The sequence below is a fragment of the Schistocerca nitens genome, chromosome 5, assembly GCF_023898315.1.
Source record: "Schistocerca nitens isolate TAMUIC-IGC-003100 chromosome 5, iqSchNite1.1, whole genome shotgun sequence".
Classification (NCBI taxonomy): domain Eukaryota; kingdom Metazoa; phylum Arthropoda; class Insecta; order Orthoptera; family Acrididae; genus Schistocerca; species Schistocerca nitens.
Window position 1 is genome coordinate 204730626 of NC_064618.1, and position 144179 is coordinate 204874804.

At 41.7% G+C, this 144179-nt stretch overlaps 1 protein-coding gene and 1 pseudogene across 1 annotated transcript; both read right to left on the bottom strand.

Moving 5' to 3' along the window:
* Positions 1-15402: 15402 nt before the first annotated feature.
* Positions 15403-110969, bottom strand: LOC126260858 (sodium-coupled monocarboxylate transporter 1-like). The gene is made up of 13 exons (XM_049958271.1): positions 110833-110969; positions 97926-98177; positions 94112-94271; positions 89897-90014; positions 89506-89573; positions 72624-72778; positions 63224-63364; positions 55189-55297; positions 53572-53681; positions 51403-51586; positions 44248-44334; positions 29309-29484; positions 15403-18616 (listed from the first exon to the last, which is right to left on the bottom strand). The coding sequence occupies exons 2-13, from the start codon at positions 98138-98140 to the stop codon at positions 18352-18354; spliced, it is 1788 nt and encodes a 595-aa protein (XP_049814228.1). The 5' UTR covers positions 98141-98177; positions 110833-110969; the 3' UTR covers positions 15403-18351.
* On the bottom strand, positions 19145-19262 carry LOC126261230 (5S ribosomal RNA; annotated as a pseudogene).
* Positions 110970-144179: the final 33210 nt, after the last annotated feature.

The following is a 144179-nucleotide window of genomic DNA, read 5'->3' on the forward strand; positions in this document are numbered from 1 at the left end:
GACTATAAACTTGAAAATGTAAGGGCTCCGGTTCAGTGAAATGATGGGGGTCTAGTTTAAGCGACTAGAGACAATATTTTGTTAAAGGAATGTTTTAACGAAGCATCTAAATGAATAGGTCAAATTATAAACTTTAACATTTTAACCTCATTATTCGAGAACACATATATTTAAAAAATCTTGGGCAATATATAGCAGAAGTAACGAAGAAGTAACACAGTGTAATAATTTTTCCATTCTCAAAGGTGATACGAAACTGGTAAGAAGTGAAGTGGGCGATTTGTGTACTCTGTTGCAGAGTGGTAGAAGCCTGATCTACTATCTACTCTTGGTCTCACTAGAGTTCAGGGCGGAGTACAGAGAGAGAGAGACCAGAGGGTCGGCCTTAGAGGGGTTGGAGGGGGGTGGAGGGAGAGGAGTCAAGATTAGTGTGCTTTCCCATAATTGTTAATACATTCAAATATCGGAAATGTATCTATCTCAACATAAATATTTTAATATATCTGTGCTGTAAGATCAACTGTTTCAACTATTGACACTCACAATCGAGTAGTAGGCTCAGTGACGAGTCGAAAGAGGCGGGTTTGCGCCGTGACGGCGTGACTAGGGTTTGACGTTCTTAGTGAGGACAAGGACAAAAAATGTAAGTTTGCGTGTGTACCACATGGATGTGAACTGCACAAAGAGAGTGATTAGTGTCAAGTAAACTGTGTTCTGTGCTTTGAATCCTTAATGAACAAACACAGTGTTCTCGTGCCCACGATGTCTGATTTTAACACTACAAGAACTGTTCTCTGATGTATATAACTTTTGAACTACGTATTGGCACTCGACGAACTGAAACTGTTTTGCTAGTGGCACGGACCAGGACATCGTATAGGCAAATGTACTCCACAAATACGCCAGTGTCGCTTGTTACAAACAGTGCACACGCTGGAATACCAATTCCACGACATCACTTTTCAGAATTCAGCTGCGACTGTGAGGGATTCGTCACGTTACCTCGTCATATTAGCTCGCAATCATGCTGCGCGTTGCTGTTTGATGTTTTCGTAACATAGAAAGATGAATATGCATATTCATGAAGGAACTCAGGATTCTCCTTGCTCGAAGAAATTGTAAGTAGTTTTATTATTGTTTAAAACTATGATCCTAGTACCATATTACAAGTGCTAATTGTACCTTTCTTTACCGTGAAATGAAACTGAAAATAGACAACTGGCTACGCCCAAAAATGTGATGTAACCTATTAATCCACCGGAATACGAGAGTTTGAACCATAGTAACATGGCTAGGGAGAAAATAAAATGTGACTGACACGGACAATTGTTTGAATTTATTTTTATTTTAGCAACCAGTCGAAGTTTCCTACATGGACGACGTGAGGTTGTAGTTCGTGATTCACACACACACACACACACACACACACACACACACCGAAAGGCGGTAGATGCGCTGCATCATTGCTACACTGAATCTTCAAACGTGCGTATTATGCATATAAATGCGAAACGAGTAGTTACAATTTACAAAATAAAAGGCTACTGAATTCTTCAAAATGCATTCATACAAAAATTGCATTGAGGCAGGTATGTATGCTGAAAGCTCTCTTTAAATTAATTAAAATAATATGCAGTGAATGTTCTCTTTTAAAGAATAAAAATTAATGACTGTAGTACAATTTCTGATTGTAAGCTCTGAGCTGTAATAATAAATTAACTGACGTAATGAAACATGCACTGTTGTTACGTGAAAGCAAAGCTGCATTGTAATAATAATTCATTTTCGTAATAAAAAGGGAAGTATTTCACACTGTAAAAGTTATCAATGTGACTGCAAAAATTTGAACAGTATAAACTGCCTAAATAATGAAATTTCACATGAATTCTACACTAATTGTTTTTGAAAAACTGATCACAAAATCTGTCTCTTAATGACAAAAGTTGGCCCTGATTGAACAAATAAAATAAAATTAAAATATTTTGTCCTTACCTCTGTCCTGCGCAAATCTGGACAACGCGTTGCAGTACTGCTCTGTCTTGAGCGCCGCTGTGCTAAAGCTGCAAATTGCTGTAACTACACAGAGAGTTGGAATGAGTTCTCTGTTAACTGCAAATCGAGCTGTTTTTCGAACACACTTGGTTCCATGATCCATTAAAAATTGTAAGAGAAAGGCTGGTAAAAAATGAAATATGCGCATAAATGACAGCACTAAGTATTTTGTGTACCGTGAAAAAGTGCTCAAGGCAGATTTTAAATTTCATTAACTTCTCAACATCCAAATAATACACTTTCCTGTCTCTCAAATCTAGCAGCTCTCAGTACAATAATCGAATTAGTCGAACGCAACAATAGTGAAAAAAGTAACTTCACCTTTGACATTCCATAAGACTTCCTCGTTCACAAATCAGTTTCCGTTACAGTCTTGATATAATCATGTTGATTGAAGAAATTAATATATAGAGACATTAAACTTGAAAATAATGTTGCCATAGCTTCCCCACTCTAAATTATATATATATATATATATATATATATATATATATATATATATATATATATATATATATATAATTACAAATATTTGAAAACATTCAAGAACAAGGACTTGACAGAATTGCCTAAGCTGAAATTCAGACATTTGACAAGAGCTTTTGCTCAGCATCTTTTGCACAAATGCTTGTTGTACCTGAAGCATTTCCCTTTGTTGTTTTGTTGTTTGCTGAATATGACAAGACCTGCTACTTCCACATTGGCCAGTGCCGGTATCGAGTGTCTGAAAGGGGAGATTGACTTCTCTCTGCAGTTTATAAAATGTAGCAAACTCATCTGCGACTCAGCAGATTAAGTCCCGATGTGAAATCTACTTAGAGGTAAGTAGCTTAAAAACCGTGTGAGCGTTGATCATGGCAAGGTCAAGACTTTTGTAAAAGACATGCACAGGACATTGGTGGGTGAACGCGCGGACAGTGTAGCGTCTAGCCATTTGGTCATCTATATCGACCCCATCCTTAGTTTCATTACAAAACTTCACAATTTCTTGGAAGTTTCTTCTCAGCATTCTCATTAATTGACATCCAGCATGAATGTACTCAGGATACGGATGCTTTTTTTTTTCTTTTCTCTTCGTAAGCTGTGGGAAGATTGTCGCCTAACTTGTGTGTTGCATACAATGTGTCGTCTCCACTTCGCGCTGCAGGAAGGACTTCCTTGAGTGATCTCCGAAGAGCGCCAACTAGACTTGTTCCTTTTTTCCAGCTCATCTGCCAATTTCACGGAGGTGAAGAAGTTGCCATTCCTGACGCTCCGTAAGGGCGATGTGCCTGACATTTGCTGTCGTTTAGGAGAACTGTTAGCAGTGCCCCAGACAGCAGTGTAGAAGGGGACGGGGGGATTCCCCACGGTACAATATGTTATTCTGTAGCTTCGCAGTGTCATTCCGTAGGTCTACATGTCATCAGTCAATAGAAAACGGATAGCCGCGCTGATATAAAGTATCATCCGACGACCAAATATTTCGTATTTCACGTTCTTTTTGGCACGAAGTATCATAATATACCCTAACATCTCGTGAATAACGTCGAGGCAGGCCAACACAGCTATTAATAAACGCAATTAAACCATTCAACATTACCGGGACTGTCTGACCATGTGGAACAGATGTACCCAGAGTTTTGTACTGTCCTAATAAATGCGACACAGGGCGCACAGATACCGGCCAAAAGAAAAAGAACCCCGCTTAGAGCCTTCACGACCAGGCCTCTCGACGCCATAGAACTCGAGAACTACTTCACAATACTCACTGACTATACCGGCCACGATCCGTTCATGTCAGTATTTTTTTTTGGATACTGACCCATTTTCAGTAAGGATAGCGTTCTAAAATTTCACTTTTAATACGTAGTGACTTTAGCGGATAAGAACTGAATTCTTTCATTGTGATATTATTTGAATCGTTTGTTGATGGTGACTATTTTCCTCTGTTTCAGGTTAGTTGGGCCCAGTGCTATCAATACGAAATATCCTATAACTCGCTGCATAACCTGTCCATATTTGGTAAGTCAAATCGGAATTTCTTCCATTGCATTTCAATTCCAGTTTCCATTGCATTCAGACCCATTATTCTTTTCATTTTTCATCCGCACTCACATTTTCGAAATCTACTCTATTTACCGTTTTTAATTTTGTTATATGTTATGGAGAATCAATTTTTGTATGGTCATAACACTTTTTATGCCATTATATTGTCTTTCACGGTTGTTCCCACAGACCAATGAGTACAATTTCTTCATGTTCAGAGATGTCATTCACGGGCACCACCGAAACATTCTGACATGTTCACTCGTCCAGAATTCATCAAAATCCGATAATAAATGAGCTACAGGAAAGGATAAGAGTTGGTGCAATTAAGAAAGGCTACAGCCAATTGTCTGAGACGAAGAAATAAAATCTACACCTACCAGAAATGTGAATCGAATTTAAAAAAATTTCTCTCGGAATTTTTGTATAATATTCGTAGGCAATACTGTGTGGTCTTTTATTCTAAGCTTCCAAGTATTTCCAGTAGAGTCATCTTTCTCCTTATCGTAACAGTTCGTCAAGATTCACGCTGTACATAACCCGAACCATACAAATGTTACAGATTGTGAAGTAGTATATGCCTTATGAAAAGCGGAAAGATGACTGGGTGCATTTGATCAACAAATACTTCACACAGACTGATGTTGTTCCCGTCTGGGCACATGTGGCAAAGGCTGGAACGTTTTATTTCACTTTTGACTTCAGTTTATTTGTTTTAAATTCTGATCATTGCTTTTCAGCAATGTCGTTTTACGATTTATCTTCATTACATTCTGATGAAGACATCCCAAGTAGGTGTCGAAACCTAGGTCATTGTACCTACCAGTTATGTGCATCCGGTTGGCTATGTAAACCTATGTTGAAACTGGTATACGGTTGTTTGAGTAACAGCCATGTTTAAAACTATTCCGTGTAAGTAATATCTATGTACTCTTAAGTGTCTTGTTAGTTTCTCCGTGTTTACGACATTCAGTTGTCAACTAACAAACAACAGAAAGAGAGAGACGTATGCAGTTATTCTATAAGACGTGAGGGCGTGCTCATCACAAATAAAGAAACATCCCCCTCCCCTACATTCCATGCCAATGCGTATTTTCGGGACGCTATCTTCGGTTTGCTCAAGTGCGAGACAGTGTTTATGGAAAAACTGCTAATGAACTAGAGCATCCCCCCCCCCCCACTTACTCAGATAACTGGAAGATTAATCAGAATACTGATAAAATCATTGTTACATATATATTTTATGCGTGGTGACAAAGCCTTTATAATGAAGGACACAATGTTTTACGAAATATATGTGCAGTACTTTTCTCAGAATAGAGCATATGTGGCGCTTAAATCAGGATTTTATATTGTTATGTATCTATTAGAAGCAAAATATTGGACGCTAAAATGCTTATTAGCCACTGTTGTTCACTAAAAGCAGGTAGGTAGCTAAGAATAATTCGCTGCTCTTGACCCCCATACAACTGTGATTCATTGTGCAGATATCTACTTGGTGGCTAACTACATTAAAAAATTCAATGAAAAGTCTCTTACAGTTTGTGGATAATCGGAGGATTAAAGAATTAAACTGTAAATCTTCCTGAATACTGATAATCACTTCCATGAATCAATACAATTAAATAAACAATATTTTTTTAAATTTGTAATACAATTAATAAATGGTTCAGTTCACCATTTCCTGTTACGGAAATTGAAACTGCTACGTCAAAATTTAGTCATATGATTTAAAATTCAAACATGATACACAGCTTTCTATTTGAATGCTCAGTTTGTGCTGTTGATGTTATTTATACTAGGATGGAATCTCATGTATGTGTTCACATAGACACTGTGATTGAAAAATTTGTTACTCCAAATCATTATTTGCAACAACTGAAACTGCTAATAATAATAATAATAATAATAATAATAATAATAACAGGATTCCCCAGTCAGAATTAGAAAACATCAAACAACAAGTACAACAAATACCAGAACAAAATAGTGTGCTATCAGAAGAAGAAGAAAATACAGTAAAGGACTCAAACATCCCAGAGCAAACAAACAAAGAACAACACGCATCAATTAAACAATCAGAGGAAAACGAAATCTTAAGACAGTCACCAGAACAAGCACAAATAGAACACGAAGTGACACACATGTTAGATATAGAAGAAAAATTTCAGCTGACATATATAGAATACAAAGACACAAATACAGACATTAGACCATTCTTGCATAGACCACCAAATAACCCACAAGTCGAAACAACAATAACAACTATCAACACAATCATACACAACAAAATAAATGAAAATACAACTATGGAAGAGTTACAACTACTGGGTTATATAGGAGCACTCACTACACTAAATATACACACTAGGCAGAGATCAGAACCAACCAACACACAGAAGAAACCCACAAAACCAGCATGGCAACACAGGCTACAGATCAGTATAGAAAAACTGATAAAAGACATTGGACAGCTAACACAATTTATAAGAAATGAAATGTCAGAAAAAAAACGAAAAAGGTTAGGTAAAATCTCATAACAAGAAGCGATAGAGCAATTAGATGAAAAGAAGCAGAAATTACAAGCACTGGCCAAACGACTTAGAAGATACAAAAAAAGTGAAAATAGAAGGAAACAAAACCAAACATTCAACACAAACCAAAAGAAATTTTACCGGACAATAGATAACACACACATTAAAATAGACAATCCACCAAACATAACAGACATGGAACACTTCTGGAGCAACATATGGTGAAACCCGGTACAACATAACAGGCATGCACGGTGGATACAAGCAGAAACAGACACATACAAGATGATACCACAATTGCCTGAAGTGATAATTTTGCAACATGAAGTCACCCAAGCAATTAATTCTACTCACAATTGGAAAGCCCCTGGAAAAGATAAAATAGCAAATTTCAGGCTAAAGATGTTCACCTCAACACATTCACCTCTAACTAATTATTTAACAGTTACATTGCAGACCCATACACATTCCTTGATACACTTACACATGGAATAACTTATCTGAAACCTAAAGATCAAGCAGATACAGCAAACCCAGCTAAATATCGCCTCATAACATGCCTACCAACAATATACAAAATATTGACTTCAGTCATTACACAGAAATTAATAACACATACAACACAGAACAAAATTGTAAATGAAGAACAAAAAGCCTGTTGCAAAGGAGCACAAGGATGTAAAGAGCAACTGATAACAGATGCAGAGATGACATACCAAGCTAAAACTAAACAAAGGTCGCTACACTACGCATATGTTGATTACCAAAAAGCTTTTGATAGTGTACCCCACTCATGGTTACTACAAATATTGGAAATATACAAAGTAGATCCTAAATTGATACAGTTCCTAAACATAGTAATGAAAAATTTGAAAACCACACTTAATATCCAAACAAATTCAAATAATATCACATCACAGCCAATACAGATTAAGCGTGAAATATACCAAGGAGACTCGTTAAGTCCTTTCTGGTTCTGCCTTGCTCTGAACCCACTATCCAACACGCTAAATGATACAAATCATGGATACAATATTACTGGAACATACCCACATAAAATCACACATTTGCTATACATGGATGATCTAAAACTACTGGCAGCAACAAATCAACAACTCAACCAATTACTAAAGACAACAGAAGTATTCAGCGATGATATAAATATGGCTTTTGGAACAGACAAATGTAAGAAAAATAGCATAGTCAAGGGAAAACACACTAAACAAATTATTGCATATTGGATAACCACAGCGACTGCATAGAAGCGATGGAAAAAACAGATGCCTATAAATATCTTGGATACAGACAAAAAATAGGAATAGATAATGCAAATATTAAAGAAGAACTAAAAGAAAAATATAGACAAAGACTAACAAAAATACTGAAAACAGAATTGACAGCAAGAAACAAGACAAAAGCTATAAATACTTATGTTATACCAATATTGACCTATTCATTTGGAGTAGTGTAATGGAGTAACACAGACCTAGAAGCACCCAATACACATACACGATCACAGTGCCACAAATATAGAATACATCACATACATTCAGCAACAGAAAGATTCACATTAAGCAGAAAGGAAGGAGGAAGGGGATTTATCGACATAAAAAAACCTACATTATGGACAGGTAGACAATTTAAGAAAATTCCTTCTAGAACGAGCCGAAACTAGCAAAATACACAAAGCAATCACTCATATAAATACATCGGCTACACCACTGCAATTTCATAACCACTTCTACAACCCTTTAGATCACATAACATCAACAGATACGAAGAAAGTAAATTGGAAAAAGAAAACACTACATGGCAAGCACCCGTATCATCTAACACAGCCACACATCGATCAAGACGCATCCAACACATGGCTAAGAAAAGGCAATATATACAGTGAGACGGAAGGATTCATGATTGCAATACAGGATCAAACAATAAACACCAGATATTACAGCAAGCATATTATTAAAGATTCCAATACCACAATAGATAAATGCAGACTTTGTAAACAACAAATAGAAACAGTAGATCACATCACAAGCGGATGTACAATACTAGCAAATACAGAGTACCCCAGAAGACATGACAATGTAGCAAAAATAATACATCAACAGCTTGGCTTACAACATAAACTTATAAAACAACACGTTCCCACATACAAGTATGCACCACAAAATGTACTGGAGAATGATGAATACAAATTATACTGGAACAGAAACATTATAACAGATAAAACAACACCACATAACAAACCTGACATCATACTCAGCAATAAAAAGAAGAAATTAACACAACTAATCGAAATATCCGTACCCAATACAACAAATATACAAAAGAAAACAGGAGACAAAATTGAAAAATACATCCAACTGGCTGAGGAAGTCAAGGACATGTGGCATCAGGTTAAAGTTGACATTATACCAATTATACTATCAACTACAGGAGTCATACCACACAATATCCACCAGTACATCCAAACTTATATATACAACTACAGAAATCTGTAATTATTGATACATGTTCAATTACCCGAAAGTTCCTAAATGCAATGTAACATATACCGTACAGTTAAAAGGAAGTCACGCTTGATCAAGGTTTGACCAGACATAACGTCTGAGAAAAGAAACAATAATAATAATAATAATAGTTTTCATAGTTGCTGACTGTGATAAAACTAGATTTCCTATAAAATCGATTACTTTCTTTTTGTTCTGATGATCTGACCTCACAGAACAGTATTTAACTTCGAGGTAATCTGAGATCTCTAACTTCTTCACAATAGCAGACGGTTGTTTTTAAACGCAATCCAGAGTTCAGTACCCCGCTTACCTCGATGTCTTCACACCATTGGAAAGCAAACGAAATGGTATTGTTAAAGGATCATTCTTGGTAGCCAATCAAATAATTGTTACCTGCGAATATTATCAACCAGGATGTCCTAATGGTGACTTTAAACCCAGTGTCTTTTACCCTTTGGCTACTCTTAACAGAGACTTCGTAACTACCCATTAGGTTGATACTTACCCTTTTCTCCTATCGCAACTTTAATTATCCTGTACACAGTGTATTTTTTCTAACACTGCTTGTTTCTTAATGTGAGATCTGTTCATTTCATCTCTTTTTAGTTGCACTTAATTTTCTTTTATTTCTAAGTGTATCTCACACTGAATTCTTTATACTCTCGTATTTCCTTCTTTTATCGAGATCTGTCGTTGACTAACTTCATTCAGTGCACTCTATTCCTAGCGACATACTATCATTGCTATCTTAGGTCAGTAGCCACTATCTGAAAGATTTCCGTTGTCATTTAACTTCTTCACAGTTTTCTTGTACCCCTTAACTTTAATTCAAATTTTCTATTCACTGTTTCTAAAGGTTCTGAAGTTCTCATACTAAGATATAATTCTTCTCTAGAATTAGAAGTGGAAACTTTCACTTAGTGCAACAAATCATACTTTGTTCTACTAAGGAACCATTACATGCACTAAAGATGGACCTCCGTCTTCGTGTCTTTGTCCTCTACCTTAAAAGAATGTCTTCGGTACCTTCCATTGATTACATCTTCTTCGTGAAAGAAAACAGTTACACAAATCCCACCCATAGCTTAGAAGTGAAATTTATTTCTTAATTTTCCTTGTATGCGAGAAATCAAGTAAACAGAAGAACGAGTTTTAGTTTTCTGTCGTTATTAGCGCTTCGTAATGCATTGTACTACGGGAAAGACTCCGTAGCTCACAAGCTGCGACTGTGGCAATTCCAGCTTCAGGCATGGCGCACTGGCAGCCACGCTGTCAGCTGTCCACGACGTACCTAGCGTTATCCCTTCAAACAATACTGTCAGTCCATTAGGTCAACGGCTGACGTAATCCACTGGTAATGGACGTGACAGTCTGTTGCAATGTCCTTTCTTGAGTATTTCAATAGCTGGCGACGTCGCGTCGCAGCTAGTCATGTTCCAGATATCACGTCAAACGTCCTCCCTCGTAAGTTAAAACCTAACACTGACTTCTGTGTGACTTTAACACTGACTTCTGTGTGACTTTATCTCATAAGTATGTATTTCATCTCAAATTAATTTGGTTATTGTGTGCAATAATAAATATTTTGAATTGGAATACACTCCTCTAGCCTGACTTTTTCACCATAATTCTCAGAGGGAATTTTGTTCCAGTGAAGCTATCTAGAGGTGTGGTGTGGCCAGTTGAAATCGCAAAAACCTAAACTGTTAATACAAATATTTCAAGCCAACACTTCACTAGATTCACAACTATAATTACACGAACTGTAGCCTTGAAATTCCAGTAACGAGGGAAAGAAAACTGCTTGGTATCTGTAAAGACAGGTTGTTAGTTTAAAGGAAACTTGAAAGAGTTGAAAACGGAACTACTTGTGGTAAATCAAGGATTTCCTATATCCATATTCTATTTACAATTTCAAATGCCTCTCAGTCTTTACAAAAAATGAAAAATTCTAACACAATTACTGTTATAACAGCAAAACAGACTTTCATGTTTTGAATGGCTCTTAAATAAAATTAGGTTCCACACATGGATCCTTAACGTCGCATTTATTAGCGGCTCGTTGGTATTGTGCACTTTGAAAATTTGAGCTCAGGCGCTTAGATAATGTCTACGTTCCTAGCGTGAGCTACACAAACATTTCAAAAACCTGAGATATAGGGCACGAGGTCCCGTGTTCGATTCCCAGCGGGGTCAGGGATTTTCACCTGCCTCGAGATGACTAGGTGTTTGTGTTGTCCTCATCATTTCATCATCCATGAAAGTGGCGGGATTGGACTGATCAAAGGTTGGGAATTTGTACAGGCGCCGATAACCGCACAGTTGAGCCCCCCACAAACCAAACATCATCATCAACGGTGGCTAGTAGAAATCATTGCGTAACAGAAGAGGTATTGAATGTAAGTAATGAAAGGGGAAAATACAAAAATGCCGTAAATTAAGTAGCCAAAAAAGAATACAAACGTCTCAAAAATGAGATCGATAGGAAATGCAAAATGGTTAAGGAGCGATGGCTAGAGGGAAAATGTAAGGGTATAGAGGCATATATCACTAGGGGTAACATAGATACAGCCTACATGAAAATTAAAGAGACCTCAGGAGAAAAGAGAACCGCTTTTATTAATATCAAGGGCTTAGATGGAAAACCAGTTCTATGCAAAGAAGATCAAGCAGAAAGGTGGAAGGAGTGTATAGAAGGTCTATAAAATGGTGATGTACTTCACGGTAGTATTATCGAAATGGAAGAGTATGTAGAACAAGATGGAATGGGTGCGTGAAGAATTTGATAGAGAACTGAAAGAGCTAAGTCGAAACAAGGCCTCCCGTGTAGACAACATTCCATTAGAACTAATGATAGCCTTGGGAGAGCAAACCTTGACAAAATCTACCATCTGGTGAGCAAGATGTATGAGACAGGCGAAATACCCTCAGACTTCAAGAATATAATAGTTGTCATCACAAAGAAATCAGGTGTTCACAAGTGTAAAACATCACCGAACTATCAGTTTAATAAGTCACGGCTGCAAAATGCTAACACGAATTCCTTACAAACGAATGGAAATACCGGTAGAAGCTAAGATTGGGGAAGATCAGTTTGATTTCTGTAGAAATGTTTGAACACGTGAGGCAATACTGACCCTACGACATATCTCAGAAGACAGATGTAGGAAAGGCAAACCTATATTTCTACTATTTACAGACTTAGATAAAGCTTTTGACAATGTTGATTGTAATTGAAATTCTAAAAGTAGCAAGGGTCAAATAAAGGGAGCGAAATTGTATATACAATTTTTACAGAAACCAGATGGCAGGTATAAAAGTCGAAGTGGATGAATGGAAAGCAGGGAGTGAGACAGGGCTGTAGACTATCCCCGATATTATTCAATCTGTGTATTGTGCAAGGAGTAAAGGAAACAAAAGAAAAACTTGGAGTAGTAAAGAAAAATCCATGGAGAAGTAATAAAAACCTCTAGGTGTGCCGATGACAATTTAATTTTGTCAGACACAGCGAAGGACCTGGAACAGCAGCTGAATGGAATGGATAGTGCCTTGAAAGGAGGGTATAAGATGAACATAAAAAAAGCAAAACATGGATAATCGAATCTAGTTGAATTAAGTCAGGTGATGCTGAGGGAATTAGATTAGGAAATAAGACACTCAGAGTAGTAGATGAGTTTTGCTATTTGGGGAGCAAACTAACTGATGATGGTCGAAGTAGAGAGGATATTAAATGTAGACTGGCTATAGCAAGGAAAACGTTTCTGAAGAAGAACAATTTGTTAGCATCGAGCATAGATTTAAGTGTCAGAAAGTCTTTTCTGAAAGTATGTTTATGGAATGTAGCTATATATTGAAGTGAAACATGGACAATAAATAATTGCTGGCCGGAGTGGCCGAGCGGTTAAAGGCGCTACAGTCTGGAACCGCACGACCGCTACGGTCGCAGGTTCGAATCCTGCCTCGGGCATGGATGTGTCTGATGTCTTTAGGTTAGTTAGGTTTAAGTACTTCTAAGTTCTAGGGGACTTATGACCACAGCAGTCGAGTCCCATAGTGCTCAGAGCCATTTGAACCAATAAATAATTTAGGCGACAAGAGAATAGAACTTTCCGAATGTGGTGCTACAGAAGAATGCTGAAGAATAGATGGATAGACCACGTAAATATTTAGGAGATACTGAATAGAACTGGGGAGAAGAGGAATTTGTGGCACAACTTGACTAGAAGAGAACGGTTGGTAGGACATGTTTTGTGGCATCGAGGGATCACCAATTTAGTACTGGAGGGACAGTGGAGGGTAAAAATCGTAGGAGACCAAGAGATGAATACACTAAACAGAGTCAGAAGGATGTAAGTTGCAGTAGTTACTCGGCGATGAAGTGACTTGCAGAGGATAGATAGCATTGAGAGCTGGATGAAACCAATCTTTGAAGACCACAACAACAACAACAACAACATAAGTTTAATTTTAATTCTGATATTGAAAACACACAAATTCCGAACTGTCTGTTGTACCATCAGCTCTCTATTGCATCAGTAGTAAATGCAATTACTCGTAGCTTGGAATATTTTACAAGGTTTTTTAGTCATTATAAATGTGCTTGCAAGCTGATTGATATGATACCTCTTTATTGTCACTCTCATATTTTCTAGTCGTAGTATTCCTTGATCAAGTTTATGTTTGACCAAAGTGAAATTATTAAATAATTGAACTAAAAACTTTTAGAAGCGACTCATAAATATAAATAAAAATTATATTTTATTGTTTTATCAGTATTTTTTCTGCTTTTGCAGCAATATTTTAGGACTCACTTAGCATTTAATGAGCTCATTACCAAAAAGTGCCTTACATTTATTTATCGTATCGTATAAGGATGAATTCTCTGATTCTGCTGATGAATTTTAATAAATGTTGTCTGGTGTTGCAGTAGTATTTGTGTGCTGTATGTAATGCACTACAGTTCCTTATTTATTGCTGCAAGACGGTTTTATGACTCTCCTTTAAATTAGTATTAGTAGTACGAGTCACTTGTATTTTATCTCTAACTTCAAAATACACCTTGTTTATAATCTTAGCATATATTATTCAAAAATTGTGAGATGTTTTATAGGTTAAGTAAAATCTTTCATTGGTATAAGTTTTTCAATGGAAAACGTAACGCGTATTTCTGTTTCTTCTAATGATCACCTCATTGTCACTTCTAAGCGGTTTTTCTGTGTCTTTGCAGGGTATAGGACAAATGGCGTGAAACTTTTCTGTGTTGCATACAAAGGGTGTTCTGAAACAGTCTATGCTGATAAATAAGTCTGAAGAAAAAATTCGGTCCACTGCGTCATTTACGAGTTCGTTGGCACTGATGTTAGCTAATCAGGTCACTGCGCGCGCGCAAATTAAAGCGCTCTGCTAGGTGTAATTAGTGTCGTTTCTTCTTAGAGTGTAGATAATAGCTCACTGCTCGGCCTTGGGATCGATGTCGATACTTACTTCTACCGCAACGTGTCTAATTTTTGTATCGCTCTCTTGTTCAGTTTTAGGATAACCCCCCGCGCTAGAACACATTTGGCGACACTGTCTCTGACGGGCCGCTGGAAATTACCCGCGCCACCGGCTGATGGGCTAATTCAATCTTAAATAACTCGTAAACTGCGGAACGTATCGAAATTTTATCTTATCAGTATCATTTCTTGCACAACCTACCTTGCAATACCCTTACAAGCTTTTCATACTGCTCTTCACCTCCCTGTATACTCAAATCCAGCTTTTCTGTAATCTACGCGTTATTCGACAGTCTAGAATCACACCACCTTCGTGCTACACGCTGGCAGGATACAAGCGAAGCACAGTCAGACGACACCAAGATAACCTTGCCCACAGCTCTTCATACGCCGTCGTGTCCCACTTCAAAGCTAAACAAAGGCTCGTTCTCTGTCTTCTTCGTGTATCGGACGTACGCGAATTTCGTCCTGCAGAAACAGTCACAGTCCACATTATTGTTCTGTAGAAACTGCCTGTTGAAAAGATCGTATACTGTTTATCAGGCTGCCGATATATTTGGTTTTCTATTGTTTTGTCTAGTAATTCTTGGCAAATGGATCAATATTTTCTGCAGGTAGCTAATAATTTCTTGATGGACACACATGGAAGTTCGAGGAGAGGGTGAGCAAACTGTGAAAGATAAGGGATCTATATAAATATTTTTAAACACGTATCTTCAAATTTTTTTATTCACATCTGTCAGGTGCATGTATTGTGAATTTATTGTACAGTGTCTTAATTTTGGTCAGTACCATTTTGTGATATTTATTTCCGCAGATAGAGTCTTGTAGCAAACATCGTTTTTGAATGCTGTTAATATCCAATAAACTGATTTTTTGGTATATGTCTCTGAAAGAAAGCATGAATATCTTCTACCATTTTTAGTCGTGGAGTAGGGGAGAACTGCAAGAAATCGATGGTCTCTTCACTCGACAAGACGATTCAGTTAAATATGTCAAAGGATACCCACAGATCGGGTAGGATGAATTCTGAGAGCACAGATGTTCCGGCAGGTATTTTCTTCAGTGGTGATGTTGAAAGGATTCTGTCTCATGCACCTTTTATGAAAGCATCATCTGTCATTATTAACTCGGTTCATCTAGTCTAGAAGATTGCTTTTCCGGTATTTCCTTGTGGTCTAACCATGCCATGCTTGATTATTTTGATCAAGGTGTGGACTTTGGAGCTATCCACCAACCTCTGAGGTTTTGTTCAGTAAACTAGTGTGAAGATGAAACGGGCACTGGCATTTGTAACTTACATCTGATTGGACGAAATGTTTGGTGCCGCAGTGTTGTTTCTTGTGACATTTGGTGGCGGCCACCGCCACTCTGGAAGGATGCATCAGAGCACAAAGTCTGGGTTTATTCAGAAAAAAGTTCATAACAGCAAGCTAGGATCTCATGACGTGATGAGTAACACGTGCTGTTTCGGGGTGCACTTAAGATAACACATTTTTATAGGGAACCCAGTTAGTCGTTTTCGTTGCACAGTTTAGGTAATAAGTTCAGTAACTAAATTCAGTTACTATTGGAGTTATATGGCTAAGTTCTGTGTGTATAGATTTTTTTGTCGTTTTTAATTTGTTTTGAAAGGTGCTTTGGTTTTTTCGCTGTCTTTGCTATCCAGCCCTGTTAGCACTTCCTGATTGTGATCTACAGATTTTCTTGAGGAAAATGAATGGTCGCATACCAGGTTTGAGGACAACTGAATTCAGTTCGTAGGAATTATTGGTATTTTCCCTCCAATGCCGTACTGAGTGCTTGAATTTTTAATGTGTTTGCAAGATCAACCATGTCCGATCTCCTCTAGCTCGGTCCATTGGTGATACAACAATGTCCATAGAATTGATTAAGAAATTAAACACGGTAAGGAACTGTTGTGCTAAGGTTAATCTTGCTTGTTAAATGATTGCAAACTTCGAGGAGACAATACAGTGTTTAGTAAACATCGAGTTCTTAGAGTAGGGCTCCTCAGCCTTTTCGCCTACATGCATCTCACCGCTCCTAATTGATGAGAGAACAGCTGTCCTTGCTTGAGATGTGTTATTTTAAATCAACAATGAAATTTGTTCCCTTATCAGTCGCACAGAGGCCACTTAATCAGATTCAGATTAAGATAGATTCAGATTTAGATAGATTCAGATTTAGATAGATTCAGATTTCCAGATAGATCGCAAGGTCAGATACCAATATGTTTTCTTGTCGAATCATGGTAGCCTTTTTATTATTTGATTGATTGGATTTGGCCTTAATACTGAACTTAAGCATTATTTTAAATGTGGGATACCCATTTCGCGTACTTGTTGGACGTATTGTGTTTCCTATCAACGTGAATGGGAATCTTTAAATGTAGAACCCTAAGACTTATGTAATAATCGTGTCTGATAAGTAATGTGTTGTATTCAAAAACATATGGGAAAAATTTTTCAGATTTTACTTTTTATTTGTTTCATAATCACCATTTCAGTATGTTGTCTGTCACTCATGAACTTTTTGTGCGAGAAACAAAGGAATGTTAAAGTGGCTCACTGTCACCCTTCAATCTGAAGCAAAAATATGACGTTGGTGCATAAGTTCGTAGCGGTTTTTGCTTTAGTGTTGCTATGGGTTTACTTACAGAGTGTCATTTTCTTATTGTAGTTCACTGTTTCTGTTCAAGTTAACGTATTGTCAATTTGTCACTTCGAGATAGTGAGTGAAGCTGAGGACGCTAGAAAGGAGAAGTACCAAGTAAAGAAATCGGATCATTTCCGACGTATAATAGTTCAATAGAGGGGTGACAGCAGCAGAGGCAGCCAGAAATGTTCGCGCCGTGTTTGGGGATAATGTCAGTGGATCAGAGCACAGCTAGACAATGATTTACTCGTTTTAAAAATTATCGTTTTTAAATTAGTGACATTTCACTTTCAGAAAGAAGATCATTTAAACGTATTACTCAGCAATTATTCATGTCAGTGTACTCGAGAACTCGTACATAGGATGAACTACGATCATTGCATCATCTTGAGACTTTCGCATGCACTGGGGAAGGATCAAAGATCGAATGTACAGGTACCGCTGGCTCTAAGCCAAAATCACAAAAATCAGCGAGTGGCCATTTGTGCATATTGACCTTTATTGATGCAATAATTTACCATCAGCCATATGTAGTGTAGAAATTTATTTTATTTTATGAACTTCTGTGGATCAACGAAGATTTATTGTCAACAGCTGAGACGTCTAACTGACGCAATCCTACAATAACGGCCAGGAACAGTGCAATAACGCCCGCCCGCATTCTGATAGGCTGACAAAAGACACTCTACACCCGGCTTTGGTTGGGAAATCATTCCGCACTCTCCTTATATAACCGTTCTTACGTACTCAGACTTTCATCTTTTCCCCTCTGTTTCTAACAACCTTCAAGGAACTTCCTTTGTGGGTGAAAATGCGCTCCGAACGTGGTTCGACGAGTTCTTCGCCTCAAAACCACGTGATTTCTACAGTCGCGGAATCTAAAAGTGACCCCATAGTTGGAAAACGGTTGTAAATAGTGGAGGACAATATACTACTCACGACTAAATCTTTGTTATGTGTATCTGTTGTTTATTAAACGTATGGAAAAACGCTACGAACTTACACACCAAACAGATACACTGTCGTAGTGTTTGCGGAAGACGTTCTTCCCCTGGTACCCATTAGCTAGGGGTTGGTGTCGGTGTCGGGCTTGTGCTGTGTCCCGCGTGGCAGCAGCTCCACAGCGGCAGCTGTGTCGTGCTGGGCTGCTCTTTTGAGGTCGGCGGGCCGCACCTGGGGCGCCAGCAACCTGGGGTCGATCTCGCCGGGCTTCAGAGGACCCGTCAGGCGGCTCACGACCCAGCCGACGGTGACCACGATCAGGGCGCCCACCACAGTGTAGTACATGTACGACAGCCGGAACACCAGCGGCACGTCGTCCGCTGACGTGCTGTGGGCATCGAGACCCCATTAACCACAATTTTCAGTCTGATATCTTTAGCTATATCTACACTAAACATGTTCGCTAATCGCAGTTACGAATGTCAGCAGGGGGTTGGGGTTGGGTTGTTTGGGGGAAGAGACCAAACAGCGAGATCATCCGTCTCATCGGATAAGGAAAGGACGGGGAAGGAAGTTGGCCGTGCCCTTTCACAGGAACCATCCCGGTATTTGCCTGGAGCGATTTAGGGAAATCACGGAAAACCTAAATCAGGATGGCCGGACGCGGGTCAGCAGGTGTGCCCTGATTCTTAGTACGAGGAGCGTTCAGTAAATAAAAAAGCACTCCGTCGTCAGACCACGAGTGGCCTATCGGGACCATCCGACCACCGTGTCATCCTCCGTGGAGGATGCGGATAGGAGGGGCGTGGGGTTAGCACACCGCTCTCCCGGTCGTTATGATGGTATTCTTGACTGAAGCCGCTACTATTCGGTCGAGTAGCTCCTCAATTGGCGAGGCTGAGTGCACCCCGAAAATAGGCAACAGCGCATGGCGGCCTGGATGGTCACCCATCCAAGTGCCGACCACGCCCGAGAGCGCTTAACTTCGGTGATCTGACGGGAACCGGTGTAGCCACTGCGGGAAGGCCGTTGCCTTGTTCAGTACATAATGCAATACATTTTCTATACCAATTTCTGTTGAAAACAGTGAGTTGTTAGGTGCGGGACATTGCGATATATTCCCGCTTCAGCCCCTACAGTGTCATGCGGTTCCGACAGATGCATGGCTGTATGTAGCCTTCAAATGGCGTCCGTAACGGAGGTCCGCTCCAAGCAGAGAGCTGTGCATGAGTTCCTTTTGGCGGAAAACCAGAGCATCGCAGATATTCAAAAGGTGCTAGCTGAATGTCTAACGAGACCAGCAGTGAAGAAAAGCACGGTGAGACGGCAGAGACGTCTGTCATCATCGTAGCTATGTCGCGCAAACCTGTCCGATATCCCGCGCGCCGTCCATTCGCACACAGATCTGACTCTTGCAATGTTGGAACGTGTTGACACTCATTCAAGGCGTCAATGGATCGCAGTGAAACTACTCGCTTCTGAGCTGCACGTGGTGAATAAAATCTGCCACACTGACTATTAAAATTCTTTCATTAAAAAGTCACAACCAGTTTCGCATCAGTGGAGATGCACCTTCTGGTGATATATTTCTTTATATTTTAAACAGTCATTGCGCGGAAAAGTAAATGCTAAGAGCCAAGTCCCATCGTTCATTTTCAAGATTAAATCAATATGACGCTAAAAGCGTATGTTTTCTTTGCCGCGCAATGAATGTTTAAAAAAATAAAGAAGCCTATAACTGAAAATCCATCTCCACTGATGCAAGAACGGTCGTCTTAACCTTTTAATCAAAGTGTTTTAACAGTCAATGTGTAAGCTTTTTATTCACCATGTGCAATTTTGTGTTTGTTCAACTGGACGTCTCTGTTGGTAGGGTTGACACACTCGTCCACGAGCTGCGATACTGGGTGTGTGCCCGCTAGGTTCCCCGTCGCCTAAAGAATGACAATAAAGATCAATGAAGGACCACCTGTGCGAAATTGCTTGCTCGTTACGAGGCTGATTCTGACAATTTTTGTCGAACTTCGTTGCAGGCGACGAAACATGAGTTCATCCCATCGAAACGGAAACAAAATGGCAGTCCATAGAGTGGTGCAAACCACCTCTCTTCCGAAGAAAACGTTCAAAGCCGCACCCACAGCCCGTAAAGTCATAGTGACGTTCTTTTGGGACACTGAAGAGTTATTCTGTCTTATTTCCTCATTCATGGTGCAACGATCTTCTCTGAAATGTATAGCGCTGTCCTCAGCAAACTGAACAAAGAGCTTCAGCATCTTCGTCACCACGAAAATGCAAACACAACGGAAGGTCTCACCCATTCTGCGCACCTGAGAGGAGCCCACTAAACTTCATCGGACTGTTCTTTGGTATCCAACTTAAGACTTCCGTCTACTGTATGGCCAAATGAAGCATGCACTCCGCCGAAAGCAGTACGTAGATGATGGAGAGAATATTGCTGCAGCAAGACGTTAGCTCCGACGTCGAACGGTGGAGTGGTACCTTGCGGGCTCACAGGCCCTCCCATTAAGGTGGCTTAAGGTCATTGCACTGTACTGGGATTATATCCGCCCCGGTAGCTGAGTGTCTACCGGACGAGAGGCCCTAGTCACACGACATTTACATTTACATTAACCTACACTCGTTGTTAACAAATTCCTCTTCTTCAGAAACGCTTTCCTTAACCTTACCCAGTCTACATTTAGCACGGGAGCTCAGCGTGTTCGGTCACAGGGTTAGCTACCCTCTGTACTGAAAAAAACTGAGTGAACGGATCAACGAACAACCTCAACGGGTCAATCGGACGTCCACTCCGAAAAAATTCAACGAACAATATCGAACAAAAAAATGCTGGCATGTTAGCATGATCGGTCCTGGTCCTAGCTACCCACTGTAATAAAAAAAAAAACCGTTAATCAATCAACAATGAACTTAAATGGATGTCTTACGACGTCCGCCCCGAGCAGATGCAACGAACAAAAGTGAACAAAATGAGATTAAAAAAAGAGCATGACAGATTGCCGTCCTAAGAGCCCGGGTTCGATTCCCGACTGGGTCTGAGATTTTCTCTGCTCAGGGACTGGGTGTTGTGTTGTCTTCATCATTTCATCCCCATCCGGCTCGCAGGTCGCCCAATGTGGCGTCGAATGTAATAAGACCTGCACCAAGGCAGCCGGATCTGCCCCGCAAGGGGCCTCCCGGCCAATGACGCCAAACGCTCATTTCCATTTTACTGGGATTATATTTCAAAATAAGGTTTTGCAGCCAAAAGAGTGGGGAATAGTATGATGTACTGGAATAATGAATAAAACTAATCTACTCTCAGAAAAAAATGTGTTGCATTACTTATTGCACGTCTCTCGTACATCAATGAAAAATCTCTGTTGATCATCATCGACAGTGGACACCAGCTGGTCGAGTAATTGACAATATCAACGAAATTCACCAGCAGTCGTGTAACTGAGATATTTTATTTTATTTTGACTACAAGTTTCGGTATTCCTCCACGACATCTTCAGGCCCCATTAGCATCTCCCAAAATAAACGATACTGTCATACAGTGCCATATATTTCTGGATGTCGTGAATTCAAACCGTTTCACAAGTGCTTCATTCGAAGGTTTGATAGCTGCTCTATCAAGTCTTCGAACGAAGCACTTGCGAAACTATTTGAATTCATGACATCTACGGATATATGGCACTGTATGACAATATTGTTTAATTCGGGAGATGCATAGGTGCCTGAAGATGGCATAGTGGAATGCCAAAATTTGTAGTCAAAATAAAATAACATCTGAGTTACCCCGCTGTTGGGGAATTTCATTGATATTGTCATTCAATGCAAAATGTAACATGGATGGCATACAAACAAGTCTGCCTTAGATGCTAAAAACAGGCCAGTGAATATCATTTTGAATATCTATTTTCTGTTTCCCTCTTCCTCATTATTCTTTTATTTTTCAAACTCTCTATAACTATAATAGCGACGTTGAGATTTTCTTTTCTCTCACTTTCTTTTCACGAGGCTGTGTCAATAAATATGTCGCGAAGTCTGACAGAGCCTGAAATTTCTTTTCTTGTTTAACGTACACCCCTTGTAAAGTGGACTAGGCGTAGGATCCTGCAGCATACAATTATTTCGGCTGCCTATGCATCCAATGGGTGGCCTCTCGGTATATAAAAGGTGCGTTTGGTTCGTCTAACAGCAGCAACCCACAAGACCGAAGTGTACTGGGGGATGTAAAATACCCCTGTATGTGGAAACAATGTACCATCACTGGATAAATAGGACTGCCAGGTCACTCCTTCTTTGTGACCGTCCTTGCCCTTCGCTAAGTTTCTGTATCCAACAGAACACAGATTTTCATGAAATACACTTCTGGCCATGTACGGGACAAATTTCGCTTTGGACATACATTGTGGACAGTCCCCGGATGAAAAAAATTGCGTTGTTCTATTAGGATACACACTCGTAGCACACGTGCTATCTTAGTCTGACTCCAGATGATTAACCTCTGGCTGCGGAAAGCTGTATATCGGATACCTTCCACGCGGCATGTGCTGCCACCTTGTAGATACGCGTAGACGCGAAATTTAAAACGATGTGAGCCATTCTGGCGTTGCCTATTCACTTTATGACGCCTCCTCGTATGTGACACAGTTTTTGAGTTGCCCGTATCCGAGTAATCCTCATCTTAATGACAAATTGAAATCATGGAACTGTATTATGACACATTTACTGCGTTATGACCGGTTTCGATCGTGGAACTTTTTCAGGTTAGTCTTGTTCGTTGAACTGCAAGGGTTGCTCACTTTTCCTGGTAAGGCAGACAAGAAATAATCTGTAACAATAGTGTCAGATGAGGTACTCAACATAATTTTTAAAAAGAATCTTCACTTTCCAAAATGCTCAACTTGTTGATTAATTCCATTTTGTACACCTACCAGTTCTCAAATAAATTCTTATAATCTAGCTGAGATTATCAACAGATTAATCGCTGACTGGAAAAAATTATCTTTAATTTCTTGTTATTGTGTTACAGTAGACACAATAAAAAGAAACTGACGATCATTTTTGGATTCAGAAGCAAATTTATTCGTAGTCTCATCGTATTAACAGCTATACTGCTTTACATCTCGGCTGCAAGTTGAAATAAATTTTATAATCTACCTTATTCCTCGCTATCTTTCCTTCTAAACTTGTATCGTTTTTTCTCTGCGTCTGTCAGATAATATGGAAACGATTTTTCACAATATATCATGCAGATACACAGTACACTAGTGTTCGTGGGATTTACATGTAGCCTACATGAAGTAATTGCTCCAAAGTAATAAGTACGCAACATTTCACATCACCAAATCTAATACAAATATTTGGTACTAAATCTCCTGGTTTCCTTGCTGCCATTAGTGACTTCTATTGGCAGCTTCTACAGATCTGATAAATCTTGTAGACTTAAAATCCTTCTCTGCCTCGTGATGACAGGGTGTTGTGTGCTGTCCTTAGGTTAGTTAGGTTTAAGTAGTTCTAAGTTCTAGGGGACTAATGACCATAGATGTTAAGTCCCATAGTGCTCAGAGCCATTTGAGCCTTAAAATCCGCAACAGGGATGACAGTATAAGAGCTTATCGAAACGGTATGCTGGGGTTCTTAGCGATTACTGATAATGCCGATGATTTCGACGCCGTATGAAATGTCGTTTTCCCACAACATATTTTTCGATCAATGACCAACTGTTCTGGCCCATGGGGAACCCTTAGACAGGTGTCCATTAAATGAATTGTGGTAGTGATAACGATAGTAAATTAGTACGATTGCGAAGCACAAGCAGCTACAAACTCTCAACAGACTATTTTACAATGCGAAAAAACTAGTCTGTTCATTATTGAATCACTAACAGAGCCACTCAGACAATAATAAAGATATTGTTTCACAATGGTCAAGATCTTGATAGTATTCACTGAAGTCAAAGTACCCTTTAGAAACGTATATTGATATATATGTTACCCAAATATAAACTAATTTGACTGCTATGGGCGTACCTTCTGTGCATCGACCGATACGAGAGACGACAGTCTCTGGACGGTGTTCTAAGGAATATGTTCCTTTCCATGTGCAATACCGAAAAGCATCTGCAAAGCGTATAGGGCTATCTTGGACCAGATCATTTTGTGCAATGCTCCAAGGCAGCAAATCGTGAACACCTCAAGTGTACAGAATTTCTTCACTTGGGAGCAGGATGAAGTGCAAATGAACAAGTGTGGCATACAAATTTCATGTAAATGAAGAAGTTTAATTCGAATTTTTTGTCGTGCATCTTTTCTTGGGGCAACAAGAACTTCGCTTAGGAATGAAAGATAGAAAGACAAACGAGCGAATGAGAAAGCACAACTAAACCAAAGTGAATACCACGGGTGATGCAACGATTATACTGTCAGTACAATGATGTTTAACGCCCTCTTCGAACGGAAATACGTCATCGGCACAGAAGTCATGCCCGACGGATAGACTTTTCCCAGAAAGTTCTAGAAAGACGTAGAAAGAGTGTTTTCGCCAGGTTAATGGCGGACGGGGACGGCGAACACATTTTTCAAATGATACAGCTTTTTTCAGTTAATTACTTACATAAAATAATTCAATTACCAACCCTGTTTCGAATTACCACTTTACTGATAGGAACCTCACGAAAATAACACAACTTTAGACCAGGACTGGTTGACTGGATATTGAAAAAGCCACATACGTTGAAACCGCTTTTGCCAATTAAGTATGCAGTGTTTTTTCTAATAACAAGAGATGTAATGAATTACCAGTGATAACATTCTGAGACGTGCGCCCCTACTGAAGCGAGTGGTAGTGAATGCTACATAATAGACTCTGGTAATTGTCTGGAGAATCAGCCAGTTTCAAAAAAAAGTTAGTGATTCTCATCGCCATTCCTCATACTATTGGGAGCCATAGTACTGTTTTTTCCACGTGTTGGAAGAAATCTCTGAACGCAACCTCCTTATCCAAAAGACAGCGACTTATCACTTTGCAGGGGTCGAAGAGAAAAGTTCTAAAAAACAACTCGTGAATTTCTTCGGCGATGTAAAAGTACTGTGAATAAAGGAGTGACAGCGTAGCATGCTGAAATAACTATCATTTCTGTACTTGTCCAATAATATGCAACTTCTCCAGAAATTTGCCGTTTAGTGTGAATTAGCCACAGTCCTCAATCTTTATTATAAAATAATTATTGTACGGGGTTCTGTCCTGGCATGTTATCAGCAACACTATCTCTTTGAATGGGGCATGTGTAGTCTCAGTCTTGGCCAGTCGCCGATGTGGTAAGGATGAATATTCCCTAAATACATTCATACGTTATCTTTTTTTTTTTTTTTCGGAAACCGTTTCAATAACGTCACTAAATTTTCAGGACTGTTGTTTCGAAAAGTGGAGTTCTTCCATTAATTCTCGAATGTGTTGTGCGAAATGAGTTCTCCCACTGTTCACATCAATACCGACGACGTACCATCAGCACTGGCGTTTCTTTGCTTGAGTTCCACTTCGCATTTATTTAAAAGCAGTGCTTTCCTCAATTAGCGTGCATAGTGATACTAACATAGATTGATTTCTTGGAGTCATTAGACTGGTGACTTCGGGTGATGAGCTTCTTGTAGAAGCTGGGTATAGTGTGGAACTGCTTACTCATAGTTATCCCCTTAGCTTCGAAGTGGTTTACATGAATTCAATCACGAGGTTTGATGCTGTTTCTATGTTACTGGTGTAGGAATCTTTGCGTGACCGGACCGTCATCTCTGCACAAAGCAAAGATTTCGAGAACATAGATTTTCTTAATGGGCGAAACAAATGATTTTGCACAGAATGGACCCGAAATTGCTCAGTGGTTGTCAAATATAACGGTAATTATGAAATTTGGTAGTTTTCGTGGGATAGCTTTGTCACCGACTTAAGTCACTCTCTACTATAACGTCTTGCTCGGGTATGGTTCAGTGGTGGTGGAGAAGGGACTATTCCTTGTCTTGGTACTATGTTGCGAGGGTATTTTCTGACGTTAACCCAGGGCAATTCTCCTCCTTACATGTACCCTCTAAATCTATTCACGCTGGCCTCCCTTAACGAAATTTTATTCAGGTATGGCTATCATGCAATAAGCGACTACAGCACTGTGCCGTTTACTAATATTAGTTCTTTTGTTTCATGGGAGTTATTGATCATTATAATAAATCGTGTCTTAATCAAAACAAGTTTTCAAATGTTAGTTTCCGCCAAGCAGTTCCGCACCCTGTTGTTGTAGCCCGTATACGAGGCGTATTCGTAAAGTAAGGTCCGATTAGGCGCGAAATGGAAATCAATGTGAAAATTCGATGTAGCTTTGCATAGATAAGTTGGGCAGTGTCTTTAGTGTGCCTGTCGATCGCTATACGGCGCTCTTTTCAGTTCATAGCGCAAAGTGATCGCGTAGAAATGTCAAACAAAAGTGTCTCCCGCCAAGTATGTGGATCCAGAGAGAGATTTCACCTGAAGCTAAGCAGTCTACATAACATAAATGTCAAGCGTTTCTTTCTTCAAGACAATTTTCAACTGCATTCCGCAGAGGCAATGAAGACGCTCCTGCAACCTTTTCGATGGGAAGTGTTTGATCACCCACAGTACAACCCTTAATCGGCTGCCTCCGTTGTTCGTCTCTGGTCACAGCTACCGCTGGCTACGAAGGCAACATTTTGGCACAAACAACGAAAGACAGACCAGTTTAGAGAATTGGAGGAAAGCACAAGCGGCTGCTGTGACGAAGATACTGGAAAGATTGTACGACGCCACGACAAATGCCTGAGTCGGACCGGTGACTACACTCCTGGAAATTGAAATAAGAACACCGTGAATTCATTGTCCCAGGAAGGGGAAACTTTATTGACACATTCCTGGGGTCAGATACATCACATGATCACACTGACAGAACCACAGGCACATAGACACAGGCAACAGAGCATGCACTATGTCGGCACTAGTACAGTGTATATCCACCTTTCGCAGCAATGCAGGCTGCTATTCTCCCATGGAGACGATCGTAGAGATGCTGGATGTAGTCCTGTGGAACGGCTTGCCATGCCATTTCCACCTGGCGCCTCAGTTGGACCAGCGTTCGTGCTGGACGTGCAGACCGCGTGAGACGACGCTTCATTCAGTCCCAAACATGCTCAATGGGGGACAGATCCGGAGATCTTGCTGGCCAGGGTAGTTGACTTACACCTTCTAGAGCACGTTGGGTGGCACGGGATACATGCGGACGTGCATTGTCCTGTTGGAACAGCAAGTTCCCTTGCCGGTCTAGGAATGGTAGAACGATGGGTTCGATGACGGTTAGGATGTACCGTGCACTATTCAGTGTCCCCTCGACGATCACCAGTGGTGTACGGCCAGTGTAGGAGATCGCTCCCCACACCATGATGCCGGGTGTTGGCCCTGTGTGCCTCGGTCGTATGCAGTCCTGATTGTGGCGCTCACCTGCACGGCGCCAAACACGCATACGACCATCATTGGCACCAAGGCAGAAGCGACTCTCATCGCTGAAGACGACACGTCTCCATTCGTCCCTCCATTCACGCCTGTCGCGACACCACTGGAGGCGGGCTGCACGATGTTGGGGCGTGAGCGGAAGACGGCCTAACGGTGTGCGGGACCGTAGCCCAGCTTCATGGAGACGGTTGCGAATGGTCCTCGCCGATACCCCAGGAGAAACAGTGTCCCTAATTTGCTGGGAAGTGGCGGTGCGGTCCCCTACGGCACTGCGTAGGATCCTACGGTCTTGGCGTGCATCCGTGCGTCGCTGCGGTCCGGTCCCAGGTCGACGGGCACGTGCACCTTCCGCCGACCACTGGTGACAACATCGATGTACTGTGGAGACCTCACGCCCCACGTGTTGAGCAATTCGGCGGTACGTCCACCCGGCCTCCCGCATGCCCACTATACGCCCTCGCTCAAAGTCCGTCAACTGCACATACGGTTCACGTCCACGCTGTCGCGGCATGCTACCAGTGTTAAAGACTGCGATGGAGCTCCGTATGCCACGGCAAACTGGCTGACACTGACGGAGGCGGTGCACAAATGCTGCGCAGCTAGCGCCATTCGACGGCCAACACTGCGGTTCCTGGTGTGTCCGCTGTGCCGTGCGTGTGATCATTCCTTGTACAGCCCTCCCGCAGTGTCCGGAGCAAGTATGGTGGGTCTGACACACCGGTGTCAATGTGTTCTTTTTTCCATTTCCAGGAGTGTATTTAGAGAGGTAGCTGGAAGGCGTGGCTAACTGTTGCGAATAAAAGATTTTTGATTTTCGATGTGGTTTTCATCTCGCCACGGATCGCAACTTACTGTCCGAACAGCCAGGGTATATAAAGAAATCAAATTTATTCTGAGTCTTAATTGTTTCCAATCAGATTTCACCTGTACTGGGTACTTATATGATGTGCACTACTTCTCAGTCTAGCCGAACCGTGGTTCAGGGACTTAACTGTTGCACACTGAAAGGTGAGGGCCTTCTTCGCAAAGATTTACATCATACCGAAACGATCGACATTGCACGCATGATAGCCGTGACTGATACGAAATTTACACACATTACTTTCTTCCACCCTTCATTACTACAGCGCAGGTACCAAAGTCCATGTTAATACGTCTTAAACCAATACAAAGCTTCCGAATATAACAAATTGAATTGTCAAAAAAAGTAATGTACAATAAAAATATTTTTGCAGTTCATGACTGAAATTTTATTCTGAAAAATATGTAGCACAGTTTGAACATTGAAAATTACAGCCATAAATGAAATAATTAAAAAGAAGACATACTAAGCTTGTATTTCATATATCTTATCATTACAAAAACAGCGATAATAGTTATATTTGGAGACTCCATCCAAAAATGAGTAGCAACCTAGCATTTTGCGAGTCCTGTCATGCAGTTTTTAGTAGAAGTGGTGCGCTAGCATATTCTCTGCGGCAACATTCACAGCCACAGCACGTTACTAAAGTACGCAAAATGACAGTATTAACAGCTTCAAGCGGTCGCAACTTGGGTAACTCACATGGTCGCGGTGGCTGCTGCGGCGGTGTGCACGCTGGCTGTGACGCTACCGGGACACCCCTCCACGGACGTCGGCAGCGGCGGGTACCTGACTCTTCCGGTGGCTGTGGCGTGTTGCGCGCCGGTTATGAGGATCGCCACGGCGGTCATGCCGCAGAGGCTGCCCGCGATGGCTCCCTGCGGGCAGACACGGCCGTCACTGCTGAACGCGAAACCACGTCGAAAGGTACTCTGCACTCCACTCAGTGAGGACGGTAGGGCTATCTCCAAGCTTGTCGTTTTCCTTTAATGTAACTGGGTGTTGTGTGACTCTCGGACATGTCCGACAGGTTGGTTGGTTGGTTGTTTTGGGGAAGGAGACTAAACAGCGTGGTCATCGGTCTCCTCGGATTAGGGAAGGAAGTCGGCCGTGCCCTTTCAGAGGAACCATCCCGGCATTAGCCTGGAATGATTTAGGGAAATCACGGAAAACCTAAATCAGGATGGCCGGACGCGGGATTGAACCGTCGTCCTCCCGAATGCGAGTCCAGTGTGCTAACCACTGCGCCACCTCGCTCGGTGGAGATCCGACACGATATTAGGAGGTATCCCACGACTTTTGTCACCTCAGTGTATATTCAAGTGGAGAAGCAAATGAAAGAATACGTCTTGTGAAACAAAAGAAAAATAAATCAGAAAGAAACAAAATGTAGACTGTCTGATCAAAAGTGAACATCTTTGCACATCTGTGAAATCAAAAAGTGCTGCTACTGTTTGACAGTGGTCTTTCTGTGATCAACCTGTGGGAGACAGGAAAACAATTGATATGAACGAGCGCGTCGCCTCCATTACATGTGTTTCGGTGCGGATGCACAGTTAGCGTTAGAATACCTGCGAGAATGAGGAATTTGTGAGTAGGAGGTGTAATGGACGGTGGTACACTACTGTGGCAATTCTGAGAAAGTTGAAAGAGAAGCTTTACGCGTCTATTATGTAACTGATGTACTTGTGCGCAGTCGCAGTGCGTTAGATTCGATTGTGGTCAAGTGGATCGTTCTTCGTAGCGGCACGAAGGGAGTCACTGGCATGGGTTACCACCTACGGCGAAGCTGCTGGTAGCTGCCTTAACGTCCGCAAATCGAGCGCCTTGGCTGTAGGTGCGGGACTTCCTGCAGACTGAGCTGCTCCTTTGCATGTAGCTGATACTCTCCGATGCTTAGGACCCGATTTCGCAAGTGGTCCGCGGCGGACAGTTGCCCTCAACTGTCGACGTCTACTTTCCCAACTACGAACTGGGCTCTTAGATTACCATTTACCAGCACTTGATCTTCTGCAACGCTCACAATATATAAATGTTTATTTGGAGTCACGTATCACCCACGTGATACACACTTGCTATTCCGCCATCAATGGCCCGTCGCATGCTAGCGGCACTGGGTTCGTTTGTTTGCCACGGCTTCTAATTCAAGATAAAGTACGAAACCTTCCCCCTCCCACGGTGCAGGGGTGGTTTAGTTCTGTATCATGTGCCTGATAAAGTGGTAGCCCTTTTCATTAGCTCTCACATGAACGTTGTGGCGCCGTAGTCCTACGTGCCTTACCAGCCTAATGCTGGAGGCCCTTGCTCCACAATCTCTCGCAGCACCTATCCAACTTTCGCAAGATCCGCCGCCATGTTTTTACTTCAGCTACTTTTTCCTTGAACCTAACTTCGTCCGTAATGTGATACCACTAGCGCAGCTGACATCCGCGAAGGCGAACAATGGTTTCTCACAGCAGCATAGGTCACCGAACGTGGTTGAGTGGAAGCTTCGCCACATTGACTGTCGTGCCGTTTGGCGATCGATGTGCGCTCGTTATCTTGACACAGACGATCAGTCTGCATAGTACCTTACTGTTAATGGGAAACAAGTATGCCAGGCATGCCTTCACAGGATGCACCTCGCAGACACACCGTTGTGTGATGTTATGGACGCAGACGAGCACCGCCTAGTGTAGTTTGTCGAGAGGTGTCTGGTTCTTGGTGCGAGAGATGTTGTCCCTAAATTATCCGTACTACCCCTCATCAGATACCTACTCAACTGCTCCTCTTTCCGGACGCGGGATACTCCTCGCAAGCAAGGACGAACTCTGTGAGGTGGATTTGTGGACACGCAGCACACTACTTGATTGCTGATGGCGAGAAATGTATCCTTGACTTTTGGCAGTTTCTTAATGAACGTCACTGTGCAATTGTCTACAATCCAAAAAACAGACAATTTTTTTTTCAACTTCATCTACAGTGTCTTCCTGAACCGACTCCAGAGCTGGGAGTTCCTGTCATGAAGAGTTGATCCTCGCTTCTTCCACACTTAGAACCGATATATTCACTGGTAATTCGAATATTCTTCTTATACTGACGTGTTGCTGCGCCCTCATCCTCACGTGACGCCGGTTTCCTGATATTCTAGGTGGTATTAATGATAAAAATGAGTAAATAAATAAACAAATACATAAAAATAAAAGAGAACGAAAAGAAAAATTAATAAATAAACGATTTTCATTGTTCCACGTTCCCTACGCCGTCCATGGTTCCTGGACGGTGGGGATGGGACATCGCGGCCAGACCTCGGGTTGTGACCCCTGCCCACTTTGCCACCACACCTCCCTTTAGGCGCCAGGAAGTTTCCTTTCCCAAAAAGAAAGAAAAAAAATGAAAAAAAGTGGTTAGCTTTCTAGTTCCGTAAGCCGAACGTGTATGAGACGCTGGTTCGACTTCCGCTCAAACATTTTTCCTCTTGTAGAAGTGTAAATTCTGTGATATGCAAAAAATCTCCGCCTATACTAATCGTTTTTGCTACCTTAGCTACGTCTCACCATTACGTAGGTCAACTGCCAAAGGGGTTTGCCTCTGTGTCTGCAGTTCGAAGCGTCGAGGTGCAAAGACGTTCTGGGTACCTTACCAGATACCAAGCGTAAGGGATTTCGAAAATACGACAGGAGACCTCTATGCGTTTTTTCATTTACGTGTCGATATTTATAAATATGTTTGTTCTATTAATTAAATTTAATTAAAAATAATAAGTAGTCAAATAACATCAAATTCACTAATACGTCCTGCAGGTACACGTGTTTTTTTTAATTTATATTACCTCTCAAATGTCACACTAGTTAATTACGACCAGTGATGAAAAAAAAATATAAATCAAAAATTGAGGGGGAGCGGAACCGTCGTTTCACGTATGTTCGTCTTTCGACACTAGAACGTTAACCACTTCCCCACCAGGATGTCTAACATACAGCAACTACGCACAGATACATCAGTTACACAATATACGAGTGAAACTTCTCTTGCGCTTTTCTCCGAATTGCCACAGTAGTTCACCTTACTGCTTGCACGTTATGTTGTTTGAATGGCCTATTAAAGATGTACAAAGTTTCACGAAAATCTGTGATCATAACGTCGTGCCCTCCCCTTGTAGGATACAGGTATCTATGAGCTACTCCGTTGTGTGAAGGAGACACTTTTTGGGACTGCAACACAACACTTCACGTATCTTATAGTCACTTAATTTGAAGATCTTAAAACCATTTTTTCTAATTATTTGCACTTACGTGTTTTGTGATTGATTAGTGTTTACGAAACTTGTTCTTCTAACGTGACATTTCATGTTAGAAGAACATGCTGGCAATGTCAGCAAAATTCTGTTGTGTACGACTTCATACACAACGTTAAGGGGAAGCGCGCTACTGAGTGGCACGGCATTTGTCATTATAGGAGAACTGGACAGGAGCAGAAATGGTTAGCGAACATACAGAGTGTTTCAAAAATGACCGGTTTATTTGAAACGGCAATAAAAACTAAACGAGTAGCGATAGAAATACACCGTTTGTTGCAATATGCTTGGGACAACAGTACATTTTCAGGCAGACAAACTTTCGAAATTACAGTAGTTACAATTTTCAACAACAGATGGCGCTGCGGTCTGAGAAACTCTATAGTACGATATTTTCCACATATCCATCATGCGTAGCAATAATATGGCGTAGTCTCTGAATGAAATTACCCGAAACCTTTGACAACGTGTCTGGCGGAATGGCTTCACATGCAGATGAGATGTACTGCTTCAGCTGTTCAATTGTTTCTGGATTCTGGCGGTACACCTGGTCTTTCAAGTGTCCCCACAGAAAGAAGTCACAGGGGTTCATGTCTGGCGAATAGGGAGGCCAATCCACGCCGCCTCCTGTATGTTTCGGATAGCCCAAAGCAATCACACGATCATCGAAATATTCATTCAGGAAATTAAAGACGTCGGCCGTGCGATGTGGCCGGGCACCATCTTGCATAAGCCACGAGGTGTTCGCAGTGTCGTCTAAGGCAGTTTGTACCGCCACAAATTCACGAAGAATGTCCAGATAGCGTGATGCAGTAATCGTTTCGGATCTGAAAAATGGGCCAATGATTCCTTTGGAAGAAATGGCGGCCCAGACCAGTACTTTTTGAGGATGCAGGGACGATGGGACTGCAACATGGGGCTTTTCGGTTCCCCATATGCGCCAGTTCTGTTTATTGACGAAGCCGTCCAGGTAAAAATAAGCTTCGTCAGTAAACCAAATGCTGCCCACATGCATATCGCCGTCATCAATCCTGTGCACTATATCGTTAGCGAATGTCTCTCGTGCAGCAATGGTAGCGGCGCTGAGGGGTTGCCGCGTTTGAATTTTGTATGGATAGAGGTGTAAACTCTGGCGCATGAGACGATACGTGGACGTTGGCGTCATTTGGACCGCAGCTGCAACACGGCGAACGGAAACCCGAGGCCGCTGTTGGATCACCTGCTGCACTAGCTGCGCGTTGCCCTCTGTGGTTGCCGTACGCGGTCGCCCTACCTTTCCAGCACGTTCATCCGTCACGTTCCCAGTCCGTTGAAATTTTTCAAACAGATCCTTTATTATATCGCTTTTCGGTCCTTTGGTTACATTAAACCTCCGTCGAAAACTTCGTCTTGTTGCAACAACACTGTGTTTTAGGCGGTGGAATTCCAACACCAGAAAAATCCTCTGTTCTAAGGAATAAACCATGTTGTCTACAGCACACTTGCACGTTGTGAACAGCACACGCTTACAGCAGAAAGACGACGTACAGAATGGCGCACCCACAGACTGCGTTGTCTTCTATATCTTTCACATCACTTGCAGCGCCATCTGTTGTTGAAAATTGTAACTACTGTAATTTCGAAAGTTTGTCCGCCTGAAAATGTACTGTTGTCCCAAGCATATTGCAACAAACGGTGTATTTCTATCGCTGCTCGTTTAGTTTTTATTGCCGTTTCAAATATACCGGTCATTTTTGAAACACCCGTATTAACACATTAAACAGAAGGCTGCAAGTGGGTTGAGTGGCTGTCACCGGCCGTTCTATATTGCAGCGTCAGATGGCGCTCATAGGCCAAAGCCACTGGAGGCGTGGCTCAGTGAACGCGCACCATTGGGTCCGCTAGATCCCGCGCGACCGCTATCGGCGTCAAACGGAAGCTTGCAATTCCGTTGCCATCTTGACTCGCCGGTAGGGTGGTGATACAAATTCATAATGTATGGAACTCAAACATAACTTTCTGAGGATGAGTGCGAGCAGTCGTAGTATTGGAGGAAAAGAAGAGCGTTGCTAATCATCTGTGGTGGGATATGGACGTGAAGTGCGGGCGCGCTGATGCCAAATGGAGATTGTTGTGCAGTCGGTTTTGTAATATACGGCAAGGCAAAGTATGTAAATGAGGGACCATATGGGTGCTCTGCATGCCTGTAAGAATTTCTGGTGATTAAGGAAGGTTACTGTATGGCGCAAAGATTTTCAGGCTGCTCGCTAACCGAGAAGAGCTTATTGCTAATAATGGATACCTCAAAAAACATGACGTCCCTCCACAAGCAACTTCTCTCAGGGTATGTCAAGCCAATTGTTTTCTAGTTTTGTACAGTCAGTGTGATACTTGATTTTTTCAACATTACAAATAATAAATTTTGTCAGTGATGCTAATTGACTCAAATCATTAAACATCAGCAGGGTCCCATTCTTTCACAAAAACTGCCAAGAAAGTCAAATGTGAAAGAATTGATAGGAAGGAGATGTACCCAATGAATTTTAAAAGTGTGGGAATCGGAGAGCCGTGTGGGATTAGCCGGGCGGTCTCAGACGCTGCAGTCATGGACTGTTCGGCTGGTCCCGGTGCAAGTTCGAGTCCTCCCTCAGGCATGGGTGTGTGTGTTTGTCCTTAGGATAATTTAGGTTAAGTAGTGTGTAAGCTTAGGGACTGATGACGTTAGCAGTTAAGTCCCAGAAGATTTCACACACATTTGAACATTTTTGGAATCGGAGGCAGTGTCAGTTATAGTTCTTCATATAGTGTTGCACTACTGCTGCAGACAATTAATCAAACCAAATGTTATCAAAAAATCTATTTACATTTTAATAACGCAAGTATGTTGACGCTACAGCAGAGAACGTAATTTGATGGTATTATGTCGCGTTTTACAAATAATTTCATGCCCTTACGCCCTCATAACCTTGGCACTGACAAACGTTTTTTGCTATACATTAAACCGTGTACGTCCTTAATTTGAAAACTAAACATTCCGAACAGGAATTAGCTTTGGTCACGATTTTTTAAAATTTGCAACAGACTGTGACGCCGTGAGTTACGTAATTCAGCACAGTTTCGACAAAATGGTTCAAGTTACTACCTATTGTTGATGTTGGTAACTATAAATAGTACCAGTGTATTCCAAATAAACATCACTTTGTTCGAGTTACACGGCACTTTAACATCTAATCTCGTGCGAGTGCATTTTGTTCAGCTGCTGCATTATTATTCGCTCCCAGTTACTACGTGATTTTAACGCCATGTCAGTCATTAACCAGATTTAATTTTTGAAGTTTTTGATGGGGTGACCGTAATTATTCTGCATTCTAAATTTATTCAACCACTTAATTATTCAAAACTATTGCTATCTATAGAGAATCATTAATATTTTTTTACAATCGTATTGACCAACTAGGACCACGTTAACAACTTCAGTTCCTCTTTTTCCTTTGTTGTTGTTTCCTATTTTTCCAGTATTTCCTTATTTTCTCCCCATGAAGTCTCTTCCTTCCTTCTGTCCATGTTCCCGATTTTTCATTTCTTCTGATTTGAAAGCCTTCCAAATTTAGTATTATGTTTTTAAAACGGTTTCTATCTGCTATTTCTGATTCTTTGATGTTGTTTCTTTCAAGATCTTTCTTACTTCTGTAATCCATTCAATTGTCTATTTCTTCTTCCAGAAATATAGGAGTATTTGTTTTGTTAGTCTGCTTCCATCCATTCGGTAGAGATGACCAAAAAAGGTTAATCTTCGTTTGGCCATTACTTCAGATATTTTCTCTATATTTTTGTAGATCTCCTCATTACTTCTTATTTTCCAACCATCTGCAGTTTTCATTGCACCCATTATTTTTCTAATAATCCTTCTTTCCAGTACCTCTACTTTGTCCATCTTATAGTTCGTCGTTAGGCATTCAGATTCATATAAACATTCTGATCATACCACTGTGGTGTAGTGTTTTAGTTTTGTTTTTCTAGATATACATTTCTTGTTGTAAATATTTTTGGCCAAACCATATGCTCCTTCGATTTTGTTAATTCTTACATCTATTGCAGATTTTTCTAGTCCATTCTGTTGTATAGTTTCTCCAAGATATTTAAATTTATTTACTCGCTCTGTTTGACCTATTTGTGTTTCTATGTATTTTGGTGCATTTTTTATATTTGTCATGAATTTTGTTTTTTCAGCTGAAATTTTGAGACCAGTTCTCTTTGCTAATTTTTCCAGAATGTTTATTTGAGTAACTGCTTCTGTCAGGTTTTCTGAAAGTATTGCGAAATCATCCGCAAAAGCCAAGCAGTTTAATTCCATTTGTTTTCCTTCTCACAGTTATTGGTTAAATTTTGTGATTTTTTAGCACCGAATTCCAGATCCTTACAATATTTTCTAGAACACAGTTAAACGGTAAAGGTGATAAGCCATCACCTTCTCTAACACCAGTTTTTATTTCGAAAGGCTGAGATACTTCTCCCATAAATTTGACTTTAGATACTGTACCTGTTAGTGTTTCACGAATTATGTTTGCTAGTTTTGGTTTAACACAATATTCTCTAATGACCTTATATATCGTTTCTCTGTCCATACAATCAAATGCTTTCTTGAAATTTATAAATGACACTAGTATTGGTTTGATGGTTAACATTCTATGGCTAATTATTGACTTTAAGTTAAAAATTTGTTCTGCACAGGATCTTTCGAAAACCACCCTGATTTTCTCCTAGTTGTTTGTCTAAAGTATCTACCATTCTGTTGAGGAGAATTTTTTATAATATTTTGTATGCCACTAGCAGAAGTGACACTCCTCTGTAATTACTGACATTTTGTTGTCTCCCTTTTAATGTAGTGGGTGGATTAATGTTTTCCATTCAACTGGAATGTTCTCAAAAAGCAGCTGTAGACCCTTTATAATTTTTGGTTCTGACCATTTCAATAATTCTGCTGTAATGGAGTCTTCACCACTTGCTTTATTGTTTTGGAGTGTTTTGATGGCTTCATGAATTTCTAGCTCTGTTGGCGGGAAATCTTCCTCTATATTTTGAGGTGTCACTGGAAATTCTAATTTATCTGTTGGAACTGGATAGTTTAACAGCTTTTCAAAAAAAAGTTGCTAAAATTTCACAGTATTCTTTATCATTTAATCCTATTTCACCATTTTCATCTTTGAAACAAATACTCCGTGTCTGATATCCTTTAAGTATGTGTTCAAAGGTTTGATAAAAATTTTTAGAATTAATTTTGGTGAGGTTTTCTTCTATTTCAATAAGCTGACAATTTTCAAAGTTCCTTTTGATTTTCCGGATAATTTTTTTATGTTTCTTTTCTTTGTTGTCTGAATTGTTCAAGGTCTTCCTCTTTTTTCGAACATCTCCATTTTCTCCATTTTTGAGCTCTTTGTATTAGTGCTCTTTCACACGCCTCATTCCACCATGTCTTCTTTTTATTCTTTGCTAATCCTAAAGTTTTTTCTGCTGCTTGAGTTATTTTCATCTGGAGTTCACGCCAATCACCTTCTTTACTTGTCTGAATTGCTTCTCTAAATTTTTCTATATTTTCTTTTGTAATATTAGCTGTAGTGGTGTTGTATCTGATCACTTTCTTGGTCGCCTTTTTTGGTTTAGATGGGAGAAATTTTATTTTAATCTTAGAGAGATAATGATCTGAATCGAATTCCCCATTTCTGACTATTTTAACATTCATAATTTCCGTGATGCACCTTTTAGATATGACTACGTGATCCAGTTGAAATTCGCCTAGGTTTGGATTTGGATGTCTCCAGGTTTTGGATTTACTTGGCAGTTTGCAGAAATGTGTGGACATGAGTTTTAACTGGAACATTTTACACATGTTGATCAGTCTTTCGCTATTTCTGTTTGTTCTTTTAATTTGTTATTATTTATTTAATTTATTATTATTATTATTATTGTATTTCTATCGTTGTTGTACCTGAGAGAACCCATGTGCGTGAGCTGTCGGCATGTAGCTACCTGTATTCTTTCGTTAAACATTGTTCTTCCTCATTAATGCCTTGTTTCTGTTGATTCCAGAACATTAGATAAAAGTCCCACAAAAGGTTTTACACACTGGAGAATGTAGGTACGTTATAGCTTCAAAAATAGTATGAACCCTTTTCTTCCACGCATCTAAACCGGGTAGAACTGTGGAGAGACTAGAATATCTCACTGCCCTGTTCGGCACTGTTCCCTTCCGGAATATACGAGATACGAAAGAGATGAAATATGGGATCAACACTACAGAATATAGCAAACAACATGTCACTGTAGCAGAAACCAAATAGCTGAACTGATAGGCTCCCAATAGAACCACAATGTCCTTTTCTGTTTTCCGATATATTATTACTGTCTGAAAAATTTTAGATGTTTACCCGTTTATGCTGTACTCGTATTTATCTGCCTTTCCTGGCTTGCTGATTGGGTGGATGACATTCTGCGGAATGTCTCACAGATTCCACTCAGGAACTTTAATAACAGCTTGCTTGCCACATGTTTGGCCTTAGCTTGTCGGTAAAACACAACAATGTCTGCGTGAAAATGTTCTGCAGAGTCTGTGTTAACGGCGTATTCGACGCACAGATTTGTTGACCTTTTTGCAAGACGTCAAGTAGTCAGTGACTGGGTGAAAGGCTAGGGTGGGAAGTTTGGAAACATTCACCGTGTCGAGGAAGGAACATACAAAACTGTGTTGGACTTCCTAGGTCATGAGATGTTCCATGCAGAAAGCAAAAGTGTTCACTCTACATCTCTGAAGTAGCATGCCCTTACAAAATTGTTTGGAAGTGTGTGGTAGACCACTTGGGTAAAGATTACAACGAGACAGTTAATAGATCACTATAATCAGCTCCAACAGTCAAAATATTTCCACCATAGCCTTAAACAAAGGTAAATTTTCCGACCAAGAAATGTTAGTAGAATGTCGCTTTAACGAGAAAAATATTACCCGTGAATAACACATACAAATCCAGGATGCAGTGTTTCCCCACAATCATCTCGAAATCATAAATAAGACTTACGTTTTTTGCACATCTTGCTGACAAGTAGACTCATCCATCTTCCCAATATTATTAGCGAAGACACATTTATTGCCATTACGATATTGTGAGTGTGACAGTGTTCATAAATTTGGCAAGCCTGTTGAAAAAAGTTAATAGCACCAACTCTTGAGTCATCAGAAAGTGATTTCCCAATTGTTGCTAATGGTGTCCTTAATCAGATGCAGAAAACTTATTTCACAACGTACTACAAAATTATGGTTCTACATAATTACCTTATAGATTCATACCTTCCTTCCAATGACTTATTTGTCGTTTAGACAGCTACACACGACTTCTTAAACGCGGCGTTTAGGAGTTCATTCAGTCAAAATGAGCTACTGTATTAACATTTGTGATACAAGAAAGACATATTTGTAATTTTAAAATTAGCTACTGTATTAATATTTGTGATACAAGAAAGACATATTTGTAATTTTAAAATTAGCATTCTGTTTTAAATTGAATATACTCAGGAATCAGCATCTTGCTTATCTTCTATTTAATATTATATGTACAGATGATCAATGTTTATATCAGATTTTCAAGCATAATTTTGTCATACATAAAATCATGTAAGTGGAATAACTTGCAGTGAGCCACATCCACATTGCAGCACACGTAACATAGCAGTTTAAGAAAGGTATTACTAATAAGCAAAAATCTGCTTGTATAGAAAGAAAGCAGAGTATTTCACGCGCACAAAAACTACCGTTCCTCAAGATACTGCCTGTCCAACAAACTTTATACTTCCGCTGTACAACGTTCAAAATACTTCGAAAATCAAACAGCTATGAAAGAATGCAAACGTGTGATAGCAGAGGCGTAAATGTATTTATAACGGATACAGAATATGAACACACAAAAAGGTTTCCAAAGATCATGTTACCTAAGTACTGATGCATATCTCTGTGAGCCAAGATACAAAACATGTGAATGTAGGTCTCCAAATAATTCAAATGTGGTTTGATAATACGATTAAAAATATGAGCTGCAGTATTTTCGAAAAGATTCAAAGAATAATGAAATCAGAGTAGCTAGGCATCTTAACTGAGTCACCGTAAAAAAAAAAAAATAATAAAAATAAAAATAAAAAAAAATAAAATAAAATAAATGAAAAAAAACGGCTGAGTGCGACTGGGACGCAGGATCAGAGTGTTCTGCACAAACTTATTTATGTATATACACGTTTCATCGATCTCGGAGACCGCCCCCAGTAGTTGAATGGTCAGCATGACGGATTGTCGATTCTCTGGGCCCGGGTTCGATTCTCGGCTGGGTCGGGGAATTTTCTCCGCCGAGGGACTGGGTGACGTGCTGTCATCATCATTCTATCATCCTCGTCGACTGCAGGTCGCCGAAGTGGCGTCAAATTGAAGACCGGCACCCGGCGAACGGTCTGCCCGACGGGTGGCCGTAGCCATACGATTAAATTACAAAATCCATCTCGGGAATCTAGCAGCTCGACGATTTTTGTCTGTTATGGGCATTGACACTGGCAAGATATCAGTCACAGGAATTCGCAGACTTTCGAGAATGACAAATGGTAGAAAAATATGCTTCTCGTGTGACATAACTACAAATTAACTTTTTTCTGGTTTTTCCTTTACTTGTACTGTGAAATCTTGTTTCTTGACAAATTTCAGGTATTACCATGTATTAATGAAAGAGTTTGGTATTACGAAAATTTTAGTGACAAGGCGAAACTGGTTTCATATGGCCACAACTATTGGTTCCTTGATTGCTCTGGGAGAAGGCTCGTCAAATTAGAACATATGAAGTATTTGTTCTCATTACATAACTGAATAAAAGATTTGCTACTTTTGACACTTGTTCGCTGCAGGAGTGCTTGAACTAGTAAAGAATCACTTAATGCACTAATTAACAAAAAAAATGGCTCTGAGCACTATGGGACTCATCTATGGTCATAAGTCCCCTAGAAATAACTACTTAAACCTAAGTAACCTAAGGACAACACACAACACCCAGCCATCGCAAGGCAGAGAAAATCCCTGACCCCGTCGGGAATCGAACCCGGGAACCCGGGCGTGGGAAGCGAGAACGCTACCGCACGACCACGAGATGCGGGCACTAATTAACAAACGAGGTACAGTGTCCAACATTAATATCACGGGAAGTTCATCTGAAATTTTACCGACTCGTTGGTCCTGTACCATGAAGTTCATTGCTGTAGCGAACTGGGGCTGAAGTTTTGGATACTGGACACTGTACTGAACTCAGTGAGAGAGCGCCGCTGTTGTTGAGAGGGAGGCGTCGTCTTCTGAAGCGCCTCCCACACGTCGTTGTGGATTGCTCTGAGCCCTCGCTAATGCTTGTGGTGCCGATTCACGTTGCCAAATTTGGTGTGACAAGGCGATCTCTGGACGAAGCCACAAAAATATGTTACATAAATGACCATATCTTATGGCTGCATTGTCTTAGAAACTTAACTCTGGGACACTATCAAGGAACCATAGGCGAAGTAAGTCGCCTAAATTTCAGCTTGATATGTCTATCATTTTGTAAGAAAAAGGTGACTTATCCTGTGGACGAGTAACCTCCTAACAGATAAAATGTAATAACCTCCCAAAAGTAAAAAAAAATTACATAACATTCACTTAGTGTAACCTCCCAGTACAAAATTCCGTAACCTACCAACAATAAAATGTGACTAAGCTCTCAATAAAATTGCGTCTCACTTATAACCTTCCAGTAATTGACTGTGAATTTAAATTGGTAAATTTTGGACGTCAGCAGTGCTGCGTCATGGCCCTGAAATAAATTGAAAATTCTTACCTAAATAAGGTCGCCGGATAACGCGTATGTATCTGCTCCTATAGGAAATTTTTCTGGCACAGCCCAGTGCAATGCTGGGCGATAGATCTGTCATGTGTAAAAAGAAACAACTGATTTTTCTTTACAATAATCAGGATGACCATGGATTGGAGAAATTAGTAAAATCTTTGCATTGAAATGAATGGTTGTCAAAAGCTAATTCTTTATAAGAAAGATTATTATCAAGAGATTTTTTTAGAAAACATTTACATGGGACTTGATACAGCAATAGTACATGAGCGCGAGGCTGCTTTTACCTTATACTACATCGCTCAGGCACCGCCATCGCTCCCCACGACCGGCCCAGCCAACTCGATACACACGACTGCTAGCTACTACTTACTCCTACTGCAACACAGTTCCTACTGCATACAACACTGCTCTTTGGTCTGAGATTCTCTTATAGCTTACATATCGCAGGCAGCGCGTAAGCAATCCATCGAAATTACATCTCCTTGAGTGTGCTAGCAATAAATTCCTTAGTCATGGACATGTTACGGACGGACAGAGAGACATTCGGATAACAAATGACAGTTCTTTTTTGTTAAATAATTAGAAATTAAAAATTTCGGATTTTTTCATTTACTTGCATTTTAAAGCCTTTCTCTGTACCAAATGCCATGATTCTAGACCAATCTACATGTTCTGATGAGTGAGTTTGCGAGTATCAAAATGTGACATAAATGGCCGTACCTTTTGATTGCTTCCATTCAGTTGCTTAGCTTTCTTATAGCGCGAAGGTACCACAAACTTATTTATAAGACATAATTTGAAACTTCACATGTCTTCCCATTCCTGAGAAGAAGGCGTCTTAACAGACAGACAACAAATGACTTAAAAATTTTTTCTGTTTGATATAATTACAAAGTAACATGTTTCGGATTTCTTCCTTTAAATGTACTGTTGAACGTTGATACTCTCTACATTTCATGATTCTAGGTCAACGACATGCACCCTACAGTTTTTGATGAGTGAGTCTGCGAGTATCAAGGTGTGTAATATTAATGGCCGTATCTTTTGGTCGCATTGATGTATAAGTTTTAATTTTTGCACCACCCAGATACAGTGAGTGACATAAATTACAACTTCACGTCTACCTCTTCCTAAGAAAATCGGTTTTCAACAGTCGGACGGAGAGTCAGGCAGGCAAGCAGACAGACAGATGGATCTTATAGGGGTTCCGTTTTAACCGATAAATATACGGTACCCTAATTACGGAAGGTTTCTACTTTTTCTGTTGACAGTACACATGTAATGAGTGCTCTACGGTGGTGTGACTTCACTGTTAGATTGCGGTCAGTGCTTATCTTTTCTGTTGACAGTACACATGTAATGAGTGCTCTACGGTGGTGTGACTTCACTGTTAGATTGCGGTCAGTGCTTATCTTTTCTGTTGACAGTACACATGTAATGAGTGCTCTACGGTGGTGTGGCTTCACTGTTAGATTGCGGTCAGTGCTTACCTTGGTGTTGGCTGAGGGAACCAGCATGCCGAGTGTGAATATCCCGAGCAGCGCCCCGTTCGTCACGCCTCCCACGCTGTAGCCCAGCTGTGGACACAAAGAGAAACGGCGCGCTGTTGTCACAAGATTAGCTGTAATAGGCAGTTAGCGGAGTAATGGCGGCAGCGCACACACTGGTAGCCTGGCGCGGCCGACTGACGGGCGTGTGGGAGTCCGCTGCTGGCACTCTGAAGGCTCCGAGCTGCGCCGTGGAGCGTGCTCGGACCAGCCGGTGGAGCTCTGCCAGCGCAAGACAGAGCCAGTCTCGAGTCTGTGCTCTGGACGCGTGTTTTAACTAGCAAAAAATTTCTATTGCTGTTGCTACAGAGGCCTGTCATCAAGCATCTTTACAACTAACAACCCCATCTGGCAAGTAGCTAACAGGAATTTACGGCCTTCGAATAAGGATAGATAGACTGTAGAAGAAGTTGGTAATGATGTATGTTCTTATTGCTGGGTATTCCAGAGTTTCTTGCTCTGTTATCTTGAAAGTATGTATGTTGAATGTCTTTATCGCAGAGTTACTCAAAAATGGTTCAAATGGCTCTAAGCACTATGGGACTTAACATCTGAGGTCATCAGTCCCCCAGATGTAGAACTACTTAAAATTAACTAACCTAAGAACACCACACGCATCCATGCCCGAGGAAGGATTCGAACCTGCGACCGTAGCAGCAGCGCGGTTCCGGACTGAAGCGCCAAGAACCGCTCGGCCACAGCGGCCGGCTCGCAAAGTAGCAATTCCGCTTCTAACGACAGGCAAAAGAAATTACACTGTAAGATAAAAATAGACAAAAAATAAAAACGACGCACCACGCATCAGTTACGCAAATAGTTCACTAATTGATATCTGTACACGAGACACAAAATAATAAATTTTGGCGGCCGATGGACGAATATGTGACGCTGTATAATAATTTCACCACGCACGTGGCGAGAATAGTAAACAGGGGACATTTCTCTTGCTCTTTGAGAGTTGCTTTCCATTAGAACGTTGTAAACGGGATACTAGCAGTGAAAAGATAGCACGGGTGGCTGACTAGTGGGATAAGGATATCATGCAGAACAAAGCGCCCACCTGTGCGACCGAGCGGATCTAGGCGCTTCAGTCTGGAACCGAGCGACCGCTCGGGCGCAGGTTCGAATCCTGCCTCGGGCATGGATGTGTGTGATGTCCTTAGGTTAGTTAGGTTTAAGTAGTTCTAAGTTCTAGGGGACTGATGACCTCAGATATTAAGTCCCACAGTGCTCAGAGCCATTTGAACCATTAGAACAAAGCGGGAATTATATAAATATGTTAGAAGTAGTCACAATCAAGCTACTGTAGCACATTACAAACAGTATTGTATGGTGCTTGAAAATGTTATTAGGAAGGCAAAGAGTATGTGATATGCAAATAGGTCGACGATATAAAGTCAGTTCGTAGTAAAAATATTTCTGTTACTGATAAATCAGATATATGTACAGTATTTAACAATAATTTTCGGGGCGTTACTGATTAATTAAATAAAAATTTAATTTCTACAGGGAATCATATAACTTTCTTGGCATATCCCTTTCTGAGACTGATGTCCGAAATACTCTCCTGAGAAAATTGAGTTAATAATTAAATCACTGAAGAGTAAGGACTCTCATGGTTATGATGGAGTGCCAAGCAAAATATTAAAGTACTGGGCTGCACATGTTAGCCCTGTATTTAGCCATATTTGTATTTTTTTCCTGTAGCAATGATCAGTTACCCGAACGATTGAAGTACTCAGTAGTAAAGCCGCTTTATAAAAATGGAGAAAAGGATAACGTAGACAATTTTAGACCTATTTCTATACCATCAGTGTTTTTTTAAAGTATTGAAAAGGCTGTGTATGTAAGGATAATTGATCATTTTATATCACACGATTTGCTATCAAATGTACAGTTCGTCTTTAGAAGTCGTTTAACAACTGAAAATACGATATTCTCTTTTTTCTTTGACTTACTAGATTGTTACACAAAAGGCTTCGAACGCTAGACACATTTTTTGATTTAACTAAGGCATTGAATTTTGTTGATCACAAAATATTGCTCCAGATGTTGAACCGTTACGGAATATGGGAAGTAGCTCACAATTGGTTCACCTCTTACTTTAGCAACAGACAGCAAAACGTCATTATTCACAGTGTTGAGAATGGCTGTGATGTGGGGTCTGAGTGGGGTATGGTCAGGTGGGGGGTGCCCCAGGGATCAGTGTTGGGGCCACTCCTGTTCCTTATTTACATAAATGATAAGCCCTCTAGTATTATGAGTAACTCTAAAATATTTCTGTTTGCTAATGACACTAGCTTGGTAGTAAAGGATGTTGTGTGCAACATTGGCTCGGTTTCAAATAGTGCAGTTCACGACCTAAGTTCATGGCTTGTAAAAAATAAACTAACGCTAAATCACAGTAAGACTCAGTTGTTACTGTTCCTAACACACAATCCAACAAAACCTGACGTTTCAGTTTCACAGAGTGGGCATAAGAGTAGTGAAACTCAACAGTTCAAATTTCTAGGTCATCAGATAGATAGTAAGGTGTTGTCGAAAGCTCATGTTCAGGATGCTGTTCAATGACTTAATGCTGCCATTTTTACTATTCGAACGGTATCTGAAGTGCGTGATCGTTCAACACGAAAATTAGTCTACTTTGCATATTTTCATTCGCTCATATCGTATGGCATTATATTCTGGGGTCACTATTGCTATTCTAAAAGGAAATTTTTGACTCAGAAATGGGCGGTCTGGGCAATAAGTGATGTAAGTTCACGAAACGCTAGTCGGCCCCTATTCACGAGTCTGGGTATTTTGACATTGGCCTCTCAATACATATATTCCTTACTGTCATTTCTTGTTAACAATAATAGCTTATTCCCAAAAATAAGCAGCTTTCACTCAATTAATACTCGGCAGAAATCAAACCTGCATTTGGATCGGACTTCCTTAAGTCTTGTGCAGAAAGGCGTGCAGTATACGGCTGCATCCATTTTCAATAAGCTACCACTGGAATTCAAATATCTTAGCAGTAATCCACGCGCTTTCAAATCTAAACTGCAGAGTTTCCTCATGGGTCACTCCTTCTATTCTGTCGAAGAGTTCCTTGAAAATTTAAGCTGATTCTTGTTCTATTGTTGATTGCGTTTACTTAAACTTATCTATTATTACTTTTATGTTGTAATTTCGTGTACTGACACGTTCCATGACCTCGGAGATTTACTCCCCAATTTGGTCCTACGGAACTTTGACGTGTAAATAAAAAAAATGACATAAAGTCTTTGCAAACATCGTGCAGTTGGACAGTTACTATGCCTCGCAGAGAGGCGCATGGAGAACATACGCAGATGTCAGCATTCGAGAGCGGACGTGTCGATGATCTCAAGGAAGTTGGTTGGAGTAATCGGCCAATCCCTCGACATTTGAATAGGAGGCATGCCACTATTCGAAGACATTTGCAGGAACCTTGGTCAAACACAGCATCAAGGAGGTAGGAAGCGGTTGATCTAGATAGATGATAGTACGTGAAGACCGAGAGGCAGTCAGTTCCGGAATCCTCACTATCATCGACTCGACGTGCGGCCGGTGCTTCAGTAACCACAAAGAGCATTAATCGGGGGCTCACTGGAAGAGGGCTGAGCTCAGGGTGCCCTTTGCACTGACTGCTATTGATCTCTATACACTGACAGGCCCGTCTGCAGTGATGTCGGGTACATTCGGCCTGGAATCTCATTGACTGGAGTGATGAGAGACACTTCAAATTGAGTTCCGATGAGCAGGGAGGACATTTCGGGAGACTCGCTGGAGAGGGATGGGATACAAACCTGTCACCTATCATATGGCCTGATAAACGGCAGTGATGATTTGGGATGCCTTTTCATTTGATAGAAGGACCCCTCTGGTTATCATCCGCGGTACGCTCACAGCACAGCGGTACGTCGACAATATTCTGTGCCCCTTTTTGTTGCCTTTCATGGTATGCCGTCTTGGGATTACATTTCAGAGAAACAGTGCCAACCACACACAGCGAGAATTTGTACCGCTTATCTTCATGCTGAAGCATAATGGGCAGGGCCCTCCAACCATCTCAGGATTGGACAGAATTTGGCACGGTATCTCTCAGGGGAACGTCCAATACCTTTATCAACCACTGCCCACCCGAATAAGGACCAGAAGTAGACCAACACATTATTGGCTTGCTCAACTTGTGAAGCAGTTTCTCTTGAATAAATCATCCATCATCAACATAACTTCGTGGCGTAAGTAACTTTCACATGCGATGTGTCACTGCCGAGTGACGTAGGTCAACGAAACTTCGACCATACATGGAACGAGCTGCTACAGTGATCCACAGTAGTAACTGAAACAAGCATTTATTTTTATTTGTTCGTTAAGAGTGTATGATTACTACGGACGGAAATGTGTACTCTAAAACGAGCTTCCATGTAGGCCACAAGGTTGGTAAGGTCTTGTAGTAGGACGTTCCATTCTCCAACAGCTGCTGGCTGGTCTTTGCTGCATGTGGATATCCTGCAGTATGACTCCCCATCGCATCCCACACGCGTTGATAGTTGTTAAGTCAGGGGAAGCTCTGCTACTGGGCCATATATATTATAAGAGAAACAGAAGTTTGAAGCTAAGGAGTTTGCCTCAGGAAGCATTTGGCTGGACGGACGATGTGTACAATATTCCAATAGAGACATAATAAAACAGATTTCTCATTCATCAGATATTTTAAGACAGGCTTACTTCCGTAGAAAAAAGATGAGTGGCATTTACTTGGCTTTATCAGTTGAAACACTCCTTAAATTTTATTACACCATGGTTCTGTGCCCTTCTTCAAAAACATATAACTAAAATTACCCTTCGAATATTTTTTTTTTTGTATTATGGCACCTTATTGCTCCGTAAAGAGACAGTTGTAAGAAAAGTTTCCTTAATTCATGTTTGTCGACTTTGCTGCCAGGTGTTTGTAATGCATAGCTAAGAAACGGGGAAAAAAGCATTTAATCAAATATTTTGGATAGGTTATAAATGGAACGGATAATGTCTGGATACACTATGTTGAAAGAAGGAAATTCCCATAACATAAATTAAGCTTGTATATCCTGTTAAATTCACTGAGTTACTCTATATCCCATAGCCTAATGAACAACTGATTGCCACAATGAAAAACTGCAGAATATTTTAGAATTTGTATAAAGATTGACACATATTCATCACTTTAGCTTTATCGATTACAGTAATGACTAATATCAATGTGAGATCTAACATTAAACTAAACATTACATTTAGAACAGAAACTGTACATTTACTCCTATTGAAGATACACCATATCCATCTTTCGTCCGTGCAGGCTCTTCACTGAGTTTCAGTAATTCTGAGTTTAGCATTGCTCTAAATTTAAACTGTAGAATCACAGCTTACTTCTTACAATGAAAAAATACATTATGTACTATCTCCTGGCCGTTCGGAGACTTCAATTGATGCAAGCAGTCCTGTTGCTACATTCTTGCTGAAGCTGAATTTCAAATATGTATTCTGATGTAACTGAAATAGTGGGTGGCTTTTACTGCTCCAGCGTTTCTGACATATACAACGAAAGGAACTGACTATTTCTTAACATGAAAAATCTGTCTATTTTAATACGATATTCTGATGTTCTGACGTTTTTATAAGAGAGAATAAATCTCCAAACGAAAATATCATTATTGAATGCTCATATAATTTATACTATTTTTGTACTATAATGTGCTACTGACAAAATGGAAGGCACCCCCGTCACAATGTTAATTGGCCAAATTAAACCTCTAGGTCCGAGCCCACACTGAATGTGCGCTTACACCACCGTTCACAGATAATTTAATATTCTTAGGGATATCAGTGACGTAAATGTAGAAATAATTTAAATGTATACTTTATCAGAACTGAAACAGACACAACGACTGAAAATTACGGAAAATCTGACATTAGTATCAATTCATCATATGACATTTTTCGAACAAGTATATTTACAAACTACTGATTTAACACAAAAAGAATAGAAAAGTGTTAAAAAATTATTTACTTGAGCTGATAAACTTTGCAAAAAAGGAGATTTTTAAAATTAATGATTTGGGCACTTTTTGTATGGACTGAAATTCTTCTACGTTTTGAATGATTGTGGCATCGTACTTAATCAGGAAAGAAAACGCTTTGCGTTCCCTAACGCAAACTTCAATTCGCAAAAGTGATTATAAAGCTGGGTTCCGTAGTTTTAATTTTTTTCCCCGTCGTTTATCACTGGTATGTCTATTACACTCGCCTGAAAAATGTCAGCGATCAATGTCTCACACAGAGGCGAAAAATGTCGAGGACTAGTGTGAAGAATAAAATTGTACATTAGCTTTCATGTAAAAAGTACCGACTGTATTGAAAAAAGTACACTATTCAAAAAGCATACACTATCAGAATAAATTTGTTAGACAAATGAAATGACAGATTCTCATAGACTTTTCTGGTACCATACAGATATGTTTTATGTATACAGGCTGACGCAGTGAGTGAAAATTTGTACGAAGACCGGGAATCGAAGGTAGATCTCCAGCTTACTAGGCAGGGGCGCTGGCCTCCAAGCCACGTTGTCGAAATGGTTCACACAACTGCAGGGACTACACTTGCAGGCTCCCTTCTTCTATCCATATTTTTACTGCCTCCCCTGTCTACTCTAAATTCCCCCTTACATACGAATAGAATTGCCGAAGCTCGCCATGTTCTGGAATAGCACCTCAGCATTACACGAAAATGACAGATCAGGCCTGAAACCCCCTTGTAGGTACTTATATAAATTTTTTATTGCCACTTCAGTCTATTTACATCAAATTTGTTAGAGGATTAAACGAACAGAAGCTCAAAGACAATTCAGACTAAAGATCCAGTTGATGACATAAACCTTTCAGATTTTTTCTGCTGAAAGGTATTTGGTATCAGAATTGTCGTTTTAACTTAGTAATGAATTAATTTTCTCATTTCTCGTATTGTCCGAATGTTTCTTTAAGTACCCTACAACAAACGTCCGGAGTTCTTCAGACCTTTTGGGTATACGTTGTTGCCTCTGAGATGGATACTTACCTCCAAAATTGTTCCCAGCCGCTCGACAATGAAGACCATTCCCACGGTGACGATGCCCACAGCCAGTACGATACCTTGCATTATAAAATTCACCAGGAGATCCGTCTTCTTTTTGGGCATCAGTGGCAGCAGGAAGTCCTCGTAGATAGTAGCAGAAAGAGCGTTGAGAGTGCCAGACATGGAACTGAAATCAAGCGCTCATTGCTAAGATCTGTAAGACGAATAATTAGTAGTACAGAATAAATATACTCGAACACCAAGCAAATTTTCATATGTGGACACTGATATTAAACTAGTTAGTTCAGAATGATTTCGTGATAAACTTTCAGGAACAGTGAAACAAAGCTAAATATGTCCGTTTGAGGTAGAGATCCTAATCCGAAAACCAGCTATCTGAAATTTTTGAGCGAAAAACTTTCTGATGTCTGACAGTGGAGTAAAAGTATCGGTGCTGTTGTTACTACGAGGGTCACTCAAAAAAAAAAAGCACTTTATTTTTGTAGAAATACAGTTTTTATTTTGCATGTGTGAAAGTTTTACAGTGTGTAGATACATCCTTCCCCCTTGTTTTCAAACTTAGTTCAACCTGTTCCCGTGAGTGGCGCCGTCATAGCATGTCTTCAAGATGGCTGCTACACTTGACGTTAGTCAGAAGCAACGTGATGTCATAGAATTCCTGTGCTGTGAAAACGAGGCAGTGGGAAACATCCGCAAGAGGTTGAAAAAGGTTTATGGAGATGCTGCTGTCGATCGCAGTACAGTTAGTTGGTGGGCAAGCAGGTTACGTGATGAATGCGGGCACGGCAATATTGACGATTGTCCTAGCAGAAGCAGGCGTCGTACTGCACACACTCCAGACAGTGTGCAGAGAGTTAACGAATTGTTGATTGCTGACAGACGCATCACAGTGAACGAATTGTCACGCTACTTGGGGATAGGGGAAGGAAGTGTTTGCAAAATGGTGAAAGTGTCGGCAAAAGCAGGCACTGCCACATGTCAGTCAAAAAGCCATGGAAGCGATCACAAAACTTGGATGGACAACACTGAAACACCAGCCTTACAGTCTTGACCTGGCTCCATATGACCATTATCTCTTTGGGAAACTGAAACGCTCTCTTCGTGGAGCAAGGTTTGAAGTTGATGACTCCCTTGTGCACCCTGCCAAACAGTGGCTCCAACAGGTTGGTCCACAATTTTACCGTGCGGGTGTACAGGCGCTGGTTCCAAGATGGCGTAAGGCAGTTGAGAGGGATGGAAATTACGTGGAGAAATAAAAATATTGTTTCTAAAGGATGTATCTACACACTGTAAAACTTACAAACATGTAGAATAAAAGTTGAATTTTTAAAAAAATAGTGTACATTTCTTTTGGAGTGACCCTCCAATGATTATTTGGTAGGCAAATTTCAGAGGCGGTAATATGGACCAAAATTAGGAAAAGTCTAGTGAACATGAGCACTTGTTCGTCACAATGGTTTATTACAGTTAAATTTTCCTTGGAGACGTGTACATCTCCATAGATACAGGAGTGATGACTGTAGTAACATGTGTACAGTAATAAAATCGACAAACGCTACTGAACTGAGTTATTCCTCACACTAGATGTTTCGGAAGATACATTCCATTTTCTGCTACAGTTAAATGAAGTGTTTACACTTCTTATGAACACACATCAAAGATGTGTAATCACGACAGTATCTTGGAACCAGTAGGTACGACAGTTTGTGACACTTGTTTCCGGTTGAATCTGAAACGCAGTCTCGCAACTGATAAGAGGGCACAAGTGATTAAAATTGTTTACTCCTCTTGATTAATCCATGTCAAGTTAGAGTGTCAAATTAAACTAGCAACAGTTCCAGTTCCCTACTTCGGTTAAAGATAGTCCAGAATAAAATTATGCATCTAGATGGTCACATCCTGAAACAGTTCTATTGCGCATCATTTGTGAAAGAGATATTCTTGTCATGCTGTTGTACTGTTGTTTGTTGAAGTTATTTTGTCCCATTGTCGGTTTGGCTCTTAGCATGAACGGCAAGGTCTCAGTTTTACTGAAATCTAGGCTATAACGACGCTGTCAGTGCTGCATGCTGGTATGCATCGAACATAAGCAACACTGAGGTCGATCGTATGTGTTCTGTAGGACTTTTCCGCTGCAGCGCCTGTACACACCTGAGGGCAGCGCCGAATATGCCGGCGACGAAGAGGCCCGGCAGTCCTGGGACGTGGCCGGCCACCCGCATCACGTAGAAGGGCAGCAGTTGGTCGGGGCGCGACACCTCCTGCACCGTCGCGGCAGCCGAAGATATTGTAAACATCACATCAAAGACATTTGAGCTCCTTATATTAATGAATTCTTTCAGCAACAAAATGCAATAAACTGCGACACTGGATGTACTCGATCAGCAATATTACATCATCGTACAGGATACGAGATACGACGTCATAAATATCAAACAGAGTGAAAATGAAACTACAGGGCGAAATTCACTAGAGGTACAGGTGGAATATGTGTACAAATAGGTGAGAAATATGTTAACTATAAGTGAAATATACTTTAAATGTGCATAAGCAACCAAAATCAAGAGTAAAAAGCTCATCCAGAACCCCTGCAACGATTTCATCGAATTCCGACCACATATCAGTGGCGATCTGGAAAGAATTACTGTGGGAGAATGAATTACCAGGCTAGTACTGGGGTAAGCCTGATAACGTTAGGAGAGAGGAGGAGATGGACAGATAGTGAGGGGGAAAGAGATTTAAAAAAAATGGCTCTAAGCACTATGGAACTTAACATCTGATGTCATCAGTCCCCTATACTTAGAACTACGTCAGCCTAACTAACCTAAGGACATCACAATCATCCATACCCGAGGCAGGATTCGAACCTGCGACCGCAGCAGCAGCGCGGTTCCGGACTGAAGCGCCTAGAACCGCTTGGTTACATCAGCCGCCGGGGAAGGAGATGATACACAGGTGGGGGGAAGAGATACAGAGAGAGAGAGAGAGAGAGAGAGGAGTGCGAAATGGACAGAAAGAGGGGAGAGGAGGAGATGGACAAGGAAAAGAGGGTGAGATAGACATAAGATATAGGAGCTGATGAAGAGGGAGTGCGAGGAGGAAATTACCAGAGAAAGGAAAGGAGAGTTGGACAGAGAGAGAGGAGAGGTGGAGGTAGACAGGTAAAAGAACGAGGAGACAGAGAGGAGGACATGGACACAATGAGTGACTGGAGGAGAAGAACAGAGATAAGGGGAGGAGGAGATGGAATTAAAGGTGGGAGAGGAAACGAAGTTTGAAGGAAGAAACATATGGATGCAGGTCAGAGGAGCAGATGTACAGAAAGAGGGGCAGGAGTAGACAGACGGAGAGAGGGGCAGGAGGAAATGGACAGAGACGGAATGACGGAGGGAGAGACAGAGGGCAAAGGAGAAGATGGCAATAAATGCATACAATGACGAGTACTCAGTAGATCTATAACGTAAGATGGCAATAAATACATACAATGACGGGTACTCAGTCTATAACGTAACAGTACTATCTGCTACTTAATGAACACTTTTTAATTGTTACTTCTGTCATGATGCCGTAAACCAATCTGAACAGAAGAGCATTAGACTTGTAATCCATTACCGAAAGAAGCAGAGGATACATTTCGTTATGCAAGAAATTAATGCTCAAATATTTCGTATTTGCAAATTGGTGAGATAATGCACTGACGCACGAAGTCAACAATACTCAACTAAAATATTTGAGCCAGAAAATTTCTAAATACGGGGGAGCACTTACGTGGGTTTTGACAGGATCACAGTCGCGGTAGGTGGCGTAGAGCAGAAATCCAGAAAAGACGCTGATGACCTTCATGAGGATTATGCCAAAAGTGAAGCCAGCCAGAGCCCTGCGAAATGAAGCTTATGTCAGTAATTAATTAATTTCTATAGGAACAGGTTAAAGACTGTTCAACATTTTTGATTGGTTCCCGAATGTAGACGTGTCCTCTGCTAACTATGACTGGTCGTATTTCAGATACACTTTATGTATGCAGCACGTAGCAAATATTGCAGGTATTATTTGCACTGTTATCCGTTCTCTTAGACCTAAATGAACTGTTTGCTACTGCTAGTAACATTGCCCGTTCTGTTCTATAACGACACAAGAAAATCGAGAATCGTGGAAGGAATCAAACATATCGTCTCGATTGCAATGTTCCCTGCACTTCTGTGTGATAAATTCTAGTAAGCAGCTGTTTACTACTTCACTAACCAGAGAAACCAACCGGTTAGAAACAAACTACCGAATGGAACCCGTTGGCACCGTGGTTAATGTTCCTGAATCCCACAGTTCGTCTAGGGTAACCATCCTGAATATGACTCCGGTGATTTCTCGAATCAAAATAAGAGTGGTTCGTATCACCTCTCCGAATCTCCATACTGTCCTCAACCTACCGAACGGCTACCCCGACTCCAAAGTCTTTAAAATAAGAAGCCCAGAAATTATATCCCATACCTTGGCTGATTTTCTAGTTCTTGTGCTCTCGTTCTCTTGCGGGAATAGTAGACAGAACGCATCTCGCACAAAATTAAAGTACCGAACAAGGAGAACAAATGAAAGTCACGTTACAGGGAAGGTGAATTAAATCAATTTCGGAGTTGGCTATAGAATCTACAACTGAACTGACAGAAAATTTATAGTTAGAAAGTGCCTTCATAAATTTTAAGCAGTGAAGCCATTATCTTCCAAGAATTTTCCAACTGACAGTCAGAGCGTTGTTTGTGTTGCAGAGGTCACCCAAGCTTTCCTGCCATAAGAAGAACAAACATTTGCTATTCTAATCCCATTCCCCGTTTTTCTGTTTAACACTCTTTGGTGTTCTCTCCATTTTTCTCGTATACTACCGCATTCGTTCCCTAATAACTAGTCCTAGTAATCTTAGCAATAGCCTCACCGAAGTACTTACTCTTCGTACGAGTTTTCCCTCATACACCTTTACTTCAGATGCAATTTGTAAATCTCCAGTTTTTTTTCCACTTTGGGTAGTACTCCACACAAGCACCTTGTCTATTAATTTTGAACCAGTATTGGAAACTTTTCTTCTTTTGAGAGTAGCATCATCGCAAGCCATTTCAGCTACTTTTAAGATGTACAAAATTTAGCCTATTATTTTAATGTCTGCTAAGATTTCCGTTTTCATATTCGTTTCCTTTGCGCAGAACGAAAAATACACGGACAGGAGAAAGAAATAGCAACACCAAAATGTAATTAATGTAGAATAACGAAACTTCGGAAATACATTTGTCTAGGTAACATATTTAAGTGACTAACATTGCACGATCACAGATTATGTAAACGCGAGATAAGCTTTTGCAAATGTGAAATGCAAGTAAATTAATAACCACGAGAATGTTGAATGCAAGCTCTTAAACGAGCATGCGCTGTGTTTTACAGGTGCCGGAAGTCAGTTTGTGGGCTGGAGCACCATGCTCATGGAATACCATGCGAGTTGCAATTCGTCGGTCAACTGAGGGACGGATAATACTGGTTGTGGATGACGCTGGTGTTGTCGTCAGATCATGTCCCATATGTCTTCGACTGGAGACACATCTGATGACAGAGCTGGCCAAGGCAACATGTCGACAGTCTACAGAGCATGTTTGGTTAGAACAGCGATCTGTGAGCGAGCGTCATCCTTTTGTAAAATACTTCCCGGAATGGTGTTCATGAATGGCAGCACAACATGTCGAATCACTAATTGACTTTCAGATTTGCAGTCAGAGTGCTTGGGATAACCACGAGAATTCTCCTACTGTCATACGAAGGCGCGCCCCAGACCATAAGTCCAGGTGTACGTCCAGTATGTCTAGCATCCAGACAAGCTGGCTACAAGCACCCATCTGGCCTCGTTCTAACTAGGACACATGCCATCACCACTGTAGTCGCAAATGTGGTGATTTGGGCTCAGTGGAAGGCACGTTATAGTGCGTCTGACTTGGAGCTGTTTTTGATGTAACCGATTTGTAACATTTCGTTGTCTCACTGTGGTACCAGCTACGGCACATGCAGTAAAATGCGACAGAGCCCTGCGCCGAACACGATGTTCTTCCCTCTCGGTAGTGCCACGTAGCCGTCCGTAACTCGGTCCTCTTGAGACCATATGTTCTTGTGACCACCGATGCCATATATAATGGCTACATTTCTGCCAAGCCTTTCTGCAGTGTCACAGAATTAATATCCAGCTCCTCGTCCCCTATTACACGACCCCGTTCAAACTCTGTGAGGTGTTGATAACGGCGTCTGTGTCGCCTTAAAGGTATTATTGACTACCATCAACCCACTACGTCCAGTCAGGAAGGTAACCAACGCTCACGACTGTTACAAGGTGTATTTAAAGCAAACGTTAGTTTCATCCTGAAAGCGGAGCTACTACTGCGGTCTCATACGCTGGCGCTTAATCCGAGTAGACGTATTTCAGATCTAGAAACACGCCTATGAAATTCTATTTACTTCACACAACTCCTTCATGTTATTGCAATTTTTTCCGTTGGTGTATGTGCAACTCAACTTGAATTTAACTGTCCTGGCAAAATCTTTCTTATACCCCTGGTATATGTCCTGGTAATGTCCGTTGAAAGTTTTGAGAATTGTATATGTTCCACTGTAGTTCTCTTACGATTCTGGAAAATATTTTTCACTCGATTCGTCGGCTATTCCACATTCCAGAAATACATTACAACATTTTTTTACATCATATTAAGATTAATTATGATCACTAACATTTGCTGATCTTTGAAAAAGGTACTCATCTTTATTCCTATGTAGCTTAGACTGACGTCCATTACTTAACGTATCCTCAAGATCTGTTTACATGTATTGGTCACGAGAGCAGTGTAAGAACTAAAGAGTGACAGAACAACTCGGAACACATGAGATACACTTTATGGTACCACGTGACTGTTTGCTCGTCTGTAACAGTTAGTGAAGAAGAGAACTTTGCCATTGATTCTAATAACATGTTGTTTGCATTTCATACAGCGATTTCCGGTCATACGATAGGAAGATAGATGACCAGACACATCTGGATGATAGACAAATCGTTTGGAAAATTAAAGAACAGGTGCAGTCACCGTATCCTAGGTGTCCTAACTAGAAAACTCACGGCAGCTGGTCTTACGTCTCCCGTCAGGAGACTGTTACAGCCTTTGAGAAGCGTTAATCTGTGAGCTGGGCAACGCACTAGTCCCTTCATAAACGCTAATCGTGGCGAGAACTGTAACATGAGTGGAGCAGACGAATAGTGTACTGTTACAGTACTTTAATATGGATAGTGACTGTCAGCTCACCAGTACATGCCGACCGCTGTGGCCGAGTGGATCTAGGCTCTTCAGTCCGGAACCGCGCTGCTGCTACGGTAGCAGGTTCGAATCCTGCCTCGGGTATGGATGTGTGATGTCCTTAGGTTTAAGTAGTTCTAAGTCTAGGGGACTGATGGCCTCAGATGTTGAGTCCCATAGTGATTAGCGCCATTTGAACCATGTGAACCAGTACATACATTGTCCGGTCACATTAAAACAGCCACGTGTCAAAAACCTGAGTAAATATCTTTTGCAGTGTGGACCGCTGCGAGTTGTGCAGGAAGACAGCTAACGAAGTTCTGGAAGTGACCGACGGAGATGTGAAGCGATGCAGGCTGCAGTGTTGGGGCCAGCTGCGCTAGATTCCTCGGTTGAGGATCGTATGCGCGAACATCCCGATCGATTGGGCTTATATCGCCAGGGCTGTAGGGTAAACATCCTGGTTATCTTCGAACTACGTGTATACACTACGAGCTGTGTGACAAGTTGCATTGTCCTGCTAGCAGATGATACTGTGCCTAGGAAAAACAAACTGCGTAAAGGGGTGCAAATGGATAGATACATACATTTGCTGATCCATTGTGCCTTTCTAAATGACGATATCACGCAGGGAATGCCTCGAAAATATCTCCCAGCCCATTAAAAGCATGTAAGGTTTTTGCTTTAATATATTTGATGCCGTATGTGCTATTGGCCATTTGTCTGATGCACCATAAATCATCATTCATCTGAAAAGGCCAACCTGTCGCCACTCATTTGTCGTCCAGTTGCAGTATAGGCGTACAGATTCCAGCCTTCGTTGCGCATGAACAACAGTGCAAGAAGCAGGCGCCCGCAGCGGAGGCCAATAGCAAAGTTGACTGAATGGATGCTGAGGACATACTACTGGTAGCTCTTTGTTTCATCTGGGTGATCAGTTGCTCATCAGCTACACATGTCATCGAGTGTGCACAATCGTTCAAGCCTGTCATTTATGGCCCGTGGTGTACTACAGAAGCCATGGCGCCGGTTTCAAAAATGTTTCAAATGGCTCTCAGCACTATGGGACTTAACTTCTGAGGTCCCCTAGTACTTAGAACTGCTTAAACCTAACTAACCTAAGGACATCACACACATCCATGCCCGAGGCAGGATTCTAACCTGCGACCGTAGCGGTTGCGCGGTTCCAGACTGTAGCGCCTAGAACCACTCGGCCACCCCAGCCGGCGCGCCGGTTTCAGACAGCGCCATTTCTACGTGCACGGTATACTTTGACCAAGGCGGTATGAGAAAAGTTTACGAAGTTAATCGTTTCGTAAATGCATTCACCCTTGTAGAATTTGCCAACATTCGTGTCCTTCGGGACGTCAGACAATTTGTTCCGTTTCCGCATTACGACAACGACTGGAATGTTTTCCAGTCCCTCACCCCTGACACGCTTTATATACGCTCCACTACTAGTGTTGCCACCTAATGTCTGTGACTGGTTATTGGTCGCTGAACGTAGAACATAGGTGTTGTTCACAATAATGGGACTGTACCGTGTATATCACCTCGAGAGAACTGTACCCGTTTCGACAGCAGGGACTGGACCTGGCACATAAAAATGGCGGAGTCAATCTTCTTAAAATACCCAAGCACCACTCCGGTCACACTACGTCGTAGATTATGAAGTTTACTAGCCTGCCCCATACCCATCTGGTGATGACTCCACTTAAGAATTTGGTCTTTGCATGATATACTTTTGGATAGTTTTTTCTACCGTATGAATTCGTTTGTAGAAATTGAAATCACGACTTGGCTGCAGCCCAGCTGCGCTCTATTCATCGTTCGCTACCCACAGTGTTTTAGTGTACCTGCAGGAGTACAAATCTATTGATCACAATTTTACCTGATGCCCGACAGCACGGCGCTAGCCTGGAAGATGGGCGCCCGAAACCTGAGGACACCTCATCAGTTGACGATTAACGCCTATGTGGTTTTAACAGATTTCTGACGCCAACTATAAACTATGCTGAAAAGCCAGAGTGAGAAATTAACAACCTTGGTATGCCACTAGTTGTGAGATCGTACGCGTGAAGTGTTACTTTCATTTCCTTATCCTGTGTCACATACCATTCAGAGTGATTGTTATTAACGTTTAAAAAACCACGAAGCGACGTATATGGCACTGAGACAAACTGATACGGTGGTAATAATACATAACTCTCACGTTCTTGAAATAAAGAGAGATATTCGACAAGACATGCACCATTGTTCAGTAAAAGCTGTCCTGATAACTCTATAAGGTGATTCTTATTGACGCTGACGCTGAAAAACCTCCAAAGCGACGTAGACGACGCTGAGACACGTGATTTATTATAACACGCATGGTCCCGCAAATGTAGGAAAATACCCCAAGAATGATGACAACTGTTGAACATGTGACTTTTGAGGTATTTACGACATTTTGGACCCCACGTTCCTCATAATAAATCACTTGGGTCAGCGTCTTCTACGTCACTTTGGAGGTTTTTAAATGTTAATGAGAGTCACGCTGTAGAGTTATCAAGATAGCTTTTAGTGAAAAATAATGTTTCCTTAACGAATATCTCTTTTTATTTCAAGAACGTGACATTTTGCTATTATTACTATCCTATCAATTTGCCCTGAGTCTTTCACCACAACCTCAAATAAAATTTTATTCTAATTACTTTCGATAACTTTTTATCCAATGACACGTAAATATTTATAGAACCAATATCGTCATCGTGCAGTTTTTATTTTATTTTTCACTCATAAATGTAAGCTTGGTGACTTTTCCATGAACACACGTTACTGAGTTAGAACTGCATATTAAATGCTTCATTACAAAAGTATGCACTGGTTTCAAAATGACTCATTGACTTGTGTTGCATTGACTGAGTCGTAAACTGTAGTGTTCTATAAAAGTCACACACTACCATATATACCGTTCTTCGTTTAAACCTTCATTATTTTTTTCATTTTATGGAACATTTTAATGTTTCCATGCCACCTGTGAGCTCTTTCATCTAGAGTTTACTGTGACTCTTGATGCACATTTTTGTTAGTGTCCTCTATGTTACTCTAAGATGCATCTAGTTTTCAGTAATTAAGTTTACTTTTAAGCTGTTACTTTCTCGTTTTAATTCCATTTTCAACTGGCCACTCTGCTTTTGAAACTTTTATCATCTGGCTGATATTTCGCAGTGCAACCGGCCATCCATGCATACGAATACATGTAAATTTTTATTTCTCGTTGTTTACAGTTATTTTGCTTGAATTAAATTGTACAACAATAAATTTACTTAAATTAATTCTCATAACGAATTCAAGATACCTTTGTTTCAACTTTTGTATTATGTTCCCCACAATTTCTGGTCAATGTCTTGGCCGTTATGTCCACCATAGTAATAACCTCTCATGAGCTCGTTATCTCTTTGTTAAGCATTGCCCCATTTGATAGTTTGAGGTCTCTTCTTTACTATATTGTTTCTCGTCTACCCTTCATCAATACCAACTTATTATCAAGCACAGTTTTAGAACTAGGTCACTATGTCTTTTATCTGTTTCCTGAATCTAAGAAAGCTGCGCGGTTTGAAGCGGCACGACAGGGACTGAGCTCCCCTTCCGCCGGAGGTTCGAGGCGTCCCTCCGGCATGGCTGTGTGTGTTGTTCGTAGTATAAGTTAGTTTATGTAGTGTGTAAGTCTAGGGACGATGACGTAAGCAGTTTGGTCACTTAGAAATTCACACACATTTGAACATTTTTGAATCTAAGAAATAATTTATGATATTTTTCTGATTTATCTTTGTGGTTGAGTACTTTGTGTGCGTCGTTGAAACTTATCATGGAATTCTCAGATCCTTTCTCCTATCGGATTCACTAACACAAAACTACCGTTTTGGAAAAATCCATATCCCTTGCTATAGTGTTCCATTTTGATATATAGAACTTTCACCCATTTTCATATGTCCCCACAAAGTTAGGGAAGTCATCATCAAGAGTATTCCGCATTGTCGTTCTAGTCTAAACAGTACTGAAGGTAGTATGATGTTGGGCTCCTCCAACTTGTTATCAAATATCAAGTCTTTATTTATTTCTTGTACAGTATAGTGTCAAGTGTCTATTGCTAGGACAGAACGAAACCTGTTGCTGGCACATATCCTGCTCCTATAGAATAACTCCAACGGTATGGGCAGACTGATCACCCCAATACGACGGACCGATCTTCAACAACAGTGTCAAGTGCCTCTATGAGACATGCGAAGGGATTTGGGAGTTAATCCAGGACACTGGTGAGAAGTCTGGCGATCAGAAACTTCACGCTGCTGCCTTCTCTTCCTTCTCAGCCAGATACTAGTGGTAAAAATTCTTTGCACAATCGGCAATCGGGACATGAAAAAGGCACCTTCGTATCTAGTGGCAATGTACAGGAGGGTGTTAGTGGTCTTGGCTGGGTATGTCGCTTCCTCTCGTCCTCTGGGAGAACTCACTTTCGACAAGCCGCCAGGTCCGGCAGCGACATGAACTTCTGCACCATGCCCTGGTGGACGGCGCAGCCTCCCACGAATGATGCCGTCGCGCCGATCACCACTGCCCAGAAGGAGCTGCGAACGAATGGGTCCGGGGTCATCCTGCGGACAAAAGGGGCGAAAGGGCATTTAGCATCCATCCACGTCCTGGAAATTGCAAAATATACAGGAAAAATATTCAAAGTGCAGTGACTAATTATTATGTCCATAAACACTACAACTAGTGAATAAGCAAAGATAATCACTTAGGTGATACATCGCTAAGAGTAAAAGTGGATCAAACCGTTAACTTTAAGTGCGAAAAACTTCGCCGTTAGTTATTATGAAATACATTCGGTAATTGAAATTAAGTGTAGAAAAGCAATACCAAGAATGCTGATCTACGTTGTCAAAGTTTTCTTTACAATGGAAGACATAAAAGTACTGCCCCATTTCACTTCTCCAATAAACACAGAAAATAAGTGATACAGATGTTACTGACAAACTCGTTGAGAAACAGATAAAATCACTGAAATTGAATATGCATCCTCTGACCCATGTTATCCCTATTGCATTCTATACAGTACATGACGCTGCGTTAGGTTCCATTTTAACGATATCATGCCGCAGATCACTTGCACAAAAAACAACCCAGTGACAAGAAGAAAGCATTCATCACATGCGTCCTTCAGCGGAGTACAGAAGTAATCCACAAAACTGCCGTCGAATCAGCTCAATGAATTCCGAAAACCCATCTAGCGCTTTCCTCATACACTCCTAGCCATTAAAATTACTACACCAAGAAGAAATGCAGATGATAAACGGGTATTCATTGGACAAATATATTATACTAGAACTGACATGTGATTACGTTTTCACGCAGTGTGGGTGCATAGATCATCAGAAATTAGTACCCAGAACAACCACCTCTGGCCGTAATAACGCATGCGCATTGAGTCAAACAGAGCTTGCATGGCGTATACAGATACAGCTGCCCATGAAGGGTACAACCGCAGGTCGTAACACATCTGAAATGTAACGTCTACTCTTCAAAATGCCATCAATGCAAACAATAGGTGACCGAGACATGTAACCAATGGCACCCCATACCATCACGACGGGTGATGCGCTAGTATGGCGATAACGAATACACGCTTCCAGTGTGCGTTCACCGTGATGTCGCCAAACACGATGCTGTAAACAGAACCTGGATTCATCCGAAAAAATGAAGTTTTGCCATTCGTGCACCCAGGTTCGTCGTTGAGTGCACCATCGCAGGCGCTCCTGTCTGTGATGCAGCGCCAATAGTAACCGCAGCCATGGTCTCCGAACTGATAGTCCATGCTGCTGCAAACGTCGTCGAACTGTTCGTGAAGATGGTTGTTGTCTTGCAAACGTCCCCATCTGTTGACTCAGGCATCGAGACGTGGCTGCACGATACGATACAGCCATGCGGATAAAATGCCTGTCATCTCGACTTCTAGCGATACGAGGCCGTTGGAATCCAGCACGGCGTTCCGTATTACCCTCCTGAACCCACGGATTCCATATTCTGCAACACAGTCATTGGCTCTCGACCAACGGGAGCAGTAATGTCGCGATACGATAAACCGCAATCGCGATAGGCTACAATCCGCCCTTTATCAAACTCGGAAACGTGATGGCACGCATTTCTTCTCCTTACACGAGGCATCACAACAACGTTTCACCAGGCAACGCCGGTCAACTGCTGTTTGTGTATGGGAAATCGGTTGGAAACTTCCCTCACGTCAGCACGTTGTAGGGTCGCCACCGCGCCAACCTTATCTGAATGCTCTGTAAAGCTAATCATTTGCATATCACAGCATCTTCTTCCTGTCGGTTAAATTTCGCGTGTGTAGCACGTCATCTTCGTGGTGTAGTAATTTTAATGACCAGTAGTGTATTTTGGAGCAAGAATTTTTTCTAGTTCTTCTGGATGGTAGCACTTGCAAGCTGCGACCTCAGTTATATGACGGATATACGTTGAAGAGCCAAAGAAACTGGTACACCTGCCTAATATTGTGAAGGGCCCCCGCCAGCACGCACAAGTGCCGCAACACGACGTGGCATGGAGTCAACTAGTGTCTGAATTAGTGCTGGAAAGAACTGAAACAATGAATCCTGTAGGGCTGTCCATAAATCCGTAAGAGTACGAGGGGGTGGAGATCCCCTCTGAATAGCATGTAGCAGGGCATCAAAGATATGCTCAATAATGTTCATGTCTGGGAAGTGTTTAAACTCAGAATAGTGTTAACGGAGCCACTCTGTAGCAATCCTGGGATGTCGCATTGTCCTGCTGGAATTGCCCAAGTCCGTCGGAATGTACGATGGACATGAATGGATGCAACCGATCAGACAGGATACTTACGTACGTGTCACCTGTCAGAGTCGTATCTAGACGTATCAGGTGTCCCATATAACTGCACACGCCCCACAGCATTATAGAGCCTCCACCAACGAACATTCCCCTGCTGACATACAGGACCCATGGATTCGTGAGGTTGTCTCCATTCCTGTATACATCCATCCGCTCGATACGATCTGAAACGAGATTCGTCCAACCATGCAACAAGTTCACAGAACTCAGCAGTCCAATGTCAGTGTTGACGGGCCCACGCGAGGCGTAAAGCTTTGTGTCGTAAAGTCGTCTATGGCACACGAGCAGACCTAAACATCTCGTTCAAACTCACTTATATCTTGATAACCTGTCATTGTAGCAGCAGTAACTGTTCTAACAACTGCGCCAGGCACTTGTCTTATGTAGGCGTCGCCGACTACAGCGCCTTATTCTGTACTTGAATATGCATGCCTATACTAATTTCTTTGCCGCTTCTGTGTATTCTAGTCTGGTTACAGTCATTATTCTCCCTCGTGAACCACGGAAGCAACTTTTTAATATCTTAATAGATGTCCTGGCATCCTAGCCGTTCTTCTAATCAATGCTTTCCATGTACTTCTTTCATCGACGATTCTGCAGAGTACTTCCTCATTCCTGACCTTATCAGTCCACATAAAATTCAACATTCTTCTCTAGCCCCACATGGGGAGGCTTCGATTCTCTTCTGTTCTCGTTTTCTCACAGTCCATGTCTCAATACTACACAATGATGTGCCCCAAAAGCACGTTCTCAGACATTAAGACATGCGTTTGATACTGGTTAACTTCTCTTGGCCAGGAATGCTCTTTTTGCAGGGTTAGTGAGCTTTTTATGTCCTCCTTGCTCCGTCCGTCATGAATTATTTTGCAGCCTAGGTAGCAGAACTCGCCTACTTTTTTATCCCTAATCCTGATATTAAGTTCCTCGCTGTTCTCGTTGCTGCTACTTCTCATTACTTCTATCTTTCTTCGATTCACTCTCAGTTCATATTCTGTACTAACAACACTGTTCATTCTATTCAATACCTACTGTAATTCTTCCTCACTTTCACTGAGCATTGTCATCAGCAAATCTTACCACTGATATCTTTCACCCTGAATTTTGATCCCCCTCTTGAACGTGTCTTTAATTTTCGTCATTGCTTCTTCGATGTACGGATTGAACAGTAGGTGCGAAAGGCTACATCCCTGACTCACACTCCTTTTAGTTCATGCAATTTGCTTTTGGTCGTATTTCAAAATGGCTCTGAGAACTATGCGACTTAACTTCTGAGATCATCAGTAGTTTGGTCTTATTTCTTCTTGGTTCTAGTGCATATTGTATATTACCCGTCTTGTCCTATAGCTAACCCCAATTTATCAGGACTTCGAAGAACTTTCACAATTTGACACTATAAAAGTCACGATTTTTATTTAGGCTTGCTTCCATTGTCACCCGCAACGTCAGAACTGCTTCTCTGGTGACTTTACCTTTCGTAAAGCCAAATTGATCGTCGTCTAGCAAATCCACAGTTTCCTTTTCCATTCTTCTGTATATGATTCTTGTCAGCAACTTGGATGCATGAGTTGTTAAGTTGATTGTGCGATAATTCTTACATTTGTCGGAACTTGGATGGATACAGTATTTCTTGAATTTAGAAAAGTAGTTGACTCAGTAGCATACTAACGGCCATAACATTCAAACGGTGAACAGCTGACTTGAAGCGACGACTATCTACGTTTATCTGCATCATTTCAGAACAAAAGCAGTGGTTCAAATGGCTCTGAGCACTATGGGACTTAACAGCTATGGTCATCAGTCCCCTAGAACTTAGAACTACTTAAACCTAACTAACCTAAGGACGTCACACAACACCCAGTCATCACGAGGCAGAGAAAATCCCTGACCCCGCCGGGAATCGAACCCGGGAACCCGGGCGTGGGAAGCGAGAACGCTACCGCACGACCACGAGCTGCGGACAACAAAAGCAGTCTTGGTTAATATCAGTGGCGCGTTTCACCCTTTTGGGACATTATCCGATGTCTAAAAGTAGTTTGATGTGCAACCCATCTGTCGTAAAGTCATACAAAATTGAAAATGGACACCACAGCACTTACACTATGTAATCAGAAGTATCCGGACACCCCCAAAAACATACGTTTTTCATATTAGGTGCATTGTGCTACCACCTACTGCCAGGTACTCCATATCAGCGACCTCAGTAGTCATCAGACATCATGAGAGAGCAGAAAGGGGCTCTCTGCGAAACTCACGGACTTCAAAGGCGGTCAGGTGATTGGGTGTCACTTGTGTCATACGTCTGTACGCGAGATTTCCACAGTCGTAAACATCCCTAGATCTTATGTTTCCGATGTGATAGTGAAGTGGAAACGTGAAGGGACACGTACAGCACAAAAGCTACCAGCCGACCTCGTCTGTTGACTCACAGAGACCGCCGACTGTTGATGAGGGTCGTTATGTGTAACAGACAGAAATCTATCCAGACCATCACACAGTAATTCCAAACTGCATCAGGATCCATTGCAAGTACTTTGACAGTTGGGCGGGAGGATTTCATGGTCGAGTGGCTGCTCATAAACCAAACATCACAGCACAGGCCTACATTGATGTTTTAAGCACCTTCTTGCTTCCCGCTGTTGAAGAGCAATTCGGGAATGGCGACTGCATCTTTCAACACGATCGAGCACCTACTCATAATGCACGGTCTGTGGTGGAGTTGTTACATGAAAATAGCATCCCTGTAATGCCCTGGCCTGCACAGAACCTGAATCCTATGGAATACTTTTGGGATGTTTTGGAACGTCGACGTCTTCGTCTCAGGACTCACCGACCGACGTTGATACCTCTCCTCAGTGCAGCACTCCGCGAAGAATGGGCTGCCATTTGCCGAACAATATTCCAACACCTGATTAAACGTATGCCTGCGAGAGTGGAAGCTGTCATCAAGGCTAATGGAGGGCCAACACGATACTGAATCCCAGCATTACCGATGGAGGGCACCACGAACTTGTAAGTCGTTTTCAGCCAGGTGTCCGGACACTTTTGATTACATAGCGTACATCTACATCATGCTCCGCAAGCCACCTAACGGTGTGTGGCTTCTGGTTCCATTAACTGATCCCTCGTATCCTGTTTCACTTGCGAATGGCTCATGGGAAGAATGACTGTCGGTAAGTTCTGTATTATCTCTAATTTCTCGAATTCTCTTGCTGTGGTTATTTCATGATATGTATTTTGGAGGAGGTAATGTGTGTTCCGGCTCTTTCCGGAAAGTTTTCTTTCGGATTTTCACTAGTAAACTTCTTAGTGATGCACAACACCTCTCTCGTAGCGTCTGCCACTGAAGTTTGTCGAATGTCCCTGTAACTTTCTCGCACTGACAGAACGATCCCATGAGGTACCTGGCAAGGATAGCATATTGTTGAACAACACTCAAGAATCGGTCGAACTATCACCTTATAAGCCACTTTCATCGTGGATGAGTTTCATTTTCTTAAGATTCTCCCTATGAATCTCAGTCTGGCGTCTGCTTTTCCTACTTTGTACCAACTTTAATTCCATAGGGATCTGTTGTGGAGGTTCGACCGTAGAGTATAAGGTAGCAGCGGCACACAGCAGTCAGTCGCAATCCCATTGGTTTTTATTTAGCATATCTCGATTTCGGATATGAATAGCCATCTTGTTTTATGTGGTCGTCCCACTGCTAGTCGATTTTGGTAGGTATAATATGTCTCAGTGAATGGAACACTATGATACATTTTTAAATAAGTCTTTAGGAGAGGAAATGAATTACCGAATTAAAAATACAGGGTGCCATCTAAAAAAGTCATACTGCTGATTATGACTTAGTAAAAAACAAAGCTACAACGAAGGCAATCATGCTGATTGATGTCCCCCTGACGGTTAAAGAACATTTGCATGAAACATTTTGTAATTTGCATCTGGACAAACAATTATTTAGGGTTGTCAAGATTAGTGGGACACCCTGTATATAAATCCCTTCCATTTTCTATAAACCTCTCGCCCACAATTAGCAAGAGTCTTCTTGCAACGGTAGGATGAATATTCTGTCTAAAATCCGAATTGCTCTTAGACCAAACTCTCCTTCATTAGCGTTTACAGTGTTTCCTTAATTGCTGATGGTTAATTTATTGCTAATTCTTAACAAAGTCTTATCTTAGAAGGTTGTCTCTTTAGACATAATGATGTCAACCGTCCTAGGGTGGTAAACCCTCATATCAAATCCTTGTTCTCCAGTTTGCGGGTTGGATCGGTGTCCATAAAAACTTTCTGAGGCTCGAAAATGTAAAGGGAAGCCACGCAAACTGGAAGAACATTAGGACGATGTGCAGTTGTTTTCGTAAAGCATTTCTATTGATCAAGCCATTCTGTGACGATGTGAATACGATCTTGAGTTCATGATACGTTTAAGTCAGAAATATGACAACTGGGGACTGATGAAATGAAATGAAATGTCGTGTGACGAGGGCCTCCCGTCGGGTAGACCGTTCGCCTGGTGCAAGTCTTTCGATTTGACGCCTCTTCGGCGACTTGCGCGTCGATGGGGATGAAATGATGATTAGGACAACACAACACCCAGTCCCTGAGTGGAGAAAATCTCCGACCCAGCCGGGGATCGAACCCGGGCCCTTTGGATTGACAGTCTGTCACGCTGACCACTCAGCTACAAAAACGGCATAACTGGTAATTATAGGTTAATAACTTTAAAGCTTATCCGAAAAAGAATATATAAATTAATATTTATATCTAAAAAAGTAAATAAAAACACATTAAGTCTAGAATATTAAGTTCTTTTTCGGAAGAGACTGGATACATTAGGACACTAGTTTTGAAGTTCACGTCAATGACGGTTCAGTAATGGTAGAAAATTAAATATCTAGTGGCTTAGATTGACAAAAGTGGATTGGGTAATATGGAAGTATATTATAGAATACAACGAAGCAGAAAAGTAATAGGGTGCGTTAATTCTTTTTTATAAGACAAGAATACTTCTAACAACTAATAGAAAATAGCGGATAGGCTAGTGGTTGAATCGGTCCTAAGCTGTGGATGAGAACTATGGATGTTAAATGCTGAAGTCCAATAAAGGCTGACAGCTGCAGGAACCCATCGTTTACGAAGGAGCGCCAGACCATCTAGAATGGAGAAAAAAGCTAACGATGAAGTAAGAACTAGAGTGATGGCAAATGAAACTGTGATAGAGAATAGAACTGAAAGAAAATTGTTATTGTGCTAAATCTCATCATCTGTGGCCTACGAAAGATTTTGACTTCAAACCACCTTGCAGATTTTCTTGCAATGACAGCGCCAACGAAATAATGGAGCTTAACGGTACACCCAAAGAGGATACACTAACTAGAGAAGCTTGGCAGAAGATAATAAACGTTGTTAATTGATAGTTATATTAATTAATACCGTAATAATAACAATAAGAATATCTATATAAATAAAAATATAAATGTTCGTTTGTACAAAATCGTAAACCTCAGAAAATTCTGTAATCGATTTCTTTGAAATTTTGATACAACGTTGGATTCTAATAGGTGCACGTTTTGTGCATCTACTGGAGCGCCATATAGTATCCAAATAAATATGTATTAATAAAGAAATTTGCAAACACTTCATGTTCATTTGTTCAAAATCATAAATTTCCGAAAGCTCTTCACAGATTCATTTGAAATTTTGAGACAATATTGCATTCGAAAACGCCTGTACTTTTGTGTATTCCTGCAGTGAGTGTAGAAAACACCAACATTTTCATCTACATAAATAAAAACGTAAATGTTCTTTTGATCAAAATCGTAAATCTTCGAAAATTCTTAACCGCTTGTTTCTAAATAGTGACATACGCGCGTGTTTTTATATACCTGTTTTCTAAAAATGTAAAGTTTAAAGAGGAAACGTCTTAACCAAAAATCTCGAAACGTTCTTCAACGATTTACGTTGAATATTTGTTAGCAAACACGTAAGCTCTATATATGCCTTATTAGGTTATGACTGGAATACTACCACGTAACCTGAATGAGCAATAAAAATAAGAGTGGGGGAAGAGGAGATGGATGGGAGATAGTTCAAATGGCTCTGAGCTTATGGGACTTAACATCTGAGGTCATCAGTCCCCTAGAACTTAGAACTACTTAAACCTAACTAACCTAAGGACAGCACACACATCCATGCCCAAGGCAGGATTCGAACCTGCGACTCTAGCGGTCGCGCGGTACCAGACTGAAACGCCTAGAACCGCTCGGCCACATCGGCCGGCTGGGTGGGAGAAAAAGGAGAAAAAAAGTGGGAAGGAGCAGATGAACAGAGAGAGGGGCTCGGAGGTGATGGAGAAAATGGGGCAGCAGAAGATGGACATAAAAGTGGAGGACGAGGTAATGGACAGAAAGATGGTGACAGAATGGGGAAGAAGAAGAGAGAGGGAGAAGGGAAATTTACATGGAAAGGAGGTAATGGACAGTGAGACGGGGGGAGGGAGAGAAAACAGAAGAAGATTGAGAGTGAGGGAGGAAGTGACGGAAAGAGAGAGGGGGACGGAGGAGGAGATGAACAAAGAGAGAGCGAGGAAAAGATGGACAGAGATCGTAAGGAGAAGGAGGGTAGGCAGTACATCGAATTCCCATACATGCTGGAAACATGTGTTTTCTGTTATCTTTCTTTTCCATTTAACCAAAGTAAGCCTCAGCAGCGAGAGGCCAGGAGCAGATATTTCTTAATACAACTTTTCACAGGACCGAGCGTCTACTCTACGGCTACTCAGCTTGAGATCTTGTGACTGTGCTGTAGCTGAGGAAGCCAGGTGAGGAATTAGAATCACTGTCAGAAACAAAAGTCCAGTTACGCCAGATGTAATTTTAAGCTCTGAGAATGTCATCCCATTAAAAATGGACTTGTTGCAAAGACTGTTGCCTAATCGCCTACCGCTATGATACTGTGCAGTGTCGCACTTTGCTTACTCACACGAAGAAGGAGACCCTGCCGCCCTCATCGGCGGCCCGCCACACCTCTGCGAAGCCGCCGGCGCTCACCACCCCCAGGATAAGCACCGCGATGAATGCTGCCAGCGTGACTCCGCTCTGCAGGAAGTCCGTCCACACCACCGCCTTCAGGCCGCCCTGCACCGCAAATAAATTCAGTAGAGTACCCTCCTTCACCAAGTACTTCACATCAGCGAGCAGACACACAAAAGAACTCACACCCATTTGTTGATAAATTCCAGGCCGTTTCATTGTTTCTAAGTCCTAACATACGAGGGTCAGATGTTCGAAAGCAGTAAATATTGATTTACAGCAGATAGAACGCAGAAACAAGTTTCAGTGTTTTACTGTCCTTCAAAATAGTCACTAGTTTTGCGTTCAACGAATTGCCAGCAATGTTATTATTCATTTATCAGAGCCAGTTGCGTTGATAGTTCGAATGGAGCGGTTGTACTGCCCTACGACTCTGTGTAACAGTGCGCTTCCTTCATGTCTGGTATACAGTCAGAGTCGCAAGCGTCTAAATCCGGGTAGTATTGCCAATGTTACAGCGCTGCGACAATGCTATCGATCGAGTAGAGCAATCACAACTCGCGTCGTATGTACTCTAACATTTCGCGAAAACTGATTGGTGGGTTACACGAAAAGTGCCGAACTTCTTTCTCAAAGTTGGTAGCAGATTTTGTTCCAAAAACAAACAATAACACAGCGCATTGATGGCATGAAGGGGGGGAATGGTATGCGTTAGGATAACACCATCACAGTTGTACAAAGGAATGAAAAATAGTCTTAATTCTGACATTCTGACGAATGTAATGACGGCATGATTGGCATGATTAACATTTCAGGTGTGGCTCGTACGATTTCGTCCATTAACAGCCAGCGTAATGATAAGGTGTGAGAAAGCCTCACTTCGTTGCTTTCCGAGAGGTACGAACAGCGTCGAATCGTAGCCACTGTTCCATCATTCGGTGTATTTTTTCTCATGACCAACAGTTCCTTCAGAATGTGAAGCAGTCATATGCTCTAATCCTTTCTCTCCGGCCACCTTGCAAATCGTTTGTCGTTGATCTTTGTCCATTTACGCGATACGAAGGTCACCCATCTTGCCACTATTCCACACGATAATACGGATTACCCGTAAGCCTGATGAAGATATTGATGATGGTTTCGTGCTGCACGCCCTCTGGCGCATTCAGTTTTTATTCAGCTCCGTTGTTCATGTTTCGAAAACACCGTGACATCACTTCATAGAATCGTCCACTATACAAAGCAATATTCTTCTCCTAAATGCACATGCAAGAGATGTAAGAAAGGAGAGCTCATTCGCTCTTGCTCGGGGATGGTCCAAAGGGTTCAAATGGTTCTGAGCACTATGGGACTTAACATCTGAGGTCATCAGTCCCCTAGAACATGGAACTACTTAAACCTAACTAACCTAAAGACATCACACACAGCCATGCTCGAGGCAGGATTAAAACTTGAGACCATAGCGGTAGCACGGTTCCAGACTGAAGCGCCTAGAACCGCTCGGCGACTCCGGTCGACGATGACGGGGAGAAACGGTATGAACTAAGGTGTGCGTTGCGTCTGTATTGAATGCATGCCACTATTAATGGTCCAACTCTCTAAATACAGTGCTCAGCTTCAAACGTGTTAAGCTCGCTTAGGGCGTTCTCCAACTAATAAAGAGCGTGCCTCGTTCCCTCCGTGATTTTCTCTCGCACTTGCCCTGTTGGTATAAATTCTCTCATCATTATTTATTCAGTTTAACTAATTTCCGATATATTCAATTTTTTAAAAAAATAGTTCTTTCGGTTTCTTGTTGTGTTTTGTTTTTCCGTTCATTGCATCCCAAAAGTGATGGTATAGGGTGTGAGACTGTCACAGAACTTGTTGAATTGCATATATTGAAGAAACGGCTTCGTTTTTCCTTTTTGAAGATACCAAGTTGTTTGTTGTCGAGATTCCAAAATTTATGCAACATGTGACCGCTGTTAGCACGCTTGAAAAAGATTACTGTCATATGAAGCTCCATATCGATCGTTGCAGCTTTCTCCACTGGCTTGGACAACGGAACATTAAAATTAATAGTTAGATAGGTTAAGTGGTCCTAAACGATTTTTGCATGAGGTTTATGTGACCAAACCATAGAAACCCATCCTGAAGTGCTTTTTAACAGCTTGCTGGAACCTGTTTGAGGGCAGTTACGGCCAGCTGCCAAGTTGTTATTTACCGTAGATGCATCCAGTCTGCGACGTACGTGGAAAAACGCAAATTTAATGAAAGAATCGCTTACTGTTGTGCAAAAAATGAGGTATTGCAATGGGAAGTGTGTGGGCTGGTTGAGACTGGTGAAACTGATTTACTAAAGAAATTATCGAAATGTAGTTTCCGCAGATTCACTGAGTTTGTGGTCACTGTTCATACGGTCCTGAATTTGTAGCCGTCGTGATGGATGCTTCAGAAACACTGTGTTTCATTACCGCCTAGCTCGCTACTTTTAAAATAAATAACTAGTGGTTACAGAGAGCTACTGATATCGCAAGCTTCTATTGGGGCATTAAAAAAAGTCAATTAGCATTCGTAACTGCGACTGGATCCACCAGAAACAAACGCAAAATAATTTTATTTAAAAAAGCGGATAAAGTGTCACTAGAAGCCTTCCTAAGAGACAATCTCCATTCCTTCCGAACTGACTATGCAAATGTAGACGAGATGTGGCTCAAATTCAAAGATATAGTAGCAACAGCAATTGAGAGATTCCTACCTCACAAATTGGTAAGAGATGGAACTGATCCCCCATAGTACACAAAACGGGTCCGAACGCTGTTGCAGAGGCAACGGAAAAAGCATGCGAAGTTCAGAAGAACGCGAAATCCCAAAGATTGGCTAAAATTTACAGACGCGCGAAATTTGGCACGGACTTCAATGCGAGATGCCTTTAATAGGTTTCACAACGAAACATTGTCTCGAAATTTGGTATAAAATCCGAAGAAATTCTGGTCGTATGTAAAGTACACAAGCGGCAAGACGCAGTCAATAACTTCGCTGCGCAGTGCCGATGGTACTGCTACCGACAACTGTGCCGCTAAAGCGGAGTTATTGAACGCAGTTTTCCGAAATTCCTTCACCAGGGAAGATGAATGGAATATTCCAGAATTTGAAACACGAACAGCTGCTAGCACGAGTTTCTTAGAAGTAGATACCTTAGGGGTTGCGAAGCAACTCAAATCGCTTGATACGAGCAAGTCTTCAGGTCCGGATTGTATACCGATTAGGTTCATTTCAGATTACGCTGATACAATAGCTCCCTACTTAGCACTCATATACAACCGCTCGCTCACCGATAGATCCGTACCTAAAGATTGGAAAATTGCGCAGGTCGCACCAGTGCTTAAGAAGGGTAGTAGGAGTAATCCATCGAACTACAGACCTATGTCATTGACGTCGGTTTGCAGTAGGGTTTTGGAGCATATACTGTATTCAAACATTATGATTCACCTCGAAGGGAACGATCTATTGATACGTAATCAGCATGGTTTCAGAAAACATCGTTCTTGTGCAACGCAGCTAGCTCTTTATTCGCACGAAGTAATGGCCGTTATCGACAGGGGATCTCAAGTTGATTCCGTATTTCTAGATTTCCGGAAAGCTTTTGACACCGTTCCTCACAAGCGACATCTAATAAAGCTGCGGGCCTATGGGGTATCGTCTCAGTTATGCGACTGGATTCGTGATTTCCTGTCAGGAAGGTCGCAGTTCGTAGTAATAGACGGCAAATCATCGAGTAAAACTGAAGTGATATCAGGTGTTCCACAGGGAAGCGTCCTGGGACCTCTGCTGCTCCTGATCTATATAAATGACCTGGGTGACAATCTGAGCAGTTCTCTTAGGTTGTTCGCAGATGATGTTGTAATTTACCGTCTAGTAAGGTCTTCGGAAGACCAGTATCAGTTGAAAAGCGATTTAGAAAAGATTGCTGTATGGTGTGGCAGGTGGCAGTTGACGCTAAATAACGAAAAGTGTGAGGTGATCCACATGAGTTCCAAAAGAAATCCGTTGGAATTCGATTACTCGATAAATAGTAAAATTCTCAAGGCTGTCAATTCAACTAAGTACCTGGGTGTTAAAATTACGAACAACTTCAGTTGGAAAGACCACATAGATAATATTGTGGGGAAGGCGAGCCAAAGGTTGCGTTTCATAGGCAGGACACTTAGAAGATGCAACAAGTCCACTAAAGAGACGGCTTACACTACGCTCGTTCGTCCTCTGTTGGAATATTGCTGCGCGGTGTGGGATCCTTACCAGGAGCCGGCCGAAGTGGCCGCGCGGTTCTGGCGCTGCAGTCTGGAACCGCGAGACCGCTACGGTCGCAGGTTCGAATCCTGCCTCGGGCGTGGATGTGTGTGATGTCCTTAGGTTAGTTAGGTGTAACTAGTTCTAAGTTCTAGGGGACTAATGACCTCAGCAGTTGAGTCCCATAGTGCTCAGAGCCATTTGAACCATTTTGAACCTTACCAGGTGGGATTGACGGAGGACATCGAAAGGGTGCAAAAAAGGGCAGCTCGTTTTGTATTATCACGTAGTAGGGGAGAGAGTGTGGCAGATATGATACGCGAATTGGGATGGAAGTCATTAAAGCAAAGACGTTTTTCGTCGCTTACGAAATTTCAGTCACCAACTTTCTCTTCCGAATGCGAAAATATTTTGTTGAGCCCAACCTACATAGGTAGGAATGATCATCAAAATAAAATAAGAGAAATCAGAGCTCGAACAGAAAGGTTTAGGTGTTCGTTTTTCCCGCGCGCTGTACGAGAGTGGAATGGTAGAGATATAGTATGATTGTGGTTCGACGAACCCTCTGCCAAGCACTTAAATGTGAATTGCAGAGTAGTCATGTAGATGTAGATGGATGCATGCCAGAGTGGAAAATTTGAGCTACATAGAATCTAGAGAAACGATACCGACGCACTCTGATCAGAGGCGTCTTGAGAATTACTTGTAGGATATGAACCCAATTCCAGAAGACGTTACCCAACGACCCTACAAAACTAAGGCCTGCTGCTAGGCCACTGTGTTGGCAGCAAATGTACGTTTCTTATGACCAGGCGTGGGGGTATGTGGGGTATTTGCAATGCAACATCCAGAATGGTATCACACCTGTTACGACGAGTTCCGCTAGCCGCTCTGCTCCGATGGGGTGTCATAGAAGTTGACGTCCTGTAGCGCCGTTGGATTACGTTTTAGGATAAGGGTTCATGCCGCCATCTTCTTCCTCAAGAAACTCTGCACAATCCCCCGACGTGCGCACGCTCACTCTCGTATGGTATTACATAGGCTGATTCAACTGCCCCTATAGCTGTCGTTTTATGCAACCTGCATTGTTAATCTGACCTTCAAAAACCACGCGCAAAGCTTTTCAGATACTCTAGCTCGCTACACGTAAATTAACAGTCGTTAAAAAAGATGAACACAATCTTTTTCCCCTCCCGTCGGAGGTTCGAGTCCTCCCTCGGGAATGGGTGTGTGTGTTGTTATTAGCATAAGTTTGTTTAAGTTAGTTTAAATGGTGTGTAAGTCTAGGGACCGATGACCTCAGCAGTTTGGTCCCCTACAAATTCACACACATTTGAACATCTGAACGATCTTTTTCGTAGTGAATTTAATGTAGTTAAATTTTACACTGGGGTACATTTTTCGCTAGAGGCTGTAGTTCTCGAGTTATTCAAGAAAAGTACGATAGTGATCTTCAAACGCAGCTCCACTTCCACACTCACTCCCTCCTACCAACATACAAAAACATGCGACTTCACGAATTATTTCCCACACTCGAAATTTCGTAGTCTTCATTGACTGGCCTAGTCGACCACTTCGTAAAACTGACATTTGTGCGAATTTTACCTAAAAATTTTGTCAGTTTTAACAGCATAAAGTAATTACATCGTTGTATTCGTAAGGTTTCTGACTGTGAAGCTACTGTGCTTGTAAGGGTTATCTTTGGATCTAACTGTCAAGGTAGTTAGTTTCAGCGTAACGTTCACGAAAGTTGTTTTTCTTTCATTACACTCAAGGTACGTTTAAAAATAGCCCAATCAAGAAGATGCTATTAAAGATCGAATATCGGGAATAGTTCTTGTAGTATGAAATTTTTGTGCAGTTGTAGGAGGGAGTACCACGAGCAATATACTAGAAATGAAAGTCGGGATGAAGGTGAGTTCGAAGGTCACGTTTATGCGTAACCAGCGAGAGAATATGAAAATCTCGGTCATGACTTTTGAAGGCCAGATCTAGCATTACGGGTTGCATAAAACGACAGCGTTAAGGCAGTTGCCTAACCCTATAATTAGCGCAGCAGTATAAGCTACAGTTATATACCTTTTGGGATGTTATAATGAAGGGCACCATGCTGGCAATTCATGACTTCGGTTTCGTTGTCGATCTAACGTGCAGCAAATTTAATGCTTTGTGTACAAAAGGACAATTTCAGAAAGGACAGACAGGACAATGTCTTCAACGAACTTCTAAGAGTTATTCGACAAAAAAGCATAAAAAGCATGTCTTCTGCATCTGCAAGCCTGGTTCATGAGGGTTTTACAATGGTTACAAAGTTCTCTGTTTGCTGGACTTGCGCGTCGCCACTGAAGAACGAATCGGATGAAGTTAGTTGCAAGAGGCCTCTTCAGAATGTTCCAGATGTAAATATATGAAGTATAGTGGGATTGCACCCGATTATCCACACAAATAACGTATGTCTCATATTGCATCTTGACACAAATAAGGCAGTATTGCAAATCGAGGAAATCCTTCACAGTATTCCAAAAGGAACAGCGAGTCCCTGTTGCAAAATGCGTTGTTACTAAGTTTCGTGCGGATGGCACATCTTCAGATTATCTGCAACAAATAAAAAAAATTGTACGTGTAAGTTGGCGAACCTATCTGGCACCGATAATCACAGAGGTTGAGCTAAGGGTGAGGTGCAAAAGTTATTAGACTTGCCCTAAAACGTTGAAAGCCGCTTTAGTCATATAATTTCAATGCGTCAATAACACAAAATTAAAACGAAATACGCAGTTGTCAATTTTGGACCAGGAGGACGGGCTAGAATGGCAAGGTGAGTAAAGTAATACTAGAACGTAAAATTTTTAATGACCACGGACTCGATATAAAATTTGTATGCGCTAAGGAGTAACAGTCAAACGAAAGAGCAGTCACCAAGATGAAGTGGAAAGCGGGGAAAAGATAGGCGATCACAAACATGGAGTACGACATGTCAATAGGCAGTGCGGATAACCCACCTAAGCACCAGAACGAGTGGGTCAGTAAGTTAACTAAGATGAACTAGCGAGGTCTAAGCAAGCGCCGAGTGGCGGCTCTGGGTTCACAGCGTAAGTGCGTAGACAAAATATAACACTTCAAAAGAAGGGTGAATATGCGAATGAGGGGTGCATAAATATAAAATAAGAATATTACAAAGCAAGCAAATTAAATGCTCTGCGATTGGAGGTAATCGCAGCATAAGAAAACCGTTGCTTTAACAAATAAATATTTTAGCGCCGGAAGGAAGGGAGACCGAGAAAAAAAAAGAGAATAAGGGAGGTGAAGAGAGGTAAGAAATGAGCAATTGGAGGGAAACAAGGAATTGGAATAAAGAACGGAGGGGAGGAGGGAGAGGGAGAGAGGGGTGAGATAATGAACCTGAACAGAATGTTAAATAAGAACGTAAACGAAGCCACAGTGATCAGAGGGGCAAGTGTACTCAAGAAATGTACAATTATTCAGTGTGAATGAAGCACACATCATAGTTTCATTTATTTCTCGTAACCAGCTGATCACTGAGACCTAAAAATTTAAGAACGCTCAAGAAGTTTAGGTATCTCAGACTCGTCCAGAATATTGATAATTTTTATTTTAGTAAATTTTTGGATGATACTGCCGCCATTTGAGTGCAATAATTTTTATTTTATTATTATACAATCTAGGTTTCGGCCTTGGCCCATATTCATGCAGAAAAACTGGAATAAACAGTAGAAGTGTAAACCACAAAAGCAAGAAACAAGGCAACTACAAATATAGTGTATAAATACCATCATTCTTCACATTTCTTATATGTCAAAGCACAGCAGACTGGTATGAAATACAAGTGCTTGTAAGAAAACCATATATGGACAAACAATAATTAGCAAAAGTTAGAACATCTCTAAAGCGCCGAAACAAGTTGCAGACTTTCATTTCTGTACCCTATGCTGCAGCTTTTATATGAAAATGCTAACCAACAACGAGGTTTGTGCAACTGTAATGTGTTGGAACGACAGCTGGAATGGACATATATGAAACGATCTTCCAAAGAGCGCCTCAGAGACATCACAAAACGCACAACGTAATCAGTGCTGTGTTAGGACCAAGGTAGTTGAACTATTCATTTTGCGTTGATCTTTGTATAAATCTCTACGTCATAATGTTTAGAGTATATGACATGGAATCCCTTTATTGAAGTTTTGAAGTTCACGTGTGAACATCATTAAGTGTCTTATCATAATACACTATGTGATCAAAAGTATCCGGACACCTGGCTGAAAATGACTTACAAGTTTGTGGCGCCCTCCATCGGTAATGCTGCAATTCAATATCGTGTTGGCCAAGCCTTGATGACAGCTTCCACTCTCGCAGGCGTACGTTCAGTCAGGTGCTGGAAGGTTTCTTGGGGAATTGCAGCCCATTCTTCAAGGAGTGCTGCACTGAGGAGAGGTATCGATGTCAATCGGTGAGGCCTAGCACGAAATCGGCGTTCCAAAACATACCAAAGGTGTTCTATAGGATTCAGGTCGGGACTCTGTGCAGACCAGTCCATTACAGGAATGTTACTGTCGTGTAAACACTCCGTCACAGGCCGTTCATTATGAACCGGTGCTCGATCATGTTGAACGATGCAATTGCCTTCCCCGAATTGCTCTTCAACAGTGGTAAACAAGAAGGTGCTTAAAACATCAATATAGGCCTGTTCTGTGATAGTGTCACGCAAACCAACAGGGGTGGCAAGCCCCCTCCATGAAAAACATGACCACACCATAATACCACCGCCTCCGAATTTTGCTGTTGCCACTACACACGCTGGCATATGACGTTCACCGGGCGTTCGCCATACCCACACCCTGCCATCGGATCGCCACATTGTGTACCGTGATTCGTCGCTCCAGACAATGTTTTTCCACTGTTCAATCGACCAATGTTTGCGCTCTTTACAGCGAGCGAGGCGTCGTTTGGCATTTACCAGCACGATGTGTGGCCTATGAGCAGCCGCTTTTACCTTGAAATACAAGTATTCTCACCTCCCGCCTAGCTGTCATGGTACTTGCAATGGATCCCGATGCAGTTTGGAATTCCTGTGGGATGGTCTGGATAGATGTCTGCCTATAATACATTACGACCCTCTTCAACTGTCGGCGGTCTCTGTCAGTCAACAAACGAGGTCGGCCTTTTCGCTTTTGTCCAGGACGTGTCCCTTCAAGTTTCTACTTCACTATCACGTCGGAAACAGTGGACCTAGGGATGTTTAGAAGTGTGTAAATCTCGCATACAGAGGTATGGCTCAAGTGACACCTAATCACCTGACCACACTCGAAGTCCGTGAATCCCGCGGATTGCCTCATTCTGCTCTCTCACGAAGTCTAATGAGTACTGATGTCGCTGATATGGAGTACCTGCAGTAGGTGGTAGCACTATGCACCTAATATAAAAAAGATTTTTTTGGGGGGAGTCCAGATAAACATGCAGTTTCTACATTGTAATAAGTTAATTGTGTAAAACATGGTGTACTGTATAGGCGCGTAGTAATATATATCGATGAAAATTGCAACGGCAATACCCAAATGCTTCCAAAAGTTCCTCACACCATCAGAGTCAACAACGAAAGCCACATCGCAATGGTGAGAAATGGTGGGGAGAGGATGGAACATGGATGCAGCAGTGGAGCCAATAGAACATATGACATTATTGAAACATAGGGTTGGCACTGGTGTGGGTAGCAAGGATGCAAGGGGGCCCATTTCGGGGGTGGGGGTAGTCTGGAGAAGAGGGTTCCCAAGGCTCAGTGGCGGGAAAACGAAAATTCAGAAGGTTATTGGACTCAGATCCATATTATCTGACAATATGAATAAAATTTCTGTAGTGTCCATGTTATAAAACTTACTGAAGTACTAATAAAATATGTGTAACCTTGTCTATAAAATACACTGTAAGATTGCTTGAGCAAATGCTTCATTAACATATTAATTACTCCCTCATGACCTGTTTACTCAAATTTACCATCTCCTTTCTCCGGCATGCAACTTATAAACTTATACCACAACCCTATTTACTAGTCCATTGTTTTACTTCTGTATACTCCTGTCCACCCTCCCCCTCCCCCCCCCCCCCCCCAAATCACACTTTAAAAAAAATTATTTTATTTACATTAAAAAGAATTTTTAGTTACTATACATACATTAGCTCTGATTTTATAGACATTATGTAACAGCAATAGAAATTAATCTGTAATTATTCCAGTACATATTACATTTTTGTATTTTGACAGTCTAAAGAATACTCTGCTGTCTCAAGCACTGAGCTTTCTACGTACTGTTTTTAGAATAACTAACCAATGCCTGCTTTATACCAAACTTTATTTTATTTTTGTTTTTACGTTAGAATTACTGTAAGCATTTCAGATGTGGATATACATAGTATTATACCAAATGTTAAATTGCTTCCCATTCTTAGTTGCGTTAGTTATCTTGCCACCTTCAACACCACCACAACACATCTACTTACATTAGTTGCTTATCACCTAATATGTTTTGTATTTCATTTGTGGTATACTACCTATCATGTTTAGTAGTTGCAGATGTAGATGTTTGGACATACACTTCTAATGGTTACTTAAATGTATCTTCAAAACACGACTTTGTTCTCCAATACTTTAATAAACATTTGATTGTCTCGCATATTTATAATGGTTACTAAAGTAGTGATCGAAGCTGAAGAAATGAAGTAAAATATTTGCCATGGCCAGAACATGAACCCAGGCCTCTTTGCTTACTAGGAAGGTGCGCCATGACACAAATTTTAATTCATTTCTTCAGCTTCTGTCATTATTATAGATAAAGATGAGACTCAAAAGTCTTTTAAAGAGTGACCTACTGATTTAACCACTGAACTCAAACATACTGTTAGTAACTGAATAACTATTGTTTTATACTTCAGAAAATACCTTATACTGTACATTTATTTTATTTTGGGATTTAACGATTTTCTTAACCTGCGTGCTAACTGTGGTGTATGTCTTAATTTAGCACATACTCAAGCAGTCTTGTAACGCATGTTATAGATAGGGGTACACATATTTTATTAGTACTTCAATAAGTTTTATAAATGGACTCTACAGAAGTTTTATTTATATTTGTGAGATAGTATGGATCTGAACCCAATTACATTGTTAATTTTGGTTCACCTCACTCCGCGCCCTTGACCACCCACTTCTTAAGACTAGCCCCACTCCCACAATTCCTCCCCTTTCTTGCCAGCCACATCAGTGCCAACCCTATCCAGTATCAATAATGTCTCATGTTCTGTTGGCTCACAGCTGCATCCTTATTCCTTCCCCTTCCTTACCGGTTTGTCACCGTTGTGTTGTGGCTTTCTTTGTTGACTGTATTGGTCAGACGGACTTTTGAGAGCATATGCGTTCTGTCGCGTCCAGCAAGCAGGTCGGACACTCAGTGAGACTGGTGATAGTCCATCCAGTCAGCTAACTCGTAAATGGATATCTAGAATCTGAAATAGTTATGGAACTCGGTCAGGAAATAATTGAACGAAGACTTGAATGTCTATAGCATGTATTGGATAATGACAAATGAAAGTACACTAGTCCTGGTTACAAAATTCCATGGAGCGAGGTGCAGCTATGGATGAGCGCGCGCAGAGGCAGAGCGAATATTACAAGGCCCCGCCCCTGTTCTACACAGACGTCCAGCCTGGACTGCTGTCTGTACTGACCTCACTGCGGACGACTGCGGTTCCGCCTGTATACTGTGCTATAGGCCATGCTGCGCTTAAATAGTCACCCCAACGTACTGGCGCAGCTCCCAGCACTCCACGTGAGCTCATGTGCTACCTTATGAGACTACGTAACATTTACCGCCAACTTCCTAACAAACGTCCTTCCTATGCCGTCGCCTTTGTACTAGGAGTACTTTCTCCAAAAATTATTCTTCTAGCTGCAATTCAGTTGCCTTTTAGGCGTTACATTTTTTAAATATGCGACAGCTCCCCTCCATAGCGAAAAAAGGTATAGGTGCTGTCCGCCGAGACTATAATTTTTTATACGAGGTTTTTCACAAATTTTATTTCATTAATGGGAACAAATACGCATTTGCTTTGCATTAATGTTCGGAAGACAGACATAATTGCTTACAACTGTCCACAACGGAAATACATGTAAATCAGTCTTTTCCAGTAGGAGAAACATTTACTTTTTTACATTTCGTACTTAATATCATCGTTACATATTCTAATACCTGGAATAAAGACACATTTTATGTTACAATATTAGACATTTCATATTATCCTGCTAATTCTCTCTCTGACAGGAAAGGTATCTATACTATTTTACAATCCACTTTACAATCAATTACACTTGATACATTGATGTACAATTCTGAGTATAGTCAATTTTAGTACTTGAAAGAGAAAACACTTCACGCTAGTTTTCCACACTTTCTACCACTGTTATCATTCTTCAGTGTTTTGTCCGTTTTAACACATTGATAAACACCACTTCTAAAGTGTCTACAGGGTGGTCCATTGATAGTGACTGGCCGAATATCTCACGAGATAAGTATCAAACGAAAAAACTACAGAGAATGAAACTTGTCTAGCTTGCAGGGGGAACCAGATGGCGCTATGGTTGGCCCGCTAGATGGTGCTGCCATAGGTCCAACGGATATCAACTGCGTTTTTTTAAACAGGAACCCCCATTTTTAATTACATATTCGTGTAATTCATAAATAAATATGAATGTTTTAGTTGGACCACTTTTATCGCTTTGTGATGGATGGCGCTGTAATAGTCACAAACGGTGCGAACGGTATTTACTTCGTGATACATTACCCATGTTAAAATGGAGCGTTTACCAATTGCGGAAAAGGTCGCTATCGTGTTGATGTATGGCTACTGCGATTAAGTTGCCCAACGGGCGTGTGCTATGTATGCTGCTCGGTATCCTGGACGACATCATCCAAGTGTCCGGACCGTTCGACGGATAGTTACGTTATTTAAGGAAACAGGAAGTGTTCAGCCACATGTGAAACGTCAACTACGACCTGCAACAAAATATGATGCCCAAGTAGGTGTTTTAGCTGCTGTCGCGGCTAATCTGCACATCAGTAGCAGACAAATTGCGCGAGAATCGGGAATCTCAAAAACGTTGGTGTTGAGAATGCTACATCAACATCGATTGCACCTGTACTATATTTCTATGCACCAGGAATTGCATGGCGACGACTTTGAACGTCGTGTACATTTATGCCACTGGGCACAAGAGAAATTCCTGGACGATGACAGATTTGTTGCACGCGTTCTATTTAGCGGCGGAGCATCATTCACCAACAGCGGTATCGCAAACAGGCATAATATGCACTATTGGGCAACGGAAAATCCACATTGGCTGCGACAAGTGGAACATCAGCAAACTTGGCGGGTTAATGTATGGTGCGGTATTATGGGAGGAACGATAATTGGTGCCCATTTTATCGATTGCAATCTAAATGGTGCAATGTATGCTGATTTCCTACGTAATGTTCTACCGATGTTACTACAAGATGTTAATAACGCCAAGCATCCAATTGTGACGAGACGCAAAATCAGTGAGGCTATCGTAATACTTAAACACCCTAAGAACATGAACAGGGAGGATAGACTCAGGCTTGCTCCATCTTGGCTGACAGCAATCAGAGCCCAACACACCGCACTGTCAACACGAGGCACGAGCACTACCGGCGAGTAACTGCCGCTGCGCGGCCGACGTCCAGCAGTTGCTAAACAGCAGCCGACTTCTCATTCGACGGTGACCACCAATCGTGGTACATAACACAAGAGCCAATAGACAACAGAGGTCAAGTTCTCCCTCCACCGCAATAACCTATTAAAAATAAAGTTCCCTCTCCTTCTTCCTTAAGTGACCAACGAAACTAACTACCTTTTCAAAATTATGACGTAATGGCATGCGCAGTGAACACTAACAACAAAATATAAAGGACACTGCATAGCTAGAACGCACCATTAGACCCAGAAGAAGGCCACAATAATCGTGGCCGAAACGTTGGTTTTTCTCCAGCAACAGTAGTTTTTATATTATGACGCGATATCAAACCCAGAAAACTTTTATGTGGACTGACTCTGGCCGCGGAAGCCTACGCAATTATATTTTCTCAGACATTCAGATACTATACAGCAACCACTGCTACTCGTATATGGCGAACATATTAACTGAAATTGTGGTAATACTAAAATTGTAGTAAAGTTGTTACAACACGATAAAACTGCCGGCCGAAGTGGCCGTGCGGTTAAAGGCGCTGCAGCCTGGAACCGCGAGACCGCTACGGTCGCAGGTTCGAATCCTGCCTCGGGCATGGATGTTTGTGATGTCATTAGGTTAGTTAGGTTTAACTAGTTCTAAGTTCTAGGGGACTAATGACCTCAGCAGTTGAGTCCCATAGTGCTCAGAACCATTTGAACCATTTGAACGATAAAACTTGCTGTTTGTAAACAACGCTTTTAGCTCACTTTTCATAGCTGTTTCGCACATAAAATTCCAAGCTTGTAGGACTAAGGGGAAAAATTTTTACTTTCTAAATTATTGCTACATGTGTTCCACTTGGAATGTAGTTCAGCACTGGTGATATAAACATTGACATAAATTATGTAGAATAGACTAAAACTGTAATGTGCATAACATACCCGTACTACAATGCCGATATTATCAGGAGCGATGTCGTACGATGAAGGCAAGATTCGTTGAGGCTAGTATAATGTTGCCAACTGAATCTCTCTTTGCGAAACTGAAGTAGTGCACGAGCTGTTTGGTTGTGTTCGAAACGAATTACAATTGGTTATACTTAAGTAGGTTCCCCAATTTAACAACAAGTTGATTACTTACACGCTATAAGAGCTACTCATCCCTGACTCTCAAGATACCAATAGCGCTAACTGTATAGCGTTTTAAATTCATGGTGATAATCTTAGACACAGTTTGTAATCCGAAGTCCGTTTCATCTGTGACCCTCATTTCTCAAAATATTTGCAGAAATTTAATATCTGACTGCAGTATACATTTCGAGACCTAATAATATGTCATAACCAGTTTTCGATTTGTACTTATCATCCTATATTTCATTGCAATGCTTAGGTCAGAAATTACTTGTTACTGTTCCAATAATTTGTTTCTAGTTCTTGAAAGATTAATGACAGGCATTACTGGATTATTTGTATATTCTTCGTTTAGGTATTAAATTTGTACAGGATGCAAACAAATAGATATCACAGTGTAGATCCCACTAATTCACACTCCTGAACGAAGTTCCACGATCCCCGAAATTCATTTTGAAAATCAGTGAAACATGATTACTGCCGATTCATTATTAATATTTATTTTTTTAAATTAAAAATGGATATCTTAATGTAAAAAGTTTTTATGCCTAGACCGCAGTTATCAGTGATTAGTTTCGGTTGCTTTCTACAACTTACTTTTGAAGTACCTGGTCAGGCACGGTGGATATGTGGCAAATTACTTTTAATCTTCGACTTGTGTACATTTAATAAAGCTAACTATTTTATACGCCATGCAGGAGCATTAGTTTGTAAGCCAGGCTTGAAAATTGTTTTACCGTTACATGACTGAAAATCGCTGGTAGGTGATGCAAGTTTTACTAATTTAACTGGCAATGTTCCTTCTTTATTCCCGTCATCATGCGAGATTATGGTATACAAACTGGCTCGTTCATAATGACATTTTCAACTGCATATTTGTCATAATCCTGCTGGCGTACAATACAAATGCATTTCACTGCAAGACTAAGGTTACTGGCGAAGTTTCTCATTGTTTGTGCACTGTTTTTTATACTTTGAACGACCTCAAGATGGTTATAGAAAACAACAGCAACAAGTCAACGTGTTGTAATTATTTACTGAAAATTGCGGTCCATGCGTAAAAAGATTTTACATTAATTTTTTTAAAGAAATCGTTTCTGAAGAAGAGAAATTTGTTAACATCGAGTATAGATTTAAATGTCAGGAAGTCGTTTCTGAAAGCATTTGTATGGAGTGTAGCCATGTATGGAAGTGAAACATGGACGATAACCAGTTTGGACAAGAAGAGAATAGGAGCTTTCGAAATGTGGTGCTACAGAAGAACGCTGAAGATAAGGTGGGTAGATCACGTAACTAATGAGGAGGTATTGAATAGGATTGGGGAGAAGAGAAGTTTATGGCACAACTTGACTAGAAGAAGGGATCGTTTGGTAGGACATGTTTTGAGGCATCAAGGGATCACAAATTTAGCATTGGAGGGCAGCGTGGAGGGTAAAAATCGTAGAGGGAGACCAAGAGATGAATACACTAAGCAGATTCAGAAGGATGTAGGTTGCAGTAAGTACTGGGAGGTGAAGAAGCTTGCACAGGATAGAGTAGCATGGAGAGCTGCATCAAACCAGTCTCAGGACTGAAGACCACAACAACAACAACAATCAAGACCGCCGACTTCTCCACCACAATGTCAGGTTTTACTACTAATGTATAAGGCTTAAGGTCACCGTGCGTTACTCACTTACCAGCATAGTGTAGAAAATGCAGACGATGCATACCAGAGGAGTGATCCAGTGTACACTGATCCCAGACACTGTGAAAGAACAAGATTCGATTAATATGGCAGTGGCAGTGGACAGTTCTACTACTGTCTAGTCTGAAATGCACGCAGTACGCGTTCAATAGTAACAAGTGATTTCACTGTGCCGTTTAATACCTTGTTTTATTCATATAACAAGAAACTAGCCTGCCGAGCAACAAAATATATCTCACACGTTACAACATACTTAAGGTAGCTGCTTTGTGCTGAGACAGTGCTACATTTTCTGAAATAAACTGTTGCTGTACGTGTTTTTGCCAACACAGATCGATGTTTTACTACTAAACATTGTCGTTAGCTTCAGTGTTAAAACCAACCTTGGCTTAGTGCGATAGCAGGCATGTACACGAACAAAGGCATGTGAAGCACCAGGTTGAGCGTGAAGAATCCAGATGCAAATAAGCGAATCGTACGGCTGAAGCGGCGCTCCAAGTACTGCAACAGAAGCACACGTTCCTCTGTAAGTCGGGCCTTGCTATTGCAAGCGTTTGCTGTTATTATTCGTCTACTTTCAATTTCTTTTCTTTCAACATTTGTTCCACCTGTGTCGGGGGGTTACTGCTGATTCATTTGTTGCGACCTTCTAAATTTTTTTTTTTTAATTTGTGCCTATGAATAGTCAATTCCAAAAACGGAAAGTATTCCCATGTGTCTGCAAACTGTACCCACATATTTTACGTATACTCGTGCGTAACTGCTTATCTGTTGAGTTTCTGGATTAGAGTTATGACCTCAGCCTGGCACTACTTAGAGAACTGGCATATGACAAGCGATATTAAAGGCCTCAGAGGGCACCAGTGATTTAGCTAGCTGCGTTTCGAAAGTCCCAGTGGCGTTCGATAAGTAATGCAATAGATTTTTTTTCTGTAAGCATGTTGGCTATCTTCCCCACTATTTTTGCTACAAAACCCTATTTTTCAACATACTCTCTGTGCAGTGCCATGGCCTCAACGCAACCATACTAGGAGGGCTTCAACGTACTCAGTGGTACCTCTGTACTGCTCGACGTCGGAGCTAACTTCTTGCTGCATCCATGACCTCCACATCATTCACGAAGTGCTCCCAGCGGGGTGTAGTCTTCATTGAGCCAATCAAACGGAATGTGCGAGCTCCTGGCTGTAGAGTGGATGAGGAACAACAGCCAATTGAAGTTATGTGGGCTCCTCTCGCGTGAACAGAGTTGTGTAAGGCCTTGCGTTGTCACGGAGAAGTTCGTTTGGATTTTTGTGGCGACGAACACGCTGAAGCCATTTCTTCAATTTCCCGAGGGCAGCGCAATACACATCAGAGGCCTTCGTTGCACCATGAGGGAGGACATCCAAGAGAATAGTCCCTTCAGTGTCCTAGAGGACCATCACCGTGACTTTAACGCCTGAGGGCTCTTTTTGTTCTTCGGAGGAGAGGTGGTGTTGCACCACTTCATTGATTGCCGTTTGTTTCCGATTCATCTACATCTACATAGATACTTTGCAAATAACATTTATCGAACCTTCAGAATTCTCTACTATTCCAGTCTCTTATAGCGCGCGGAAAGAACGAACAACTATATCTTTCCGTGCGAACTCTCATTTCCCTTATTTTATCGTGGTGATCGTTTCTCCCTATGTAGATCGGTATCAACAAAATACTTTCGCATTCGGAGGAGATAGTTGGTGATTGGAATATCGTGAGAAGATTCCGTCGCATCGAAAAACACCTTTCTTTTATTGATGTCCAGCCTAAATCCTGCATCATTTCTGTGACACTCTCTCCCATATTTCGCGATAATACAAAATGTGCTGCCCTTCTTTGAACTTTTTCGATGTACTCCGTCAGCCCTATGTGGTAAGGATCCCACACCACGCAGCAGTATTCTAAAAGTGGACGGACAAGCGTATTGTAGCCAGTCTCCTTAGTAGATCTGTTACATTTTCTAGGTGTCTTGCCAATAAAACGTAGTCTTTGGTTAGCCTTCCCACAACATTTTCTATGTGTTCCTTCCCATTTAAGTTATTCATAATTCTAATTGCTAGGTATTTAGTTGAATTTACGGCCTTTAGGTTTGACTGATTTATCGTGTAACCGAAGTTTAACGGATCTCTTTCAACACCCATGTGGATGACCTCACACCTTTCGTTATTTAGGGTTAACTGCCAATTTTCGCACCATACAGACATCTTTTCTAAATCTTTTTGCAATTTGTATTGGTATTCTGACGGTTAGTTGATAAACGACAGCGTCATCTGCAAACAACGTAAAACGGCTGTCCAGATTGTCTCCCATACGGTTTATGTAGATAAGGAACAGCAAAGGGCCTGTAATACCACCTTGGAGGACGCCACAAATCACTTCCGTTTTTATCGACGGCTTTCCGTCAATTACAATGAACTGTGATCTCTGTGACAGGAAATCAAGAATCCAGTCACGTAACTGATACGATATTCCATAAGCAGGGACTTTCACTACAAGCCGCTTGTGTCGTAAGTTGTGAAAAGCCTTGCGGAAATCCAGAAATACGGAATCAATTTCAAATCCCTTATCAGTAGCACTGAGCACTTCATGTTAGTAAAGAGATAGTTGTGTTCCAAAAGAACGATGTTTTCTAAATTCATGTTGATTGTGTGTCAACAGACCGTTTTATTCGGCGTAATTCATAATTTTTAAACACAATATATGTTCCAAAATCCTACTGCATATCGACGTTAATGGTATGGTCCTGTAATTTAGTGGATTACTCTTACAACCTTTCTTGAATAATGGTGTGACCTGTGCAACTTTCCAGTCTTTGGGTACGGATCTTTGGCTGAGCGAACGGTTCTACATGATTCTTAAGTATGGAGCTAATATATCAGCATGCTTCGAAAGGAACCTAACTGGTATACAGTCTGGACCAGAAGAATTGATGTTATTAAGTGATTTAAGTTGCTTCACTATTCCCAGAATATTTACTTCTGCGTTACTCATGTTGGCAGCTGTTCTCGATTCCAATTCTGGAATATTTACTTCGTCTTCTTTTGTGAAGGCATTTCAGAAGGCTGTGTTTAGTAACTCTGCTTTGGCAGCACTGTCTTCGGTAGTATCTCAATTGCTATCGCGCAGAGAAGGCATTGATTGTTTTTTGCCGCTAACATACTTCACATACGACCAGAATCTCTTTGGATTTTCTGTCAGGTTTCGTGACAGAGTTTCGTTGTGGAAACTGTTATAAGGATCTCGCGTCGAAGTCCGCTCTAAATTTCGTGCTTCTGTAAAAGATCGCCAGTCTTTGGGATTTGGCGTCTATTTCGACGCGGCAGAAGAGATGAACCCATGTTTCATCGGATGTAAAGATTTCGACACAAAATTTTCACTGTAAGCCTCGTACGGCACAAGCAATTCCGCCCAGATGGCCCTTCGTTGCTCTTTATGTTCTTCTGTTAGGCGTCGAGCAACGCAGTGGACACACCCTTTTGAGTCCCCAACTGGTGGGCGAGTGTCAGCTCTACCGACAGAGACGTTCAGATGAGCAGTGACGTGTTTCATTCAGAGCCGTCGATCACCACGAATGAGAGTGTCCGCACTTCAAAATAATTCAATTGTCACAGCTGTATGCACCCGGCCGGCACACGGGAGATCGCACAGGTTTGAGCCACCTTGCGATGATGGCAGACGCCTCGACCAACGACTCACAGTGCTCATGAATACCTGCAATGCTCCGTTTTTCCGCCAAAAGAAACTCAATGACAGCTCACTGCTTGGAACGCACGTCCTTTACAGAGGCCATTTTGAGGGCTTTAGATAGCGCCACCACCATTCGCAGCTTCATGGAACTGTAGGGCATGAAGCGGGAATATTCCACGGTGTTGGCGGAGAAAATTTAATTGTTGCATTACTTAGTGAACGTCCAAGAGAACATATCTAGGCAAAGCGGTCCTGAGAAGTTCTAGTGATATAGGCGATTTAAATCGAAATCCAATTTACTTTTCAAAGAAACTTCCTAATTTTCTATAGTTATTTTTATAACATGATAAAATAATGTTTTACTCCTCAGTTTCTATCGTTAAATCACTTGTAGCTGCTTTCATAAATGCTGTATACTGGTGCCTGTGATAATGGTAATAAAAATTTTAACACTTTAAAAATCTTTTCACCAAAGACATACAATCAACGGATAATAAAAACAGACTCTGACGAATGTTCAGTCCCATTCTTTACTAAAGATGTACTTGATTACATCATTAAGATACATTAATTAAATAGCTTAAGATAGCGTTCCACGTTAATCTAGGTCACCACGAACTAGTACAAAATTGATAATTTTTAACCAAGGCACTGTCAAAAAGTACTTGCATCATCGCTTTATATCGTTCTTGTTGTGACTGGTATGGGTACTATGGAATTCTAAAGCAAATGAGCAAGTATGTTGCTTATGCTAGTTGCTTTCAACAATACCATAGGCGTAATTTGCAGACGGTAAAGGCAACAGACGGTAAGATCCGGTTATTTATAGCAATTTTCATTTTGTCCAATTATAAATTAAATCCTGATACGACTACAGTTGTTTTGGAATTCACCTCATAAGTTGATGTGAGCTGCAAATCGAAGAAAACAGGAAGGAACACGTAGTTGGTGATGAGTGCGAAAATGATGACTGATAAGCAAACCCATCCGTAGACGCTGCCGTATAGGTATACTTCTGCAGGCACTCCCATCAGCGTGATTCCAGAGATATGACTGTGAATCGCAGGTTTACATGCGTGAAAGAAAAAAGATCATAAATGTGAGAGTGATTTCCAACGTATCGGTATGTTATGCACACAATAAGAACCTAAGTTTCAAAGTTTACAGGCCCATACACTAATAATTAATTAGGAGATAAGGTGAGACATACATGTATAATGAAGAGGCACTCAAGGATGCAAAATGTGACATAAAGTAAAAATACGTAATACATATTAACAAAAAATATATACAGAGTGTTACAAAAGGGTAAGGCCAAACTTTCAGGAAACATTCCTCACACACAAATAAAGAAAAGATGTTATGTGGACATGTGTCCGGAAACGCTTAATTTCCATGTTAGAACTCATTTTAGTTTCGTCGGTATGTACTGTACTTCCTCGACTCACCGCCAGTTGGCCCAATTGAAGGAAGGTAATGTTGTGTTGACATGCGACTCATTGCTTCAAAATGGCTCTGAGTACTATGGGACTCAACTGCTGTGGTCATCAGTCCCTTAGAACTTAGAACTACTTAAACCTAGCTAACGTAAGGACATCATACACATCCATGCCCGAGGCAGGATTTGACCCTGCGACCGTAGCAGTCGCACGGTTCCGGACTGCGCGCCTAGAACCGCGAGACCACCGCGGCCGGCTGACTCATTGCTCTACAGTACTAGCATCAAGCACATCGGTACGTAGCATCAACAGATTAGTGTTCATCACGAACGTGGTTTTGCAGTCAGTGCAATGTTTACAAATGCGGAGATGGCAGATGCCCATTTGATGTATGGATTAGCACGGGGCAATACCCGTGGCGCGGTACGTTTGTATCCAGATAGATTTCCAGAACGAAGGTGTCCGACAGGAAGACGTTCGAAGCAATTGATTGGCGTCTTAGGGAGCACGGAACATTCCAGCCTATGACTCGCGACTGGGGAAGACCTAGAACGACGAGGACACCTGCAGTGGACGAGGCATTTCTTCGTGCAGTTGACGATAACCCTATTGTCAGCGTCAGAGAAGTTGCTGCTGTACAAGGTAACGTTGACCACATCACTGTATGGAGAGTGCTACGGGAGAACCAGTTGTTTCCATACCATGTACAGTGTGTGCAGGCACTATCAGCAGCTGATTGGCCTCCACGGGTACACTTCTGCGAATGGTTCATCCGACAATGTGTCAATCCTCATTTCAGAGCAAATGTTCTCTTTACGGATGAGGCTTCATTCCAACGTGATCAAATTGTAAATTTTCACAATCAACATGTTTGGGCTGACGAGAATCCGCACGCAATTGTGCAATCACGTCATCAACACAGATTTTCTGTGAACGTTTGGGCAGGCATTGTTGGTGATGTCTTGGTTGGGCCCCATGTTCTTCCACCTACGCTCAATGGAGCACGTTATCATGATTTCATACGGGATACTGTACCTGGGCTGCTAGAACATGTGCCTTTACAAGTACGACACAACATGTGGTTCATGCGACTGCTACGGTCGCAGGTTCGAATCCTGCCTCGGGCATGGCTGTGTGTGATGTCCTTAGGTTAGTTAGGTTTAAGTAGTTCTAAGTTCTAGGGGACTGATGACCACAACAGTTGAGTCCTATAGTGCTCAGAGCCATTTGAACCATTTGTGGTTCATGCACGATGGAGTTCCTGCACATTTCAGTCGAAGTGTTCATACGCTTCCCAACAACAGATTCGGTGACCGATGGATTGGTAGAGGTGGACCAATTCGATGGCCTCCACGCTCTCCTGACCTCAACCCTCTTGACTTTCATTTATGGGGGCATTTGAAAGCTCTTGTCTACGCAACCCAGGTACCAAATGTAGAGACTCTTCGTGCATCAGCGCATCAGGGATTCCATGCGACGGAAGGTGGATGCATGTATCCTCGCTAACGGAGGACATTTTGAACATGTCCTCTAACAAAGTGTTTGAAGACACGCTGGTACGTTCTGTTGCTGTGTGTTTCCATTCCATGATCAATGTGATTTGAAGAGAAGTAATAAAATGAGCTCTAACATGTAAAGTAAGCGTTTCCGGACACATGTCCACATAACATATTTTCTTTCTTTGTGTGTGAGGAATGTCTCCTGAGCCGGCCGAAGTGGCCGTGCGGTTAAAGGCGCTGCAGTCCGGAACCGCAAGACCGCTACGGTCGCAGGTTCGAATCCTGCCTCGGGCATGGATGTTTGTGATGTCCTTAGGTTAGTTAGGTTTAACTAGTTCTAAGTTCTAGGGGACTAATGACCTCAGCAGTTGAGTCCCATAGTGCTCAGAGCCATTTGAATGTCTCCTGAAAGTTTGGCAGCAACTTTTGTAACACCCTGTATATATAATACTTCCACTTCTGAAGGTCCTAAGTGAGGTGCACCTCGTGAATAGGTCATCTTGAAGCAATGGCTTTATAAAAAGAGAATGAAACCACATCTGTACATGATCCCAATACTGAAAATAAGAGGAAGTACTCACTGAATCACGAGTAGTGCTAGTAAAGTGTTTTACTTTACAGCCTGTATGATAGATGGTGATCGGAAGTTCCCGTTACAGACTTTTAGGACATTTAGGGGAGAGTGAGTACATAATATTTTGAACATGAAGGCATGTCCGGAAACGTACTGTTCACGTTTCAATTAAGATGAATAACGCTTCCACTTCTGCTAAGGGAAGAGTTGCTTGTCTTGGTATGCTACAGGGTAGACAGAATGACGGTCACCTGATGTTGTGATGCATCAGTACTGTTACGTACATACAGTATTATCGATTTTTTTTGTTATGGGATAAAATAAATACGAAATGTTTAAGTATTAACAAATACAAATGTGCTTCAGTGATAAATTAATTTTTCGCTATGTTTCCTTTCGAATTGTTACCATATAACTACACTGCGCCTCACCTAATTCAATTCCTCAAGCAGAAGTGGACGAGTTAAACATCCGAAATGAAACCGTCGTAGAAGGGGAACGGTACGTTTCCGGACATGAGAGGCTACTCGGAATATTATGTAGTCCTTAGTGAAATTCTCACTCTGCAGCGGAGTGTGTGCTGATATGATAAGTGCGTATCAGCACACACTTCGCTGCGGAGTGGAAGTTTCGTTCTGGCTCCATTCCTCAGGCTGTTGCTAAGCCATGTCTCTGCAATATCCTTTCTTACAGGACTACCGGTTTTGCAAGTTTCGCAGGAGAGCTTCTTCGAAGTTTCGAGGGTAGGAGGCGAGGTACTGGCGGAACTAAAGCTGCGATGACTTGTCGTGAGTCGTGCTTGGGTAGTTCGGTCTGTACGGCATATGCCCGCGAAAGGCAAAGCTCTCGAGTTCGAGTCTGGGTCCAGCACACAATTTCATATTATCTACTCACTCCCTCTACAAGTCCTAGAAGTTTGTATCGACATTTTCTGAACAGCCCGTGTTTTATTCCATTAACATGAACAGTGGAAGCTTATCTAAGGATTAGTGGTAAACATAAAATAAGGAACCAGCTTCTGCTGTCGCTCTTCTTCGTCTTCACACAGCTGACTGCTATATTTTTCTGGTCTGGATCCGAAGACGGTACTGCGGAAGTTGCCGGAAGACTTCAACGGTGACGATAGCAGTTGCCAACAGGAGGACGGGATATAAAAGGATGGGATAAATTTCTCATACATAGTAACGTCTCTCACCTAGATACTTGTGACACTGCGACGGGTAATACCCTCATGCGTTTGCCGCCGTGCAGGTAGTCCACTTGGGCAGTATTCTTGGCACGACCAAACACGCCAAAATAAATACCGATGGCTGCGGAAAGGGCGAGCATCAGTACGAACGAAAGGTGGTCCACCCATCCGAACAGCATGTGTTGCATCAACTCCGAATCGACACTTGCGTTGAATGCCATATTGCTGTCACAGACGTCTGGAGCTTGTAGTAGATACCTGCAAAGATCAGCACGGTATATGAGAAATGTAGTAGCTACCTTCCACAGCTACTTCATTTGAGTTTAATAATCATCTTTTGGATACAGTCTTCCTTCTGCATCTGCAAAGAAAAAGTGAGACTAGCCCCCTATATCAAGATACAATAATTTATTTATCTTATATCTATACACGTTTCAGCATTTTAGAGATTATCTTCAGTTAGTTCTCTTTCTCTGTTAGTCTACCTGAAAAGGTTTTATTACGTGATAAAGTCTTATTGCATCATGAAAGAAACACGCAAAAAATGTGAGGTTAATAGTTGGAACACAGTATTAAATATAATACGTGTCTTAACATGTCTCCTACAACGTTTAACAAGATCACTGATAAAAGCACAATATGAGATAAAGTTTTTAAACTGAAATTTAAAAAAACTGAAAAATACAAAAAGTTTAGTTTTTGGCAGCTGGAAAGCTGAATAAACTGTATTATATATGATACTACTAGCAATAAATAACTGATATCATTATGTGTCGTAGATAATTGTATAATTACGGTAACTTGTTTTATTATTTAGTATCGTAAACCTAAATTAGCATCGTAGACCTAACATTAGACGAATGATATTTCCTTGATCAAATATTAGCCTTTGACTATATATGTAAGGGATATCCCTTCTAAGAGTGTCTGCATTTTGTAGCTTGAGTTACCGCAGACATATACTGCCCATCACGTCTTTCACGCGACTCCCAACGTTGACCGAAAGCGTTGGCTACCTCCCTGTTAGGAACAAAACGTTTTTTTTAAAAGGGGAAGTATGATTGCCTATTTGATAGAGCGGTTCCAAATTAGTGTAGTGCGATATTAGTTTCACCGACAGTTATTAACAGGGGTATTAAAACATGAAGACTATCCAGTACTCCAACAGCTAACGAGCAGCGATGCTGCGTGGCGGCAGCCTGCTCAGTCGTTGCTGGAGTTCTGGATATTCTTCGCGTTTTACGTCCTTACATAATAGTAAAACGAATGACGTACAGGACTCATTTGGGACAGCTCTTTCGAGTAGGGTGGTAAAAGCACCTGAAAAATCTTCTTTTTCATGATGAGGAATAAACAGACGCTTTCTGTCCCCACTGGACGTCGCATGAAAAGACATGAGCAATATTTGCACTGATGTCAGCTACACAGTACGAACACGAAATTGCAAATAGCTTCCGAGACATCAGAGACATCTGCTGAGACGCATAACGACTCTTCAGTTGGGCACCTTGCATATGTGTTTAAAATGGATGTGTGTGTGTGTGTGTGTGTATGTGTGTGTGTTTGTGTGTGTGTGTGTGTGTGTGTGTGTGTGTGTGTGTGTGTGTGTGTGTGTGTGTGTGTGTTCAGCATGCTGGTGCGAAAGAAATGGTTCAAATGGCTCTGAGCACTATGGGACTTAACTTCTGAGATCATCAGTCTCCTAGAACTTAGAGCTACTTAAACCTAACTAACCTAACGACATCACACATATCCATGCCCGCGGCAGGATTCGGACCTGCGACCGTAGCGGTTGCGCGGTTCCTGACTATAGCGCCTATAACCGCTCGACCACCCCGGCCGTCCGGTGCGAAAGACTCCGAGGACACACGTATCTACGTATGCTCCACTCCCCCTCCTAAAGCACTGGATCTATTTCAAACAAATTTGGTGCACATAACAATTATAGTTTGGGATGAAATACAGGTAGGGGTGGGAGTGGGGGGGGGGCTAAAAACCACCTAACACCCATTGGGCGTGGGCGCCGTAGGAGGACGTGGACTGAGGGAGAAGATGAGATGGACAGACTGAGACTGAGTAAGAGGAGATGGACAGGAAGATATGGGTGGAAGGGGTTAGAGAGGGGTAAGAGCATTTTGACAGAGTGAGAAGAAATTGGGCAGATATAGGGGAGGAGGAGTTGGAGAGAGAGTGGGAGAGGTTAGGCGAAAAGAGGGGGATGAAGATCTGGACAGAGAGAAGGAGTAGAGTAGATTGACAGCAGGAAGAGGAGGACATGGGGTACAGGAGATGGGTGGTGAAGGAGATTGACAGAGAGAATGAAGAGGCGATGGATAGAGACAGTGAGGAAGAGAATATGGACAGAGAAGGGATACATAGATGGATAGAAGAGAGTAGATGAAAATGGAAGGGGATGTGAAAAGCAGGTAGAAGAGGGAGACTGTGTGAGGTGGGAGACGCTGAGTGCGTGAGGAAGTAGGGGGAGGAGGGACATGTTGTGATGAGAGATATGAAAGAGGGAATGTTAAAGTAAATTAGCATCCTGTTATCACTGCGTTTCAGATAAAAGTAGTTTTAACTTGTATGTACCGAATGTATATCACCCTTCGTAAGATTTGTTTTTAAACAAACTAATAAAATTCCAAAAAGTACATTATTCTTACGTAAAATGGAAACTAGTTTTCAGTTAATTGAACATTTTTTGGCAAAAATTATAAAAGAAATATGGATACTAACATTCTGCTGTACACAACCAGACCAGACTACTGTAGCAAACAGCATATCTGGAGTAACTTGATATCGGTATACAGTAGATGCATTTTAGCTGCACCAGGCAAAATAGTTGTGCTTTCGGCCGGGCCACTGAACGTTCCATCCAAATGGGTTCATTCACAGGCTGGCCATGCGTACTGTCAACAATATATTCGACACGGTTCATGAGACTTCAGCTAGAATCGATGAACCATAGGAAATTTGAAAGGGAAGGTCAGAAAGGGAAACAGCATTTCATGAGAGAAAAAATTACGCAAAGATTAATTTTCCAGATATAGGCGAAAACGAGTGAGAGAACGAGGATTCCTGTCATTTTAATGCTCGCATAGTACTTTGTGGAATACTGGTAATGCTGAGTGCACACTTCGGTTTTATATTGTGTAAATTGTGATGTTATCGAAATTATGAGAGTTTATAGTTCCAAAAATTAATATCATGACGCTGGCATTTCTGAATTTAGGTATGAAAGCTTTTCAGATGCTATTAATCTGGAATGAAATTCGCTAGATATTATGATTGAGTAATGCCCACATTCATATCGATACCTTTTCTTCCGGAACGTCTTTGTGTTTAGTTACCTAGTTACCGTTTCCATGGCGCCTCGAGCAGGTTTTATGCGTATACCCAACTCACGTGCGAAGGAGTGAGAGACGGGAGAACTAAGGAATGAAGAGATACGCTTGAAGTTCTCTACGGTTAGATAGTGCGGTAACAAATATCTCAGCAGGCAGTTTAGCTGAACAGGGATGGATATCTCTAAAAGGGCCAATCACAGAAACTGGAATGAAAACCATAGGTATAAAAAAGCTAACAGCGAAGAAACAATGGATAACACAAAAATACTTCAGTTGCTGGATGTAAAAATGATGTGTAACAAATAGGAAGTGCAGGGAAACTAAGACGAAATGGCTGTATTAAAAATGTGTAGAAATCGAAAAAGAAATGATTGTTGGAAGGAGTGACTCAGCATGTAGAAAAGTCAAAACAAGAGTGTTAACATTAAGAATGCAATGAAAATTCCATTGCTAAAAGCAGAGGAGAGAGCGGATAGGTGAATATAGCACATTGAAGGCTTCTCTGAGGGAGAACGCCTGTCTGATGTGATAGGAAAAGAAGCAGGAGTTGATATAGAAGAAATAGGGGATCCAATATTAGAAATAGAATTTTAAAGAACTTTGGAAGACTTAAAAGCAAATAGGACAGAAGGGACAGATAAAATTGCATCAGAATTTCTAAAATCGTTGAGTAAAGTGGCGAAAAAACGATTATTCACGTTGGCTTGTAGAGTGTATGAGACTGGCTATATATCATCAGTTTTCCGGAAAACGTCTTTTACACAAATCCGAAGGCAGCAACAGCTGAGAAGTGCGAAAATTACCGCACAATCAGCTTACCAGTTCATGCATCCATGTTGCTGACAATAATGATATACAGAAGAATAGAAAAGAAAATTGACAATATATTAGATGACGATTAGTTTGGCTTTAGGAAAGGTAAAGGCACAAGTGAGGCAGTTCTTATGTTGCAGTTGATAATAGAAGCAAGACTAAAGAAATATCAAGGCCCGATCACAGGATTTGTCGACCTGGGAAAAGCTTTCGGCGATGTAAAATGGTGCAAGGTATTCGAAATACTGAGAAAAATTTCGGAAAGTGGTAGGGAGAGACGAGTAATGTATAACATGTAGCCGCGCGTGATTAGCCAAGCTGTCTAGGCGCTACAGTCATGGACTGTGTTGTTGGTCCCGGTGGAGGTTCGAGTCCTCCCTCGGGCATGTGTGTGTGTGTTTGTCCTTAGGATAATTTAGGTTAACTAGTGTGTAAGCTTAGAGAGTGATGACCTCAGCAGTTAAGTCTCATAAGATTTCACACACATTTGAACATTTGAACATTATAACATGTACGAGTACATTAGTCTAGAGGGAATAATAATAGGCATGGAACACCAAAAACTAAGTGATCGGATTAAGAAGGGTGTAAGACAGGGAGATAGCCTTTCGCCCTACTGTTCAATCTGTACATAGAAGAAGCAGTGGTGAAAATAAAAAGAAAGAATCAACAGTGAAATTAAAATTCAAGATGAAACGATATCAATAATAAGAGTCACTGATGACATTGCTATCGTGAGTCAAAGTGAAGACGAACTTCGGGATCTGTTGAATGGAATGAAGAAGTTAATGGGTACAGGATCTCGTCTGAGAAAACGAAGGATGACGAAAGTAATGACAAGCAGCAGAAATCAGAACAGCGAGAAACTTAACATCGGGATACTGTTGACGAAGTAGCCAGTTTACGGAGTTCTGCTACGTAGGCAGCAAAATAACTCGTGATGGACGGAGCAAGGAGAACACCCAAAGCAAACTAGCACTGACAAAAGGGACACTCCTGGCCAAAAGAAGTCTACTTGCATCAGACATAGGGTCTTAATTTGAGGAAGAAATTCCTGAGAATATACAATTTGAGTACTGCATTGTGTAGTACTGAAACACGGACTGCGGGAAAACCCGAATAGAAGAGAATCGAGGAATTTGATATGCAGCGCTACAGATGAATGTTGAAAGTTAGGTGGACTGATAAGGTAAGGAATGACGACGTTCTGAGCAGAGTCGGAGAGGAAAGAAATATATAAAAAACACTAACAAGAAGAAGGGACAGTATTATAGGACATCTATTAGGGCAGTAGGGAATAACTTCCATGGTACTAGAGGGAGATATAGAGGGTAAAACTGTAGAGGAACACATGGATTGGAATACATCTAGCAAATAATTGAGGACGGAGGATGCCTGTGTCACTCTGAGATGAAGAGGTTGTCGCAGGCGCAGCACAAGGAGAGGAATGTATGGCGGACCACATCAAACCAGTGATTGAAGACTGCATGCGCCCTAGCGGGTCATAATCTAGAGTTAGACTAGACCTACTTCCTGCTGACTTAACTGGCGGAAGTGGCTGTAAACAAACACCGTCCTTAATACTACTAGGCATGGCGCAGGAATAACAGTGAGCAGTTCTTGTGTGTGGTTAAGTGTCTGGGTCACAACATGAAAACCTTTGTTCTTGCGTTCAAAATGGTTCAAATGGCTCTGAGCACTATGGGACTTAACATCTGAGGTCATCAGTCCCCTAGAACTTAGAACTACTTAAACCGAACTTGTTGTGTCGATTCCCTAAGGTCTCGACACAATGAGTGGATAGGTGCACGCGAAACTAACGCAGACGGGCGTAAATTCTGAAACAGGAGACTGGATGAAAACTATAAAGAAAAGAAGAGAGATTTTAATATACTTAACTTTAATGTAGTCTTGTTCTTGTTGAAATACATCTCTTGCATAGTAGTAAGCAATTAGCAATGATACACATGGCGCCTTGCTAGGTAGTAGCGATGGACTAGCTGAAGGCTATTTAATCTGTCTCTCGGCAAATGAGAGGAATACTTGGTAGGTCTAGTCGCAAGCTATGTCGTCCGTACAACTGGGGCGAGGTCAAGTCCGTGTCTTGTGACCTGCCATGTGGTGGCGCTAGGTTTGCGATTACATAGTGGCGACACGCGGGTCCGACATGTACTACAGGACCGCGGCCGATTTAAGTTACCACCTAGCAAGTGTGGTGTCTAGCGGTGACACCACAGAACTAATCTAAGGACATCACACACATCCATGCCCGAGGCAGGATTCAAACCTGCGACCGTTGCGGTCGCGCAGTTCCAAACTGAAGCGCCTAGAACCGCTCGGCTACACCGGCCGGCTCTTGTGTCTGATGTTCTCACTCTTATTCATCTTATAATACTGGCCGTTGTTTTGGTCGGAGTCCTTAATGTGGATCAGCACTCCAGTAATAAGAACGAGCCCGAAATATTTATGCCTTTGTAAGAGGGCTTCCATTTTACTTAGCTCTGTTTGGAAGTACATGGCTTAGAAAGACTTGCTTTCACCTACACTACCGATGTGTATTTTCTGTGTTTAGTACCTTTAAATTATCTATAAATTATTTTAAATTATCGTCTGTTAATCCTGATCTAGAAGGATTTGTCGTTTAGGTTTAGGTTTCTTTTTTTCTGCGAATACGTGGGGATATGTACGGATAGAATTTTCTCGAGCTTCCAGCCGAGTCAAATGGTTTAAAATCCACAAGCTTTCGGCCGAGTGCTCCTCAGCCATTGTCAAATGGTGACTGCCTTTTGGTTGTTGCTACTGCCCGCACACAGCCGTACTGCCTTCTGTAACGTCGCTAGTGCTCGCTCCAGCGCGTATAAGGTAATGTTTTTGTCGCGCGCCCACTTTAGCCTTCCGATGACAGGTTCCCAGGCCGTTCTTAACAGCAGGCAGCCGTCTTTACTGAGATGTTTATCTCGATCGTCTCGCTGATTTCTCAAGGTACCGAAGGCGGAAACATCTCTCGTGTTCTACACAGCACTTTTTTGGGATATCGTTCTAAATGTAGCGATCGAGACAAACGTTTGTGAGAACAACACCCTCAATAAAGACGGCGGCCGGTAGCTAAACTTGTCTTGGGTCCCGGCCATCGGAAGATTCAAGCGAGCGCGCAAAGAAAACATTACCTTATGTGACATTTCAGGGATCACTAGTGACATCACAGAAGGCAGGGGCGCCATGTGATGGTGGTAGCAGCAACCAAAAGACAGACACCAACTGACAATGGCCGAAAAGCACCCGGCCGAAAATTTATGGATTTTAATCCATTAGACGCATTTTTAAGACCGAGAGAATATTATCATTTTTTTTTCACTGTCATTTACTTTGATCTAGTAAGATATACATTCACCTGCACTGCTGGTGCATGTCCACTCCAGATTTAGGGATCTTTAATGTTTTACGTCAGTTAATATTAAAATGCCCATTGTGCGCAGTAATTTATTTTGTTATGTAAATTCTACTCTGTTAACAGCAAGTATCTGCGGATCAAACGGACTCAGTTGTTTACCCTCATTTTCCCTGTCGTGGTTGGAGGCCCGCGTGCTATTTTCCATTTACATGTTATGTAAATTTAATGCATTTTTATGTGTATGTTCTACAATATGAAATGAATAGAGAAACCGTTGCGACCAGGGGCTGAGCTTAAGCCAGTCATCATTCATTGGTTAACGCATGTGTTTCGTGCCTGTATTTTTGTTCGATTTCTTCTAGTGAATAATTGTTTATGCTTGTCAGTTGGCTAATGCACACTTTCTTAATATAAACCCTGTATAGAAGTTGTATATTCTTTTATCTTGGAAGTCTTATTGTTTTAATGTTTAAGGTTTATGCACTTTGTGGTGTTTGTAATATTGATTTCAAACTAGCCCAAACTATTGTTGGACCCAGTAACTATGCCTGGGCCGAATTTCCAGTGTTTATAGAGCTCAAGGAGCTGGTTTGGTTTGTTTTAAAAGAAGAAATTCTCTCTGCCATTATAGACAGAGTAAGTCCAGTTTTTTTATTTGGGCTGTTTCCATGAGATTAATGATTCATAACTGTTTGAATTGAACATGGCATCTGCGTCGGATAAGTATTGCTCATCTCATTGATAATAAATTTGGCCTCCAAAATAAATAAATAGGTTAAAAGGATTATTTTCTTAATGCTCAGCACCTTACCACTGTCAGATGCTAGCTCCCTACCGTCCCAATGCTAAATCGATAATCTAATCACCAGCAGGCACAAGCTAACCACTACCGTTATGTGAAAACTTATTGTATATGTTATTGTAGATATTATCAAAATCATAATTGTCTGTGCCAAATTAAAATTCTGACTGACAGCAAGTTAAATCTGTGATAGGGAGGTGTGAGGACGACTGCAACTAACTAGGTATTCGTCCTCTTGCAGGATCAGGACCGAACCCTGGACCAGAGCCTGGTGTGAGTAAAAGGAACGTCATCTGGTAGTCGTGGCATTCATGATGAAAGGAGCTAAAGTTGTCAGTCTAAAAGGTGTCACGGAATCACTTCCATACATTTTTGAACGCCAGTGACTGTTTCAGTTTTTTATTACACTATTACAATTTCGGCCTTAGGCCATTACGAAGTGCTGATATTATGGCTGCTTGATAATGGCCTAAGGCCGAAATTGCAATAGTGTAATAAAAACGTATAACAGTCACTGGCGTAAACATGATGTCCTTCAAAAAGTTTTGTATGACTGTGAATCCCAGCTACAAGATAAAAGTTACGATATCGTGCACGAGGTTAGAAAATTTAAAAATGGAATTGGGTAGGTTAAAGTTAGATGTAGCTGGAATTAGTAAATTCTGGTGGCAGGAGGAACAGGACTTCTGACGTCTGGTTGAATGAATACAGGATTATAAATACAAAATGAAATAGGGCTAACGCAGACGAAGGTTTAATAATGAATAATAAAATAAGAATGCGGGTAAACTACTGTGAACAGAATATTGAACTTACTACATTAGCCAATACACCATACCGTAGTCGGCCGGACTGGCCGAGCGGTTCTACGTGCTTCAGTCTGGAACCGCGCGACCGCTACGGTCACAGGTTCGAATCCTGCCTCGGGCATGGATGTGTGTGATGTCCTTAGGTTAGTTAGGTTTAAGTAGTTCTAAGTTCTAGGGGACTGATGACCTCAGATGTAAAGTCCCATAGTGCTCAGAGCCATTTGAACCACACCGTAGTACATGTTTATATGCTAAGTAGCTCCGGAAATGATGAAGAGACTGAAGAAATGTATGAGGAGATCAAAGAAATTATTCGTGTTGTTAACGGAGACGAAAATTTAATTGCGATGGGATGCCGGAATTCGGTAGCAGGTGAATTTGGATTCTGGGAAAGGAATGAAAGAGTAAGCTGCCTGCTACAATTTTTCACAGAGTGTAATTTAATCATCGCTAATACTTGGTTTAACAATCATGAGGGAAGGTGTTCAGGTGAAAGAGACCTGGAGATAGGAAGGTTTTGAGACGCATTCTCGGAAATCAGAGGATCGCCAGTTTGGTATGCAGGGGTTGGGGTTGTGCGTGGGTGGGGATGGATGTGTGCCGGGGGGGGGGGGTGGCAGTCGATGGGTGCGGGGGGAGGGAGGGGTGGAGGTTGGGCTTCTTCTTCTGTAAGGACATGGTCGATTTTCTTATTATTGTGTGGTGTGTACACCCGTGATCCACACTTCTTGCTTGTATATCGTGTGCTTAGGCCAAGTAAAACCCTTGTCAGTTATATCCACTGTCAGCAGCTGCAAGAATGCTGGCGGCAGGAATGTGACTGCGTGTAGAGTGACCTGATCTGGACAGGATAGTACACAATGCGCTGTTCTAAAAACATTTTCATGAATGGAGCTACGTATAAATTATAGCTTTGACAGGTTCAAACGACGTAAATATATTAAATTAACTGACGCTTCCGAAATAATGCCCCCTCGTCAGAGATTCGAGTCCTCCCTCAGGCACGGGTGTGTATGTGTTGCCCTCTGTGTAAGTTAATTTAAGTTAGATTAAGTAGTGCGTAAGCCTAGGGACCGAAGACCTCAGCAGTTTGGTCCCATAGTCCTTACCACAAATTTCCAATTTCCGAAGCAATGTCAGTCAAATTTTCCACTTGTGTACATAGTATCGGCAACTGCCGTATCAATAATTTATCAATACTGGTCTATGCATGCATCTATTGAAATATGTGATTTCAATAATATACCCGTTAAGTTTTATTCATTTAAAACAACATCAATGGCAGGATTTTCTCTTCTGTTTCCTACTTTTAACGTGGATGCGATTTAGCTGTAAATGAAACTCTGAAACCATAACCAGTTCAAGGACCAGCGTGGAGCAGAAGGGAGTGAACTGTAAGATTGGTTGCCTCTCGCTCACAGGCTCTTTCATGAGGTGCCTACTGCACATGTCATTGCTCCCCTGCCCAACGCGAACTGGAAGTCTGTGCGAGTCATATTTAACAAACTTGCCGGTTTGACTTTCATCGTCCGTTTGAACTGCTATATTACGCCAAGAATACAGCGGATTTATTAATTAATTTATTCATTTATTTTGTTTTTCAACACACGTTAACCAGATGTATTTATTCCTACAAGTATCTACTAGTCTACTAAAAAATATCACTTCCTTTGTCTGATTAGCTTGTGGAAGTGTTATAGCATCCCCAATGTACCCTCATTGATAACAGCGAACGGCCTTGCTACACTGGTGACACTAGTTCTCGTCAGATCAGCGAAGTTATGTGCTGTCAGACTGCGCTGGAAGTTCTATGGATGACTGACCGGGTCTGGCCAGTGCTGTTGCCATAAAGTTTGCACTCAGCCCTTGTGATGCCAGTTGAGGAGCTACTTGATTAAGTAGTAGTGGCTCCAATCGCGGGAAGTGACAACTGTCGGGAGAGCGATGTGATGACCACGTGCCCTTCGATGTCCACATTCAGGCTGAAGACGACACGGCGGTAGGTCGGTACAATTGGGCTTTCCGAAGCCTGTTCGAATGGACTTTACTGGTAGTAAATTCTACTTTATACCCATTTTGATAATCAGCACAGTATATGAGTGCGTATTCTTTACTTTGGGCCTATTTTGAAAGGGGGATTTCATACGATTCAGCACAGCACGAAGTGCACCTGGTTCACACATAAATAAGTGGCATGAATCATTGTGAATAACCAAGTCTGTCGTTGTAGACTTTCTGTAACTGTCAAAACTGATTTCTTTTCATTTCTTTAAAGTCAGTAAGAGGTCCAAAAATAGTGAAGTGCTATCCTCTGTCTGCTGTAAGGTAAACTCTATTTTTTGAAGCTGACCTTTCAAGTCCAACAGAAACTTAACACATCATCCATATATATGTTCGATAGAAGTAACCTACCAGCATGCTGAGGAAATTTTGCATGAGGTCTCGTTCAAATTATATCACGAAAAGGTTAGCCAAGATAAAGGCGTGTAGTAGATCAATGGCCAAATATTGCTCTAGCGAACAAAATTCGTTTTCAAATGGAAAATAATGAGAAGTTAGAACGATCTTTAATAACACCAACACTTCCTTTACCTTCATTGATGGTCAATGGCAGAAAATGTGTAGATTCTCGGCAATAATTTTTTTAACCTGTTCTGTTGCTATAATGGAGTATTGTTTTTACCATCATTGTCATCACACGTGTCCCAGTTGCAGCAGATAAATCCTGTCAGTTTATAATAAGTTGGTTCCCATTTTAATGTTAAATTAAGTGGATGCCAGGAATGATTATCCAAATAGCCGGCAAGTGACCTTTCAGTCTCATAGCCCACCTCCCCAAATTGCGATCACTATTCGGCGTAACGGGTAGGATTTGTGGAGGTTTACTCTTCAACGTAATGTAGATGCACTCAGATGCGTATTTAACACACTGTAGAAATTTGCTAGAAAAAGATTTAGATGCAATAAAAACTCTTTTTTGTATTTTCTACCTATTTTGCTGTAAAATCCTTTCCACATTTTGTTATGTTATTCAGTTCGAAATATTTTAGTGCTTTACTTATGCCATCAGATTCTGAAATTACTCCTGCTGTTTTACTGTTGTCCGCCTGCACAATCAGTTCCTTTTGTTGAAACACTTTACCATCAACAGATCTTAAAATGAATCAGTCAGAATTCGTACATTCAGTTACCTCATTTGGTTCTTCCCTAGGCAATTCTAACTACTGTCTCGCACAATGTCCACCGTTAACTATACTATTAGATAAATTTTTGAAAGTTGGTTTTAGCTTACAGTACAGTTCCATTTTCTTACAGACACTGGCATACGCAGTGAATGGGCATGATATCGATTCCATGTACCCGGCAACAATCTTAGACGATATTGCATTAAGCTCATTATCAATTTCTGAGCTAGATTTCGTTCGTCCAGTTTTATTTATTTATTTATTGTATAGATTCACCTTATAATGGATTAATGGAACAATTTCTGGGTGTTTAAGTCTTCAAATAATCAACTATAACCGTACAAAAATTGCAGTACGGTTTATAATGATATTTCAATCCTTAAATATGTAAGTTACAGCTGAATATGCGTCCGTAACGAGGTCGTATGGTAATTTAAAACAAGTGTACGGGCTAGCAGTGGCCTTTTCATTCATCGCAACCTTCAACACCTGCGAATGCCTTGCTTGTAAAACCATTTGTGTTACAGGTTACTTGACCACGGGCTGCCTTGCAAAATGGGCCTTACCTCGGTGCCTGACTTTGAAAGAAAATGTTGACAGGGCGGCGGTGAGAGCGGTGCAGCAAGACCGTTGATTTCGGCGGCTGCGTCTCCTCAGCCGGTCCACGTCCCTAGTGCAAGTGCAGAGCTACCTGGCGGCTGTGCCGTGGCTGTTTGAGCAGCAACGGCGACTCCCGTGCGGAGCATTTTATAATCTCTCGGCGAGCCTTGAGCTGTCGGCGGCACGCTCCGGCTGCTGATGTTTACGATAGGAGCTTTCCACTACAACGACTACGAGTATGAGGAAAGAAATGCCGAAAATGCGGTCATTCACACGTCTTCCGTAATCTCTTGCCACTTTGCGCTACACGACTCAGCTCTTTTGATGCTGTAAGTGTCCTTTCACGCGTACGTCCTCATCCTCTCACGAAACATAAGGGATGAGAACTTATAGGTCGACCACACAAGTAATTCCTGTTATACACGCAAGACAAAATACACTTTCAGACAAAAAAAAAAAAAAACGACACACCACGAAGGAATAATCCCAATAGGATAACCCGAATAGACGGAAATTAGTACCTGTAATATATATGTACAGACAAGGAAATTAGGACAACTGCAGAGAAAATGGATGATGTATTTAAGGGGGCTAGGACGTCAAACGGGCCGACTTGGAGCAGGAGAGGCACCACAGGACATTTTATTTTCTAGTGTATATACTTTTACAAATAAATTCATAAAACTTTGTCAGCATGACCTGAAAGGATTCAGGATTCACACTTATAGCAGTAAAGTGTAAAAACATACCAAAATAATTTTTTTAGATATGAAATTTCATTATTTTTTCACTTTCTGTTGGCTGCATTTGTTGCTGTAGGTACATTTTTCTTCACAAGTAAGAGAGATTCTTTGATGAATTTTGCACAGCATACAAACCATACTTACAGATGTATGAAACTCTAGAACTTTCCAATTCTATTAAAAACTGTGGTAAAAATTGAGATAATTATCTACAAAATTTGATTTTTTTCTAAACATAAAGTTTAAAACGTAACAGCTCATTCATTTTTTCATAAATTAAATAGATTCTAGAGTTTCAGTCACCTGTATGTATGGTTTGTGTGCTGTGCGAAATTCATCGAACAGTCTCTCTTACTTATGAAGAAAAGTGTACCTATAGCAACAAATACAGCCAATAGTAAGTGAAAAAATGATGAAATTTCACATGTAAAAAAAGTTACTTTGTTATGTTTTTGAACTTCCGCTGCTACGAGTGTGAATCCTGAATCCTTCCTGGTCATGCTGACAAAGTTTTATGAATTTACTTGGAAAAGTATAGACAGTGGAAATTAAAATGTCCTGTGGTGCCTCTCCTGCTCCCAGTCGGCCCGTTTGACGTCCTACCCCCCTTAAGAGAAACAGCTTCCCAAACTGAGCAAGTCAGTAACGAGTTGATCCATCTACATTCCTTATGCAAACAATCATTCGACTTCTCATTGACTGATAAGAGTTGTCCAATTGGTGAGCTGGTTCGAGGGCCATAACTATAATGCTCCAAACGTTCTCAGTTGGGACATATCCTGGACCCTGCTGTCAAGGGTAGAGTTTGGCAAATACAAGCAGCAGAAGCCCACGCCGTGTGCGGGCGTGCATTATCTTGCCGAAATGTAAGCCCAGGATGGCTTCTGATGAATGGCAACAAAATGGAGCGTACAGTATCGTCGTCTCACCACCGTGCTGTAAGGGTGCCGCGGATGACTACCAAAGTGGTCCTCCTATGGAATGAAAGGCCACCCCAGAACATCACTCCTGGCTTTAGGGCTGTACGGGTAGGCGACAGCTAGGTTGGTGTCCCACTGCCGTCTCGAGAGCCTCCAGACACCTCTTTGCTGGTCGTCGGGCCTCAGTTCGAGTCGGGGTGAACACAGGAGATCATTTTACTCCAGCCAATGAGATTCCAGGCCAAATGTCCTCGATACCATTGCAAATGGTCTTCTTGGTGTACAATTAAAGATATTCGTTGCAAAGGTCGCCATAAGCTCAATTCTCTTTCTGTCAGCCGCCTATTAATGGCGCGTGTGATCCCTGAAGAATAAGCTGCACTTCGGATCCATCATAATAAAGAATCCGGGGCACTGAGTGCCTCTCTGACGATTACTTTGTCCTCTATTTCTGTCGTCTCTGTAGGTCGACTGCTTCGTTCCTGACGCTGTGTTCGGCTACGGTTCACATATTCCCGCAAACACCCTCGAATAATGTCATCACTCCTACCAAATGTCGAGTAATTTGCCAGTTACTCCAATCGGCATCTTTGAGCCCAACTAACCGTACTGTCTCAGATGCTGACATTTGCGCTTGTTGTTCATGCGGCTTTCTGAGAGGCTTAGTTACTGTCCAACTAAGACACTGAATGAAATTTGCAAAGACTTTATGCCCTGATGTCGACAAGTTCTCCGTTCACTATCCTTGCCAGCTGTGAGGTAAAACTGCACTGCAGCCTCACACATTCATCCATCGACGGCCAAAGTTCACATTTTTGCACTTTCCATCGATAACTATATGAACGCCAGCCTGTGACGAGTTTGCATAACTCCTTCGTGATGACTCTTTTTGTCCTCTTGAGGTGTAAAACTCGTCCGAAAATATTTCATTTTCTGTAAGACAAATTATTCAAAATGGCTCTGAGCACTATGGTACTTAACTTCTGAGGTCATCAGTCCCCTAGAACTTAGAACCTAACTAACCTTCGGACATCACACACATCCATGCCCGAGGCAGGATTCGAACCTGCGACCGTAGCGGTCGCGCGGGTCCAGACTGTAGGGTCTAGAACCGCTCGGCCACTACGGCCAAAATAAATGATTCAATATATACCGTACGCCCCAGGTACGGAAGATGAATTTGGGTTGCCTAGATTCTACATCTACATATTTATATGTAACCTCGGAGTCTTTCACAGTGCTATGTCTGAATAAAACCTCGGTATTCAAGCTGCGTCAATTGGAATAAAATTCTTAAGCTTTCAATGGCCATCTCCGCCATCGTCGTCACGAATAAAACAGCTGACTGCCGGCGCTGTTTTTTTTTTGTGTGAGTTTGGGTATAGGGTCATCGGTGGATGACGGTCTTACTGTATTGGTGTAAGTGCTAAATAGCTCTCCCGGTTGGCCGTGCGGTCTAACGCACGGCTTTCCGGGCGGGAAGGAGTGCCTGGTCTCCGGCACGAATCCGCCCGGCGGATTTGTGTCGAGATCCAGTGAACCGGCCATTCTGTGGATGGTTTTTAGGCGGTTTTCCATCTGCCTCGGCGAATGCGGGCTGGTTCCTCTTATTCCGCCTCAGTTACACTATGTCGGTGATTGCTGCGCAAACAAGTTCTCCACGTACGCGTACACCACCATTACTCTACCACGCAAAGATAGGGGCTACACTCGTCTGGTGTGAGACGTCCCCTAGGGGGTCCACCGGGTGCCGAACCGCACAATAACCCTGGGCTCAGTGTGGGACGACGGAGGGGTGAAGTGGACTGCGGTAGTCGTCGTGGGGTTGTGGACCACAGCGGCTGCGGCGGGGCCGGAGTCTCTCCGTCGTTTCTAGGTCCCCGGTTAACATACAATACAATGGTAAAATTGTTCTATCGAATAATTACATCACTGAAGTGACATCGTCGGAGCACATGTCGAAGATGTGGCGGTGGCACTTCAATTTCAAACTAGCGCTGACACAGTTTTCCGCTTATACAGCCACGATTGTGGCCTCTGACACCGATGAGAGAGGGACGAAAAGACCCGTGCGCGGGAAGTGAATGGGCAGCACGCTGCGGGGCCGAGTCCTACGAGAAAGACAGGCCTCGGCGCGTACGTCACGCAGGTAGGCCTGCCTTCGCTCGCTCAACGCAGCAGACAAGCTACGTTTCTACACCTGTTAACTCGTAACAAGGTGTGTACTTACAAGTGAAAATTGCATTTTCTACTGGAATCCGCTATTATGGAGTCTTTCAATGATCCGTAGTCCATAGGCCCAGCTTATGATTTGTTACGGCGTACTGGGTACAATACAACTAAAATCATGCCAGAATGATTATCAGTTGCATAAGGCACCACTTCTTGTATGAAACGAGGACCGTTAAGCAGAAGAGACTAAATACTATAAGCAAGCCGTTTTACCATTTATATCGAGTACTGATCTCAACGCTACGGTCGCAGGTTCGAATCCTGCCTCGGGCATGGATGTGTGTGATGTCCCTAGGTTAGTTAGGTTTAATTAGTTCTAAGTTCTAGGCGACTAATGACCTCAGAAGTTGAGTCGCATAGTTCTCAGAGCCATTTGAACCATTTGAACTGATCTCAAATTAAATTTTGTTGCACTGCCGTTAATCAGCAAGACTTCATAATAGCAGATTCTAGTGGAAGATGCTATTCTCGTCAGTAGTTACACGCTCAGGTGCGAGTGAACAAGTCTAGAAACGTATTTTGTCTGCTGAGCTGAGCAAGCGAGCGACTTCGGGCCTACCATCGTGACGTACGCGCCGCGGCCTGTCTTCCTCGTGGGCCTCGCCGCGGGACCGAGTGACGTCATGTGGCGCGAGGACCCGGCGCCACGTTTTAAACTGCCGCCCGCGCCTTTCTTCAAGCGTCAACCATTCGTCGTTGCTTCCTGTCAACATCCCAAGCGCGCCCCCACGACCCACTGAGAGTGTAACCCTGGTCTCCGTTAAAACTGTTGCTATTCATTCTAATCTCAACCGCCTCTTTTGTAACGGAATACCAGTATGTTGGCACATGAGCCAAAAAATTATTTTGCCCTGTTCTCCGGCAGTCGCGAATTTCTTCATGGATCAGTCCCTGAACTTGACGGCGTTGTGCTCAAAAAATGTGTGTGAAATCGTATGGGACTTAACTGCTAAGGTCATCAGTCCCTAAGCTTACACACCACTTAACCTAAATTATCCTAAGGACAAACACACACACCCATGCCCGAGGGAGGACTCGAACCTCCGCCGGGACCAGCCGCACAGTCCATGACTGCAGCGCCCTAGACCGCTTGGCTAATCCCACGCGGCCGTTGTGCTCGTCTTACTTCCTAAAGAACGCCAGTGACACTTTCCTCATACGGCCTCTCTGTGGAAATAAACTGCAACAGTTCGTCGATCACATGAACGGTGTCCATCCCAACATTAAATCTACCATCGACATAGAGAAGGATGGCAAGGTACCGTTCTTGGATGTTTTAGTTGAGCGGAAAACAGGAAAACGACGCACACTGACCGCTACTTGAACGCCGATAATTTTCAACATCCTGTACACAAGAAAGCGGTCCTGAACGCGTTAACAAACAGGGGAACAGTTGTTTATGACGACGACCACCTACCGTCTGAATTGCAGCACTTGAGACACGTGTTCAAACAGTACGCTAATACAGAGCAAGAGAGAGACACTGCAAACGCTTTTAGGTGCCACCGATGAAAGACACCTAGTAATTCGCCTGAGGAGGCTAAACCGGCTGCTCTCCTGGCATATTGTGGGCCAACGAGCAGCAAGTTAGGACGTGTGCTGCAGAGATACGGACTGAGACCTACGTTCCGGCCCGCCCCAAGAACGAGATATGCTGCATTCTGTTAAAGACAACATAGGTCTTCGCGTGCCCTATGTGGATGGTGTCCCTTGCGAATGCGGCAGCCTCGATACAGGTCAGACTGTTCACACAGTTTCACAGCATTTTACGGAGCACAAGCGACATATTAAACTAAGAGAGCTTGACAAGTCGGCCACAGCCGAGCATTGCCTGGAAAACGGACACGAGACTCTTGGCTCATGCGTCAACATACTACGGTTCCGTTATAAAAGAGGCGACTAAGATTAGAATAAATAGCAATAATCTCAACAGAGACCAGGTGTACACACTCAGTAGGGCGTGAGGGCGGGCTTTGCATGTGGAAGGAAGTAAAGACGAATGCTTGACCTTTGTAGAGACATGTTAGCGGCCGTTTCAAACGTGCGCCGGCCCTCGCGGCGCTGGACGTCACTCGGGCCGGAGCTGCTACGAGGTGCCCTATCACCCTCGACAAATGCATCGTTTCAGCCCTCTCTCGTGCCAGAGGTCGCAGTCTGGGGTATGTACGAAGGTATCAACTACTTATTTACAGCTCGTTCAAAAGTGTTTCGAAGTTTTACTGACCTTCAAAGTAGTCGCCAGCATTGTATATAACGCGTTGCCAGCGGCCTGGATGTCGTAGGATACTCTCCGCAGTGCCAGTTGTGTTTAGAGTTCAAGCGGCACGGTCTATTGCGAGACGAATTTGTAGCAGTTCTCAAGCGAATACCGTGAAGTGTTTCCTTCAGTTTAGAAGTCGAACTCACGAGAGCTTAAGTCAGGGGAGTGCCGTAGGTGGTATAGCACTTACCAGCCCCATCAGTCCAACAAATCAGTAACAGCTTACACTGTATGTGCTTGAGCATTGTCCTGCAAAATGATGGTCAGGTCCTGCAGAAAGTGTCATCAGTACTGTATCCAAGCTTTTCGCAGGATGTGTTCCAAAAATGAACATCATAAAGGCACAAGTGATGAAACTTTCTTCAGGACCTGACCATCATTTTTTCAGGACAATGCTCAAGCACGTACAGTGCAAGCTTTTACTGATTTGTTTGACTGATGGGACGGCGAAGTGCTATACCACCTACTGCACTTCCCTGACTTAAACCCTCGTGAGTTCAAAAAATGGCTCTGAGCACAATGGGACGTAACATCTGAGGTCATCAGTCCCCTAGAACTTAAAACTACTTAAACCTAACTAACATAAGAACATAACATACTTCCATGCCCGAGGCACGATTCGAACCTGCGACCGTAGTGGTCGCACGGTTCCAGACTGAAGCGCCTTGAAACGCTCGGTGACAGCGCCCGGCCTCGTGAGTTCAACTCTATTTCTCAACTGAAGGAAACACTTCACGGCATTCGCTTCAAAACTGCTACAAATTCGTCGGGCTATAGACCGCGCCCCTCGAACTGTCAACACAACTGGCACTGCTAAGAGTGTCCTACGATTTCTACATCTCTGGCAACAGGTTATACACAATGCTGGCGACTACTTTGAAGGACAGTAAAATTTTGAAACACCTATCTATTTTGTACGACCTGTAAATAAATAGTTGCCACAATTAAAATTCCAACCCTCGTAAGTGGAGACCCGTTTCATTCCCGATGACGATGGCGGAGCTGGGCATTGGAAGCTGGAGAAATTTATTCCATTTCACGAGGCTTAAAAACCGAGAAATTTTATTCATATACTACACACATACTCCGCAAGCCACCATACGGTGGATATCAGAGAGTACTACGAGCGTAGATATTTCCTTTACTGTTGCACTCGCAAATAGAGCGAGAGAAAAATGACCGTCTAAAAGCCTCAGTATGAGAACCTATTCCTCCTATCTTGTGTTCGTGGTCCATACACGAAACGTACGTTGGCCGCAATAAAGTCACTCTACGGTAGGCCTCAAAACTGCTACAAATTCGTCGGGCAATAGACCGCGCCGCTCGAACTGTCAACACAACTGGCACTGCTAAGAGTGTCCTACGATTTCTATATCGCTGGCAACGAGTTATACACAATACTGGCGACTCGGTTCTCTAAATTTCCACAACTGTACTTGCGAAAAGAACGTCGTCTTCCTTCTGCGAATGAAATATTTTCCAAGCCATTTTTATGTCTCCACTCTGTACAGTTCCTGTGTCAATGTGTGCCTACTACTCAGGTTGGTAGGAAACAACAATCTGATACCATGTCGTGTGAGACGATGAAGAGTGTCGTAGAAACTGGCTTTCTTTCTCTGATAAGTTGGCAAAGACCGTACGGTCAAACCTGGATATATCTCTGGAGGATAAAATTCATTCCGAAAACTGAGGTGCCCTAGCACGACTCACTATCCTTCCTCACAACTTTACTTCCGCCAATTGTGACAACTAGTCGTATGTCGCACTTGGGCAGCTAAGTTGGTAGAGCTCTTGCCCATGGAAGACAAAAGTCCCGAGTTCGAGTATCGGTTCGGCATGCCGTTTTAATCTCCCAGGAAGTTTCATATCCGCGAACGCTTCGTTGCTGAATGAAAATTTCATTCTGTTGATTACAATTGTTGTTAATTTTTTCAAAATTTTGGGAAAAGTGTTATTAAAAAAATTTGTGTGTGTCTAAGTTTAAAAATTTAGTTGCATATTTAATGAGTAGAATTGTCATTTTTGTTGTGGCACCTGTTAAACGTTTTATGGTGGCTGTTTATCGTTTTTTGGCTAATGCTAAATTGCTATTGAGGCTGTACCTGTTGTTAAGAGTGTTTTTCATTTTTGTCTCAGCACCTCTCCTATCCCAGGTCCATACTCCCTATAATTTCAAGAACACTGATCCACAGTAATGTTCTTCAATATTAATAAGTGTCTCAATCAGTTTCACCGATGCAATATCCACTTCTTCCTGACACTCCAGGGTATATCTTATATCATAGAAGTATCACGGGGCTCACCTATCAGACACAAAATTCTGCTACAATGATTTTCTACATCCCTTATCAAATATGTGTACCATGCCATGTCGTGAATCATCTGTCCTCTGAGTGTGTTTAGCGGCCTTCGCATTACAGTACAGAGTTACCGCCGGCTGTGACCGAGGCTTTTCAGTCTGGAACCGCGTGACCGCTACGGTCACAGGTTCTAATCCTGCCTCGGGCTTGGATGTGTGTGTTGTCCTTAGGTTAGTTACGTTTAAGTATTTCTAAGTTCTTCGGGGCTGATGACTTCAGATGTTAAGTCCCATAGAGCTCAGAGCTATTTGAACCATTTTTGAACAGAGTTACCACTCTCTTATTGCAAATAGTAGTAGTCCCGCAGCACAGCAACCAGCAAATTCATTAGCCATTCCAGAAATTATTATTCTTGTGGGAAAGAGGATTGTTAACTGGTTCCTTCATCCTCTGATGTTGAGTCATCACCTACTACACAGAACCAAGAAAGACGAAAAATCCGGTAGACAGCCACGAATATGACACAGCAACAACAATAGTGCTCTGTTATAACTGGTAACGGTAATACTGCAAATGAAATCTTCACTGTGACTGACTAATGTATATTATAATTCTCCCACTTTTCTTATACGCAACAAAAGTATTACAAAATACGAAATCAATTTAGGGATCTATTTTCATAATACGTAGTTTACAGCTTAAGCATAAATGGTAGATGCGTACGTAGCTATAGTACACACGACCATTGTGAATGAACTGTATAGCATATCCAATGAGAAAAACAAAACTTTCTTCAAAGTAACTCCTGAATCATTAATTTCTTAAAAATCGTAATGAATTTTCTCCCACAGGTTTTTCGATGTTTTGATTACGAGTGGTGTGCTTGAGGTGTGAAATAATTGAAATTTAAAAATAAAAAAGCGACTTTCTTTGGCTCCACAAACTACGTTTTGCAGCGGTGTATTCAGCAACAAGCGCCACCTGAAGATGTCGAACAGCTGTTCGACGTAATGTTGTATAACTTGCACAGTGTTATCCAGCAAAACGCAGAAGCTGAATAGAAACTCAAATGGCTGAGAGATTTATTGAACAAACTTGTTAAAGATCTTGTGTGTTGAAATAATCACCTGTTCAACAGATTCTGTTGATTGTTAGATGGACCATCGACAACTCGGCCGAAAATCCATTTGTTTGACAAGCAACATGTGTATGAAGCTTCTATTTTTGCGATATGGTCACCATATTTGCGGAATCTTGAGAGCAATCTCGTTCCTTTACGTTCATAGACGACTTCCGGTATCATTTTCGTAACAGTTTCCTTTCGAAACCCATTGACACCCTTCTCTTCATTACCGCTTTTTCGTACAAGTAAACGACACGCGAATGTTTATGATGAGTACATCCTAGTATTTTATTTACAAGTCTATAAATGCGATTGTTGTTAGTCGCAGTCATTTAATATCACTTTTACTCATCTTCGTGAGAAGTCAATCATGGGCCTGAATTATCTTAGCCACGCGTACACCGGTGTAACTGTTCATGCTTACTCACTGTGGAATCGATCCTAAACGACTTTTAACAATCGTGGGAGGGCATTTTCAAGCTGTGTTCTGCGTTAACAGCTGACAGAATGTATAAAACAGGCTACTGATATGATCCAAGCAAAGATTCGTATAAAAATTATTGTCTTAAAACAAAAGGCGAGACGTCACTGTCAGTTCCTAGAAATTTTTAACCAGTCTTCGTCCTGTGCATAACAAGAGGTTACCTGCTTCCTAGAACTAGTACATATTCCGAATAAAACAATGCAAAAATAGTTTTTTACGTACCCTTTATTCACTGATGGAACCATGTTTTATATATTTCACGCTGCTTGCAAGAAGAAAGGCGTAAGATTTTTTGTTGGAGGTTTCTGAAGTATTTCGAAACGAAGAAACTGTGGCACGGGAGTGTGTAACTTGTTCTATAAAACGACAAAGATCCACTATTCAGTTACTGAAGCTACATAGAGAAAATTTCAGAGACTGTAGTATAGATCCTATCCAAAATGTACGAGAAACTGAATTATTGGTAAGATACATTCTATATAAGATAATTTGAAGTCACAGGACACAATGAAGAACTCATAATGTGAATCTGTTGTCTTCACTAGGAATTTTTTAGATACAAATAGGTGAAGTATATTGGATATTGGAATTTAAGTAATAAAAATTTACAGCGGGGAATCAGTCGGTGATATAAATGTAGACACTCGATGTACGTTTCACGGACAGGTATGACGGTCTGGCTGACTACAACTCTGGTTATGCGAAACAACCTCGCAGGCTGCAAGCTAATCCACACTAGTTCTGTCCAGATGGAACATGCGTGTTGCTATATATATGTACATTGTCCTTAACGCTCTATTTGGTTTGGTTTCTTACTCATAAATCTATCTGTCTTTCTTGATAACAAAGTAAGAGATAAGAAGCAGAACAACCAAGTAATAAACAACAGGTGGATACCAGAAATAAAGAAATGTAAATGGAGGGAAAGGTAGCGCTAACGAAAATTTTGTGTACATCCGGATTTGAATAAATTACATTACATCACATTTTTCCAGACGAGCCAAATTCAGAATCGGGTTTTTTTTAAAAAAAGAAAAACGAAGCCGCTGATGCTAAATTGCGTTCTTCTAAAATATCTTTCACTCATATTTCACTAGAGGGATTCTCCCAATGCCTTTCATAACCCTTTTGGGAACAATGACATTTAGGCCCTCCTGGAGATGCAACTGTTCATCGAGATTGGTTTTAAAAGTAGTTTGTTTTCCAGCACATTGACATAATTTCGACAAGATATTGCTTGTTTCAACCGTCAAGGCTTTGCTCAGATCGTAAGACGCAAACACTAGTGTACTCTCAACCACTTTCGGAAAACCAAATTTTCGAAGTAAGTATAAGAGGAAATGAGGAAAGCAGATGATTTAATTAACTATCTTTACATTGGTTACTGAGAAAGTGACTCTTCTCGACATGTCGACTCTCAAGCTAGAGAACACCTAGTTTATTGGTTAGACGATTATCATAAAACTAACTGCAAGAAGTGACTAATGTTTCGATATCTTTCAATTCCGCCATTGACATTTTCTTTGTCGCTTCAGGTTTTGCTGCAATACGAGTATTGAAACTTCTAATATAATCATCTCGATTATTATAACTTTAATAGGCTATGTTGCTCTAGAGCTACACTGATTTCTGATAGTCATTGTACGAGCACTGATACTACTAACACATTTTAATTCGTATTGATTCTCTGTCACTGATTATTATTAATCGTATTAGTTTGTGGTTCTACAGTTCAGTATGAGCCTCGATCTCTTCATAATTTCCCCACCATCCACAACGATCCAAGGCTCCAGCACTCCATCCGCTCTACCCATTTTCTGCAGATCCTCCTTGACTAACAGCTGGCTTCTCTATCGAGCTGGCCACTTTCCCCTGAATATTCATTTAACCTCCTTCTAGCAACATCCGAATCATTCGTTTGTGCCATGTGGCCCGTCCGTCTCAGTCTGGCTGATTTTACCACTCGTCTAATAGGCGCATCTTTGTATACAGTGTACAGCTCAAGACTGTACAGCCTCTTTCATCTTTCACACGCAGGGCGAATAATTCTTTATAAATCTTTACCTCAAGCGCTTCAAAGTTTCCAATAACTTTTTGTAATAGCGAAGATTACGAGGCATATGTAAATGTGGTCTTACAAGTGTTTTGCAAATGGTGAATCTGGCGAAATGAATTAAGAACCTTCAGGAAAGTGGTTTCTTTAATTCTAAACAGGTTCATTTGACTACTATTAATATCTGTTTTATTTCATAGAGACGCCGTTTGAGTGGTTGATTATCAATTCCAGATGCTAAAATCGCTTAACTCTCTCAAAAGTGTAACAGCCCAAAGTTGCATATGAACGATTGGCAGCAGTTAGTTCCGTTGTATGGTTATTTGTCACCAGATGGCACGTATTCTGCAGGTCGCACATTGTCTGTGAGCTACCAGATAGGATATGGTTAACTTGACAAGGCAAACTTTATTAGTTCAACTTGACGAAACACAGAGATTTACTCGGAAATTAAGAATTTTTAGAGAATGGAAACATATAATAGCTTACGAGCAACAAACATATTTTTTAAAATAAATCTACTTAAATATTTCAGTATATTAAGGAATTCCCAGTTATTCAGTACAATAGAAGAATAATTTTGTATCAAACTTTTAGCATAGTGCTAAATGAAGGGAAAATGTCACACACCTACACCATCAATTTTACCATAGCCTACTGTTTTCCTCGCCGATTCTACGGAGATACTCCTCAGCCCTCAATCTGCTTTCCTCAGTCAATCGCCAAGGAAAGAAATATACAGTAAACATTGACAAGAAGAAGGGACAGGACGATAGAGCATGAGTTAATAAGATATCAGGGAATAACGTCCATGGTACTATAAGAAACTGTGGATCTAAAATACTGTAAGCAAGGCAGAGGTCGGAATACATTCAGCAAAGAACTGAGAACACAGGTTGGAAGTGCTACTCTGAGATCAAAAGGTTGGCAAAGAAGAGGTATTCGTGGTGAGCCACATCGAACAAGTCGAAAGACTGAAAAAAACTGCTTTAAAATGTAAATTTCATCTCCAGGGCGGTAGCTATGCTTCTAATATGACTTCTTCTGACGGTTACAACTTGTGGTTTCACTAAACAAAATCTGTAAATTTCATCAGACATGAGGTAGTAACTTCGACCAGATCGTGCAGTAAAAGTAACAAATATAACTGGGAATCTGAAAAACTTTTACAGAGAATAAAACAGAAAGTATCAAAACATCTTGCAGTGAACAATACGAATAAGTAGACGTAGATTTCTATCAGCGATGCTTGAAAAGAGACAAGTCGTATTCTCTGTTCTTACAGATGTTTCGTAACAGTGAGGTAGTGTTTCTTCACTGATGTATTACAGCGGCCACAATAAAAATATAAACGCATTCATCGAGGAGTTATATTGTTTGGGACTGTTTAACGAGGGACGTGTATTGTATTTAACACTACGTTATTAATCTTACGTAATACGTCTTATAGATAGGATTTATATTTTAGCGATTCTTCGGCGCGTCTCTTCTCCGAATCTTGCATTAAGTAAATCTGAAACGCTTTGTCCGCCTTCTTGGCCTAAGCCCCTAAATCGCGGAGATATAGCACCACTCAGTCGTAAAGCCTATTCATATCCCTGTGACGGAATTCAATATCGAAGGAAAGAGAGTACATTCGCTGACCATTGACTGCTGCATCAGTGCCGTGCTCACTGTTACGCTTGTAAAATTTTGTATTTGTGTGAATCCAGAGCCTCCAGATGCAATACGATATATTTTTATAGAACCAACTAAAACGTTTGTATAGCTGTTTTAAAATTTTAAACGAAATTTATATCGAGACAACACTATACCGGTTATATTGTATGCCCAGTGGTGGTTTCTTGATTTCTTGTTGAAAGTGTTATATCTTTGGTACCACTCTGTACGCTCTACAATTGTTGAAACCTTTATTGTTCTTAACAAGTAGCTCCCCTTTTTATTTTATGTGCGTCGTACAATAATTTATACGTGTTCCAGTCTTAATTCTGCTATTGGTTAACATATATCTTTCCTCAAAGATCATGTATTTGCCCAATATTAGAGGCATGAATATGACTGTGAGAAATTTATTTTAGAATCCCTCCATTTTCAACCATGAATGATCTAGTGAATGTTGAATACATGTTGTAACAAACTGCTCTTCTTTTAGGAGTACGATATTGATTTTTACACTTTTTATATTTCAGAGTTATGCTTACTTTATGTGGCCACATAAACCTTCCCGTTTCGAGGCTTCCTTCTCCTCTTTTTATAGCTATTTCCTACGTAATTTGACTTTATACTGAACTGATCCCATGTTTTTTATGTATTTTATATTATGATGCTTTCGTACACGGCAAATCATGAAGTACTTTATGTTCTCAATACTGGTTGATACATTTTATAACCCAAGTGACATTAGGTTGCCACCATTTCTGTATTGTATATTTGTTGTTACTTAAAATAAAAAATTATGTGGGTTATCTTTCTGCACAAATAGTCGGGTCTGGCTTTTGTGTGTTTAGAAATAGGTTTCAGAAACTGATGACTTACGATACAAGGCAGTCGGTATACCTGACACGCCAGTAATTGATTGACGGTCCTATTTCAGTAATTTGTGGAATTTTGTACGTACCTCATATATATTTTTATTAAAATAGTATTTAAGATAATGTAATGGATACAATATTTTATGTCCATTTATATGCTCATAATGTATTCTTTGGTCGCTGACTGTTTTTAAATGACATGAACTAATTCTGGCACACCAGAAATATACGTAACTTTCCTATGGTATGTACTACCGAGAGTATTAAGTCGTTGGATGAATATTATCTGTAACATCAGATTACCGGCTGCTGTGAGTTACCATGTTATTGTACATTGAACAAAGTTCAGAATACGATCTTAAAAGGTGTCACTGTAGTGTGGATCCTTCTTCAAAATGACGGAATATGGCTACTTTTTACTTGTATTTAAGACTGATTTGAAAATGGCATGAAATACGGATGTGACAAATGTTACTAAGAAAATTATACGGTTATGTTTCACCTTAATGTGAGGCGTCTGAAGTGATATTTATACAAGGCGATGTGTGCAGACAGTATAGTGATTTTCCATATTGATCTTACAGGTACTTGACCTATGACACTAAGTCGAAATAAATCACACGGTTAAACAAACACCTCATTACAGCCTACTACGGACCACGTTTACGTTTATGTTACGCTTGTGTTACCGGTGTAAGTGAATAACATTTTGTTCGTGCCAGACCGTCCCTAAAACGGCCACTAACAGTAAAATAATTCCTTTAAAAACAGATCTGATGGAAACGGTAACCCGTAACGTACCTCAAGATTTGATTATACCTATAGCTGCAAATTTAATCGTATGAGAAGCATGAAAGTACTATAGATAACAAAAAACTACAAACCAAGTATTAAAAAACATGAAACTTTTCTTGTTACATAGCTAGGAAATTTTTAGACGAAAGGTTGGTGACATCTTCCGCTTTTGGGATAGCCTTCAGGACCCTAACACTGCAAGTGTTTCGGCGTAGTTCACACTTCATTTGGTGGATAGTAGTCTACTCTTGCCTGCAATATCGTAGCTCCAGGTCGTCTGACAATCCCCACTTATTCGTTTTGCCTTTGGTTCTTGCAACTCCGGAAGTGTGTTCAAAGATCTCCATATGTTCCACACTTTTCTGTGTCCAGAAGGCAGTTCTTTCCTTGGTATATTCCGAACCAATCTCTGAGATGGATATTTCTTTCTCACCACATTTCAACTCTGATTCTTTCTGGTTAATCAGGAAGATTTTCTGTTGTATGGAGGAAACTCCTCCTAGTTTTAAGTCGACGACGGGCTGGTTGGTATCCAAAATGGATATCGGTCGTCGATGTAATCGATTTTGGTTTTTCTCTTCCTCTCTGCCACTTCGCGTCTGATGCTAGGGGGAGTGATAGAGGCTAGGTAGTAGAGCTTCTCAGGTTTTGTTGGTTTCAATTAGCCTGCGATGATGCGGGACATTTTACTGAGTGGTATATCCACTTGTTTCGCATAGTTCGAATCATACCACACAAGGCATGACTACTCCGCAGCTGAGTAGCACAAGGCTTTTGATACAGTCCTTTCTGTCATGTGTTGTGCACTGCATGGGTTTCTTGCAGGTTTAAGAAAGAAGTTGTTTCTCTTAGCTACTTTATGATTCGTATTCACGTAATGAAGTACAGTTTGTTCAAAAAAGATTAAATAGACTTCATAAAACCATAGCTTCCATATGAATGAAGATAGCAACACATTGTCAATTTTAACTTCGAAATCGTAACTAAGATCTTACCTTGGTGCTAACTGTAAGATGCTGCTCGTGTGTTTGCAGGTGGTGGCTTGCCTGGTGCAATGACGGCGCTCACTTGTTCGTTCATTACTGAAAGTGTTGAATCGAGATGAGCACAACACAGCAACAAAAGACGATTAGCGTTCTTCGTTTCAACAAGTGCAACACAGTTACAACATTTTAGCGTTTAGTGTTGTAGGACGACAAATGGCGAAGCCATCAGCATACTTTCTGTTACAAACATGTGGCGTGATTTTCAGTGAAAGCATTACAGCATTGCGGCTCGTGTAGCTGATAGCATTCGACGATGGTGGCAGGAGTTTAAAGACACTGGTTGTTTATAAGCCAGTCCGCAGTCGAACCCAAAGATTAGCTTCCACCTATTGGATGCATGGTACGACTGTCCACTAGGAGGCTGGCGGGTTGTGCCATCGGTAGTTAAAGTTGGTTCCTGGGCTGGCTGGGATACCGTGTGACGGCGTGTTCTGCTGTGTGTCTTGGCTGAAATGTTAGCCAGTGCCGCGCGTGATTAGCCGAGTGGTCTAGTGGCGCTGCAGTCATGGACTGTGCGACTGGTCCCGGCGGAGGTTCAATTCCTCCCTCGGGCATGGGTGTGTATGTGTGTGTGTGTGTGTGTGTGCGTGTGTGTGTGTGTGTGTGTGTGTGTGTGTGTGTGTGTGTTTGTCCTTAGGATAATTTAGGTTAAATAGTGTGTAAGCTTAGGGACTGATGACCTTAGCAGTTAAGTCCCATAAGATTTCACACACATTTGAACATTTTTTTGCTTCCCTTCTGAGTGAATGAAGCTGCACAAGATCCTTTGTAGTGTGGAGCCTGTAGTGGGGCAATGTCTGCAGTGGATCCATTGCCACATAGAACTTTAGATGAGCCTGGCTGGTATAGTCACGGTACAAGGTAAAAGGAGTACGGTAGATTGAATTTCGATCATTGGAGGCGTCTGCTAACTCCTGTCTTCAAGGTTGCCGAGCACAGTGGATGGATAACCGGCTAATGGATCTTATTCCGCGGAGTTTATACGGTGAGTATCGACCAGTTTACATGCAACTGGTTTCTTGCCGGCCCGCAGCTCGTGGTCGTGCGGTAGCGTTCTCGCTTCCCACGCCCGGGTTCCCGGGTTCGATTCCCGGCGGGGTCAGGGATTTTCTCTGCCTCGTGATGGCTGGGTGTTGTGTGCTGTCCTTAGGTTAGTTAGGTTTAAGTAGTTCTAAGTTCTAGGGGACTGATGACCATAGATGTTAAGTCCCATAGTGCTCAGAGCCAAGTGGTTTCTTGCCTCCACCGTGAAAGGAGTTTAAAGACATGGTTTAAAATGGTGCTCTCCCTTAAGTTCGTCACCGTTTCGCTTTAATTTTTAGGAACGTGCCTCCTTGTAAAGTTATGACACCTTCCTGTGCTGTTCGTGCAGCGTTACTGGTTTTGAAAATAGTCATTCTTTTGATATTCTAAAGCCTCAGTGGCAAGCCGCGAGCACCTTTATTTGTCTGTTGTTAAAAGTATATTCTGGCTCATTTAATTCACTTCTGTGCCTAGTCGTAATTTGTTTGAGAACAGAGCAGCTAACAGTTCTTGTAACTATTTAAAATATTAGATCCAAGCCGATAATGTTATTGCTGTACTCGCCGGCTTATTGTAAAGTTTCATTTTTTTATAGGTAATTATTTTTAAGCTCTTGCTAATATACGCACGTTGCGTTTTATCACGTGTAAGTGATGTTAATTATTTATCCATTTGTGGGTTAAAAGTCATATTGTCCCGAGCTCGGGTGCGTTTTTTTTTTAAAAAAAGGAGTATTATATTAACTCGGCGGTTTATTGAGTTATTTAATTTGTGGCGATTGTTTTATTTTGTGTGTGTTTTAGAAATTCCTGTCCATACTGTTGTGTAATGTTGTGAAGAGCTGACCCTAGGCGGCCAGTGTTGGCTTTCTGTGAGGGCCTGTGGCTGGTTGCTCCTGCAACTAGGATCATTTGTTGAATTCCGTGTTGTAATGATTTAATTTCGTGAGTTTCCATTTTTGGTTGCTTTTCAAAATTTTTATGATATATTTTTGAATTCAAATTTCACTTCTTCTGATTGAAGTATTTAAGCACCTTACACTACCTGGCCTGAGAATTTATTTTCGTGATATTTTTGTTAGTAACTCTGCATTTCTGTTGATGTGTCTGCTCTTTGTAGTAAGCAATTTTTTTTACATGTCATCAATTAAAGTAGTAATTCGAGTAGATTAATGTAATCACAGAGCAACGTAAGGTGATTCACACTTAAATCGGCCACTGTTCATTGTACGTAAGGAGAAATCCACAGGTCAGTACTCAAGAGAACTTTTTACGTTGTCCACTATAGACAACCGGGAGTCACGTGTCTGGCGTGTTTTGCTGTGACGTTCGTGTTTCAAACCATATAGCATTCATTTTCTTAAAGACCTTATTGGTGCTGATAAACAACAGCAAGTCTTGTCAGTACAGACCTGGAGACTGAAGATAAAAATTTAATTTCACGCTTAGTGATCAGAGAAGAGGCTACGTTTCATTTAAGTCAAAAGTGAATGGGTGTAAGATAAGAATAAAGAGAACACAGCGGCCACATGTGTTCCATATTCGTGCACTCGAGAATTTCTAGAATCTGTGCTCCTTTAACCGAGAAAAACACACAAGGAAAAAAATGCACAGCCTCAAGGACTGCATTCAGAGGTAACAGTGTATAATGTATGCTTATTGTGCGCTATTTTGACTTTGTAGACGGTAGCTGTGCTCAGTTTAGAGATGAACAGTGTTTGCATCATTCATTCATTCTGAAGAGTACACTTCTGTTGAACAATTACAGCCATTTGAACGCGATCGCATTCTGAGCCTGTGGGAAACTGGTTGGAAGAATCGACGGATTGCTGCGCTTGTTGGACACAATGTATTCGTCGTGTATGGCTGCTGTTAGCAGTGGTCTGTGGAATATTCCAACACCCGTAGACATGAATCTGGGCGTCCGCGTAGTATTGGCGTACGTCTAGATCAACGCATAGCAAGAGCCGCGGTGGCCGATGATCATCAAGGAACGACATCCGGGCACGTGTTGCACTTGCTGTGTAACGCAGGACCATTGGGAACCGTCTGCCTGCAGCAGGATTAAGATCATGAGTGCCTGTAGCCACTGGCACGGTGACACCGCCAATCATCGGTACTCTGTCCGGCACCGGTAGCTGAGTGGTCAGCGTGACGGAATGTCAATCCTAAGGTCCCGGGTTCGATTCCCGGCTGGGTCGGAGATTATCTCCGCTCAGGGACTGGGTGTTGTGTTGTCCTAATCATCATCATTTCATCCCCATCGACGCGCAGGTCGCCGAAGTGGCGTCAAATCGGAAGACCTGCAACAGGCGAACGGTCTACCCGACGGGAGGCCTTAGCCACACGGTATTTGCTTTCATCGGTACTCTGGTGGCGTGAAAGAGTTGTCTGGAGAGTGGAATGGCGCTCTGTTATCTTCAGCGATGAGTGGAGGTTCTGTCTTTATGCGAGTGATGGACGTACACTTTAAGGGCGAGGACCTGGCGAGCGCTATATTCAGGAGTGTATTATATAAGAATATACAGCCTACAGTTGAAGGTTAACTTTATCGTTTACCTAGGTTTCAACGTTAGTAACAACGTCTTCTTCAGAACCTGCAAAAAGTTAACATTATAATGTGATAGTAAATTATATTAGATATGGTCATCCTACAGGATGCAACGTGCAGTACCTACATAAAATACTATTTAAATGTTTGCCCAAAACAAACCATGTCCTAAGTCAACTTTATAAAACTTGATGCATAACCATAAGGTTTTGTAACTTCTATTAAACAAGCTGTAGCAAATTCACTTTAAGCCCGTTGTATGGGCCTCGTCGTGTGACTAGAGACTGCGGACAGCGAGGGCTTCGCGGTCTGCGTCACAGAGGGCGGCGCGCATGCGCGAGACGTGTAGAATCAAACTCTTATTACGCACGCGTCAGATAACATTTTTGCTATGAATTAATTTTATACTTTACTATTGTAAGTTAATAACAGTATCCAGCATGACTACGTTTTACATTCTACTACAGAGCCTTATAAACTGACCAACAAATCTCGTATGAACATCTGTAGGAAAGGTTCTATTATTACAGAAACTGTAATGGTCACATGCGTTATGAATTATTGTAAACCTAATATAGGCTGGAAGCCTTCGAAAAATGCCCTACTTTTTAGATACCATTGATCGATCAGTAAATTGCCTCTATCTGTAATTAGGTGTGCATAAATTTGTAGTTCCTCAAACGTGTCGAGTCTATATCCCTTAACTTCATGATGTGGTAGCTCTATATCACGTAAAGTTTTTGGTGTGAGCCATTTGCACCAGATGTTGCGCAAAGGCTGACCCTTGTGTTCCTACGCCCTTTATTGGAAGATGTTCTTTAAACCTTACTGCTATAGCTCTGCCTGTTTGACCTATGTAATAACATGGACAATCATCACACATAATCTTATATACGCCTGATTTCGCTGACTTATCACAGTCTTTCTCAAGGGAATAAACCAAATTTTGCTTTAAACTATTATTCGTCGAGAAGGAAATTTTTAAACCTGAATTTTTCAACAGGCGCCCTCGCGGTCCGCAGTGTCTAGTCACACGACGAGGCCCATACAACGGGCTTAAAGTGAATTTGCTACAGCTTGTTTAATAGAAGTGACAAAACCTTATGGTTATGCATCAAGTTTTATAAAGTTGACTTAGGACATGGTTTGTTTTGGGCAAACATTTAAATAGTATTTTATGTAGGTACTGCACGTTGCATCCTGTAGGATGACCGTATCTAATATAATTTACTAGCACATTATAATGTTAACTTTTTGCAGGTTCTGAAGAAGACGTTATTACCAACGTTGAAACCTAGGTAAACGATAAAGTTAACCTGCAACTGTACGCTGTATATTCTTATACGAGTATAAACAATATCAGTTTCTGTCGCTGCATAAAAATGTAAAAAAAAAAAAAAAAAAAAAAAAAACAGGAGTGTATTCACGCGGGACATACAAGTCCCACACCAGGCGCCATGAGTGACGGGTTGCGTCCCATTCGATACTTCTGCATGGTAAAGTTACCAGTGGCCGCAATATTCCACATATTGTTAGCCCCGTTCTTCTTCCATTTATTCGACAGGAAGAAGGTGTGCTCATAAGCAGGGCATTGCACGGCCACATACGGCTGCTGAGACGGAGCGGGTTCGTCATGATGTACAACAACTGCCCTGGCCAGCAAGATCACTAGATGTCTCACCAACTGAACATTTTTGAGACATGGCGGAGCGGGAACTTAACCATTCTTCATAGTTAGCAAGAACCATAGCCGAAATGGAACAAAAGGTGCGAGACACTTGCAACAATCTACTGGTGGGTACCTTTCGGCACTTGCATGAGAGAATAGACTCCTGCACTGCCGAATGAGCGGAGAAGGGGGTTATGCCGTGTATTGATTGGATGTTTCGTTTGTGAACCCTTTACTGTGTCTGAATTTTTGTCATAAACTTCTACGATAATGAACTTTCCGTCACAGCACTTGTCAAACAAAGACTTTGTTCTCGAGTGTGTTGAACTATTTTTTTCTTTTTTAGTAGTGTATTTACATTCTGAAAATTCGTTTCTCAGCGGGATGGAGCATCACAGTACTGTTACTTGCATATAGGAGTATTTTTTTTTTAACACTGGCTTATCTCAGTGATGGACCGACCTTCAGGGGCATACAGTCTCATGGTATGGAATTATCTCTAACACGGGCTGTAAGATTTCGTCTGTGTACCTGCCATACCAACATGTTTGGGTGAATTGCAACAGCGCATAACTACATAAGTGAATTCAGTTAGTCCAAACAGGCTCGCTAAAGTATGAGACAAGTCTCGCTGAACGTTTGTCGTGCGTCCGGTGGACTCCAAGATGATCATTTCTGAAAGGTAAACTTAAGTGCATAAAGTTCCCAAAGGCTTAAAGGTGTTATGTGCATGCTTGTAAAATGCTTGTAAAATCGAGTGACGCTTTTGGAAATGTATGCCAAGTTTCAGTAGAAAAAAAAAATTGTGACAGAGCACAGTGAAATTTTTTGAACGTCCTCTTCTCTTTATTAATTGGGTTTCTTACCCAACACATGGAAACTTGCAGCTGTTTGAGAATCTCACATCTGAAAGTCTTAAAACAGTTACTGAAAGGACATAGTTTCCGAAAAGAACTAGGAAAATTTTTCTACAGATGAAAGGTGCAGTAATTATGAGAGACAAGCTTTGTTCCCCAACATAAATTCAGTAGATACAATGGGCAACCTGATCTGCCGTCACGAACCACATCGATCATTTTAGAAAATCATAGTTGATCCTTTATCACTTCGCAATATAAAAATACTGAAGGAACGACAGTATTAACTGGGTTTCATTGGCCTTACGAAGAGTGCAAACAGTTTGCATACGAAGTGGGTACTACAGACAAAGTAATATACCACGTTCGATCCTCTGTGATATAGCCAAAATGTTGGTTATTTTACTGTTTTATTTACTTCTCTTCATGACACGCTAGTACATTCAGAACGGTTTTCATCAAATTAACGACCTGTCTGTTGTTTGTATGACATCGAGTATATTTTTTGATTTCTCTGGAGGTGTGGAGACACCTCCTTGTACGTTGGGAACAGTTTCGTAAAGAGCGTTATTTGTCCTCCATGGAATTCATAGACCCCATCTTGAAATAATTAGCCATTACTACTACAAAAAATGCTTCAAATGGCTCTGAGCACTATGGGACTTAACTGCTGTGGTCATCAGTCCCCTAGAACTTAGAACTACTTAAACTTAACTAACCTAAGGACATCACACACATCCATGCCCGAGCCAGGATTCGAACCTGCAACCGTAGCGGTCACGCGGTTCCAGACTGTAGTGACTAGAACCGCTCGGCCACTCCGGCCGGCTTACTATTACACTCAACGTAATTCTTCAGTTATGTTCAACTAGCTGGCCAGAGTGGCAATGCGGTTCTACGCGCTACAGTCTGGAACCGAGCGACCGCACCGGTCGCGGGTTCGAATCCTGCCTCGGGCATGGATGTGTGTGATGTCCTTAGGTTAGTTAGTTTTAATTAGTTCTAAGTTATAGACGACTGATGACCTCAGAAAAGTTAAGTCGCATTGTGCTCTGAGCCATTTTTTTTATATTCAACTGTTTTGTGAACTTCTGTGTTCTGTCATGAGAGGTATGTCTGTCCTGTCTTCATTATTTTGTTATTTTCATAAATCGTGGATTTGCATCTACATCTAACACTCCATTACTATAATGTGGTGCACGGCGGAGAGTATCTTGTATCACTGCTGAGTCCTTCCTTTTCTGTTCCGCTCGCAAGTGGAGCGGAGGAAGGGGTGTGGTGTTTGGGATTGGGGGGCGGGGGGGGAGGGGTGGCGGAAGGGAATGACTGTCTACATGCTTCTGTACGAACCCTGACTTCACTTGTCTTTGCGGTTTTTATACGAGATGCACGTTGGTGGCATTAGAATCATTTTGTAGTCATTCACAAATGCCGGTTTTATAAACTTTCCCAATAGTGTGTTGCTCGAGGGATTCCCATTTGTTCGCTGAGCATTTCCGTGACAATCAGGTGTTGGACGTACCGGTGCCAAATTTAGTACTTCTCTGAACTGCTTCGATGTCTTCCTTTAATGCGACCTATACGGAATCCCAAACTCTCGAAAAGTACTCAAAAATATGTCTCGCATAAGTTTCCTCTATACGGTCTTCTTTATAGATGAGTTACATTTTCCTCCAATTCTCCCGATAAACAGAAGGTGACTCTTTGGTAAACTCAGAGCAAGAACTTCAAAAAGCCAAGGTCGCTAGTAAAGCATTTATTTTAATAATCAGTTTCAGTAAGGCTTCGTTGCCATCTTCTAAGTATAAGATCCGAAGATGGTAGTTTTACCGAACAAGTTATCGAAATAAATGCGTTATTAGCGACCTTGACGTTTTAAAAGTATTTCTTCTGAGTTTATTACACTGCAGATCGCCGCCATTCTGGCACAGTGTCAGGAAATATATGGACTGTTTGGCTTTCCTACCACCGACATTACAGGCTCGTTCCTTTTCATATCATTTTGCAACGTCACGCCTGGATTTTTAATCGACATTACCGTGTCAAGCAGCGCCCCGCTAATATTGTAATCGAATAATAGAGGACTGTTTTTCCCACTCATCTGCATCTACCTTTAGAGCAAGCTGCCATGCATCACACAAAACAAACAAGCAAACAGTCACACTCCATCCGCCGAATGTCAGTCAACGAAATCACTGTCCTGTATACTATAACGCCATGAGAAAGCAGTCGCAGTTCGCTGCCCACCCTATCCGTGAGATCATTTAGTGTATATAGAGAAGAGCGGTCATCTGTGTGGCATTTCTGACGATACCGTTGCTTCCACTGATGTTTTCATAGTCATTCTCATGAGCTTTCTCTTTTTCTAGTCATGTGACCACTATTTATTTGGCTCATTACCGTACATCGACATTGCACACTACCATTTAACACCAGTCTCTTAGAAAAGATCTACAAAGAAAGACATACGATGACACGTATCGAACACTATAGTTTATTGCACTGCAAAGAGAGCTGCAGTCTCACAAGATTAAAGTATAAGCATCGCTGGGACTCTGAGACATCGAAAGGGGCAGTAGATGTACTATTACAGTATAAATGCTGAAACGTAATTCCAACTTTTCTACCTTTAAACACCAAATAACTTTCAGGGAATTGTGCATGACTTATGTGATTTGTCGGATAAACAGGAGAGACAGTATAGGACCGTCAGAATTGTCTAGTTCTCAGTTTGATTTGTGTTTTGTGCAACTTATTAAGGGGCTCCGGAAAGGCTCAAAATCATGAAAAGTTCAATTTTTACTTTTTTGCGTTTTCTGAATCTGCAAACGACACTCCTGGAAATTGAAATAAGAACACCGTGAATTCATTGTCCCAGGAAGGGGAAACTTTATTGACACATTCCTGGGGTCAGATACATCACATGATCACACTGACAGAACCACAGGCACATAGACACAGGCAACAGAGCACGCACAATGTCGGCACTAGTACAGTGTATATCCACCTTTCGCAGCAATGCAGGCTACTATTATCCCATGGAGACGATCGTAGAGATGCTGGATGTAGTCCTGTGGAACGGCTTGCCATGCCATTTCCACCTGGCGCATCAGTTGGACCAGCGTTCGTGCTGGACGTGCAGACCGCGTGAGACGACGCTTCATCCAGTCCCAAACATGCTCAATGAGGGACAGAGCCGGAGATCTTGCTGGCCAGGGTAGTTGACTTACACCTTCTAGAGCACGTTGGGTGGCACGGGATACATGCGGACGTGCATTGTCCTGTTGGAACAGCAAGTTCCCTTGCCGGTCTAGGAATGGTAGAACGATGGGTTCGATGACGGTTTGGATGTACCGTGCACTATTCAGTGTCCCCTCGACGATCACCAGTGGTGTACGGCCAGTGTAGGAGATCGCTCCCAACACCATGATGCCGGGTGTTGGCCCTGTGTGCCTCGGTCGTATGCAGTCCTGATTGTGGCGCTCACCTGCACGGCGCCAAACACGCATACGACCATCATTGGCACCAAGGCAGAAGCGACTCTCATCGCTGAAGACGACACGTCTCCATTCGTCCCTCCATTCACGCCTGTCGCGACACCACTGGAGGCGGGCTGCACGATGTTGGGGCGTGAGCGGAAGACGGCCTAACGGTGTGCGGGACCGTAGCCCAGCTTCATGGAGACGGTTGCGAATGGTCCTCGCCGATACCCCGGGAGCAACAGTGTCCCTAATTTGCTGGGAAGTGGCGGTGCGGTCCCCTACGGCACTGCGTAGGATCCTACGGTCTTGGCGTGCATCCGTGCGTCGCTGCGGTCCGGTCCCAGGTCGACGGGCACGTGCACCTTCCGCCGACCACTGGCGACAACATCGATGTACTGTGGAGACCTCACGCCCCACGTGTTGAGCAATTCGGCGGTACGTCCACCCGGCCTCCGGCATGCCCACTATACGCCCTCGCTCAAAGTCCGTCAACTGCACATACGGTTCACGTCCACGCTGTCGCGGCATGCTACCAGTGTTAAAGACTGCGATGGAGCTACGTATGCCACGGCAAACTGGCTGACACTGACGGCGGCGGTGCACAAATGCTGCGCAGCTAGCGCCATTCGACGGCCAACACCGCGGTTCCTGGTGTGTCCGCTGTGCCGTGCGTGTGATCATTGCTTGCACAGCCCTCTCGCAGTGTCCGGAGCAAGTATGGTGGGTCTGACACACCGGTGTCAATGTGTTCTTTTTTCCATTTCCAGGAGTATATTACCTTTTAATAGATATATAATTTATTCAATTCCGAAGACTACAACTACTTTTAAATTTTTTTTGAAATGTGTTCTACATGGGCGTGACCCACTGTGGCGCTGTTAAACTGCTGTCAAATGGTGTTATTATTAACGTCCGTGTTCATCAGGTACATTTTAGTGATGTGAGATAATGTATGTGCTGTGGCTAACCTGTGGTGGTTCAATATATATCGCTGGTGTGATTGTCGATTGTTTCATGTTTATTTACTCTGTCGTTATCTCGAAAATATTCGTAATTAATTCTGTTTCTTGAGTCTCTGTTTTGTTGAAGTATAATAATGAGTAAAAGTAAAGTTATCAGAAATCCTCTGAAGGCTTTTAAGAAAAGGAGAAATGTTGGAAAGCCAAAGGTATGTGTTATTACTGTAAACAATAAAGACGATGAAAATCTCCATCATAGCTTGTGTCCCAAAGAAGAAGGCAGTTGGTGTAAATGTAACAAAGGATTGCTAACTGGTGAAGTGTACACTCATAAGCATAGTCTGCCTCATGCAATAATGGAGGTGATAAAACCTATTTTCAGAGACTTAGCAGCACCTGAACTGTTGAAAAAGTGTATTCACGGCAAAACTCAAAACCCCAATGAAAGTGTAAATAGTGTTATATGGTCGAGAATCCCCAAGACTGTATTTGTTGGAATAGAAACACTTCACTTTGGTGTGTATGATGCTGTTGCGACTTTCAATGATGGTAACATTGTAGGGTGCAAGGTATTTAGAAATATGGGAATGAAGATAGGTTCTAACATGGTACGAGCGATGCTTGTTTTAGACAAGGAACATCTTCGGGCTGCAGACAGGGCTGTAAAGAGTCTAGAAATACAAGCAAGAGTAAACAGGAGGAGGAACAAGAGGAAGCTGGAGGAGGAGTTTGCAGAGGATGAAGATAATCCATCCTATGGACCTGGAATGCACTAAAAAGTTAATCCAATCTTTGTCGCTCGATTCCCAAAACTTTTATTTTCTCATACTAATTACATGTTTTCTAAGGATCTTCCAAACATATTTGTTTCAAACTTTCAGTAAATGTTACACAGTACCTTCTGCATAATTTAACACAGCCTTTTTCCAAAAAACTGTATATTTTTGAATATATAAATAAAAAATTGCAAAAAAATGTTGTGAATTTTCATTACAATTGAAAAAAATCATCTTTAATAACTGAACTAAAATTTTGTAAAATCCCTGTGTTAAGTTGTAGCCCATATTCCAATAAATAATCTGTAAAAAGTTCAACTTCCTACCTGAAATACTTTGTGAGGAAAGATGTAATTTACATGCGTTATTTTAACATTGCAAGTATAGGGCGTTCCGGAGCCCCTTATGCGACATAGTGCAGTTCTGATTTATAACTGTACATCTTTTGCACATTAAAGGCATATGAGCTCCAGCAGCGACTGAACAGCCCTGCTGCGCTTCAGAAGTGAACGTGGGCCACGGCGCCTCTTTAACTGCTGGAGTACTGGTCATTCTTCGTGTTTTGCTGTCGCTTTTAAAGCATATCGATGACACTAAGTTTGCACAACGCTAATCTGATACTGCTCTGCTGAGGGGGCTTTGAAAAACATTTTGTTTGTAACGGGAAAAAATGGTTCAAATGGCTCCGAGCACTATGGGACTTTACATCTTAGGTCATCAGTCCCCTAGATCTCAGAACTACTTAAACCTAACTAACCTAAGGACATAACACACATCCATGCCCGAGGCAGGATTCGAACCTGCGGCCGTAGCAGTCCCGCGGTTCCGGACTGCAGCGCCTAGAACCGCACGGCCACCACGGCCGGCCAACGGGAAACGAACCTGGGCTTTCCGTTGATAATGGGCGTCGTTTGAAAGATGTGTGAGCAGTATTTGTTTGGGCTGTTTCTTGCTACACATTCCAAAAACGGAATTGCCGGTATCGGCAGAAACACCAGAAAAACTGCGCTTGAGCACTCTTGAGAGAGGCACCCGGTATACATAAAACCGAGAGTGGGGCAAAGAATTCCCAATTGGGGAGCAGTTGGTTGAGGGTTTCCAATAGCCGCATTCTGCTGGTAACCAAAGGAAACCTCGTCGAAACCTTTGTTGGAACTGCCGGACTGGAACTATTTTAATTTTTTCAGTGAAAATATCGTCCATTGTACCGGATAAAAATTATTACTGTATGTGTGTGTGTGTGTTTGTGTGTGTGTGTCTGTGTGTGTGTGTGTGTGTGTGTGTGTGTGTGTGTGTGTGTGTGTGTGTCGTGTTCATTCGAGTGTATTATAAACCATGCGGTTATGCTCAACCAAAAGTGTCTTACTGAATTACTTCCCTGTTAGAACGCACGCGTGAAATGTTGCGTTCAGACGTGCTGCGACTTTCATCAAAAAATTAAGTAGTTTAATGTTTAAGGAAGAAGTGTGCATTTATTCTTCGTGTCCATTGTACCTGCTTCGTAATCCTCTTATACAACTATCCATACAGTTTCAACTGCGCAACATGTAACAGACAAACAAATCTCAAAAGCAAGTAATCACTTTCCTCTCCATTTACGGGAAAGATACTTCAACGTCCTACGTGTTTGTTAGCAACAGACTATTAAGATTACAGCTTAACCTCACCTTACTTGTAACAAATTATGATTGTATACTCAGTTGCTTGTAGTGTTCTGACACGTTTATAAATTTCCCCCTTATTTGAACCTTGCTGTCAACCGGGAGCTTCAACTACTGTCTGCAACCGCTTGAAAAAGACGGCTGAACAAGTCCACTCTGCTGCGAACTCGAGTGTTAAAAGAACCCATTTTTCATCAAAGGGCCTCTGTTATCAATTATGGACGTGTAACTGATGAAGATACTCTTCCAAAGTTAACCAGAATTTGAACACCAAAAAGTTGTGTGAAAGGGGGTGCCACTGGAATACCTCTAAATTTCACAGTCCCTACGGTAATAATCTTGACAGATGTTGCAGTTTTTCAACACTAGGTGAGTGAGATTTGTATATTTTGGTACGCTTCAGTCAACCTACAGCAAAGTTCCATCGCAGATGGTACCCTCCGAAGAATCTAGAATTTTATTTAAAGTTGTTCAGTTTTGCACATGTAGGTCAGTTTTTAAGTCCTTAATACACTATATGATGAAAAACATCTGGACACCCTCAAAAACATACGTTTTTCATGTCAGGTGCATTTTGCTGCCACCTACTGCCAGATACTCCGTTTCAGCAACCGCACTAGTCATTAGACATCGTGAGAGAGCAGAATGCGGCGCTGCGCCGAACTCACGGACTCCGAACGTGGTCAAGTGATTGGGTGTCACTTGTCATAGGTCTGTACGCGCGATTTCCACACTCCTAAACATACCTAGGTCCACTGTTTCCGATGTATTAGTGAAGTGGAAACGTGAAGGGACAAAATGGCTCAAATGGCTCTGAGCACTATGGGACTTAACATCTATGGTCATCAGTCCCCTAGAACTTAGAACTACTGAAACCTAACTAACCTAAGGACGTCACACAACACCCAGTCATCACGAGGCAGAGAAAATCCCTGACCCCGCCGGGAATCGAACCCGGGCGTGGGAAGCGAGAACGCTACCGCACGACCACGAGCTGCGGACTGAAGAGACACGTACAGCACAAAAGCGTACAGGCCGACCTCGTCTGTTGACTGTCAGAGACCGCCGACAGTTGAGGTGGGTCGTAATGTGCAATAGACAGACATCTATCCAGACCATCACACCGGAATTCCAAACTGCGTCTGGATCCACTGCAAGTATTATGACAGTTAGGCGGGAGGTGAGAAAACTTGTATTTCATGGTAGAGCGGCTGCTCATAAGCCACACATCACGCCAGTAAATGCCAAACGACGCCTCGCTTGGTGTAATGAGCGTAAACGTTGATCGGTTGAACAGTGGAAAAACGTTGTGTGGAGTTACGAATCACGGAATACAATGTGGCGATCCAATGGCAGGGTGTGGGTATGGCGAATACCAGGTGAACATCTGCCAGCGTGTATAGTTCCAACAGTAAAATTCGGAGGCGGTGGTGTTATGGTGTGGTCGTGTTTCTCATGGAGGGGGCTTGCACCCCTTGTTGTATGGTATTATCACAGCACAGGCTTACATTAGTGTTTTGAGTACCTTCTTGCTTCCCACTGTTGAAGAACAATTCGGGGATGGTGAATGCATATTTCAACACGATCGAGCACCTGTTCAAAATGCACGGCCTGTGGTGGAGTATTTACTAGAGAATAACATCTCTGTAATGGACTGGCCTGCACAGAGTCCTGACCTGAATGCTATAGAACACCTTTGGGATGTTTTGGAACGTCGACTTCGTGCCAGGCCTTACCGATCGATATCGATACCTTCCTCAGTGAAGCAATCCGTGAAGAATGGGCTGTCATTCCCCAAGAAACCTTCCAGCACCTGACTGAACGTACTCGTGCGAGAGTGCAAGCTGTCATCAAGGCTAGGGGTGGGCCAACACCTTATGGAATTCCAGCATTAACGATGGAAGGCACCATGAACTTGTAAGTCATTTTCAGCCAGGTGTCCGGCTATTTTTGATCACATAGTGTAGCTTCTGTACTGCCTTCTATTTGCACGCAAAGTGATTCTCAATGGCTGACGGGCGTAGTTTGTAATTCCATTTCGATAATTGTTTTCAGGATAAACGATGAGGGTAAACTTACATGTGTGTATCCCACTACAAAATTACGTCAAATTGGCCAAACGAACGACATATATGAAAGACGTACTACTCTTTGAGAAATTTTTGGAAAGCAATGTCGGAACCATTGCTAATCTGTGAGTGTAAGCAGTGAATATTATGTTGCGGCTCGCTGCGTTCCTGTGTATCCGGCCACTTACTTGCGTGTCCCAGGTCAGGAGTCCGCCGCTGTAGCTGCCCTGCTGCCACTGCTAGAGTTAGCGCTCGCCGTCCCCTTGCGTCGTATTCGGCCGAATGCCTCGCACAGGCTGCCAAGTGCTAATTCCTGCCCATTGAGCCATTGCCACCAACGGTTTCTTCTGGTCGCTTGTTCGAAAGGCTCTGCTGACTCTCACGTCCCTCACACGTTTGAGCGAAAAATTGGACAAACCCACAAAGTAAAAACGTAAATGTCTTGTCACTAGGGCCTCCCTTCGGGTAGACCGTTCGCCGGGTAGTGGAACTTTTCCTTTCATTTTTAATACTAATTGGAAATGTTTCAGGATTCTGACGTCTAGCCACAGTAGATTAGGAGGTTAATGTACTCATCATCATCGTCATCATCTTCCTTTCTTGGGTTTTGATGTTGCCGTTCCGTAATCATAAACATAATCATCCAAATTATTTCGAGGCCTTCCAACGCCTCTTTTGTCATTCGCCTTGCAATTCAGGATCTTCTGGGGAATTATGTGATCTGGCATCCTCAAGGCGTGTCGTCTCCCATCTTCGCGTAACTTCGAAATTTTCCATGTTGAATATATCTTCATTTCTAAGCTTGTCTCTTCTTGTGCAGTCGCTCACTTTATTTAGAACCTTATCTGCGCTACCAGAACTTTGGTGCCGTTTTTTAACCAACTTTCTCTTCCATAGCGTAATACAGAACTTCACAATGGTCTCTTCTTTCTACTTTATGGCCCATTGTTCTTCTAATGGTACAATAAACTGCTTGGAATTTGTGTATTTTATTTGCAGTGTCAGTATTAAAAATGAGAAGTTTGAGGGACTCGTTCTAGAACTGAATTACCCAAAACAAATTTTTAATCTGATTGGATTTTTCCTCGAAATTTCGTTATTTTCGTTTTATTACTAGAAGCTTCGTTAAGCTGTATTTCTGGAGCATACCGCTCATCTGGTACAATGATCTTTGGAGATCATCTTCATCCTTATGAATAACACAGATATCGTCTACAAACAGAAGAACATTCAAGTATTCCTCATTCGTTATCTTAATTCCTTTGTTTACTTTTCATTTCGATTTACGATGAATAATGTCAGTGTAAATATTACAAAGGGTAGGTAGTAGTCCCGCCAGGTATCTTACACCTTAGTGAATAATTACTTCCTTTAAGTGATTCCTATCTGTTTATTACAATGCGTGTATTTTTTTAAAGACTTCTGACTACCTCTGTTAGTGGATAAAGGTATCCACATTGACACCGTCTTCCGTAGGCTGTCATGGCTCACACGGTCAAAAGCCTTCTCGAGGTCGATAAAGGCCATATGAGTTTCTGCATTAAATTCTCTGCATTGGTCTACGTATGTTCTTAATTTCAAACACAGTGTCTGTGCTTAAACGACCTGATCTAACCCTATGTTGTTCTTGAGAAATAGTAGCTTCTGTGATATTGATTGATTGTCTTCTGTAGTTTGCAACTAGTGTTTAGAAGACTGATGCCATAATGGTTTTGACAGTTACTGCGTTTCGCCGGCAGTTGTGACCGAGCAATTCTAGTCGCTTCAGTCTGGAACAGCG

Bases quoted from the DNA above. Each gene is read 5' to 3' on its own strand.
- LOC126260858 (XM_049958271.1), bottom strand. From the start codon at position 98,140: ATGGCATTCAACGCAAGTGTCGATTCGGAGTTGATGCAACACATGCTG. The intron at 63,365-72,623 runs GTGAGTAAGCAA...TTTTGTCCGCAG, and splicing joins GGCAGGGTCTCCTTCTTCGT to GATGACCCCGGACCCATTCG. The intron at 29,485-44,247 runs GTAAGCACTGAC...GTCTGCCCGCAG, and splicing joins TTCCCTCAGCCAACACCAAG to GGAGCCATCGCGGGCAGCCT.